General features: G+C 39.6%; 5 protein-coding genes and 2 long non-coding RNA genes across 10 annotated transcripts; all 7 read right to left on the bottom strand.

The window, feature by feature from the left end:
- Positions 1-15299: 15299 nt before the first annotated feature.
- LOC125261807 (H-2 class I histocompatibility antigen, D-37 alpha chain-like) lies at positions 15300-34645 on the bottom strand. 2 transcript variants are annotated; one of them, XM_048180356.1, is made up of 6 exons: positions 34437-34645; positions 25306-25542; positions 17676-17954; positions 16641-16769; positions 16044-16101; positions 15300-15677 (listed from the first exon to the last, which is right to left on the bottom strand). In XM_048180356.1, exons 1-6 carry the CDS (start codon positions 34489-34491, stop codon positions 15626-15628), a joined length of 810 nt encoding a protein of 269 aa, XP_048036313.1. In that variant the 5' UTR covers positions 34492-34645; the 3' UTR covers positions 15300-15625. The 2 variants fall into 2 exon arrangements, with proteins under 2 accessions (XP_048036313.1, XP_048036314.1); XM_048180357.1 differs by lacking the exon at positions 34437-34645 and adding an exon at positions 25728-25856.
- A 1490-nt stretch (positions 34646-36135) lies between these two features.
- Positions 36136-42177, bottom strand: LOC125261808. Its single transcript, XR_007183440.1, has 5 exons — positions 41951-42177; positions 40485-40746; positions 39769-40044; positions 36626-36757; positions 36136-36307 (listed from the first exon to the last, which is right to left on the bottom strand). It is a non-coding gene; the product is annotated as an uncharacterized LOC125261808 (long non-coding RNA).
- Positions 42178-53897: 11720 nt separating this feature from the next.
- Positions 53898-56893, bottom strand: LOC125261806 (gastrula zinc finger protein XlCGF8.2DB-like). 2 transcript variants are annotated; one of them, XM_048180354.1, is made up of 4 exons: positions 56720-56893; positions 55888-56024; positions 55598-55646; positions 53898-55494 (listed from the first exon to the last, which is right to left on the bottom strand). In XM_048180354.1, the coding sequence occupies exon 4, from the start codon at positions 55487-55489 to the stop codon at positions 54353-54355; it is 1137 nt and encodes a 378-aa protein (XP_048036311.1). In that variant the 5' UTR covers positions 55490-55494; positions 55598-55646; positions 55888-56024; positions 56720-56893; the 3' UTR covers positions 53898-54352. The 2 variants fall into 2 exon arrangements, with proteins under 2 accessions (XP_048036311.1, XP_048036312.1); XM_048180355.1 differs by lacking the exon at positions 55888-56024.
- Positions 56894-61288: 4395 nt separating this feature from the next.
- LOC125261804 (NACHT, LRR and PYD domains-containing protein 3-like) lies at positions 61289-87078 on the bottom strand. Its single transcript, XM_048180353.1, has 10 exons — positions 86915-87078; positions 86560-86652; positions 86282-86395; positions 80161-80274; positions 77564-77659; positions 75539-77362; positions 69737-69907; positions 68857-69027; positions 66613-66786; positions 61289-61779 (listed from the first exon to the last, which is right to left on the bottom strand). The coding sequence occupies exons 2-10, from the start codon at positions 86607-86609 to the stop codon at positions 61581-61583; spliced, it is 2913 nt and encodes a 970-aa protein (XP_048036310.1). The 5' UTR covers positions 86610-86652; positions 86915-87078; the 3' UTR covers positions 61289-61580.
- Positions 87079-93650: 6572 nt separating this feature from the next.
- Positions 93651-95053, bottom strand: LOC125261805. Its single transcript, XR_007183439.1, has 2 exons — positions 94712-95053; positions 93651-94324 (listed from the first exon to the last, which is right to left on the bottom strand). It is a non-coding gene; the product is annotated as an uncharacterized LOC125261805 (long non-coding RNA).
- Positions 95054-96937: 1884 nt separating this feature from the next.
- On the bottom strand, positions 96938-98496 carry LOC125261803 (protein NLRC3-like). Its single transcript, XM_048180351.1, has 3 exons — positions 98333-98496; positions 97715-97858; positions 96938-97658 (listed from the first exon to the last, which is right to left on the bottom strand). The coding sequence occupies exons 1-3, from the start codon at positions 98494-98496 to the stop codon at positions 96965-96967; spliced, it is 1002 nt and encodes a 333-aa protein (XP_048036308.1). The 3' UTR covers positions 96938-96964.
- Positions 98497-101462: 2966 nt separating this feature from the next.
- On the bottom strand, positions 101463-104122 carry LOC125261802 (gastrula zinc finger protein XlCGF8.2DB-like). Of its 2 annotated transcripts, XM_048180349.1 has the most exons (4): positions 104022-104122; positions 103176-103311; positions 102890-102938; positions 101463-102786 (listed from the first exon to the last, which is right to left on the bottom strand). In XM_048180349.1, the coding sequence occupies exon 4, from the start codon at positions 102779-102781 to the stop codon at positions 101636-101638; it is 1146 nt and encodes a 381-aa protein (XP_048036306.1). In that variant the 5' UTR covers positions 102782-102786; positions 102890-102938; positions 103176-103311; positions 104022-104122; the 3' UTR covers positions 101463-101635. The 2 variants fall into 2 exon arrangements, with proteins under 2 accessions (XP_048036306.1, XP_048036307.1); XM_048180350.1 differs by lacking the exon at positions 103176-103311 and having other exon boundaries at positions 104022-104117.
- Between the last annotated feature and the right edge of the window lie 6439 nt (positions 104123-110561).

Here is a 110561-nt window from a genome sequence, read left to right as displayed (position 1 = left end):
TTATGTAATTAGGTTTTTTGAAAAGGTAGAATTATGAAAAACGTAGATTGCTGTTTGTAGATGAGTAACTGTTAAGTAACTTCTTTTAAGATGCATTAACCCACAATTTTATCCAATAACACAGTTATTTATTTGTCAAGGGCTCTGTGTTTAGAACTCATTTTCCCAATGGATAAATAGGCTTAAATACAAATAAAGAACCCCCACACAAATCAATCAATCAATCAATCAATCAATCAATCAATCAGACCATAGAGCAGAAGGTAAAAAACCTTTATATTTACAATCTCTTCCAGATCGTATTGCTGCCCTTCACTGGCTGAGTGATGAAATTACACCATCATCTTTATCCACGTCATCTTTATCCTACGTTAGCCTATGTTGTGGGAAAATTCCAGACGTAGAAAAGTAGCCCATTGAAAGTCTATATAGCAGTCCCTCCAGAAAAACGCGATTATGCGATCGCCTGATTTAATGCATAATCAGCCAAAGTCCGCATATTTATGCGGGGGTCGCATTTTTTCAAATACGACGCACTTTCGCCGCATAAATGGCCGATTTCAGCAAGCAAAATACGCGGGGCTAGCATGATTTCATAATCCCTGCATTTTCGTTGCAAAAAAGTCACATATAGCCTATCTTAGCAGAAAGTTCCATGGGAACCTTATGAAGTGACGTAATTACATGACGTGAACATCATCTGCAAACCCCGCGGTGAAACCATGATAAATCACGCAAATCATTCTCATTTGCCAACAAAAATAAGCGCAAAAGACCGAGAGAAGCAGTTTCTCGGTGTGTTACATGACAGTGGGGGCAAATTATTTTGCACTCCGTGCAACTGCGTGTTGACGCTGGAAAACCACTTTCACTTTGCCACCGCCAAGGATGGTTAAAGCAGCAGCGGAAGCAGGCAAGAAGCACAAATTTTTTAAAAATATTTTATTTATTCATTTTTACAGAAGTTGTTGAATATTAATAATAATAATAAGTTTATTTTATATAGTGCCTTTCTACAAACTCATATTCCTTTTGTAAAGCTACAGAACTTGCTTGATTCAGTGTTTTGTAAGTTTGAGCCATGTGTTAATTAAGGTCTGAAATAAAATTATGTGATTTAGTATGCTTGCTTAAGAAGAAATTACTCTTTACATTAAGGTATAGCCTACACTCAAAAAAATATTTCAGGCTAAACATAAGTTTTATGTAATTGAATTACATATAAAATTTCCATCCATTTGGATTACATAGTTTTTACATAAACAAAATAATAAACTTAATGTGATTCATATTTGTAAGTCATATGTAAATGAAATAGGTAAGATTTATCTAATAATATGCCCAGTCTATATAACACTGCTTAGTGTTCACGTGTTTGCGCACTACTGAGTTAAAGTACCATTGAAGCATGTGTCAGAGTTAATGAGATAATTAAGTGATTGAGTGATGATTGAGCATTATTGAAGACACCTGATGATAACAAGCAGAATCACCAAAGGAGAAAATCACAATTTTTAAGCCACCATCGTGGAGATGAGGGTTTGCTTTAGTTGGGCTCTTGACCCTTCACTCTTTAATATTAGTTTTTGTTTGGGCCGTTGTAACAGCTAGTCAAGCAAATTGCTGCATGAATAAATTATGAGCTGAATTGTCTTAGTAATTTCCTTTATTGTCACTATTTTTTTTTCTGTTTTTCTGTGACTTTTTAGTAGCTTGTTTTCTAATGTTCAGAGTTGATCTGTTGATCAGAATATGTTGCTTGTCACCGTCATTGAGATTCACAGGCTGATTCTTGATGTCTGTGTGTGCCTAAAAGACAGACTTTTCTTTTTTTTTATTCTGAACAACTTTTGAGAATAACTTTGGATATATTGAATCACAGTGCTGCTGCAATCAATCATGTTAATTTATCTCAGAGATTGAGCTCTTAAATTAGTTCAGTTATTCACACAAATAATGATTACGTGAAAACATAACCAACACCACCTGATCATCTTTTCTCTTTGCTTGATTAGCTGTTACAACAGTCCAAACAAAAACTAATATTGAATGGTCAAAGGTCAAGAGCCCAACTAAAGCAAACCCTCATCTCCACGATGGTGGCTCAAAAATTGTGATTTTTCTCCTTTGGTGATTCTGCTTGTTATCATCAGGTGTCTTCAATAATGCTCAATCATCACTCAATTAATCACTTAATTATCTCATTAACTCTGACACATGCTTCAATGGTACTTTAACTCAGTAGTGCGCAAACACGTGAACACTAAGCAGTGTTATATAGACTGGGCATACTATTAGATAAATCTTACCTATTTCATTTACATATGACTTACAAATATGAATCACATTAAGTTTATTATTTTGTTTATGTAAAAACTATGTAATCCAAATGGATGGAAATTTTATATGTAATTCAATTACATAAAACTTATGTTTAGCCTGAAATATTTTTTTGAGTGTAGTGAGAACAGGGTGTTGGGGGAATCACCTTTTTTTTCTCTTTTTCATCAAACCGTAGTTTTTGCAAGTTCCCGCAATTTCATCGCATAAAATTGCAAAAATATCCCGCATATTCCATCGCATTTTTTAAGAAAACGTGCCGCAAAATCAAGGATTTTTGCCCGCAACAATCACAAAAAAATTCCGCGTTTTTCTGGAGGGACTTACGGTGGCCGAAAGAGCTCAACGCGCTGCAAATGAAGAAAACACATGCAAATAAAGAAAACGTCTTCATCAGTTTGACAACACATGCGCTGCAAATTCCACAACACTTACAAATAGTGAAACGCGCTGCAAATAAAGAAAACATCGTCATCAGTTTGACAACACATGCGCTGCAAATCCCACAACACTTACAAATAGTGAAACGCGCTGCAAATAAAGAAAACATCTTCATCAGTTTGACAACACATGCGCTGCAATCCCACAACACTTACAAATAGTGAAACGCGCTGCAAATAAAGAAAACATCGTCATCAGTTTGACAACACATGCGCTGCAAATCCCACAACACTTACAAATAGTGAAACGCGCTGCAAATAAAGAAAACATCTTCATCAGTTTGACAACACATGCGCTGCAAATCCACAACACTTACAATAGTGAAACGCGCTGCAAATAAAGAAAACATCGTCATCAGTTTGACAACACATGCGCTGCAAATCCCACAACACTTACAAATAGTGAAACGCGCTGCAAATAAAGAAAACATCGTCATCAGTTTGACAACACATGCGCTGCAAATCCCACAACACTTACAAATAGTGAAACGCGCTGCAAATAAAGAAAACATCGTCATCAGTTTGACAACACATGCGCTGCAAATCCCACAACACTTACAAATAGTGAAACGCGCTGCAAATAGCATATACCAGGCCCAGCTATCTCAAGACCTTCTGCGATGATCTGAATGATGATGATGACGGTGACGATAATGATTAGGCTACTTTTAGAATTAAAATATGCTAATAATTTAATTTGCCCCGCAATAATTTATAGTGCATCATGCATAACCGACGCGATGAGATTAGCTAATTAGAAAAACTCAGCTAAAGTGAAAGTAAAAACTCAGCGATGAGAGCTCTACTTCAACATGTTCTGATAACTATTTAACCTTAATTTATTTCTTAATATTTCTCTTGTGGCCCATACGTATTGAAAAAAATGAAAAGAGATATAGGTGTTACTTTTTTTTTTTTTTTTCCTTTTTTTTTTTAAGTAGCCTAACACCTATATCTCTTCTCATTTTTTTTTTCAATAAGTATGGGCCACAAGAGAAATTAAGAAATAAATTAAGGTTAAATAGTTATCAGAACATGTTGAAGTAGAGCTCTCATCGCTGAGTTTTTACTTTCACTTTCTGCAGTGAATAATTGACTGGGATTTGAGACATAAAATTAAGTAAATTATTTAAAAAAAAAAAAATATTATTTATTATTAATCATTTATTAATAATATTTTAACGCAAAAATAATATCCCCCAAATCGTTTGTCCTGGCGCCGAGACTGGCACAGACCACAACGAAAATGTTATAGGGAACACATTGACGTACCTGTCTGGTGGGACCGCTGGCTGGGATTGTTCATGTTTACTCTTAGGTGGTGTGCACCTGAAAGGTGAGTTTTTTCGTTTTGTTTGTTAACCCAGCTAACAAAAAGGAGTTATCAGAACGTTTTGTTAACATTCTCTTTAAGTTATGAAAACGTTATTTTGGAATGTTTATTTCTAACATTTACATAACTTTTACATAACGTTAGTGAAAGTTATGGAAACGTTCCCTGTTAGCTGGGAACATTCTGATTATGAGCAGTCCTATTTGCAGCGCGTTTGTCTGTTTGTAAGTGTTGTGGGCTTTTGCAGCGCGTTTCACTGTTTGTAAGTGTTGTGGGATTTGCAGCGCATGTGTTGTCAAACTGATGAAGATGTTTTCTTTATTTGCAGCGCGTTTCACTATTTGTAAGTGTTGTGGAATTTGCAGCGCATGTGTTGTCAAACTGATGAAGACGTTTTCTTTATTTGCATGTATTTTCTTCATTTGCAGCGCGTTGAGCTCTCTCGGCCACCGTAGGGACTGATATAGGGTAGAACGGGGCAAAAGGCGCCTTTGATTTTATTTTCCTCTACACCACTAGATGGCACAAAAACTTGCTGCGGCACTTTCCTAAATATCTGCTTTTCAAAATGCACGTGTAAATTTGTCTAATCCTTGACGCATCTCGGGCAGCAACGCAAAATTGATTCTGAGGTAGTTTGATCTAATATTTGATGTTTTTTAAAATGTTGTTGATTTAAGTAGCAAATGAGAATCGATTAAATTAATGTTTATATTTTCAGACAAAGGTCTTCTTAATGACTTTCAGTTTTGTTCAAGGTAATTCAAGCAAAAGTTTTTCAATAACGAAAGAATATGTAAAAGTATGGTATTTGGGGTTAAAAGCGCACCTGCTGTTGGGGCAAAAGGCACCATATTTAACATGATAATACATAGTTTGCTGACTTTTCCATTTGTTGACATGACATGGTTAGATTCTGATGGCAAATATCATATATTAAACTGGGTATCCATCTTAGAGATAATACCCATATTTATAATTAAACAATCATATTTAAAAATATTATATTAATCATATAATAAAATATAATTTATTGTTATTATATATTATGTATAATTCTTTTATTTATCAAAATAAACAGAAAATAGTACAAACTTTGCTAAAGTGATTCTTTTGATCAAGTCATTATTAAAAACATATTATTTTAGCTAAAGTATTTGTATCAACACTGTGTGCCTTTTACCCCATGTGTGGGGTAAAAGGCCCCCATCACCACCTCATACATTTATAAGATTTTTAAACAAAATTAACCACTTTTATGATTTATTTTCACACAAAATCTGCTGCTCAATCAATGTTCAATACAAACATATGTATTTTTCCTGTAATCATACACTTTGAGAGTAGTCAAAAGCACATTTTTTCTTAAGGTGTGCCTTTATTATATATATATATATATATATATATATATATATATATATATATATCCCAGATAGCAACACTGTGTCGGCCCAAATCCGGCCCACATCTGGCACATGCGGAATGATGATCTGGCCCACATGTGGCAGAATGATGGCACTTGGGCGGACCGCTCCTGTTTGCCAGATCTGGACCACAAGCAGGCCACAAAAATGCCAAATGTCAGCCAAGAGCAAAGAACTGGACGTTATCTGATCCACAAAATCTTATGTATTATTTATAGAGTCATTTCAACATTAACAAGCCTGTTTCAAGCAGAATCACTGAGGGAAAGAAGAAAAAAAGAGATGAGCAGAACACAAGAACTACAACTGACTTCAGTCACAGCCTTAGAGGAAATCAACTAAAGATAAAAGACATTAAATCTCTGAAGATCTGATTAAACAACTCCACAAACAGCATTACAGCTTCACTTATTACTAACCAGACTGACTTTATTTCTGTCACACGTCTACAGAAGCTCTTATTGAGAATTAACAGGTTTAACTCGTTTGTTACATTTCAGGTTACCATGATGGTGATTGATGTTTCCATTAGTTGGCCTCTTAACTTTATACATATAACTGTCTCTTCTGACTGCTGTGATAGTGTTTACCAAACACATTAGCAGCAACAATAAAAATTGAAATGAAATCAGGTGTTGGCTGTTAGCCATTGGTGATTTAACTAATCAATGATGTTGTTTAGATGAAAAAAATGTTTTGCGCCATTAATACACTAACATTACAAACCCTGTGATTCTGTGACATGAGCTTGAGCTGTATTGCAGAAATAATAATAATAATTTTTTTTTAAAAACGGTACTTTGAGATGACACACTAAGACATCAAGAATCAGCACATGAATCTCAACTATGGTGACAATCAAAAGCATCATGTAGCCGCAATGCATGCTGGGTACTATAGTACAAAACTCCCAGAATGCATCAGAGCATTATGCAGCTGATGTGATTGTCTAAATATTTTGTTTATTGTCACCATCATTGAGATTCATATGCTGATTACTGATATCTGTGTTTGTCAACATAGTTTTCCTTCTTGTGTTTTTATTTATTTTCATTTTCTAAGTGATTTCTGCAAATCATCTGGATTTCATTTTGCAGTAACATTTATATTCAATTATTATGACTTCAGTGAAGCAGGCTATTTGATGGCTAATTGTTGGACACAGTGTTGTTCACAGGCTATATGATGATTACTAAATCATCAATAGTTAACAATGATCATGCTTCAGTTTTCTTTGGTACTGCTAATGTGTTTGCCAGAAACACTACCACAGCAACCAGAGAAGACAAATATATATGTTAAAAGTTAAGAGGCCAACTAATGGAAACATCAATCACCATCATGGTAACCTGAAATGAAAGTTAATGAAATGAAGTTAAACTTCTGTTAATTCTCAGCAGGAACTTCTGTAGACGTGTGACAGAAATAAAGTCAGTCAGGGGTGCGTTTCCCAAAGCGAACTATGGTCGTAAGTTCCGTCGTTACCAATAGAGTTCAATGGGACTTACGACCATAGTTCACCAACGATGCTTTCGGGAAACGCACCCCAGGTTAGTAATAAGTGAAGCTGTAATGCTGTTTGTGGAGTTGTTTAATCAGATCTTCAGAGATTTCATGTCTTTTATCTTTAGTTGATTTCCTCTAAGGCTGTGACTGAAGTCAGTTGTAGTTCTTGTGTTTCTGCTCATCTCTTTTTTTCTGTTTCCTTCTTTCCTTCAGTGATTCTGCTTGATAACAGGATTGTTAATGCTCAGATGACTCTATAAATAATATATAAATATTTTGTGGATCAGATAAGGTCCAGTTCTTTGCTCTTGGCTGACATTTGGCATTTCTATGGCCTGCTTGTGGTCCAGATCTGGCAAACAGGAGCGGTCCGCCCAAGTGCCATCATTCCTGCCACATGTGGGCCAGATCATCATTCCGCATGTGCCAGATGTGGGCCGGATTTGGGCCGACACAAAGTTGCTATCTGGGATATGGCCACTGGTTTCTACCCCAGAGATGTTCAGAAGAACATTAGATTGAACAGAAACATCCTTGAGGATCAAACATCTTCTGGAATCAGACCAAATGATGATGAAACCTTTCAGATGAGAATCAGTGTGAAGATCGACAGAAATTATAAAGTACCTTTTAACTGTCTGCTCATTCACAGCAGTCTGACTGAACCAGCTTCAGTAGAATGGGGTAAACATCACTATAAATTCAGTTACTTACGTATTTGTCAGGAGAACATGATAATGCTGAAATGGATTAATGTAAACAATTAAAGGGTAGGCTACATAACACACACAGATTCTGCCAATCTCGTGTTAATCTTTAATACCTATAGAGCAGTATTGCATACATCATATCTCCGAAGGGTCTTTAGTTTTATCAGATTTATTAAAGACAGATACGCTGTACCGATTCTTTCCAAAAACAGTCAAGCTCCTGGAGGTGTGCTGTGGGTGGAGCTAAAGAGTGACGAATAGGCGCAGCTTTTGCGTAGCGAAGCTATCAATGGTCAGCTAAACAAATGTAGCCTATTTAAACACACACAATACACTATCTTATATCTTGGATAAGTTTTGATTCACTATACTTTCGTATTGTTTACATTATATGCAGTAACGGGCGATTACCAACAACAAACATTTGATGCAGTTTTACTCAACACCTGCGGTTCCGACTCATGACCGGGATCATTATCTCTGTGACCGCTCCATCTTTCAGTTTCAAACCATCTGTAAATCCAGCGCTGAACTGGGCCTTGTTTATGAAAGTAGTGCTGTTAGTGCTGATCCTGAGGGCTCGAGATATTCTCCATTCATTTTAACCAATAATAATAAAAAAAAAAAAAAAAAAAAAAAAAATATATATATATATATATATATATATATATATATATATATACATACACACACACTGCGTTCCAAATTATTATGCAATTGACATATCAGTAAGATTTCAGTAGAATAAACATTCAGATTTTAGTTTTTCTAAGAAAAACTAAGGTTTGGTTTGGAGTGGCTGAAATGCATCTTTACGCACAACTGCCAGCCTGCATGGAGAGCTTCTTGAGACTCCAGAGGCACCAGGAGCTTCAAATACCTGTTTGCTGCTCAACACTGGCTTTTTTATAGCTGCCCTTTTAATACAATTAATTTTTTTGATAGGAACTTTAATTAATAAGCCTTTATCTGACCGAGTTCTGCTGTGCTCTAAATCACTCACAAATCTTATGATAATTTGATAATCTCCATTCAGTTTCACACAATATTAGTTGTTTTCATGCCTTTTGCACAACATTGCACCATTTCATGCTTTTCATCTTCAGAAAGATCTTTCTTCCTTCCCATATTGCATGAGAACTGTGACTTGCTTAATAATGTGGAACAACCTCTAAGTAGGGTTTCCATAGATCTGGCAAATTATTTTGTCTGAGATTGATACCAGTTATCTACAAAGACATGGATAAATAAACAAACAAACATTTTCTTATAAAAACTAAAATCTGAATGTTTATTGTACGGAAATCTTACTGATTTGTCTCTTGCTTAATAATAATGGAACGCAGTGTATATTGTGTCTTTAAGACACAACTTTATCCTTATTTTGATATTTAAAGCGATTTATATGGTTATTTTAATGACAAATATTGAGAGTGCATCAATGTAATGCACAAATCTCGGCTCTCACTCATGGGCGGAATCCTTACGCTCCTAAATTTGTTTTCTTTCTTCTGCTGAACATTTTGAAGAATGTGGGTAACTAGTTGCTGGTCTCCATGCAAATAATGTACTTTCGTGATTGTGAATAAGTACAGTGTCCCGTGAGTGTAACTCTACCCACTGAGCAAATTACGCCCAGAAGACGTCTTTTTGAGGTCTTGTCTCAGGTTGAAAAGACGTCCACTGAGGGGCCAGAATGAAAGTTTTTATGACGTCTTTTTTTGACGTCTTCTGAACATCCGATATAGACGAACACGCAGAATCACCAAAGGAGAAAAATCACAATTTTTAAGCCACCATCGTGGAGATGAGTGTTTGCTTTAGTTGGGCTCTTGACCCTTGCTTATTAATATTAGAGTTTGTTTGGGCTGTTGTAACAGCTAGTCAAGCAAAGAAAAAAGATTATCAGGTGTTGGTTATGTTTTCACATAATCATTTTTTGATCTGAATCACTGAACTCATGAAGAGCCCAATCTCTGAGTTAGATTCACATTATTGATTACAGCAGCACTGTGATTCTACAGCAGAAGATCAGCTTTATCAATATAATCTGAAAGATTTCACATAAGGTGTTCTGATTAAAAAAAAAAATCTTTCTTTTAGGCACACACAGACATCAAGAATCAGCCTGTGAATCTCAATGACGGTGACAAAGGACAGGAAATTACTAAGACAATTAAGCTCATAATTTATTCATGAAGCAATGCATGATGGGAGCCATGTGTGAATTTTGATTGGTGGCTCCCAGAATGCACTGCAACATGCTTTTTGATGGTCACCACTGTTGAGATTCACAGGATGATCCTTGATGTCTGTGTGTGCCTAAAATAAAAAAAAATAAAAAAAAAACTTTTTTCTTATTTGTTCAGCACGCCTTTTCTGAATTTTTTTTAATCATATTGTAAAAGCAGATCCTCTGCTGTAGAATCTCAGTGCTGCTGTAATCAATAATGTAAATCTAACTCAGAGATTGGGCTCTAAATGAGTTCAGTGATTCAGATCAAATAATGATTATGTGAAAACATAACCAACACCTGATAATCTTTTTTCTTTGCTTGACTAGCTGTTACAACAGCCCAAACAAAATCTAATATAAAAAGTCAAGGGTCAAGAGCCCAACTAAAGCAAACACTCATCTCCACGATGTTCAGAAGACGTCAAAAAAAGACGTCATAAAAACTTTCATTCTGGCCCCTCAGTGGACGTCTTTTCAACCTGAGACAAGACCTAAAAAAGACGTCTTCTGGACGTAAATTGCTCAGTGGGTACTGCTGTGTTAACGTGATGTAGGGCTGTATGATATTGAAAAAAAACAAACAAAAAAAAATTACATTGTGATATTTTGTTTTTCTGCAGATACATGTTGCAATATGAAATAAATTTGGAAAGAATAATTCTAGAATGATTGGGGGTGATTTAAATGAAATAAATGAGTATAACTGAATTAAATGAGTATAATATAATTAATCTGTGTTAAAGCTGCAAAAGTGATTTTCTCTTTGTATTTTGTTGTATGTTAACATTCATGACACAGATAGCAGCAAGCCTGCTGTGACTTTAAAGATGCCATAGAATTGAAAATTGAATTTACCTTGGCATAGTTGAATAACAAGAGTTCAGTACATGGAAATGACATACAGTGAGTCTCAAACACCATTGTTTCCTCCTTCTTATATAAATCTCATTTGTTTAAAAGACCTCAGAAGAACAGGCGAATCTCAACATAACACCGACTGTTACGTAACAGTCGGGATAATTAAAATGTACGCCCCCAATATTTGCATATGCCAGCCCATGTTCAAGGCATTAGACAAGCCAGTATTAACATCTGGATCTGTGCACAGCTGAATCATCAGACTAGGTAAGCAAGCAAGAACAATAGCGAAAAATGGCAGATGGAGCAATAATAACTGACATGATCCATGATAACATGATATTTTAGTGATATTTGTAAATTGTCTTTCTAAATGTTTCGTTAGCATGTTGCTAATGTACTGTTAAATGTGGTTAAAGCTATCATCGTTTCTTACTGTATTCACAGAGACAAGACTGTCATTATTTTCATTTTTAAACACTTGCAGTCTGTATAATGCATAAACACAACTTCATTCTTTATAAATCTCTCCAACAGTGTAGCATTAGCCGTTAGCCACAGAGCACTATCAAACTCATTCAGAATCAAATGTAAACATCCAAATAAATACTATACTTACATAATCGGGTATGCTGCATGTTGAACACTTTGTAAAGATCAATTTTGAGGATTATATTAGCTGTGTGAACTTTGTTTATGCAATGTATTATAAAGTCACGAACTTGGGGCAGGGAGTGCGAGGATTTAAAGGGGCCGCGTAGCCTGAATTGGCGCATATTTAATGATGCCCCAAAATGGGCAGTTCAAAAAATTAATAAAAAAAAAATCTATGGGGTATTTTGAGCTGAAACTTCACAGACACATTCAGGGGACACCTTAGACTTATATTACATCTTGTGAAAAAGCGTTCTATGGCACCTTTAAGACCGGATCCTTTATAATGATACACATCCGTTTTCTTTGTTTGGGTTACTTAAGCCATAAGCAACTGTATTTACAAGGACATTTTGACATAATTCTGCATGTATATGTCCATTCAAGCACAAGTAAAGTGAACGCAATTTGGTGTTCATGTGCATCTGCTCAGCTCCGTGTGACCTAAACACGTGCAACTTGGTTAAACTTTGCAATTTCTGCAATGCGACTATCTGGGATGTGCACATCGCAATATTGATGCTAAAACAATACATTGTGCAGCTCTAATGTGATGGGAATGTATGTCGAACTGCAACTGATTGTGCGCTGTAAAAATCAAGCTGTCATTTCATATGCTCTTAGGGGCCCCCTGGTGGCCACGGAGGCCCTAAGCAGCCACTTAGTTCACTTACAGAGAGGGCTGGCTCTAGTCTGGGTAAACCCAGCCTGATCTGCCGGCGATTTGATTTCGCTCAGCAACTCAGTCTGGAAACCCGTGCATTCATTTCTGCTGCGCTGTTACAATTTTGCGGGAACCAATCACAGACTGGCTTATCCACCTTGCTCGCTATTGGCGGGTATAACACGATGACGATAGAGAAGCGACGGCAAGCAGCTTTCAAACTATCTGATCTACCCGTCTCTCACACAACCGTCTCTCCAAAATAACAATGCACAATCACAGTGACGCCGATTGTGTTAAGCATTTACCTTATCTGAGAGAAATGTAGCAGAGCGCTGATCTGACAGTCTCTTCATAGGAAGATTACAAACAGCGATTGATGACACACGACGATTCTCTGCTGTTATTCTGGTGGTTTGCTTCACGATGTGAGTACAGGACTCTTTTACTTCAATGCCCCTTGGTGGTAGACAATATTTTTATTATTTGCTCTATATGTTTCGTCTCCCTGCTTCTTGCATCTCGCGCCGCCTGAGCTGACTGGAATTCTTTTTGGTTGTCATGACAATGACGTAGTTTAGGGCGGCTATATTCCGCGTTCATTTACACTGAACCAGAACAGTATCAGAGTCGCCTTTTAAACTCTCGACGATGCTGAATGACTTCTTTAGTTAGCAAACAAATTGCTCGAGTGGGTGTAAATACGGATCACTTTCATGTTTTTTTGCACAACCTGCAAAAATCGCTCGATGCCATTGCTGCTTCTGCAAACCGCGGATCAATGCTACAAACTAAACCTGCGTCTCAATCAGCTCCCTAGGTCGTGAGTCAGTATATCATGCAAGTGAATGTGGCTGATTCCCTGATCAGTGCCCTGACTACTGAACTAGGGAGCTGATTGAGACACACGATAAACCTGCCTGGAGTTTTCGCATCGCTCTGCAAAGTACGTCACTCGGATCGTTGATCTGATTGGTTGACGGACTATCCAATTGCGTGACTAATGGTCGTTGATCACGCCTCTTGTGCAGTAGGAAATACATAGCAAAGTCCCCAGACCAATGTTCAATTTTAAATTGAGCTTGGTCTGGTGATAGCCAGACTAGGCTGGCTCTGGCCGGGAGGCTGTTCCACAGCTTAGGGCCAGTAATAGCAAGGCCTGAATCACCTTCTTACCAGCCTTTTAATGTTTTAATATTTTTAAATTTAATATAAAATATTTATAATAACAATTCATATTTTATACATAGTATTTAAAATGATCTGAAGAGTAACCACTGATCTGTTTGTCTGACTCCACCCAAATCATATCAATATATTTGTCCAGCTGTTGGATTTTTTCTGTTTTTGAGTAAGCAGTCATTGAGTGGTTCACCAATTAATTAGTTATTTTAGCACATACAATAACAAAGGTTGGCCCAGATAAGAATCTAAACCCAAAGTTCTTTCCCACAGAATTTGAAGACAATATTTACCAGAGGTGGAAAGTCCAGGGCTCAGAAAGTAAAAGTCCTGCCATATTTTTTTTTCCACCCGCTGAAACAGTGTTAAAGTTAATGAGATAATTAAGTGATTAATTGAGTAATGATTGAGCATTATTGAAGACACCTGATGATAACAAGCAGAATCACCAAAGGAGAAAATCGCAATTTTTAAGCCACCATCGTGGAGATGAGGGTTTGCTTTAGTTGGGCTCTTGACCCTTGACTGTTTAATATTAAACTTTGTTTGGGCCTTTTTAACTCAGTTATAACATCCAGACAAGCAGAAAGAAAAGATAATCAAGTTTTGTTGGTTATGTTTTCACATGCTTATTACTTGGTCTGAACAACACAAACTCATTTGGAGCTTTATCTCTGAGTTAGATTCACATTATTGATTACAGCAGCACTGTGATTCATTGTGCAGCACAAGATCCATTTTTTTTTTTTTCAAAAATAATTCAAAGGTTTCATCAAAAGTTGTTCTTAGAAAAAATAAAAAGAGGCTCTCATGTAGACACACAGATATCAAGAATCAGCTTGTGAATCTCAACAATGGTGACCATCAAAAAGCATGTTGCAGTGCATTCTGGGAGCCACCAATCAAAATTCATCCATGGCTCCCATCATGCATTGCTGCATGAATAAATTATGAGCTGAATTGTCTTAGTAATTTTCTTTATTCTCATATTTTATTTTGTTCCGTTTATGCAACTTTTTAGCTTGTTTTCTAATGTTCAGAGTTGATCTGTTGATCAGAATATGTTGCTTGTCACCATTGTTGAGATTCACAGACTGATTCTTGATGTCTGTGTGTGCCTAAGATAAAGATTTTTTTTTTTTTTGAAGAGAACTTTTAAGAAATCCTTCAGATTATATTGATAAAGCTGATCTCCTGCTGTAGAATCACAGTTCTGCTGTAATCAATAATGTAAATCTAACTCAGAGATTGGGCTCTAGATGAGTTCAGTGATTCAGATCAAATAATGATCATGTGAAAACATAACCAACACCACCTGATCATCTTTTCTCTTTGCTTGTCTGGCTTTTATAACTCAGTTACAGCAGTCCAAACAAATTCTAACATTAAAAAGCGAAGGGTCAAAACAAGAGCCCAACTAAAGCAAACCCTCATCTCCACGATGGTGGCTTAAAAATTGTGATTTTCTCCTTTGGTGATTCTGCTTGTTATCATCAGGTGTCTTCAATAATGCTCAATCATCACTCAATTAATCACTTATTTATCTCATTAACTTTAACAGCGCTTCAGCGGGTGGAAAAAAAAATATGGCAGGACTTTTACTTTCTGACCCCTGGACTTTCCACCTCTGATATTTACACAACATACAGCCAGGAACATGTTGAGGAACACTGTCCCATTTTGTTTACACCATTACAGACAATGTTAAAATTTTAGTGTGTAATTACAGTATATTTCAGGTTAATAAGTAGGGCTTATCTTAGCCTAAAATCAGCCAATTAGCTTATTTTATATTCTAGCTTGTCATTGATATAACAAATGTTTTCATTTGTCATACATATGACTTGGTTAGATCAGAAATTTTAATATGAATATACAAGATCCAAGACCCCAAACAAATTAAACACTAATCACCTTTATAGTGACTTCAAAACAATTACAGTGGTAAACAATATAATTTCTCAAAGTTGCAAGAATGAAGACAACTTTATAATGTGAATTCACAGTAAAACAAGAACAGTAAATTACTGTGATGTAAGTATGCCTTTCATTTTGCTGTTGATTATCAGTAATTGATAATAAAAAGAAAATGAATAAAGTAATTTATTGTCAAATAATACTCCTGTAAATCCTTGGAAATTTTTTACAGTATACAGCATTAGAAACACAGTCACAAAGTGTTTAAATCTGATATTCAAACAATGTAAAACAGTTTTCACCTTTCATTCAGTTTTCATCTTTCATCAGTTTTAATGTGATTTAAAACAAAAACAAAGAATTATGCAGCATGTGAAACACATGGGTTCTTGATCCTCCGGAGCATTCGGGAACTGTGAAATATGAAAAGTTTGAAGCAATGTCATAGTTCATCTAATCATATAAGAACGCAATAAAAAGAGACTGGTACTGTCATGATTAAGAATTATTATGGATGCTTAAGTGACTTGCAAACAGCCATTAGAAACAGCTGAAGGAACAAAATACTTTTTTCCTTAATTATCAATGAAATCTGCCGAGAGCATGTGCAATGTAACTATCAAGTGTAAATTGGGTTAAGAAATGCTTTTCTGGGGCAATAAATAATGGCACAAATCTTAGTAAATCACATTGCATGATTCATTTCAATACTATTTTGTGTCTGAAAGGGAAACTCCTACAAATGCATATGCAATAAAGTCAGTCACAAAAATAGATACCTTTCATCAGAATAACGAATTCGCCTTAAATCCCGCAGTAGAATGGGATCATATGGATCTAGGGAAGATAAAAAGATTATGCCATAAAAACATTTCAATTTGAGTACATACAGATTTTCTCTTGAATTTTTTTTTAGGCTGCACTTATGTCACATTCTAATTCATTTGTTATGGATAATCTTACTTTAGTTTGTGACCATCAAAGAAAATACAAATAAATTCCAAATCAAAATAATATCATCAAAATCTCTACTGGTTAAAATATTTTTACCGTCATATTATGTATACTGTCAAAACATCATTTTAATAGATACATTTTAAAATCAACATAATTGAATATTTAAAAACAGGAGATTTAAAGAAAACATGCTAAGATCAGGGGTGTCCAACCCTGCTGCTGGAGCATTACCACCCTGCAGATTTTAGTTCAAACCCTAATCCAACACACCTGTCTGTAATTATCAAGCAGCCCTGGACACCATAATTAGCTGGTTCAGATGCGTTTGATTCTGGTTGGAGCTAAAATCTGCAGGGTGGTAGGCCTCCAGGACCAAGGTTGGACACCCCTGGTTTACATGTTAAAAGCTCAGTACTTACAACTGTCTTGGTACCATTTTTGTACTTTCAAACAAGGCACAGCAACAATTAAAGCTACAGCTAGAACTACAGCTGCTACTCCTGCTATCATAATCCATTCAGGTATTTTACAGTCAATGCATGTTTCATCTGCAGGAATGAAAAAAAAAACATGATAAATGTTATATCAACATTATAAACTGTTGAACTGTGGCACTTTGACTGTAATTGTGGAAAGCAACAAAAAATCCAGCATTAGGGGCTTTCGCACAGAATAGTTCTAGGAACTTAGTTCTAGGAACTATCCATTAGGATAGTTTCCCAGGAACTAATTTCACTCTTAGTGTTACTGGTTGCACTCGCACAGGGAATAGGAACTGTGAATCGGCTGACAGTGGTGTCTTCAATCGCGGCATTTACTAACGCTAAAAACCGATGAATGGAGGATGCCGTGATTGGAGCTGTGTGTCATGGGTTTCGTGATGACAGAGATGGAATGTAAAAGCATAATCTATGAGACTGAAAGAGCAAAAAGTGGAGCTAAGAGACTAAATCTTCTATGATTTTCAGTATCAAGGCATATAAAAGAACACAACCCTGCAGACAACAGGTAAATGCCGTTTTCGCTGTTTTCCATTTTTGTGAAGTAAATATGTTTACACAGCTTTTTAAAAATGCTAGGTGCTGGTGTTTGACATACATTTGACCGATCAATGTACACTCATGTCACTGATAGTTCCTATAGAACTGGTTTAGACCCTACTCTAAGTTTAGTTCTTCTAAGTTTAGGTCTTCCTAGAACTAAAATCGTTCGTCCTGTGGTGCGAACACGGCAAAATCCAGGTACTTCAGCCAATGAAAAGGTTCCTTTGGTGCAAAAGCCCCTATAATTGTGTTGTCCTCTTACAAATTTGCAAATGACTTGTATTATTACATTTATTAATGCAGAGATTATTAAATTATTAATAATACATTATTAAATTATTAATGCAGAAGGACCACTCATGTATAAACTCTATTCTGCTCATAATCAACCAATATTTTGTTGATATTTACCCCATTCTTCTACAACTGGTTCAGCCAGACTGCTGTGAATGAGCAGACAGTCATAAGATCCTTCATAGTTTCTGTCGATCTTCACACTGGTGCTCATCTGAAAGGTTTCATCATCATTTGGTCTGATTCCAGAAGATGTTTGATCCTCAAGATTAGTTCTGTCCAATCTAATGAACATCAACATCTGAACATCTCTGGGGTAGAAACCAGTGGCCAGACACATCAGAACCAGTTCACGCTTACTATATTCTGTCGCAAATATGTGAACATCTGGTGAACCTGTGGCAGGAAAAAAAATAAATAAAATAAACTTCAAAGAATTTGGTTTTGTGTGCTGTGAAAAAAGTGTTCTTCGTTTTGTGGGTATGATCATAATTCTCTCTTCAATGATATCTAGCTCACATGCAAACTATTGGTGTGACAATTTAACCAATGAAAAAGCATCAAGTTCCTGCTGTCCAAATGAAAATTATTTGTTGGGCCTCCTTTTGATTTGACAGAGACACTATCTAAAACTACTGTTTTACCCTCTTCACTTTTCACTTTCACAGTCACTAGATCTGCAGTGAGAAACATGAAGCATCAGATTAACTAATGCACACACACAATTACATCTGAGAGAGAAAACATTTAGGGTTACTTATGTAACCCTGGTTTCCTGAGATACTGGGAACAAGTGTTGACGAGTTCGCTGAGGTTTATGGGGAAAATGTAGTTTTCTCAGAATCCTTAAGGCTGATGGTTCATATCTGTGCACCTGCACAGACAAATGGCATTTCAGCCCGCTAGGATTAATGGCTTATATAAGTCATGAAGGAATGGCATATCATCAGAATCTTTTGACTTAGTGGCTAGCATGTCTTACTGGCAGCATAGTAGTACGGCAAGCTATGCAATGCTCATTCCCGTTATCTCATAAATGTTCCCTTGCAGTTCACTTGCATTGCGTCAGTTCGTTAACGTTTATGGGGAACTAAATCCAGTAGTGCTGTGCTTCAAGCGCAGAATGGAAGCCACTCTGTGAGCCAATAGCTTTGGAGACGCTCGATTGAGGTTGTCTCAAAGGGAGGGTCCCTAAGTGCCCTAAGAACTGTGGAGAGGTCGCACGACAGGACCAAGCAAGGGCCGGGAGGATTCAACCTCCTAGTCCTTCGGAGAAATTTAATGACTAGGTCAGGTTTCCCAATCGATTGTCCAGCCGTCTGGACATGATTTGCCATAATGGCTGCCACATACACCTTGAGAGTCAAGGGGGTGTGCCAACCATCCAGCATTTCCTTCAGAAATGTGAGAACTGACACAATCTCACATTTAATATGAACTAATTTCCAAACTAAGCACCAGCTTGACAAAATAGACAATTTTTGGGCATATAGGCGGAAAGGGAAGGGGGCATTCACATCCGAGATTGTTCTCATGACCCCCTGGAAAAGGCATTGCCGTTCCTGTCAAGGGGTCAAACATGCAGGTTCCACAACTCTGGTTAGGGGTTTCTCCACAGTGGTATGGGCCACGGGCTGCTGACAGTAGCTGGACCAATTCTGGGAACCAAGACTGGTTCAGCCAGTGTGGTGCCACCAGAAGAACTGAACATCCCTCCTCCTTGATCCTACTGAAGACCTGCAGGAGTAATGCTACAGGAGGGAAGGCATTAAGGCGGAGGCAAGGCAACCTCTGGGCCAGCGTGTCCAATTCCTTTGAAAAGTATATCTGGCAGTGGGAGTTCTCTTCCGTCACAAAGAGATCCACAGGTCCGAAGGTGCGGCATATTACGTTGACCGCCTGGTGGTGGAGTCTCCATTCCCCTGGGGGCAGTCAGCCCTCACTGAGCGTAGGTTCTTCTGTGCCTATAGGAGAAGACAGTTTGCCTGTCTGTTCAGAGACAGGTGTGATTTAAATACTTGGTGGTTTATAAGAGCAACCACTGTCTGTTGTACAAGCTGACCAGGACGTGATCACCCCTGAGTTCCTTCTGGGACTCCTTGAAGGCCAGAATCACCACCATCATTTCTAGATGGTTGATGTGCCAATCCAACATGGGAGTTGCCCATGAGCCGAAGGTTATTCTGCCGTCACACAGGGTGCCCCAGCCTGTCTTGGAGGCATCTGTCATGACCACTTTCCTTCTGGAAACCGAGCCCAGCATTATCCCATTCTGATAAAAGCAGAAGGATTTTCAAGGGACCAAGGCCTCGACGCAGCCACGGATAACCTTGAGAGTATTCCAGCCCATGCACCACACACGGGGTAGGACACAGTCCTTCAACCAGAGCATGAGTGGTCACATATGGAGCAAGCCCAGCAAGCCCATGAGGCCCAACAGCTTCTGAAACATCTTAAGGGGGAGAAGAGACCTCACCCTGATGAGGCTGCCATGCTCCTGATATTCAGGACAAGCTTCTGTGAGAGCCAAGCCTGCATTTGAGCTGAGAAATGAAATTTGTTGGCTGGGGAGCAGCACGCTCTTGCCAAACTTCACCCTGAATACTGGGTTCTCTAGGTGGCTGAGGAGCAGGGATCTGTGTGCACAAAGCTCCCTTTCCAATTGGGTTATAAGTAGTCAATTGTTGAGCTAGTTGAGTATGTGGATTCCTGTCTGTCTCAGAGGGGAGAAAGCCGTGTCTACACATTTATGAAGTGCTAGAGAGAGTTCTAACGGAAGAACTAAATATTGGTACACCACCCCCTCGAACATGAATCTTAAGAACGGTCTGTGATGAGGGGAATCTGAATATGAAAGTAAGTGCCTTTCAAATCCAAATATAAACCAATTCTGCAGAGCAGGATTATAATGCGGCCAATGGCTTGGGCAGGGGCTTTGGTGGGTCGCAGGGCCAAGTCCGTTGCGGTGCACGTCTCCTTAAACAGGTCCAGACTTGTCCATGTCGTGGAGAAGCTTGGCCTGATAAACCTGAAGCTTTGCCATTGTATGTAGTTCTGTGGAGTCCTGGCTATCAGTGGCGAGAAGGAAGAGGCGAGTAGAGGCTTCAGTCTTCTTCAGAGCAGGGAGAGATGATCTTTGTGCAAAAGGAGAAAGATTCTGATGATGTGGCATTCCTGTGTGACTTATATAGGCCATTAACCCTGCCCTTTCTGTGGACTGAAATGCCATTTGTCTGTGCAGGTGAACATGAACCAATCAGTCTTCAGGATTTTGAGAAAACTGAGTTTAGCGGGTTTTGCAAAAAGGAACCCTTGCATATACAATCAAACCAAAATTTATGTAGACACCTTGAACATTTCATTCATTAATACATTGTATTCACTATAGTTTAAAAAAATGGTAATAAAATTGGTATGATCACCAGCTGGAGTGCCCTTGAGGGCCACCAGGGGCACTCCATTCTAGACTGTTGTCACTGTTTTGGACTCCATTACCCTTAACTCTCTGCCTGTTCTATCAGCCATGATTGTTTGCAGCTGTTTGTCATTAGCATATCACCTTGGTCTATAAAAGCCTGGACTTCACAGTCACTCATCACTAGATCTTGTTTATGTATTGTACTGCGTATCTGAACACTTTCCTAAAGTCCTCTGTTTTCCTAGTTTCTGTGTTCTGCTTGGTTCTTTGGATTTCTTTGTTTACTCTTGCCTTGGACATTATCTTTGTTTCGATTGCTCACTTGTGTATGACCTTTGCCCGCTAATTAAAATTAAATTCCTCCTGTAGTCAATTATTTAAAAAAATAAAAAAATGTAATAAATCAAAATCAGAATTTTTAACGAACTGAATAGCTCTCTCAGACCTTGATGGCGATTCCACACTGACTGACATATGCACATGAATCACAATCACAGGCTCACGCTCAGAGCAATATTGTTTTAGCTATGTTTATATTATTAAAATATTTCAAAGGACAAAAACCATTTATTTTTAAAAAACTTTATTGGCTTTACTTCAAGTCAGCTGTCACTTTACTTTGGCGCAAGCCCCTATGTGCTGGCACACTAGGTGTTATGAACCGGGTTTGATTTTCTCCCTGTTTCCTCTTGTCCCTCTGTCTTCATTGCCAATTAAGCCGGGCACACATTTAACGACTAGCTAAAACATTCTAAGACTGAGCTCAACATACAGCGATTGTTTCCTGCAACTGAAGCAGATTTACAGTGGGTACAGAAAGTATTCAGACCCCCTTAAATTTTTCACTCTTTGTTATATTGCAGCCATTTACTAAAATCATTTAAGTTCATTTTTTTCCTCATTAATGTACACACAGCACCCCATATTGACAGAAAAACACAGGATTGTTGACATTTTTGCAGATTTATTAAAAAAGAAAAACTGAAATATCACATGGTCCTAAGTATTCAGACCCTTTGCTGTGACACTCATATATTTAACTCAGGTGCTGTCCATTTCTTCTGATCATCCTTGAGATGGTTCTACACCTTCATTTGAGTCCAGCTGTGTTTGATTATACTGATTGGACTTGATTAGGAAAGCCACACACCTGTCTATATAAGACCTTACAGCTCACAGTGCATGTCAGAGCAAATGAGAATCATGAGGTCAAAGGAACTGCCTGAAGAGCTCAGAGACAGAATTGTGGCAAGGCACAGATCTGGCCAAGGTTACAAAAAAAATTCTGCTGCACTTAAGGTTCCTAAGAGCACAGTGGCCTCCATAATCCTTAAATGGAAGATGTTTGGGATGACCAGAACCCTTCCTAGAGCTGGCCATCCAGCCAAACTGAGCTATCGGGGAGAAGAGCCTTGGTGAGAGAGGTAAAGAAGAACCCAAAGATCACTGTGGCTGAGCTCCAGAGATGCAGTCGGGAGATGGGAGAAAGTTGTAGAAAGTCAACCATCACTGCAGCCCTCCACCAGTCGGGGCTTTATGGCAGAGTGGCCCGACGGAAGCCTCTCCTCAGTGCAAGACACATGAAAGCCCGCATGGAGTTTGCCAAGATGGTGAGAAATAAGATTCTCTGGTCTGATGAGACCAAGATAGAACTTTTTGGAGAAAAGCAGGCACTGCTCATCACCTGTCCAATACAGTCCCAACAGTGAAGCATGGCGGTGGCAGCATCATGCTGTGGGGGTGTTTTTCAGCTGCAGGGACAGGACGACTGGTTGCAATCGAGGGAAAGATGAATGCGGCCAAGTACAGGGATATCCTGACGAAAACCTTCTCCAGAGTGCTCAGGACCTCAGACTGGGCCGAAGGTTTATCTTCCAACAAGACAATGACCCTAAGCACACAGCTAAAATAACGAAGGAGTGGCTTCACAACAACTCCGTGACTGTTCTTGAATGGCCCAGCCAGAGCCCTGACTTAAACCCAATTGAGCATCTCTGGAGAGACCTAAAAATGGCTGTCCACCAACGTTTACCATCCAACCTGACAGAACTGGAGAGGATCTGCAAGGAGGAATGGCAGAGGATCCCCAAATCCAGGTGTGAAAAACTTGCTGCATCTTTCCCAAAAAGACTCATGGCTGTATTAGATCAAAAGGGTGCTTCTACTAAATACTGAGCAAAGGGTCTGAATACTTAGGACCATGTGATATTTCAGTTTTTCTTTTTTAATAAATCTGCAAAAATGTCAACAATCCTGTGTTTTTCTGTCAATATAGGGTGCTGTGTGTACATTGAGGAAAAAAAATGAACTTAAATGATTTTAGCAAATGGCTGCAATATAACAAAGAGTGAAAAATTTAAGGGGGTCTGAATACTTTCCGTACCCACTGCATATACTTACACATGGAATTTGAACACCGACTGTAATCGCAGACTGAACGCGACTGGAAGCGTTTGAGCGCGATCAGTCATAAGTATCAATTTACATTCATAATCAGCCTTACAATCGTTAAGTGTGTGCGCGGCTTCAGACTCAACTGTTTGTCATCACAGTCAGCGCTCGAGCTGAATTGCCTTCACACCTGCTTCACTTCTACTCTGATTTTCTTTGCTATTTCTCCCTGCTGTTTTCTCGCTTCTTTCTCAGATTATTAATTACAGCATTGTGGCGTATATCTCTCTTCTCTGCTCACTTCCAGATATCCTTAACGTTTGATTGTGTGTTCATCTCAGTCTTAGTCTCAATAGCCGTCCTGATACCCGACCATCTGAAAATTTATCTTAATTATGTCAGATTACACTTAAGCAAAACATGGTCAGGTCAAAGTGTCTGAACAATTTTTGGTTCCAGATTTTTATGAGTTTTACTGGTAGTCCAATGTTTAATGAATTTTTGGGTATAATTGTCACAGCTCCCGGACTCCATTTCCCATGATCCTCTTGTCTCCACACCTGCACTCACTTCCCTCGTCTTCTCCCCATCATCACGGATCACCTGCACCTGTTCCTGATCATCATCACTTCCTTTATAATTAATCATCGCGTATATGTGTTTGGTGTTATCCTCCTTTGTTCATTAAAGTACCTAATATTGTGGAGATCTGCATACGTCTCGTCACTACAACACCAGCATCGGTAACAATAATATGTCACAGTTTACTTTATTTTGCTATCCTCATTTACATAAATGAACTATAGTGTCATGTACCCACTAGTAAAAATATATAAAAAATGTCTGAATAATTTTTGGTTTGACTGTATGAACAAAATGTAAATTTTCCTTTTTTTTCCCATAATGTACAACAAAGTTTTTCACAATTTAAAAGTCAATATCAGATACAAAACCACACTCAAATGAGACTAGTTAATTCATCAACCATTTTACATTTCACATTGAATGACCATAAATCTCTATTACTGTACCAGGGAATAATTAGATAATTAAGAAAAAGCCTCCTGGACTGTTTGCCTACAGTGGTTCAGACTGCAAGGTTGCCGAATGACTAAAGATACATTATCAGCAAGATGGTAGAAAACTGTACATTTCTTGTCTATTACCACCCACTTCTAATTATACCAACAATGGAAATAAGCACATTCATAATAGCAAAATATGTGGGAGAGCATTGCTATATTGTAACAATACTGTATTGCAATAAATACCGAATCAGAACTAGTTCGCCCATCACTTGTAATGAAAGAGTTTAATGACAATGTCTGGTAATGGTTACACTTAAAGTTGTTACAAAATAGATGTATGCGATGATAAAATCATATTCCATTAATCGTAACCAGCATATATGTTACCTAAGAGTTGTGGGGGTGGGGGGGAAGGACACACACACACACACACACACACACACACACACACACACACACACACACACACACAGATGGGGACTAATTAAAGTGATCTGATCAGAACTTACTATGTTTTGTGTTGTTAAATGTTGAGATCCAATCCATGCAGTTCTTGAGGAAATACTAGATGAACTGGTTTCGTCCTGTTTGAAGATCCCATCTCTTTTTGGTTCTTTTGGCTTTGGGGTTTTTATCAATCCACTTCATAGTGTCAGAATTAAAGGATATAAAATACTCTCCATCAAATCCATATTCATCAAAGACAGTCAGATTCACTGTTCCATCAGGAAGTTTCTCCAGTTCACAGCCAATTATTCTCTGAAGAACATGAAGCTCTACAATCACAGAACAACACTCATGGGAAAATATATAGCCTATAGTGTGCATATAATATGCATAGAATTATATTGAAATATAAGCAGTTTCATAACATGTCTGATATTTATTAAGAGTAAAGCATAAATCTCACCAGAACACTGTGAGTTTGGGCAGTTTGACAGAGTCCTGATCTGATGAATGAACCAGTCTCTATGATCAGGCGGATCATCAGGTGCATTTGTTTGGTCACTTTCAGTCAAAATCCAGACTCTTTCTTTATCACTGAAGTGTTTGATCTGTCTATCATCATAAACAGCTACAGCACTGAACTCTGGGTTCCGGTATGTTCCCATAATGGCTGTAAACATGTAGTGCAGGTAGTGTCTCTCTGAGGAACAAAACACAAACAACAATGAAATAACACATTATGTAAAAAGATAGGCAAAATACTGTTTATTAAAAAACACCTTTAATATAACCTGAAGACAATTTCAAATTGTTTGTAGTATGTTTCTATGTAACTGGTTGCCTATCTGTCAATCAGAGTGCTGTATACAAAAACCGTGTTCTTACCTCGCTGTGCATCAGTTAAAAAAGGGCAAAACAGTAAATAAATAAGCAAAATCATTTTATGTCTACATAGAACATGTTTTAAACTACAGTCTATTTATATTTCAGAGGAGCAGTATGTACACATTAAATGAGAAACTGAAAGTTGTGAAAATTGGATGCTTGCTTAATGAAATCACAACATGTTTGTCTTCATTCCTGAGGTCACGTTGTTAAAAAGGCATCATATTACATATGCCATTTTGCATACAGTATGTAATATGATGCCTATGATTTTGCATACAAGGATTTCTGAAGGATCATGTGACACTGAAGACTGGAATAATGATGGTGACAATTCAGCTTTGATCACAGTGATAAATTATATTATATTAAAATATTAAAATAGAAAACCATAATTTTAAATTGTAATAATATTCCACAATATTATTATTTTTTCTGTATTTATTATGAAATAAATGTAGTCTTAATGAGCATAAGAGACTTTGTTCAAAAATATTAAAAATTAGTATAGTAATAGTATAAAATGGTGTTTCCAAACTTTTAACTGGTAGTGTATATTGCAGACCATGAACGTTTACTAAATGCTTCTGTAGTCCATTTCTACAGTCTTCTACAGGTTATGAATTCAAAACCACAAGCTTGTGGTCATGTAATTTTCACACTGAAAATTGCAAATTCATTTCTTAACCTTTTTTAATTGGCTTTGGTACAGTTTTCACAAGTATGAGCCATATTTTCAAAAGTTATGCTTGTAAGGCATCTTTACACAGCAGAGGTAAGCAGGGGCGGACTGGCCATCTGTGTGATCTGGAGAATCACAGAACGGCCGGTACTCCAGGACGGCCGGCGGGCCGGCCCACCACCCGCCACGCACGCAGTCATCATCTGTTTTTTTCCCCAACTAATCTGTTTCACACTCCAGTACTGTAGGTGGCAGCAATGCACCTTTAAGTTGTATGCCAGCTGCACTGGCCGTGGCCGCCAAGTAAGCAGCAAAGACGTTAGATCCATAGACAGTAAAAGAAATGGACACAGCCACCCCATTGGAACTCAATTGAGACAAGTGAAGCCCATTTTTAGCGATTTTTAGCACTTCCGTTTCTGACGCGCAGACTCAAACTAAGCTTGATGACGTCAGCAACCTGTCTGACAGATGTAAATCTTCTAGTAGCTGTGCGTGCAAACTGCCATCGTTAATCTTGCAGAGACGGCGAGCTTGAGCGGGGAGTTCTTTGGCGTGAGTGAGCAGGAGTAAGTATTCTGATTAATTATTTTGTATAGTATTTTAAAATGTAACGCCAGTACGCCATATTAAGTTAATGCATACTATTGCCTGCGAGCTTCTCCTCCTGTCTGTACGGTAATTTCTCTACTGTGCGACAGAGAGTCGAGTGGTTATGACGCAATCGTTAGCCTATTTTACAAAAACTGTTTCTACGGGGCCATAATGTAACATAGAAGGTAATGGAGCCCTTTATACATTGTCGTGTATCTTTAGAAATAAATAATGGACAAATGGAGTCTTTAAACGCCTCAGATGTAAAGTTATTCGCTGTCAAAGTGACGCCAAAATGAATGGGAGTCAATGGGATGCTAACGCAAGTGAAGTTCGGCTACAAGATGGCGGCACGCGGCCAACTTCAACTTCCGGTCGACTTCCTTGGGCACTGGTTAGATCAGTGGTCTCAAACTGCCGGCCCGCCCACCGATCTCAAAAATAAAACATAATCCGGCCCGCTAAATTATTATTATTATTATTATTCTCTAGTTGCTACCTGTCTGATATGCAAAGAAAAAGTCGCCGTTCTAAGGGGCATTCACATATCGCGTCACATAAGCGGCCGCACTGCGTTCTCCTTTCCAATGCGCTTTCGCTCCAGTGGCGTCTGTCGTTGCTATGCAACCATGAGCCGCGCTCTCAATCGCTTCTATTATGAGCGTGCTTGCCTAAATTACAGTAAAAGCACTCGACTTTAAGTCACGAGCGCCGATTTAAACCACCGAAACGCGTCCGATGCAGCCATTAAACGTTACCGATGCTCAAACGGCATCTTGGACAAATGTGGCCCAGCTGTGTGAGCACAAGCGCTGCAGGTGTCTGTCAAGAAACAGAGGAGTGTACAAATGTATTCAGGGATTGTATTTGTTCAGTACAGTGTTGTTCAGTGCAAGATTTTAATGTTATTTAAGCTAACATAAAGTAAGGGAAAATACTTCCACTAGATGTTAAAAACTAATAATGTATGTAACAATGAGAGATTTTTATTTTTTTGGCAAATAAAGTTATATAGCTCCAGTTTTTTTGTTTATTTCGGACCCCTCCACGCCACAAGTGTTGCTGGTTTTGTTCCTAAATTACTGATTTTTTATTCCATATATCTTGTTGGATGTGAGAAGTCGCACCAGACTATTGCAATTAATAGTATTATATTAGTAATAGTATTATATAATTATATTACACTCTGTAACAATGAGAGAGACACTGCTGTTTACATTTAGTATGGTAAATACGATATTTATAGTATAGGTATAAAAATATTTTAGTAGGCCTAATGAAATTTGAAGTAAATGAGAAATAATGCAAAGGAAAGTAAATTTTCTGAAAAGTTGCGCTTTCTTGCGCTTGAAGGATAATATGGCCCTCCTATGAGGTGTCAATCACAGAATCGGCCCCCCGACAATTTGAGTTTGAGACCCCTGCTATAAGAGTATTCAAGTTAATCTAATATGCTTTTAACACAACATCTAGTCAACATCAGTGCTATTGTTATAATTTGGATGGTATAGTATCATGACCCACAATTAAAGTCTTGTGACACTCATGCCAGACGTTATTGTTGTTGTTGTCGAGTTTCCGCACGCCAATTGCTTTGGGCTGGGCCTAGTCAAAGTCCAGGGCCGTTTTTTAGTCCCAGTCCGTCCCTGGAGGTAAGGCAGCACTGTGCCTGCATAACATTTTGTGCAAAGATGAAATTCAGCATAAAATCCAGGCTAAATTATGTCTGCTTTGACCCTCAACCCTTTGTATATTGAAGTATACAGTTGTAAGTGTAAATGTATTTATGGCACCGGTTTTTAAAATTTGAGCACAGAACACCACTGAGAATATAGTATTGCTGTATTAAAAGGAATATTCTGTTTCATGACAAAACATAATTGAAAATTCATAATTTTGTCGGTCAGTGTCAGCACTGGGTTTTGGGAAATATTGTTTACATTCTGCTTTTTTTCTCCATTTTCTTCCTCTCTGTTACTCTAGATTCACTGTACCTGCAGATCATATTGAAACATATAGGCCTAGTGTGTGGAGGATACATGCTCCTATAAGAGTAATTATGATAATATTCTCCTCCATCACAGTCAGTGGTGTCACTAAAAATGTAAAAAAAAAAAAAATCACTTAATAAAAATTAGGTAACGCAACACAAGTTCTAAATATTTTGTAACAGCTTAATTAAATTGTGTTCAATCCACTTATACTGTAACCCACTAAACACTGGACGTCGGATAGACGTGCAGATCATGTCTATATTAGGTCCGTCGGTCCATGACCATTTCTGAACATCTATTCGACGTCCAAACTAGGTCCACTATTTGGACGTCCAACCATGACCCAATTTGGACGTCATCTTGACGTTCAACATTTGACCTTTGAACGGGGTAATTTTTTTTGGACGTCATTTGGACGTCTATAACAGATGCAGGAAATGTACATGATTAACATGTAATATTTGTTTTATAGGGCCTATCAACATGATTAATACACGAAGAGTTCAGATGCAAAAGCCTCTAAGTGCCATCTGAAATTTTATCAAGCTTGTATATTTAAGTTCAATAATTTCACTTAAATGGCAATGCAAATTACCTATTAACTGTCATTTAAGTGAAATTTATTTTTAGTGCTATATCATACTTTTACTGTATTATTTCAATCATTGTTGTTAGATTTGTTTTTATATTTGAGTAAATTATGATCCAGCTATGTTGTCGGGGGGCTATATGCCCCTGGTAGGGTCACCCAAGGCAAACAGGTCCTAGGTGACAGGTCAGACTAAGAATGGTTCAAAAAAGCCCCTTATGAAAAGATTTCCACCAAGATCAGTTACGTCGCCCGGTATGGCGCAACCGGGGCCCCACCCTGGAGCCAGGCCCGGGGTTGGGGCTCGCATGCGAGCGCCTGGTGGCCGGGTCTTACCCCACGGGGCCCGGTCGGGCTCAGCCCGAAGCAGCGACGTGGGGTCGACCTCCCGTGGGCCCACCACCTGCGGGAGGGATCGTAAGGGGCCGGTGCATTGTGGATTGGGCAGCAGTCGAAGGCGGGGGCCTCGGCGACCCAATCCCCGGACACGGAATCTTGTGCTAGGGACATGGAATGTCACCTCGCTGGGGGGGAAGGAGCCTGAGCTTGTGCGGGAGGTTGAGAGGTACCGACTAGAGATAGTTGGGCTCACCTCCACGCACAGTTTGGGCTCTGGAACCCAACTCCTCGAGAGAGGCTGGACTCTCCACTACTCTGGAGTTGCCCGCAGTGAGAGGCGGCGGGCTGGTGTGGGCTTGCTCATAGCCCCCCAGCTTAGCCGAAATGTGTTGGAGTTTACCCCGGTGAACGAGAGGGTCGCTTCCCTGCGCCTTCGGGCCGGGGATAGGTCTCTCACTGTAATTTGTGCCTATGGGCCGAATTGCAGTGCAGAGTACCCGGCCTTCTTGGAGTCTCTGGGAGGGGTGCTAGAAAGTGCTCCGACTGGGGACTCCGTCGTTCTACTGGGGGATTTCAACGCTCACGTGGGCAATGACAGTGACACATGGAGGGGAGTGATTGGGAGGAATGGCCCCCCTGATCTGAACTCGAGTGGTGTTCTGTTATTGGACTTCTGTGCTAGTCATGGCTTGTCCATAACGAACACCATGTTCAAGCATAAGGGTGTCCATCAGTGCACATGGCACCAGGACACCCTAGGCCGGAGATCGATGATCGACTTTGTGGTTGTTTCATCGGACCTCCGGCCGTATGTCTTGGACACTCGGGTGAAGAGAGGGGCGGAGCTGTCAACTGATCACCACCTGGTGGTGAGTTGGATCCGATGGCGAGGGAGGAGGCTGGACAGACTCGGCAGACCCAAACGTGTTGTGAGGGTCTGCTGGGAACGTTTGGCCGAGCCCCCTGTCAGAGAGGTCTTCAACTCCCACCTCCGGCAGAGCTTCGATCGGATCCCGAGGGAGGTTGGAGACATGGAGTCTGAGTGGACAATGTTCTCAGCCTCCATTGTAGACGCGGCCATTCGGAGCTGTGGCCGTAAGGTCTCCGGGGCCTGTCGTGGCGGCAATCCCCAAACCCGGTGGTGGACACCGGAAGTAAGGGATGCCGTCAAGCTGAAGAAGGAGTCCTATCGAGCCTGGCTGGCTTGTGGGACTCCTGAGGCAGCTGACGGGTACCGGCAGGCCAAGCGGACTGCAGCCCGGATGGTTGTGGAGGCAAAAACTCGGGTCTGGGAGGAGTTTGGTGAGGCCATGGAGAAAGACTATCGGTCGGCCTCGAGGAGATTCTGGCAAACCATCCGGCGCCTCAGGAAGGGGAAGCAGTGCCCTGCCAACACTGTTTACAGTGGAAGTGGGCAGCTGTTGACCTCAACTGGGGATATCGTCGGACGGTGGAAGGAATACTTCGAGGATCTCCTCAACCCCAGCGACACGTCTTCCTCTGAGGAAGCAGAGGCCGAGGGCTCAGAGGTGGACCCGTCCATCACCCAAGCTGAAGTCACCGAGGTAGTTCAGAAGCTTCTCGGTGGCAAGGCACCGGGGGTGGATGAGATCTGCCTTGAGTACCTTAAGTCTCTGGATGTTGCAGGGCTGTCTTGGTTGACACGCCTCTGCAACATCGCGTGGCGGTTGGGGACAGTGCCCATGGACTGGCGGACCGGGGTGGTAATCCCTCTTTATAAGAAGGGGGATCGGAGAGTGTGTTCCAACTACAGGGGGATCACACTCCTCAGCCTCCCTGGAAAAGTCTATGCCAGGGTACTGGAGAGGAGAATTCGGCCGATAGTCGAACATCGGATCCAGGAGGAACAATGCGGTTTTCGTCCCGGTCGTGGAACACTGGACCAGCTCTATACCCTCTTCAGGGTGTTGGAGGGTTCATGGGAGTTTGCCCAACCAGTCCACATGTGCTTTGTGGATATGGAGAAGGCATTCGACCGTGTCCCTCGTGGCACTCTGTGGGGGGTGCTCTGGGAGTATGGGGTCCGGGGCCCCTTGCTAAGGGCTGTCCGGTCCCTGTACGACCAGAGCAGGAGCTTGGTTCGCATTGCCGGCAGTAAGTCAGGCCTGTTCCCGGTGCGTGTTGGACTCCGGCAGGGCTGCCCTTTGTCACCGGTCCTGTTCATTGTTTTTATGGACAGGATTTCTAGGCGCAGCCAGGGGCCAGAGGGAGTCCGGTTTGGGGACCATAGGATTTCGTCACTGCTTTTTGCAGATGATGTTGTCCTGTTGGCTCCATCAAACCAGGACCTTCAGCGCGCATTGGGACGGTTTGCAGCCGAGTGTGAACTGGCTGGGATGAGAATCAGCACCTCCAAGTCCGAGGCCATGGTTCTCAGCCGGAAAAGGGTGGCTTGCCCCCTTCAGGTTGGTGGAGTAGTCCTGCCTCAAGTGGAGGAGTTTAAGTATCTTGGGGTCTTGTTCACGAGTGAGGGAAGGACGGAGCGGGAGATTGACAGGCGGATCGGTGCAGCTTCTGCAGTAATGCGGTCGATGTACCGGTCCGTCGTGGTAAAGAAGGAGCTGAGCCGTGAGGCGAAGCTCTCGATTTACCGGTCAATCTACGTTCCAACTCTCACCTATGGTCATGAGCTTTGGGTCATGACCGAAAGAATGAGATCCCGGATACAGGCGGTCGAAATGAGCTTCCTCCGTAGGGTGGCTGGGCGTTCCCTTAGAGATAGGGTGAGGAGCTCTGTCACTCGGGAGGAGCTCGGAGTAGAGCCGCTGCTCCTCCACATCGAGAGGAGCCAGCTGAGGTGGCTCGGGCATCTGTTCCGGATGCCTCCTGGACGCCTCCCTGGGGAGGTGTTCCGGGCATGTCCCACCGGGAGGAGGCCCCGGGGAAGACCTAGGACACGCTGGAGGGACTATGTCTCTCGGCTGGCCTGGGAACGCCTCGGGATTCCCCCGGAAGAGCTGGAGGAAGTGTCTGGGGAGAGGGAAGTCTGGCTGTCTCTGCTTAGAATGCTGCCCCCGCGACCCGGCCCCGGATAAAGCGGAAGAAAATGGATGGATGGATGGATGGATGATCCAGTTATTTGGATTTATTTTTAAAGTGGCTTTTGTTTATATTATTGTGTTGTTGCTTTTTTTTTACCAAAAGTGTTGCACTTTTATTTACAGTATTTAAACTTGTGAGTTTGAAACCCTTTTTTACAAAATAAATGAAAACGTCAATGGCAAAATACTTTAGGCTCACGTTTTCTCATAAATCATCTTTGGGTATCTAGAAAAGTGCTATACAAGTGTTATTAATTTTTTATTATTTTGTCTAAATACTTGGTGATATAAATTGCAATATAAGGGGGCGCCAAAAAAAAATCTTGCCTAGGACGCCAAAGAGGCTAGGACCGGCACTGCTGCCAGGGAAGTGGCAAAAACAGTGGGTAGAGGAGAGGATGAGAGAGAGGCCTAAAAACAAATGTAGCTCCACTTTCTTCTTTGCGAGAGTTTGGGATATCCCACAAGCCAAGCTACAAAGGCCTAAATTGATGTTTTAATGTAATTTTAAATGCAGTGTTACACTGATACAATATAAAATTACAAATAATTAAATGTGTTTTATCAGAAATGTTTCTGTTTCATTTTGCAGTTTGACTGGCTCATTTTTGCTGATCAGCCGGGCCATTTTACCTGAACAAAATGTGGGACAGCTAATGTTTCAAAATCTGTAGGGCCTGAACGATTACATTTGATTACATCAGTTCAAGACAAAAATATTAAAAACAGTCCTTATTAATCATAAGAACACAGTTAAATGTCATAGGCTACATATGTTTTTTGTTAGTGTCCTAACAAGCAATTAACCAAAAAGTGGCACAATTTGCCTGATATCACCCTACAAGTGGTAACTAAATAAATTTTTTAATACAGAAAGAGTAGCCTATGTTAAAATGCACATATTAGTTCATATGTCTCAACATAGCACAGTTGAGTAAACCTAGATGTTGTTAGGATTATTTTGATAAGTATACTAAAGAAGAATTTTTAGTACAAAATTAGTGCGCGAAAATAGTGCACTTTAAGTAGGTTACATTTTGGAAGTGTACTTTTTATCACCTGGTTGTGGATTGGAGCGCATCCAGACAGAGCGAGCGACCGAGAAGATGGAAATTTGATCGAAGTAGCCTGTCTTTTACATGTCATTCTAATGGCGATACTGCCTAAATGTCATTATAATTGTATAATGAGAGTGCAAGTAAAAGTAGCCTACGCACGGCGTTTCCTGACACAGTACATCAGGTGACAAAATGGACAGGGACCTGTAAACAAACTACTATAAATATGCTTTAAAAGTTTATTTTATATGGGCTACAATTGTATAATACCATAAATTTGTTTCTAGTAGCTACATCTGTAGGTTCTGCATGTAATGTGTTTTCCCATTTTTGCTGGTAAAGATCAGTAGTTAGTTTGTTCCCTACCGAAACTAATAAGGCTTGTTCTTACCTTGCTGCGCGTCCCTTGGAAAAGAGTTAAACAATATAAAAATAAGCAAAAACATTCCTTTGTCTATACAGAAAATGTTTTAAACAGAGTCTATCAAGCATTTTTGTCCATTATATTTCAGAAGAGAGCCCTGAAGCTTTAACTACATTAATGTGAAAGCATATTAAGTGTCTTCTGGGTTGTATTGAGCGCGTTCACTGGCTGCTTGGTGAAATTACACCTTCGTTTTCATTCCCGAGGGAAAAAGACATCCGCAAAAAGCATCTCTCCAGCAAGCGGCAGTATTGTAACGCTATGCAGAACTGGACACGCCTCTTCACGAGTCTTATCCAATCAGAGGGTGGTGTTTTTCTGTAGACTAACTTGCACTGATGAGATAATGAATTGATTAATTCACGGAAATAAATTAAGAGTATAAATAAGTTGAAAATAGTCCAATTTGATTTCATTTCGATTTTAAGCACTTGGTAGAAGCATGTCTGACATTCAGCTGCAGTGTCTATGTGGTATTTATATAAAAACAGTCACATTCTCAGCAGTTTTATGACAAAGTTTTTAAACAAATATACACAACGATTATAGATGCTTTGCATTTAAAATAAGTTTTTTATTTGTTTGTTTTTTTGTCTTTTATAAATGCTTTCAGATCCTTCAACTTGCCAAATTACAGGAACACGAAGGACACAGGTTAATATAATCATGATGCAGCAGCATAATAAAGTAAACATTACACAGAATACTATACTAGGAATACTAGTCCTGGCAGGATTTAAAAACATTTGAAAATAAACGACCTTGAATTCAGCAGAGGGTCATTCAATTTAATACATAAAAAGAATGACCCCTGAAAGTTGAAACCCAATCGCAATAATAACACTTCATGTATTAGAAGAGAGGCTCTATGGGGTGAGGAATGCTCCTAACATCTCTAACATGTATTTGCTTGTTTCATAAAGCTATGAAACTATACATATAAAAATCTTAAATCTAAAGTATTTTCTATAATCTCAATGCTGAAAATTTTCTAATTCTGCACCCCATAATAATCTCAACCCTTACAGTTCCTGTCAGTATTTTAGCAGCAGATGATACAGATACAGCAAATAGCTCAACAATGTTTGGACTAGTGATATATCAGCCAAGTCAATTAACTAATTGAGAAAAAAAAAAAACTTTTTGTCTATCTTTGCCATAATATTAAAAGTCCCATTTCATCATTTTACATTGGTTTTCTTGGTAGGATGTGTGATGAAATTCTACCTGGAAACAGCTGAATTTAATGGCCAAAAATACAATTTTAGTTTAGCACACTGTTATATAATTGACTTCCTGAAGAGTGTAACACTGTGACACTGATCTGTGTCCATCTGGTTCTAACAAGTGTTTCAAATGTGTTTGCTGTGGCACTTTTGATCAAACCACAGAATAGTTTAGCATTTTGAACTTTTAAATGTTTCACTGCTGTAAAACACCATTTTACAATTCACTACTGTGTATTTGACTGAACCGATTAGAGAACTGTTTTTTATGTAACACATATTATGTGATCAAGACCCTCAGTGTCATATTTCAATGGAGCATAAAGAACATAATAAACAAGTAACTGTCATACATATTGTTAATAAATCAGAACTGACTCAGGTTAGAAAATGCTGACGGAAAAAAAAAAAAAAAAACAAGAACAGAAAAAAAACAGAATGAATGGACATGAAAAACATTTCATTCAATGCCCATAAACTTGTGCACGTCCCAGTCCAGTCTGTAGATCCATCAGCATTGAGCTCATGATTGAATCACATCAGCAGACGCTGCACTGGTCATCTGTATCTGATCACTCACTGCGCCATAAGAGGGATGATTTCTCACCAGACCTATAAGATACATTATAAAAACAGATATGTTCTTGTAAAAATGTAAATACGAGCCACAAACAAATGTACAATTATTCACACTTTTCAGTTGTTTGATAAATACTGTAAAATAGATGCATTTACCTTGTAGTGTAGTCAAATGAAATCCAAGTCATGAAAAAAATCTTACTATCATCAAAATCTCTATCACCATGTTCACTTATTTCTACCATCATTTACTGCCAAACTGTCCATACATTTTAAAATGTCTTTAAACAATGATATATAAAAACAATGGATTTTAAGCTACAATGATCATACTGATTATTTATAACTCACCATCTGAGTTTCTCCATTTGTAGACACAGCAAGTAATCAGAGCTGCAACTAGAATTAGAACTAGAGCTAGAACTAGAACTGCTACTCCTCCTATAACAGACCATCGAGGTTCTGGTTTAAAACATTTTCCATCTGCAAAAAATGGTATTACTTTAAAATAAGGTTCATTGGGTAACATGAACTAAGAATCAACTGCACTTATAAAGCATTTATTAACCTTTGTTAATGTTAATTTCAGCATTTACTAATTATTAAAATCTTGTTAAAGGTGCCATTTTTCACAAGATGTAATATAAGTCTAAGGTGTCCCCTGAATGTGTCTGTGAAGTTTCAGCTCAAAATACCCCATAGATGTTTTTTAAATTCATTTTTTTTAACTGCCTATTTTGGGGCATCATTAAACATGCGCTGATTCATTATATATGCCGACTCAGTGTGCGTCCCCTTTAAATTCTCGTGCTCCCCGTCCCTAAACTCACGACTCTATAATACATTGCATAAACAAAGTTCACACAGCTAATATAACCCTAAAAATGGATCTTTACAAAGTGTTTGTCATGCAGCATATCAGATCATTTATTTGGATGTTTACATTTAATTCTGAATGAGTTTGATAGTGCTCCGTGGCTAACGGCTAATGCTACACTGTTGGAGAGATTTATAAAGAATGAAGTTGTGTTTATGAATTATACAGACTGCAAGTGTTTAAAAATGAAAATAGCGACGGCTCTTGTCTCCGTGAATACAGTAAGAAACGATGGTAACTTTAACCACATTTAACAGTACATTAGCAACATGCTAACGAAACATTTAGAAAGACAATTTACAAATATCACTAAAAATATCATGTAATCATGGATCATGTCAGTTATTATTGCTCCATCTGCCATTTTTCGCTATTGTTCTTGCTTACTTGTATAACGTCTGATGATTCAGCTGTGCACAGATCCAGACGTTATTCTGCCATTGTCTAATGTCTTGAACATGGGCTGGCATATGCAAATATTGGGGTCATACATATTAATGATCCCGACTGTTACGTAACAGTATTGTTGAGATTCACCTGTTCTTCGGAGGTCTTTTAAACAAATGAGATTTATATAAGAAGGAGGAAACAATGGAGTTTGAGACTCACTGTATGTCATTTCCATGTACTGAACTCTTGTTATTTAACTATGCTGAGGTAAATTCAATTTTCAATTCTATGGCACCTTAGATTAGGTAATGCACTGTGAACTAACATGAACAAACAATAAACAACTCTGGTGCAGTGGTGGCATTCAAACAGTTCCCAGTTCCCTGTCCTGATCAACAAGATGTTCTTTGAATCCCGGCCACAAGTGCACCTTCAGAGAGAACATTCAGCCTTTGAGTCAGATTTTGGAGGAAAGATGTCTACTGAAACTGTCATCAGTCAGTGACGTTTCCCAATTTTTCTCTCCTCTCAATCACCTCATTTATCTCCTACCTTAACAGAGTTAAGAACCTCCAAGTCAGGTCCATCAAAGGTTACCTGAGCGGCATCCAGTTTTCCCACAAACTGATTTACGCCGCTGCCTCCTGCGAGATAAATAATTCACAAACCTCCCTCTTGATCAAAGGAATTCAATGATCACAACCCTCTCACCCCTGACACCAGACAACCCATAACACTAGACATTCTCACAAAATGTGTTCTCCGCAAAGGCTACCAGCCCATTAATACCGCCCGTACACTTGTTGCTATGTTTATTTTAGCCTTTTTTGGTTTTCTTGGATTCTCGGATCTCGCTATCACCAAATTCGAGCCAAAAGTCCACCCCACCCTCTCAGACATACTCAATAGCGAAACAATCCCCTAATGAATTAAACAAAGCAAGATAGACCAAGCTAAAAAAGGCCATTTTATTTATATTTTTTATTATTATTTATAATATAATTATTTATATTTTTAAAAAAATTATTTTTACATCAACAAAGCCCACCAAACACTCATATACAAACCTCTGGTACTATCCTCGACCCTCCAGGTCTTTCTTCGTTTCAAACCTCAGACAGGGCTTACCCATCCTATGCCATGAGTACTGAACTCCCGATGGACACTACGAGAGCCCTTCAGGTCAGTTCCCTATTCTATGACTATTGACTATAACTTCTGTCAAACACTTCGAGAGCCTCCTGGTCGAGCAACCTTGCCTTTCTCCATCTGACTGTCGGCAAGGCGTACCCATCTGATGCTGTGAGTACTCCTGTCGAACGCTGCGAGAGCTCTCCTCGCCAGATTCTTCAAATTTCATTTCCAGTAGGGCCCACTCAGCCAATGCCATGACCTGTTCAAGTCAGAGGCAGAGCAGACCCTCCAGGTCGGGTGGCTCAAATCACGCTGCACCTTGGCATAGGCTGACATGGTCCACCCGTCCCATCAAAGGCTATGTAGGCCCTCCCGGTTAGGTGATTCGGGCCTTGATCTCCCCGTTCATTGGCCGGAAGGGCCTGTCTGCCCAGTGGCGTGAACTGCTCCTGTTGGAGGCAGTGTGGGATCTCCTGATCGGACATCACAAATCATGCTGTTCCTTGTTTAATGGCCAGTAGAGCCCCCCCATCTAATGCTGTGAGCTGCTCAGAGGTTGTGTGGGCCCTCTCGGTCAAACGACTAAGCTTTTTCCCAAAATACCAGCCCCCCCCAAATTTCGGTGCTCATCTGCTTTTGGGGGAATACTCTGGGTTTGTGCCAAATTCCATGCCGAAACCCTTCCCACGGACAGCACTCCAAATATGCATAATCTTTACTCTATTTAATTATATCAAGTAAAATATCAAATGACATAAACAGATGACCTACACCTACACCACAGTGAACACCGCCATCTAGTGGTTAAATAATCATTATGTTTAGCTCCTACAGTAATTGTTTGTATCAGAGGTCTTCAACCCAGCTCCTGGGGACCCACTGTCCTGCAAAGTTTATTTCCAACCTGCTTTAGCACATTTTCCTGTGTATTTTCAAGTTATCCTGAAGAGCTTGATTTGCTGCTTTGGGTGTGTTTGATAAGGGTTGGAGCTGGAGACAAAGGGCCTCCAGGAACAGGACTGAAGACCTCTGGTTTGTATTATTATGTTCTGTTGCTACAACATTGTGAGTGACAATTTATGATGATATTTACCCCATTCTACTGAAACTGGTTCAGTCAGACTGCTGTGAATGAGCAGACAGTCATAACACCCTTTTTGGTTTCTGTCGATCTTCACACTGATTCTCATCTGAAAGGTTTCATCACCATTTGCTCTGATTCCAGAAGATGTTTGGTTCTCAAGAACAGTTCTGTTCAATCTAATGTTCATCTGAACATCTCTGGGGTAGAAACCAGTGGCCAGACACGTCAGAACTATCTTACTTTCATCATCAGCAGCAGCTTTCCCCACAAAGACATCTGGTTTAACTAGAGAACAAAATCATAATGCAATTAACAAACAAACATTTACAAAGAATTTGGTTCTGTCTCTGTGGTTTCTGTACTTAAAAAAAAAAAAATGTTTTATTCCCCCCCCCCCCCCCCCCCTTTTTTTTTAAATCACAATTTATGTTTCACAGAAGATCTAAATTGAATCTAAATTTGTACTTTGCGTAGAATTGTGTTTTTAACATACAGGTAGTTATAAATACTATAACCTAGAAAACTTTCTGAATTATTACAATTTAAAACATTTTTTTAATTTTGATAAATTTCTCAGCAAACAAGACTTAATATCTTTATTTTGCCTCTTAAATTTGTACTGGACGACAAGACAAAAATACAAAGTATGAAAGTCTTTTTTTTTTTTTTTGTAGTGTATACACACAAACACAGGACATAATTAAAATGATCTGATCAGGACTTACTCTTTATTGTGTTGTTAAATGTGAGGATCCAGTCAGTGCAGGTCTTGCGGAAATCCTTGACGGGTTTGTTGCGTCTAATTTGATGATCCCATTCCTTTTTTGTTTCTTTGGCATCAAACAATCCATTTCATAGTGTCAGGATTAAAGGTAATCAAATCCTCTCCATCAAATCCATATTTATCAAAGGTCACCAGACTTTTCACTGTTCCATTAGGATGTTTCTCCAGTTTACAGCCAACTGTTCTCTGAAGAACATGAAGCTCTACAATCGCAAAACAACACATATATTGGCCAAAAAAGTCACTGTTTGGTTTTAAATAGGCAAATGCTTAAGAATCTAGGATTATTTCCACCGAAATTACCCTGAACAATATGTCTATTGTTCTATCTGTCAGAACAATGATGCTGAAAATTCAGCCTTGATCACAGGAATAAATTACATTTTATTATACACTACTGTTCAAAAGTTTGGGGTCAGTAAGATTTTTTAAATGTTTTAAAAGAAGTACCTTCTGCTCACCAAGCCTGCATTTATTTGATTAAAAATACAAACAAAAACAGTAATATTGTGACATATTATTCCAATGTAAAATAGCTGTTTTCTCAATATACAGTAAAGTGTAATTTATTCCTGTGATCAAAGCTGAATTTTCAGCATTATTACTCCAGTCTTCAGTGTCACATGATCCTTCAGAAATCATTCTGATATGATGATTTGCTGCTCAAGAAACATTTAAGATTATTATCAATGTTGAAAACAGTTATTTACATTTTTATTTCATGATGCTATGATGAATAGAAAGTTCAAAAGAACAGCATTTGTCTGAAATCTAAATCTTTTGTAACATTAAATACCGTTCAAAAGTTTGGGGTAAGTAAAAATTTAAATTTTTTGGGGGGGATAGAAATAAAATGAATCAATACTTTTATTCATCAAAGATGAGTTAAACTGATCAAAAGTTACAGTAAAGACAATTATAATGTTAGAAAATATTCTATTTTAAATAAATGCTGTTCTTTTGAACTTTCTATTCATCGAAGAATTTTGAAAAAAACTTGTATACAACTGTTTTCAACATTGATAATAATAATGAATGTTTCTTGAGCATCAAATCATCATATTAGAATGATTTCTGAAGGATCATGTGACACTGAAGACTGGAGTAATGATGCTGAAAATACAAATTCACAGGAATAAATTATACTTTACTATATATTGACATAGAAAACAGCTGTTTTAAATTGGAATAATATTTCACAATATTACTGTTTTTGTTTGTATTTTTAATCAAATAAATGCAGGCTTGGTGAGCAGAAGATACTTCTTTTAAAACATTAAAAAATCTTACTGACCCCAAACTTTTGAACGGAAGTGTATACTCATATACAAAATTTGAATTGGAATAATATTTCACACTTTGAGTGTATTTTGATGATTTGCCTTGGTGAGCCAAAGAGACTCTTACCATCCTCAGTTGTGGACTTTGACAGAAAGTACAGCAGATTTAGGAACTTTTCTCTAGAATCAGGTGCTTCTGGAGCTTCGGTCCAGTCAGTCAGATTCTTTCTTACCCAGGCTCTTTTTTCATTACTGTAGTAAGTGATCTGTTTGTCATCAGACTCTGCCTTAGCACTGAACTCTGGGAATGTGTCTGCTTTGGTCAGGGCTGTAAACATGTATCGGAGGTAATGTCTCTCTGAGGAACACATAAACACAAACAACAAAGAAAACAGAAAAAAAAATATTTTCTTCTGTCAGATGTTAATGTAAAATGACCATATGTTTTCAAGAACTTCCTAAATACCTGAAATCAAACTCAGTGGTTTATAGCAGCCTACATTTGTAGGTAACTGTATTTGTAGGACAATTTTTTCTGAATTAGACCAGAGGGAAGCACACAAAACTAGTAAATTAAGTGCTTACTTTGCTTCGCATCGCAACCGCATTTTACGTCTATAGACCTACAGAAAATGTAAGATATTTTTGATGAAATCCGAGAGGTGTTTGACTCATCCATACAGCAATATAATCAACATTTTCAAGGTCCAGAAAGGTACTAAAGACATCATTAAAACAGTTCAAGTGACTGCAGTGGTTCAACCTTAATGTTAGTAGTTAGTAATAGAGAAGAGAATACTTTTTGTGTGCAAAAACAAAAATAACGACTTTATTCAACAATCTCTTCTCTTCTGTGTCATTCTCATATGTTGTTTTACTGCATTACTGCATGATTTTTACCTGTTAAGTGTTTCTGCTTCACACCGGGCTGTTCGTCTGTTTTTATCTTGTTAAAATGTGTTTTCATGTCTTACACACTTCAGCTGGACTTCAACTGGACAATTAAATTTACGATTCCCACTGGTGCTCAGAGGTGGTGTGTAGTGTTGTTTTTGGCAGCCTTTTTAATTTTAGTTTTAGTCTAGTCTCAAGCTGTCATTTTTTTATTAGGTTTAGTCACGGTCATACTCTTTTTAGTCTAGTCAAGTTTCACATGACTAAAGGTCTGAGCATTTTAGTCTTATTTTAGTTTTCATAACATTGAGGTTGAACCACTGTAGTCACGTCAACTGTTTTAACGATGTCTTTACATTCTTAAATCATTGTAGCCTACATTTAAGAAGTAAAATTACTTTAAAATATTAAGCTTTGTTTTCTGAAAAATGAATCAAATTTAAGTTAAACAAGTACAGTGAGGCTAAAGGCACACCCATAAGGAAATGTGCTTTTTACTTCTCAGGTAGTGTAGATTGCAGAAATACATGTTTTAACGGAACATTGATTGAACAGATTATGTGTGAAAATAAATCATAAATGTGGTTTGTTTAAAAATCTTATAAATGTATGAGGTGGCGAGGGGGCCTTTTACTCCACACACAGATCATAAATTATTTATTATACAAATACTTTAGTTAAAATAATATGTATATAAGTGTATATATATATATATATATATATATATATATATATATATATATATATATATATATATATATATATTATTTTTTTTATTTTTTTCCACATATATATTAGGCCTATATATTTTTTTTGCAGTGAATAAAAAAGATACGTTTTTAGCTCAGATTTCAGATTCAGTTAAAACTACTCTCAGGGAAAATGGAAGTCTCTTTAACAGTTTTGGCCAAGCAATGGAAAAAGGGTCAGGGTCTCGGGATCATCAATATTCTCTGCTCAGATGACCTCAAACATCTAACAGATGTTTTTGTACTCAGAATAAGGTCGGAGATATTGGTGTCTATCAGGTCACCAGATCATGAGCTGATCGCGTGAGCAAAGTGCGCCTTCCTTTTGAAACACTAAACGCAAACTGACTCATCATTAAAACACAAAAACATGTTGCGCTTTCGATTTTAGATCCTTTGACAAAGCATTGCAATGGCGTAAAACAACATTAGTGACCTGTTATATGTTGTTATGAGAAGTGTAAAATATTTTTGGTTTATTAATGAATGGCACTGTATTTTAAATAGCTAATCAAACTCGACAGGTTTAGGTTAAATATTTGTGGATAACTGCGTATGCTGCAGATCAGAATAAAAACGTCTCGGTTACAAAGGTAACCCTCGTTCCCTGAAGGAGGGAACGGAGACGTACGTCGGATGACCGACGAATAGGAATCTCGCTAGAGAGGCCAATCTACTTCGAGTGTAACTAAACGAGCCAATGCACATTGGCATGCAATCATATGCATCAGCTGCTCGCCTCGCAGCGCGGGTATATAATGAGCAGCAGGTGCGTTGCATCTTCAGGTTTTCGCTGAGGAGCCGAACCCAGCAGGTGGCAGCATCAGCAGGACAGCGCCTGTGGCGACGGGACGTACGTCTCCGTTCCCTCCTTCAGGGAACGAGGGTTACCTTTGTAACCGAGACGTTCCCATTCAGTCGGTCACTTCGACGTACGTCGGATGACCGACGAATAGGAATCCCTACCAAAGCGCCACAGGAGGTGCCCTCTTCCAGTGCTCTGTTGTGAGCCACCTGAACCCCCTTGCCTAAGGACGGTGGGACCGGGCTCACACAGAGAGGGTCGATCACTGTTGTTCCCAAAACCCACTCAGTGAGACTATAGATACCACTGGGAGCGTAACCTTACGTCAGATAAGGAACGCTGCGGAAGCCATATCCTTCCCCGAAGGAGTTATATGGATAAGTACATATGGACTAACCTTGTAGGTTGTACAACATATGGAAGAACTGGGGTGACTCCAACTTGGTGGGTTCTCCCAGAGGGAAAGACACGGGCTTCGATTAGGAGCAACCGTGGAAAGCCGCATATGGGATCCCCGTAGGGTCACACATATGGAACCCAGCCTAAATCCGGTTCTCAAGGATTCAACGGAGTAAGGCCTGGCGACCGACGCTCCGCCACGTCGGCTGCCGAAGGGATGTCGGAGGACTCGACAGGGTCTGCCTTGTAGGGACTCTCTGGAGAAAAGAAGCGCATGTCGCGCAGCAAGCGGACACTAAGCCGGGGCCTCTCCGTGCCTCTGACCTGAGGCGAGAACACGGGAGGAGACCGGCTCCACACGAAGGCTATAGTACCTAGCGAACGTGTTAGGTGTCGCCCAGCCCGCAGCTCTACAAATGTCTGTCAGCGAGGCGCCACGAGCCAGCGCCCAGGAGGATGCTACACCTCTCGTGGAGTGAGCATGCAACCTGAGCGGGCAGGGCACGCCCTGAGCTTGATAAGCCAGGGCGATGGCATCCACTATCCAGTGGGCCATCCTCTGCTTGGAGACAGCCTTTCCCTTCTGCTGGCCTCCGTAACAGACAAAGAGCTGGTCTGAGGTCCTGAAGCTTCGAGTTCTGTCTATGTACCGTCGCAAAGCGCGGACTGGACAGAGCAAAGCCAGGGCTGGGTCTGCCTCCTCCGAGGGCAGCGCTTGCAGGCTCACCACCTGGTCCCTGAAGGGAGTGGTGGGAACCTTGGGCACGTAGCCAGGCCGGGGTCTCAGTACCACGTGGCTGTCGCCCGGCCCGAACTCCAGGCACGATTCGTCGACCGAAAATGACTGCAGGTCCCCTACCCTCTTGATGGAGGCCAATGCAACCAGCAGCAAAGTCTTCATAGACAGAATCTTTAAGTCTGCTGATTGCAAAGGCTCAAAGGGAGCAATCTGGAGTGCTCTTAGCACCAGAGCGAGGTCCCAAGAGGGTATGGAGGGAGGTCGAGGAGGATTTAACCGTCTCGCCCCCCTAAGGAACCTGATGACCAGGTCGTGCTGACCAACAGATTTGCCATCTATGTGGTCGTGGTAAGCGGAGATAGCAGCAGTCTGGACTTTGAGGGTGGAGGGGGACAGCCTACGCTCCAACCCTTGCTGCAAGAAGGAAAGCACGACTCCGATCGAGCATCTTCGGGGGTCTTCTCGGCGAGAAGAGCACCACTCGACGAACAGGTTCCACTTCGAGGCGTAAGCACGTCTTGTAGACGGTGCACGTGCCGAAGTGATGGTGTTAAGTACCTCAGGGGGTAAGTCACCTAGAACCTCCGCGTCCCGTCCAGGGGCCAGACATGGAGTTTCCAGAGGTCTGGACGCGGGTGCCAGAGAGTGCCCCGTCTCTGAGAAAGAAGGTCCTTCCTCAGAGGGATGGGCCAGGGAGGGGCTGTCGCGAGGAGAGAGAGTTCTGGGAACCAGGTCCGGTTGGGCCAGTAGGGCGCAACTAGCAAGACCTGCTCCTCGTCCTCCCTGACTTTGCACAGTGTCTGTGCAAGTAGGCTCACTGGGGGAAACGCATATTTGCGCAGGCCCCGGGGCCAGCTGTGTGCCAGTGCGTCTGTCCCGAGTGTTCCCTCGGTCAGAGAGTAAAACAACTGGCAGTGGGAGGTCTCTAGAGAGGCATACAGGTCTACCTGAGCCTCTCCGAACTCCTTCCAGATCAGCTGAACCACCTGGGGGTGGAGTCGCCACTCTCCTGGCAGCGCAGCTCGTGACAGCTCGTCGGCCACACGGTTGAGCACACCGGGAACATGAATGGCGCGAAGCGACCTCAGATGCTTCTGACTCCAGAGGAGGAGATGGCGGGCGAGTTGCGACATGCGACGGGAGCGTAGACCACCTTGATGGTTGATGTACGCAACGGTCGCAGTGTTGTCCGTACGGACCAGTACATGCTTGCCCCGTAGCAGGCCTTTGAGGCGGCCCAGAGCAAGACGTACTGCCAGCAACTCGAGGCAGTTGATGTGCCAATGCAGATGGGGTCCCGTCCAAACCCCTGACACTGCATGCCCGTTGTACGTGGCACCCCAGCCGGTGGCCGAAGCATCTGTGAATACCACAGCATGCCGGGACACTTGTTCTAGGGGCACTCCTGCCCGAAGAAACAAAGGGTCCGACCACGGGCTGAAGGCTTGGCGGCACTCCTGAGTGATTGGCACCCGGAACGTGCCGTGTAGCCACGCCCATCTCGGGACTCGGCCGTGAAGCCAGTGCTGAAGCGGTCTCATATGAAGCAGACCGAGCGGTGTTACAGCCGCTGCGGCCGCCATATGCCCCAGGAGCCTCTGAAAAAATTTCAGTGGGACCGCTGTCCTGCCGTTGAAAGTATTCAGGCAGTTCAACACCGACCGAGCACGTTCCTCTGTGAGGCGTGCTATCTGTTCGACCGAATCCAACTCCATACCGAGAAAAGAGATCCTCTGCACTGGGGCGAGTTTGCTCTTTTCCCAGTTGACCTGAAGCCCCAACTGGCTGAGGTGACTGAGCACCAAGTCCCTGTGTTCGCACAACTGATCCGAGACTGTGCTAGGATAAGCCAGTCGTCTAGATAGTTGAGGATGCGAACACCCTGTTCTCTCATGGGAACAAGGGCTCCCTCCACGACTTTCGTGAAGACGCGGGGAGACAGGGCGAGCCCGAAGGGTAGGACCCTGTACTGGTATGCTCGACCTTCGAACGCGAACCTCAGGAATGGCCTGTGTCGCGGAAGAATCGAAACATGAAAGTACGCGTCCTTCAGGTCGATCGCTGCAAACCAATCTCGGGGACGGATGCATTCGAAAATGCGTTTCTGCGTGAGCATTTTGAACGGTAGCTTGTGGAGGCTCCGATTCAAAAGACGCAGGTCCAAGATCGGTCGTAACCCGCCGCTTTTCTTGGGTACAATGAAGTAGGGACTGTAGAACCCTGACCTCATATCGGCTGGAGGGACCGGCTCGATCGCGTCCTTCGCCAGTAGGACTGCGATCTCCGCACGCAGGACAGGGGCATCGGCAGCTTTCACTGTAGTGAAGAGGATGCCCCTGAACTTGGGGGGGCGCCGGGCGAACTGAATCGCATAGCCGAGCCTGATGGTCCGAAGGAGCCAGCGAGACGGACTGGGGAGCGCTAGCCAGGCTCCCAGAGACCGAGCAAGCGGCACCAAGGGGACCACCGGCGTACCCGCCGCGGGGCAGCGAGGTGGAACGCAGGGACGCGGCCCGGGGGCTCTCTGTATGAGGCGGCCCGAAAGCGGGGTCACAGTGTGCTGTGCAACACTTACCTGCTTCCACAGGTGGACAGAGGGAGCAGTCGAGGTTTTGTCTGCCTGCTGCTCGCTGCTGTCCGCTGGCGACAGAAGAGGTGGATGAGAGTGGTGAGGTTCTTGCCCTCCCACTGCCCTCCGAGCCCTCTTCGGACCCGGAGATAGAGGAAACTGCTCTTTTATTGAAAATTTGGGTACCGCTGGTCGTTGGGCCAGCGGCGGAACAAAAAGGGGAAACAAAAGATTCTCCACCCGGCCCTCCTCCGGGGGAAGGAGCGGTGCGGTCACCACCTCCTGAAGAGCAGTCCCATCCATCTCCGGGTCGCCCGTCCTAGGGCCGCTTGGACTTGGCCTTGCCACCCTTCTTTTTAGGGGGTGGCGGGACGGGCTGGGCACCCCGCCCGCGACCGGCTCCACGACGCCGCTTGGATGGAGGCTGCTGCTGCGGCGTGGGAGCGGGGGCGGCCGCAGGGGGGCGCCCTCGGCGACGGGCAGACTGAGGTGCCGCCGGCGGTGGGGGTGCAGCAGCTGACCGCCTCGGCAGGATGTGACTAATGGCCTCAGACTGCTTTTGTACAGCCGAGAACTGTTGGGCAAAGTTCTCGACCGCGTCGCCGAAGAGGCCGGTCTGGGACACGGGGGAATTAAGAAACCTGACCTTGTCGGTATCCCTCATGTCCGCGAGACACAGCCAGAGATGGCGTTCCTGGACCACCATGGTGGACATCGCACGACCCACTGACCGCGCCGTAACCTTCGTCGCACGAAGCGCGAGGTCCGTCGCGGTACGAAGTTCTTGTAGAACTTGCGGATCATGACCACCCTCGTGTAGGTCCTTCAGTGCCTTGGCCTGATGGACCTGCAACAACGCCATAGCGTGTAAGGCAGAAGCGGCTTCCCCACAGGCCTGATAAGCCTTGCCGGTAAGATCCGACGAGTGCTTACAGGCCCGGGAAGGGAGAGACGGCTCCCCCCGCCAGGTGGAGTTAGGGCACAGTTGCATAGCAACGGCCCGTTCCACAGGGGGTATGCGCGCATAACCCTTCGCCGCTCCGCCATCAAGGGTGGTGAGGGAGGAGGACCCACCGACACGGTTTCGGGCAGTAAAAGGTGCCGTCCATGTGCCAGTGAGTTCTTCATGCACCTCCGGGAAGAAAGGCACTGGGGTGGGGGACTGAGAACCAGCCCTTGCCACCCCGAGAAACCAATCGTCCAACCGCGAGGGCTCGGGACACGGTGGAGGATTCCACACGAGCCCGACCCTGTTGGCGGCCCGGGAAAGCATAGCCATCATTTCCGGGTCTGAATCGGGCACAGATGTCACTCCCGAAGGAGGCAGCTGCGCCGAATCGTCATCCCCGAAAGTATCAGGCTCACCCTCCGATGCAGCGATCGACATCTGGTCGTCATGGGGAGCTCCGAAGGATACGGATGGTACACACCTCTGGGGTGGTCCACCGCGTTCCCCCGGCAGCTCTACTGGCTGCGGAGTGCACGAGGGATGAGGGTTCCTAGGGGGTTGGTTCCCCGAAGGAAGCGCGCTCACCGTGATCCTCAAGTCACCAGTCCCAGCGCCCGAAGCAACCCTCTGAGGAGGATTGGAACGAGGCGCCGGGACCGGGACTCCACCCCTTTGCAGGAAGTGGAGTCTCGACCGCAACTCCGCGACGGTCATCATCCCACAATGGGTGCATGACTCGTCCACAAACGCCGCCTCAGCGTGCCTTAAGCCCAAGCACGTGATACAGCGCTGGTGACCATCCCGAGGCGCCAGGTAACGACCGCATCCAGAAACACACAAGTAGAACGACATCTTTAAAAAGACGCAAACTACTCGTGTAAGCTCTTTCAGGAACTGCTCTTTCAAGTGCCGAAGCACGCAGGGGAAAGCCGCTGCAGCACAGACAGGGAAATGTGCAGCCTGTCGTGTGCACTCTCCTTGGAGATGCCGCTCTTACCAGCCGTGAAAACAGCTTTTCAGCGCTCTTTAAAGCGCACCGTACCAGCCGTAAGAACGGCTTTCACAGCTGACACACAGCTTTCTTTGCTCAGTGGGCAAAAAAAGAAAATAAACAAAAGGAGAGAATCGGCCCCGCTGCTGTGCTGTTCCACCTGCACCAGACGAGAGAGCAGTAGAGAGAGCTGGCTCGTTCCTTTCACACTCGCTCGTAGATACTACCATGTGTAGTTCGGCTCCGAAGCGAAAAGCTGAAGATGCAACGCACCTGCTGCTCATTATATACCCGCGCTGCGAGGTGAGCAGCTGATGCATATGATTGCATGCCAATGTGCATTGGCTCGTTTAGTTACACTCGAAGTAGATTGGCCTCTCTAGCGAGATTCCTATTCGTCGGTCATCCGACGTACGTCGAAGTGACCCACTGAATGGGAACAGTTGTGTGTTGTTTAACCATGCAAAGCCGCATGTACTATTCATCATGTTCATGTTTTTGTCTGCTTGACAGGACCATACAAATGTGTGGATCTTGTATTAGAGCAGTAAAAATGTGGTGCTTTGAGTACAACATGGCCCCTCATGGCAAAGAACTCTCAGAGGATTTGAGAATTAGAATTGTTGCTCTCCACAAAGATGGCCTAGGCTATAAGAAGGTCAGGCACACCATGAAACTGGGTTACAGCACAGCGGCCAGGGTTATAGAGAGAGGTTTTCCAAGACAGGTTCCACTTGGAACAGGCCAAAGAAGTTGAATCAAAGAAGTTGAGTCCTTGTGCTATGTGTCAGGTGCAGAAGCTGGCTTCAAAAAACAGATGCATAAGTGCTGCCAGCATTGCTTTAGAGGTTGCAGTAGCGGAAGGTCAGCTTGTCAGTGCCCAGACCATATGCCGCACTCTGCAACAAGTCGGTTTGCATGGCTGTCGTCCCAAGAAAGAAGCCTGTTCTGAAGCTGGCTCACAAGAAAGCCTGCAAACAGTTTGCTGAAGACAACCTGTCCAAGAGCATGAATTACTGGAACCATGTCCTGTGGTCTGATGAGACTAAAACAAACTTGATTGGTGGTGTCCAGCATGTGTGGTGATGCCCTGGTGACGAGTGCCAAGAAACTTGTGTCTTGCCTACAGTCAAGCATGGTGGTGGTGGTAGTATCATGTTCTGGGGCTGCATGATTGCTGCTGGTACTGGGGAGCTGCGCTTCATTGAACATGGATTCCAACATGTACTGTGTGCAGCTCTGGTGAATTCCATGCCCAGGAGGATTAAGGCAGTGCTAAATAACAATGGTGCTCACAAAAAATATTGACACTTTGGACACAGTTTTGAAATGTTCACTTAGGGCAGTGGTTGGCAATAGTTGGCCCGTGGGCCAAAACTGGCCGGCCAGAAATAATATCTGGCCCACGCCCGCAGCCAGATTATTTGGATAGTGGATCTTTGTCTCATGGTGCCGTCTAATATTATCACCGTGTCTACACCAGGTACGCTGTGCCGCAACAGCTAAAAGCTATCTACACTGAACGCAACAACCCAGCCGTTGCAAAGCACTTGGACTACATCAGAAACAAAACGGGGAATCCGTTTACTGTCGGAAATGTAATCGTCGCATCCAGTGTAGACAATATCATTATAATGAGTTCTATTATCTTTTGTAGTGTCGTACCACTTGCATCCGGTGTCGGTTATATTCTTTGAAAACAGCGACAACTTCATTGCAGATAAGACACATCAGCTTTGCATTCACAAAACAGGTAGGATGAACACATAGTTGTCTTTCTATTCTTCTTTGTATGCCCTATTTTCACTGTCAACTTTCCTCTTTGGACTCTTTGATAGTGTCATTTTCTCTCACCAGCTATCCTAAATGTTAACATCACTCTGCACACAACGTAATAGCAATAAGTTAGGCTCCATTGTGTAACAAGCAAATTAAAATGTGACACATTATTCACAATATGGAAAAAGGAAATAAAACATAGTTTGTTAAGAGCATGACTCAAACATGCCATTAATGGGCTTATTCAAGTTATTTTTATCCATTCCGCATCTCCCAAATATGTGTTTTAGCAAGGCGGTCTGTGTTGCAAGTTGGTGAATGAAGATACTTGCCGGGTTACATGTCACTACTCTGCTTTATTAATTTATCCAGTGTAAAACCCGGACACCGCCACACAAATGTGGCTTTTTGTCAATGCCTGTCCTACAGGATTTAACACAGAGTAACAGCATAATACCAGTTACAAAAGACACTGTAACAGTCTTTCACGTGCAATTCTAGTTGTATTTTTCAGTTTATTTCTTAAATTATCCTTTGACTATGTTCTGGCTGCCATCTAGGGGTGAAAATTTGTTTTGGCCCGATGCCAAACTTAATTGCCGACCCCTGACTTAGGGTGTACTCACTTTTGTTGCCAGTTATTTAGAAAATAATGGCTGTATGTTGAATTATTTTCAGAGGACATAATGTCACATTTATTTGTTTTTATAGACTGGATGTGACAGAACCCTCTCTGGCCCACTAAGTTCAAGGAGTGAGTAGTCAGGTGGTCTGGATGGAAATGACAAACAAACAATAATTCAGCTAAACGGATCCTGAGAGTCAGAGTAACAGGATCATGAGACGCGGCGTTCACTCAAACACAGTCGTATATTATTAAAGAGAAAACAAAGATTAAAAAAAACCCACAGACAACACAAAACACCAATGACACCACATTAATTTGAAATAAAACAAAAAATATCTTTGAAAAAATATATTTTAAAAATTATTTATAATTATTAATACGGAAACAAAAGTCACCTGTAAAGTGTCTTGAGACCTGAACACTCACCTTGATCAACATAAAGAATAAAAAATCTCCTCCACCTTTTCTTTCAAATAGCTACAAGTTAAATCATGACTTAGTTTTTCTAAAGGTTACTATAAACATTTGATTCTCCATTTAGAATCGATTCTGGCTGTTTAAATGCTGAAACATGAACTCTGAACATTTACTTTTTATTTGTGAAGCACTCGATCTCAAGCCTTTTAATGATTACAGTCATTCGCTTCATATAATGTTAGGATATACAGTAGAGAAGGGCAAATTTGAAGTGAAGTAGTTATTTTAGCAATTGCTTATGGTGCATGAGGGACCGTCTGAAAACTCCACACACAGTGCAAAAACAGTAGCAATGTCCAATAAATCATTCAAATGACTTTTTAAGTTTTAACATACAGAATAGCTGCAAGAGGTCTTTACCGGGTTTCAAGCACCAAAGGCTCATGTAGTCGATACGGTAATATTGTTGTAATGTAATAATGGGTTATTAAGTGCTTCTTTATGATAATATACTTAGTAGGCTATTAAAAGAGACAATGTCATCTCTATTTGGACAGCAAAGCAATACATTCAGTCATCTTGTTCAATCCCATTATGGTGCAAGAAAATGAAGGTAGGCCAAACATTTAATAATCTTTAAGTATTTTGGAGATCACAGATTTCTGTGCAAACCAATTAAATTTTGTGAAACTATAGGCCTAATGAATTTCTATGCATTTATGTAGTTTTTTTGTGACGTTTGGTCACAACTACATATATCTTGTGTGCACAAAGTCCAGATGTCACAAAAATAAAAAATATATTAAAAATGCATAGAAATTGTTTGTCTTCTTGCCACACTGATCACAGCTAACTGGTTTTTCATGAGGATTTATCCTGTCTGAAAAAACTCTTTCCACACCTTGAATGATAAAAGGAAATATTTTGTTCATGGTTTTTTTCTCCACATGAGGGCATGTGTGAGGCTTCTTTCTGAGCGCTGTGGGGCTTAATGCAGCATTTCTGTGTGAAACATTTTCACAGGTGGCTTTTTATTTTTATCCTGTATAATTTTTAAGGCTCTGCACTTTTATTTTTTTTTTCCCAGACAGATCATAGACAGATCTTCTTACTTTCTCTCTTCCTTTAATGTATGCTTTTGAACTCCCCTTTACGAAACATGATGAAGATTTGTCTTTATTTAGCTCACCTTTGGTTTATTTGTTTTTAGTTTGGTAGTTTATAGTTTACATCAATTACTATTTATCAGACTAAAATAAAGTTTTAAAATTGGCAGTGCACAGATTTCTCACAGATTATTTATGCATTTATTCGTTCACATCTTAACAATGAGGCTTTTCGGTTAAAGAAATATGTAGAATAAACACAAGAATAAAAAAACATAAATCTATGAATGTAATGCAATACTTCTGTTCTGCTGCTCCCCAAAATTAAAGGAAAACATCTCTATAAATTCTGATATTTCATAGAAACTGTATTTGAACAATAACGTAAAAACTTTATCTGAACAATAAAGTAAAAACAACTTTATCTGAAAAACAGAGTGAAAACATCTTTTCCAAACATAAATTAAAAACAAGCATTTTCAGAATCTCAGATTATGTATTTGATCAATGATAGTGACTTGATGTTTGCGGCTCCTCATCACTATGAATTATATGTATGTGTTTGTTTAAGTGGCTTTTTTGTGTGAAACTCTTTCCACACTGCGAGCAGCTGAACGGTTTTTCTCCAGTGTGAATTCTTTGGTGATTTGTCAATTGACTTGCTGCTGTAAAGCTCTTCCCACACTCGAAACACATGTGATCCCGTACAGCATCATGCAGTTTTTGGTGCTGTTTCAGATTGTCCGGTCGTGAAAAACTCTTTTCACACAAAGAGCACTTATGGAACCTCTCATCCGTATGCACCATCAGGTGCCTTTTTAGAATTGACGACGATGTAAATTTCTTCTCACACTGATCACAATTATATGTTTTTTCTCCAGAGTGACGATGCATATGATAACGGAGACCCGACAACTGTATGAAGCTCTTCCCACACTGATGGCATGTGTGCGGCTTCTCTCCAGTGTGAATCCTCATGTGTTTGTTCAGGTGGACTTTCTCTTTGAATCCATATCCACACTGAGTGCATGTGAACGGTCTTTCTTCAGAGTGACTTTTCAGATGCTTTCTGAGATTTTCATGTGTAATGAAGGTCTTGCCACACTCCACACAAGCATGAGTTTTCACAGAAGAATGGATCTTCTGGTGCTTTTTGCAATTGGCCAGCCGTGAAAAACTCTTTCCACACACTGGACACAAGTACGGCCTCTCGACTGCGTGAATTGTCAGGTGTTTGTTGAGATATGATGAGGATCTAAACTCCTTGCCACACTGATCACAGCTGAATGGTTTTTCATGACAGCGCAGATGACGACTGAGATGAATCTTTTGTGAAAATCTCTTTCCACACTGTTGACATGCGTGAGGTTTCTCTCCAGTGTGTATTCTCACGTGTCTGTTAAGGTGGCTTTTGAGCATGAAACTCTTTCCACACTGAGGACACATGTGAAGCTTCTCGCCAGTATGAATTAGTTGGTGCTTTTTAAAGCTTCCTTTTAGTGTGAAACTCTTTCCACACTCGCGGCAAGTGAAAGACTTGTTGGTCTTTGTAGTTCTTCTGTTTTTTGATAAATTCTTTTTTGTGACATTATCATGGTTCTTCTCTTCATTCAGCTCTTGACTTTGCACTTGGACATCCATTTGGTCTAAAATAAACAGATTAAGAATTTTGAATCAGTTAAAAAGATCAAGAGAAAGCAACAGAGGTCAAGTATTTGTTTGAGCATCAAGTATCAGGTCTGCCATTACCTTGTTAATACAATCAAATCTGGATATCAGCTGCGATACAATGGGTAACCTGTGAACCAGAACCACAGACATGATAATAAAATCAACAACATTGTAAACATAAAATACCCAGCCTTTTCATTTAAGTGCATCACTAATCATTTAGATGTATTATCTGTAATGTGATATTTAATCATTCCAATATGCATTGAATGAAACATTTGCTCACTGGTCTGTTTTTAACCTTGCACTTGTTCAGTACGCTTGTAAAAAATATATATTTAAAAAATTAAATATATTTTTTATTACACCTCTAGTTGGGTCATTCAGTTGGTGTTGGACTGGACAGCATCTGCTGGGAATTTTGGGATCCCTAAAATTGATGTTGGAGTCTGGCTTCACTGCTGGTGTGAAATAATGTGGCTAAAAGCACCAGATCTGGCAAAATCTAAATAGAAACGCATAGTATTTATTAGGTCATTTGTGTGTTTACTTTGATAAATGCATGTGCTAAATAATAATACTTTTTATTTTCTATATTAATATTACTAATATTGTATGATCCACATTGTGTTTGCAAAACGCTTTAATATATGATACTATATAAACGGCATAGAGTTAGTTCACAATTGTAAAGCAGAACAGGATAAAATCATTAGATAATATATATATATATATATATATATATATATAGAGAGAGAGAGAGAGAGAGAGAGAGTAAAGAACAACAAAAGCACAATCTAAGTGTAAACAGGTCAGAATGTTCTGCAGGAACATGTTACTGTCATTTATTTTTCCGAACTCTTTAAAATTCCATAACCATTATCTACTGTTCTTATAAAAAATAAAATTTAATGTGCAAATCTGGTTGTTCAACAACGAATATTTATTAAAATGCGTATTTATTCTAGGTTATTGCGCTCAGTCAGTTGATTACTGTTATGATAAACGTTTGTGAAATGAAAATATTCGCATGACGTTAAATTAATTTACAATATATAGTGTAAAGATATCTCTCAAGCATAAAACGCTAGAATTGTCCGTTTTTTATCAGAACATGATGACACGATAACGGGACTAGCGGGCTTTGAACAGAGTGGCACGTGAAAACTGCGAAATTGATCAACCGAACAGAAAATTTACCTCCACGTGTGAATCTGCATCCGCCATTCGTCGACGACGCTCCACAATTCACACTCTTGACAGCCTCGTCAGCGTCACTATTAAAGACCATTTTCAGCTTGAACCGGTCAGAATCTCAGCACTGACTCCTGTCGCCTCTTGCACCGCGTTCGGGGCGTGGCTATGCATCGCTCCGCCCACAGCTACTCTCATAAGCTCGTCATCTTTCAGTCATGTGCTCGTAGTTTGTGTAGGTCAGAGCATTGAATGATAATGAGCAAATTAATTCTTTTATGTCTTTCAAAAAGCCATCAAAAACGCATGGAAAAATATTAGTTCAGGAATCGTAGCCTATTTTGCTATTAGGTCTCTGAGAAGATGTCGATATCTTCAGTTAAAAAAATAATGACAGACTGTTTTTTTCTATAATGTAGGCCCTAGCGGATTAAAAAGTCGGATATTATGCTGTGGATGCAGTGAAAATAATAAGATGCTTTAGATTTTTCTTTCCAGTGTCATTATTTTTTTGTTTAGTACTGTCCTGAGTAAGATATTTTACATAAAAGATGTTTGCATTTAGTTCACAAGACAAAACAATAGTTGAATTTATTAAAATAACCCCATTCACAAGTATGTGAACCATTGATTCTCAATACTGTGTGTGGTTACCTGATGATCTACGACTGTTTTTATGTTTTGTGATGGTTGTTCATGAGTCTCTTGTTTGTCCTGAGCAGTTAAACTGAGCTCTGTTCTTCAGAAAAATCCTCCAGCTCCTGCAGATTCAGTTTTCAAGCATTTTTGCATATTTGATCCCTTTCCAGCAGTGACTGTAGGATTTTGAGATCTGTGTTTTCACACTGAGGACAATTGAGGGACTCAAACTCAACTATTAAAAAAGGTTCAAACATTCACTGATGCTCCAGAAGGAAACACGATGCATTAAGAGCCGAGGGGTGAACACTTTTGAATTCAAATATCAAGGTAAATTGTACTTAATTTTTCTGCCGGGAAACATGCAAGTATCTTTTGTTGGTTCCGAAGGGCAGTACTAAATGAAAAACAATGATATTTAAACAAAATAAGAAAAATTGTGACATCTTCATCCTGTTCAAAAGTTTTCACCCCTCGGCTCTTAATGCATCGTGTTTCCTTCTGGAGCATCAGTGAATGTTTGAACCTTTTTTAATAGTTGAGTTTGAGTCCCTCAGTTGTCCTCAGTGTGAAAAGACGGATCTCAAAATCATTCAGTCACTGCTGGAAAGGGTTCAAATACGCAGAAGATGCTGGAAAACTGAAGAATCTGCAGGAGCTGGAGGATTTTTCTGAAGAACAGAGCTCAGTTTAACTGCTCAGGTCAAACAAGAGACTCATGAACAACATCACAAAACACAAAAGCAGTTGTGGATCATCAGGTAACCACACACAGTATTGAGAATCAATGGTTCACATACTTATGAATGGGGTTATTTTAATAAATTCAGCTATTGTTTTGTCTTGTGAACTAAACGCAAACATCTTTTATGTAAAATATCTTACTCAGGACAGTACTAAACAAAAAATAACATGCATTTTTTATTATCCCTCTTATTTTATTAAAGGTGCCCTCGAATGAAAAATTTAATTTATCTTGGCATAGTTAAATAACAAGAGTTCAGTACATGGAAATGACATACAGTGAGTTTCAAACTCCATTGTTTCCTCCTTCTTATATAAATCTAATTTGTTTAAAAGACCTCCGAAGAACAGGCAAATCTCAACATAACCGACTGTTACGTAACAGTCGGGATCATTAATATGTACGCCCCCAATATTTGCATATGCCAGCCCATGTTCCCAACATTATGAAAGGCATTAGACAAGGGCAGCCAGTATTAACGTCTGGATCTGTGCACAGCTGAATCATCAGACTAGGTAAGCAAGCAAGAACAATAACGAAAAATGGCAGATGGAGCAATAATAACTGACATGATCCATGATATCATGATATTTTTAGTGATATTTGTAAACTGTCTTTCTAAATGTTTCGTTAGCATGTTGCTAATGTACTGTTAAATGTGGTTAAAGTTACCATCGTTTCTTACTGTATTCACGGAGACAAGAGCATCGCTATTTTCATTTTTAAACACTTGCAGTCTGTATAATTCATAAACACAACTTCATTCTTTATAAATCTCTACAACAGTGTAGCATTAGCCATTAGCCACGGAGCACAGCCTCAAATTCATTCAGAATCTATGTAAACAATATAACAGTATACAATACTCACATAATCCGACGCATGCATGACGAACACTTTGTAAAGATCCATTTGAGGGTTATATTAGCTGTGTGAACTTTGTTTGTGCACTGTTCAAGGCAAGCGCAAGCTTGGGCCAGTAGCCCTGAATCGGCTCATTTATAATGATGCCCCAAAATAGGCAGTTAAAAAAATGAATTAAAAAAAATCTATGGGGTATTTTGAGCTGAAACTTCACAGACACATTCAGGGGACAACTTAGACTTATATTACATCTTTTTAAAAAACGTTCTAGGGCACCTTTAAAATAATTCTCATTTTCACAGATTCTGCAAAGGGTTCACATACTTTTTCATGCCACTGTACAACAACTCAATATTATACCAGACAATATATGGAAATTTAACTATTTAGATTATTTCTGGATAATCATTTGAACTTAACTCTAAATATGAACTGTATCTATAAGAAATCTATGCAGAGACCATATATTTTGAGGAAATTAAGTAGTTTTGGTTTGAGCAGAGAAGTTGTTATACAAATCTTATTGAGAATGTCCTGAGGTATTGTCATGAAAAAGGACAATAAATACATTTCATTTCATAATTCCTATTCAGTTTCTTTGACAGAACGCAGTTCTTTTCCTTTTAATATAAAGTGAGGAATTAAATAAGAGTCACTGTCGTATCACTGCTGTTTGTTGTTGGCTTTAGAAATGCTTTCCATCAAGAGGAATAAGTTCATAGCAGTAATTAACTGTTCAGAGGCAGTAGGAGAAAAACAGGAAAAAAGTAAAAGAATGTGAAGATTTAGATGGAAACTTTAATAGATCATCATATACAAAAATAAATCATACAAAATATTTTACAGTGAAATTGCTTGCGTAATCTTCGTCGTCCCTCTGCTGATAGACAAATTTACAATATCTCTTCTGTAGTCAAACTCTTTAATAAATCTTGTAAAAACTTTTCCCAACACTGTCTGTATTGCACAATAAATCTGTCTATGACTTTTTTTTTTTTTTAACTTTGCTTTAATCGTTTGCAGCGTATTTTGAGTTTTACACCATCCACATTATAATCAATATCTAACAAATTTGAAACAATTCAAAGTTGCTATTTTCAGCACTCATTTTCATGAGCATTACTATAAAATTCAAGCACACATGCCACTGAAGACGCTGTGTGTCTCTGTGTCTTCATCTCTGTAGCCGCTCCTTATTCACCATCAGCTGATCCTGAGGAAACTGAACTGACATCTAAATACTGAGAGTCCTACAGTTGGTTGGTTTGAATTTGACCGATTCGACTCAGGCTTTGGAATTTCAGAATGATAGCATCATTTCAGATGCGATAAGTCCAAGTATTATTCCAGTTATGAATTCATTATTCTGTCACAAACTTTTTTAATGCATGTTTTATTCCTAATAAATCTACTAGAAGTTTCTTCTCCAAATATGTTTCCATCACGTTTTATGTGCATTTTATTTTGTTGAATAAAAAGTAGCCTATCCACAGTGTATGAGTTACATTTATTCATATCTTGTGCAGTATCTTAAAATGTGCAGACTTAGCCGTTTTTTCAGAAAACTAATATGAATCATTTAACATTCTGTTCTACTTACATTACTGCATGCATTACGTTTCAGAAACCCACTTTAAAAATGACAGAAAACTGAATACTGGTCAAATACAATAGATCACTGCTAAGACATGGCATGGACCATTTTATGGTCCATTTTTTTCAGCTTCTTAATGATTTTTAGTACATTTAATATAGATAAAGGCAAGTTATTGACAACATTATTTCTATTATATTTAATTTCATTTCAAAAATTGGGCTGCATGCAGATGGGGTGTGTGGACATCCGTGAACCCTCCTGATGATGAAAATTACACAATGCGGACGGTGCCCGGACGCCCGAAGTATAGGCTTACTTTGGGGTTAAGCCCGTAATAGTGGGCTCCCAAACTGCCCGGGTCCTTATGCACGTGCATACCCTGCATACCCAGATGCTACGCCACTGAAGACATTGTTAAAATAGTCAACGTGACTACAGTGGTTCAACCTTAATATGATGAAGCGATGAGAATACTTTTTGAGTTGGCATTCAGACGTAAACACGAGAGCTCTGCAACGTAAATAGTGTAGCAGAATGACAGGGGAGAGACAAATCTTTTGAATAAAGTCGTTATTTTTTGTTTTGTTCTGTTTTTGCACACAAAAAGTATTCTCGTCACTTCATAACATTAAGGTTGAACTACTTGTAGTCACGTTGACTATTTTAACCATGTTTTTACTACATTTTTAGACCTTGAATGTGGTCATTTTATTGCTTTCAATGGAGGATAAAAAAATTTCATCAAAATATCTTAATTTGTGTTCTGAAGATGAACAAAGGTCTTACAGGTGTGGAACAACATGAGGGTGAGTAAATAATGGCAGAAATTTCATTTTTGGGTGAACTAACAGTAAATGATTAATTACTTACACACAGAGAGACTGTAAGACATGAAAACACTCATATATCCATAGATCATATTCACATCACAGAATTAAACTCTTATTAAAAATTGAATTATCTTATATTCTCCAGTTACACACATATGAGGCTGTTACTGAACTTGAGTCAATTTAAAGGCTTTAAATAAAAATATACTCGCAATATTTTAATGTGTTCAGTTTATAATGTGGATCATCCTTCAGAACAGACAGCAACGTCACTCCTGATTGTCCTAGTTTATTCTCAGACAGATCCAGTTCTTTCAGGTGTGAGGGGTTTGATCTCAGAGCTGAAGCCAGAGCAGCACAACCTTCATCTGTGATATCACAATATCTCAACCTGTAGAGAACAATGACACAGTTTGAATTATAGTTCAAGTGTCGTTGTTATTCACTCTGGTCTCAGATCAGGAGAGGAGATAAAATGACAAGCATTGCCACATACTGAAACTGTCATGTGCTTCAGGACTGAACAGACACACAGAGTTGAATGTGAGATATTGTTTCATAGCGATATAAGGACGGTTCTGACTGGAGAAACAGTCTCTTGCACCTCTAATTCACTCCTACAGGAGGACATTAGTTTAATATTATTCTCTCTGTTTATCCCGAGGTTTACCATAGTCAGTCGGGTCCAAGCCGTATCCAGATTAGATTGAGAACCTGTGCCTAGACACGACGACAATGCAGCCCTGAAGTGTCAGCACAGATTGTGTCAACTAGACCATCCCCTGTGAATACGATCTCCAACTACATGGAACTGGATTAACAATGACATAATTTTCTTTAAGAGCTGCTCTACAGCCAAAATTATTTCCATTTTATCACTGTAAAGCTGCTTTGACATAATCTGCATTGTAAAAAGCGCTATATAAATAAAGGTGACTTGACTTGATTTGTTTCACAGGATCCACATGTTTCCATTACACATCGTTTATTAACTCTTCTGATCAAACATATAATTGTGTCATGTTTGATCTCATCTGGCAGCTTATAAACTGAATGGAAATGTGGTGAACTCAATAGAGATATTCACTGTCCTAATGCAGTGGTTCCCAAACTTTTTAGAGTGAAGTACCCCCTGAGGAATTTACCATCCTTCTGCGTACCCCCTCTCTTCCAGACTGCACCTTTTCCATTAAAGGATAATATTTGTCCCCTAAATTGACTTTCCATTGCATTTAATTCTGACAATACTGTGAAGAACATCACTTAAAGGTCCCATGGCATGAAAATTTCACTTTATGTGGTTTTTTTAACATTAATATGAGTTCCCCTAGCCTGCATATGGCCCCCCAGTGGCTAGAAAAGGCGATGGGTGTAAACCGAGCCCTGGGTATTTTTCTTTGCCTTTGAGAAAATGAAAGCTCAGACGACCCAATCTGGAATTTTCCCCATATGTCGTTATACGGGGAAAGGTTACCTCCCCTTTCTCTGCTTTGCCCGCCCATGAGAAAATGAGCCACTACAGTGAGATTCGAGCACAATATTTTTTTTTTTTTCCTCGAGAGACATCATGCCTTGTAAACAAGCGAAGCATGGCAGTTGCTCAGTGTTTTGATGTACAAATGAACACCTTAGTATTTTTTAGTTCCTTCATCCGAGCCTATGAAGAAACAGTGGGTTAATTATATTTTCTCTGGAAATGCGCCGATACAACATCCCATAGTTTTGTATGTCTGCGCCACACATTTCACCGACGTCTGTTTCCTCAGCGTGGGCCAATACAGTCCAGTTACTGTCGCTAATGTAAAGGTAGATAGCATCAAGTATGTGTGTGAATACACACACTGTAACGCATTGTTGTGCATTTCTTTTTTGTTTGGATAACCGTTCTGCTGTTGGCGCACGCGATATCCACATTTCCAGATTGCAGAGCTTGATGTAATTGTAATATGAAAGATTGTAAAAACCTTTAAGATTTATGAAATATAAAATATGTAAACAAATAAATGATGTTGGCATAGTAACACATTTTCCACAACGGCACCTATCCGAAAAGGTATTTGTAATAATGGCAGAGGTTTGACTAATTTAGTTGCACTGATTAGTGTTTATAGCTAATAATTATATATATATAATATATATACGATAGCAAATCAGAGCAACTTGAAAAGCCAACAATGTAGGCTAGCATTAGCTACATGATAATAATTGTAACAGCATACATAAACAAACCAACTAAAGTACCGTATCCAGACACAGTGTTTTAAACTAACCATTTGGAGACGTCCTGCTGTAGCCGCAGAGTTGCAACTTCTTCATCCAGTGTTTCTCCATTCGGATTAGATTCTGGGTCAAACTGATCTGCGTGTCTACGAGCCATTGAGATACATCCACTGTCAACATTAGCGCATGGTCCCTTGGCCGCGAGCTGGTTAAGGCCACACCCTGGGAACCTGGTTGTGCTCTTTGATACCAATCTTTCATTTGAAGGCCATGTTACTAGCATCTGTAAAACTGCATTCTTCCATCTGAAAAATATATCTAAACTATGACATATGCTCTCAATGAAAAATGCAGAACAGTTAGTAAACATAACTCAAGGCTAGACTACTGTAACGCTCTACTGGGTGGTTGTTCTGCTCGCTTGGTAAATAAACTACAGCTCGTACAAAATAGATAGAGACAAAAATGATATCTCGATATTTTCTGGGATTTTTAGCCATAACCATAATCAGACTATATTTTAGCTGAGTCTGTCTTTCTCTCTCTCTTTCCCAAACATAGCTGATGTGCAGCCATTACAATATTTCAGTTTTGTTTTTTAATGGCAAGGTGGTCAATTTCTTTTCGTTTCTTTAGTTAATTTAGAAATATTTTGGGAACATTCTATGTTTGTTAAAATCAAGTTTTTTTTTTTTTTAAGAAACAACTGAGCTGCCAGCCGCAGGAAGCGCAATAAGCATATGTTTGATCAATTTAGCCTTCTTCACAAATCAACACGACTTGCATAAAATAATATTTATGGATGAGAAAAAAAAAAAAAAAAAAAAAAAAAACACAGACTCAGCTAAAATATAGTATGATTATGGTTATGGCTAAAAATCCCAGAAAATATCGAGATATCATTTTTGTCTCTATCGCACACCTTTATATAGCCTATTTAATTAATCTTTGCTTGTTTGGTACACAATCCACTGATCATAAAGCTTAAAAAAAACTTATCTTAGGTTTTCTCAACGATATCTGGTTGTCCTGCATCTTCAATAAACAAGTTAAAGTTAGTCCATAATGCAGCTGCTAGAATTCTTGCCAGTAGTTTTTACTTCTAATAAAGCTCAAATTAGGGTTAGGGTTAGGGTTAGTGTGCTGGAAACCCTTGTAGCAAACGCAGACGTCACGTCCAGGCAGTCGAACTGTAATGTGGCAGACGCAGACGTCACGTTCGGCAGACGCAGACGTCACGTTGATCGCGTAAACGATTGGCTGATGTTTTTAAGGCCCTACCTCGTGCACAGATGATGTATATTAATAATATTCCTTTCAGTGCACCTAATAAATAGTCTTTTATCACTTAGTAAAGACAGTTTCAAGTAATATTGCAAAAATGTATAAAACAAAACATCCTCTTTACCACCTTTAAGTCTTCGTCGTCAGCTAGGAACCTGGGTGTGCTCTTTAATATCAATCTTTCATTTGAAAGCCATGTTTCTAGCATCTGTAAAACTGCATTATTCCATCTTAAAAATATATCTAAACTACAACATATGCTCTCAATGACAAATGCAGAACAGTTAGTTCATTCGTTCATGACCTCAAGGCTAGATTACTGTAACGCTATACTGGGTGGTTGCCCTGCTCGCTTGATAAATAAACTACAGCTCGTACAAAATGAAGCAGCTAGAGTTCTTACTAGAACTAGGAAGTATGACGATATTAGCCCAGTTCTGTCATCACTGCATTGGCTTCCTGTTAAACATCATATAGATTTTAAAATCTTGCTAATTACTTACAAAGCATTAAATGGTTTAGCTCCCCAGTACCTGAGCAAGCTCTTAATGCATTATAGTCCTTCACGTTTATTGCGATCTCAGAATTCAGGCCAGCTGATAATACCTAGAATAATCAAAATCAACCGCAGGCGGTAGATCCTTCTCCTATTTAGCACCTAAACTCTGGAAAAAACTTCCTAGCATTGTTCGGAAAGCAGACACACTCTGTCAGTTTAAATCTAGACTAAAAACGCATCTCTTTAACCTGGCATACACATAACGCATTATCAATTTATGTTTTCAAATCCATTAAAGGATTGTTAGGCTGCATAAATTAGGTCAGCCGGAACTGGGAACACTTCCTATAACACCAGATGTACTCGTTATATCAGAAGAAGAATGGCATCTACGCTAATATTAGTCTCTCTGTTTATCCCGAGGTTTACTGTAGTCAGCCGGATCTGGGCCGTATCCAGGTGAGATCGAGGACCTGCGCCTTGACACGACCACAACTCAGCCCTGAAGTGTCAGCAGAGATTGAGTCAACTAGATCATCCACTGTGAAGGCCTCATCGACAAGACAGCCAGTAGCACAGTTCCTCAACAAACCGTCCATACCGGCATGATGAATACGATCCTCAACTAGATGGAATAAATACTTTGACTGTTGTGATCCCATCGGACTTATTATGATTCAGGAAGCTATCATAAAGCATTATTCGCTGTTAGCCAAAGGAGAATTGGACCCCTGACTGAGCCTGGTTTCTCCCAAGGTTTTTTTCTCCATTTTAACACCTGTTTGCCACCTGATGTCACCTGTTGGAGTTTGGGTTCCTTGCCGCTGTCGCCTTTGGCTTGCTTAGTTGGGGACACTTGACATTTGATATTCAACAGTGTTTTGATCTGCCTGCATTGACACCATTGTATGCAAACTGAACTGAGCTGGATGATGACATCACTGTTTACTCCAGTGCTGATATAGATAAATTAACTAAATTAATAACTATTGATTCTTGCATCGGAATGAATCAATACTGAATTTACTTAAGCTGGACAATGACACAATTTTCTTTAAGAGCTGCTGTGCAGCCAAAGTTATATACCAGTTATCTATGTAAAGCTGCTTTGACACAATCTGCATTGTTAAAAGTGCTATATAAATAAAGGTGACTTGACTTGACTTGACTTGACGTTTTACTGAGGACAAAGACATGTGAATATCAGAGAGATGATCTTACCCCAGTATCTCCAGTTTACAGTGAGGATCCTCCAGTACAGCAGACAGCAGCGTGACTCCCAAATTCCCTAGTTTATTCCTTGACAGATCCAGTTGTCTCAGGTGTGAGGGGTTTGATCTCAGAGCTGAAGTCAGAGCAGCACAACCTTCATTTGTAACTCCACAATCCATCAACCTGTAGAGAACAATGACACAGTCTTCACTCTCTCAGATCTGATCAGATCAGATTAGCAGTGAATCCATTATTAAAGAGAAAGTACAAACTTAAAGCACAAATTAATATGTGAGAAATCACTGAGATCTGAAATTTCACAGAGCTGTGTGTGTGTGTGTGTGTGTGTGTGTGTGTGTGTGTGTGGTTTTACAAAATTAAAAACAATACTTTAGAAAGTCAATGCAGAGAGATGAACAGTGAGAATGAATCCAGCATGTTCTTAATTTTTCATTTGTGTTGAGCTTGAATCTGTTTAAAGTCAAGTGATTGAAACATTGATTGTGTGTAAAAAGTGTGTCTTGATATGGCTATGGCTGCAAAACCAAACTATCCTTCTGGAACAGAAAAAAAAAGTGTCAAGAACAAAGAAAGTATGTATTTTATAATTTTCTTATTTAGTCTTGACAAAGCAATAAATTCATAAGCAAGTCATATACACATTAATAAGCAAAATGTTTTTATGCATGGAGCCCTCAGGATCGGCGCTTATGGTTTTATAAACAAGGCCCAGTTCTACGCTGGATTTACAGATCATTTGAAACTGAAAGATGGAGCGGTCACAGCGATAATGATCCAGGTTATGAGTTGGAACCACAGGTGGTGAGTAAAACTGCTTTAAATGTCTGTTTTGTTGGCAATTGATAGTTTTCAAGTGACTGAAAACTATGAATAGGCGCCTAATGCATATAATGTAAACAACACAAACGTAATGAATTCATAAATTCATTATTCATCATTCACTATACGCTATAATCATTATAGTGATTCAAAAGTTATACATGGATAATGCGATGGTGTATTGTGTGTGTTTAAATTTAGCTGACCATTGATAGCTTGCAGACGATCTCTACACAAAAGCTGCTCATGCTTGTCGCTCTATCTCCGCTCACAACGACACACCTCCAGGCACTCGGCTGTTTTCGGAAAGACTCAGTACAGCGTATGTATCTTTTATAAATATGATAAAACTAAAAACTTTTTGGCGATATGAAGGATGCTATACTACTCTATAGGTACTTAAGTTTAACATGAGATTGGCAGAAAGTGTGTGTGATACCCCCCCTTTAATGAGAAATAAACATTCCTGTTCAGTATTACAAGCTGTCGTGTGATTCAGGTACTTAAAAAAACAATATCTATTAGGCTAAAATTAACTCATTTGGAGAATTATTAATTTATTTTCGTACGTTTACCTAAGCCTTCTTCACTCTAAAAAATGCTGGGTTGTTTCAACCCAGATTTGGGTCAAAGTGGATAAACCCAACCGTTGGGTTAAAAGTTGATTTTTTTTGTTTGTTTGTTTTTTGAATAAAAAAGTAACCCAACGGTTGAATTTGTCCATATTTGACCCAAATTTGAAACAACCATGCCTTTTTTATTTATCATGCTGTAATTTTGTCAGGCATTTAGAAAGCCAATTTGGCTGTGTGTTATAGTTTTTCTGACAGCTAGATGGTGCCAGAGCATGACTATTAAAAAAACATTTATTTAGCTGTCAACAAAAATTTGTTCTTACTGCCAATTTAAGCAGTTTGAACAGGTTTCCCTTTACATATTTATATATGTTTGTCATAACTTGCAGTTATGTTTTAATTCCATTAGTATAGAAAACTGACAGTGTAGCTTGCATACTGAAAACCATTGTAATTATTAGGTTTTTTAAATTTGGGTTTTTTAAGAATTCACTGACAGGGGCCCCTTCACAAAGTTTTGCTTAGTTCCCCCAGAAGTGTAGGATCAGCACTGCTGAGTGTTTCATTCTATCCTCTATTATCAATAGAATGGACGGTTAACGCCAATATAGTTGCGTACACTTAACTTTATTGAACACAGCAAACCGGTCTGTACTATCAGATGCAAACAACATAAGACGACTGGTGTCACATCCATGCTGCAACAACAACCATCCCAACATTGAGGAGTAGATCATGTGTTCAATCATTTACAGCTCAATCAGCAGCAGAAAGAGGCTGAACAATTCAAATATACTTTACATTGTGATTCATGTGTGAGAGTCAAATATGATCTTACCACAGTATCTCCAGTTTACAGTGAGGATCCTGTAGTACATCAGACAGCAGATTCACTGACTTTCCAATTTTATTCTCAGACAGATCCAGTTCTCTCAGGTGTGAGGGGTTTGATCTCAGAGCTGAAGTCAGAGCAGCACAACCTTCATTTATGACACCACAATAACTCAACCTGTAGAGAACAATGACTGTAGTTTGTTATTCACTCTGGTTTCAGATCAGGAGAGGAGATATAATGACAAGCATTGCCACATACTGAAACTGTCATGTGCTTCAGGACTGAACAGACACAGAGTTGAATGTGAGATATTGTTTCATAGTGATATAAGGACGGACTGGAGAAACAGTCTCTTGCACCTCTAATACAATCCTACAGGAGGACATTTGCTTCACAGGATCCACGTATTTCCATTACATATCATTTATTTACTCTTGTGATCAAACACATAATTGTGTCATGTTTGGTTTAATCTGGCATCTTATAAACTGAATAGAAATGTGGTGAACTCAATAGAGATATTCAGTGTCCTAATGTACAAAGTAAGAACTATTGCCTTCACATGCACTGAGATCATGTTCCTCCAGATCATCACCCATTTACCTCCAGGCTACAGCTCTACACTGTATTTCACAGTTAAATTCATGCCATGCATTATGACATCTATGAGAACACAATGAGCTCAGATGATTTCAGAAAAAGAAGAAAATAAGATGGAAATTAAAAGAGAAGAGCAGGTGAAGGAGTATTAATCATCATTTGTGCTGAGATTTAGTGTGTTTAGTGAGTATTTATTTTACAAGTTGATTTTAGTTTTAGAATTTACATTAAAGGACAGGTTTTCCTGAGGACAACGATGTGGGAATATCAGAGATGATCTTACCACAGTTTCTGCAGTTTACAGTGAGGATCCTGTAGTACATCAGACAGCAGATTTATTGATTTTCTTATGTTATTCTCAGACAGATCCAGTTGTCTCAGGTGTGAGGGGTTTGATCTCAGAGCTGAAGTCAGAGCAGCACAACCTTTGTCTGCGATGCCACAATATCTCAACCTGTAGAGAACAATGACACACTCTTCACTCTCTCAGATCAGATCAGATCAGATCAGTTTAGCAGTGAATCCATTATTAAAGAGAAAGTACAAACTTAAAGCACAAATCAATATGTGTGAGAAATCACTGAGATCTAAAATGTCTCAGAGCTGTGTAGGTTTTTTTTTTTTTCTCCATTTTAACACCTATTTACCACTTGTTTGCCACCTGATGTCACCTGTTGGAGTTTGGGTTCCTTGCCGCTGTCGCCTTTGGCTTGCTTAGTTGGGGACACTTGACATTTGACTTGACATTTGATATTCAACAGTATTCTTGACATTTATTCAACAGTGCTTTGATCTGCCTGCATTGACACTATTCTTGAAGAGCTGCTGTGCAGCAAAAATTATGTACCAGTTATCAATGTAAAGCTGCTTTGATACAATCTGCATTGTAAAAAGCGCTATATAAATAAAGGTGACTTGACTTGACTGTGTATGTGTGTGTGTGCGTGCACGTGCGTGTGTTTACTAAATTAAAAAGCAATACTTTAGAAAGTCAATGCAGAAAGATGAACGTGATGAACAGTGAGAATGAATCCATCATGTTCTTCACTTCTCATTTGTGTTGAGCCTGAATCTGTTTAAAGTCAAATGATTGAAACATTGTGTGTAAAAAGTGTGTATTTCAGTTTGACTCAGTCCTGTGGTATCATGTTACTGAGGAGCAGAGCCGATCCTCTCTATACACAAACTACACAAGTTGTGTAGAGCGCCTGAACCACCAGGAGCCCCCTTGCTCATCACTATATAAAATAAACATAACGGTAATTTAACATAATATAAACATTTCTTCAAAACATGCAAATATATGTGCGGTGTCTACTAAACATTTGCAGAGTCGTGTGGAATTTTTTTTTAAATAATGATTTATATTTATTCAGTAACTGTTTTGGACTCGGACATCATGCAGTGCAGTAAATAATATCTATGCGTCTTGACATGACTACGGCTGCAAAACCCAACTATCCTTCTGGAACAGAAAAAAAGTGCCAAGAACAAAGTAAGTATGTATTTTTGTAACATTTTAATTTCTTATTTAGTCTTGACAAAGCAATAAATTCATAAGCAAGTCATATACACATTATTAATCAAAATGTTTTTATGCATGTTTTAATGAGAAATAAACATTCCTGTTCAATATTACAAGCTGTCGTGTGATTCAGGTACTTTAAAAACAATTACCTATTAGTCTAAAATTAGCTCATTTGGAGAATTATTGATGTATTACCGTATGTTTACCTAAATTTAGGCCTTATTAGACTTATTTAGGCCTACTTAAGACAATATTTGTAGTTTTACTTAGTATTTACTAAAAGTGCAGTTTATTATCTAGCTAAGTCTTACTAGTACTTTAATGGTTGTACTATTTAAAGTGTCACTGAACATGATAAATGGCATTTTAAAAAATGATTAATAGCTTGTCTTGCTGTATTCTTAATGTACAAATGCATAAAGAAAAACAAGAACTGATGAAAAGAAGTCCTTACTCATAGTGAAATTTCAGGTCTGGCTGTTGTTCACTGGCTGATGAGACAATTTGTAGTAGTAGTAGTAGTAGTAGTAGTCGTCGTCTTTATTTCGAACTCAAGTTTAAAAAAAATAAATTAAAAAAATAATATATTATATAAAAACACAAAATTAACAAAATATATATTGAAGAAAAAAATAAAAAATAAATAATCAATAACATAATAAACACAAAATTTAAACATAATACTCAACCCGTTCGAAAATGGATAGGTAGAAGCCATAGGCTTATTAAATCCTACCCCAGTACTTCAAATCCAAATCCCAATTAAACCAGATAAATCCGACATACCATTTTAAATAACACAAAGATGCTACTCCAATTTCCATCCTACCATATCTAACAATTAATGTAAGGAAGAACAAACCGAAACAAAATTCATGCAGCATTAACAACAACTAAATTATCTCTCTCCCTCCCCACTTCTGTACTTATCAAAAATAAATGTCTTGTATCTTTGTTTAAATTGCAAGATATTTACACTTTCTTTGATAGAATTATTCAAACTATTCCACAAAATCACCCCACAAATTGAAATGCACATACTTTTGAGCTTTGTTCGACTATTCTGCCGTTTCAAATTTAAAGCCCCTCTCAAATGATAACCCCCCTCTCTATCTATGAACAGCTGTTGTAAGTTTTCAGGCAGGTGTTTATTTTTTTCTTTATAGATTATTTGTGCAGTCTTAAATTCTACCATATCTTTAAACTTTAAAGTACGTAATTTTAAAAACAGTAAATTGGTATGCTCATAATATCCTACTTTATTTACTATCCTAATTGCTCTTTTTTGTATTGTGCTTAATGTTTATAAGGTGGTTTTGTAGGTGTTGCCCCACACTTCAACACAATAATTCAAGTACGGCAAGACAAGTGAGCAATACAAAATATAAAGTGCTTTCTCATTCAACACATGCCTTGCTTTCCCCATCACTCCAATACTCCGTGCAACTTTTGCTCTGACATGTTTAATATGGAGTTTCCAGCAGATTTTGTAATCCAGAATCACACCCAAAAATTTGTTTTCATATACTCTATCTATTTCAATATTATTAATAATTATTTTTACTTGTGTATCAATTTTATGATTTCCAAACAGAATCAATTTTCTTGTCAGTAAGATGAAAACATTGCACTTTTTTATACTCTTTTTATACTCCATTGGACCTTTTTAACATTTTTTTATAGCGCCTATTTATACTCAGGGTCGCTCAAAGGTTTTATTATTATTATTATTATTATTATTACTACCTACCTTTTAATTGGGTCAGAATCAAAAAAAAAAATTTTTTTCTTTTTTGTTCAATCACAATCTCATGAATTCTCTAATTATAACCAATGTTGTAAACATGATAAATAAGATATTCAGATCTGTAATGGGAGCGCACTCTGCTTGCTTTCCATTTTGAAAAAGGCCCAGCAGAGGTTGTACTTCCTTCGCCAGCTGGGGAAGTTCAACCTAACACAGGAGCTGCTGAAACATTTCTGCTCTGCCATCATCGAATCCACCCTCTGCAGTTCAATTACCATCTGGTTCAGCTCAGCTACCAAATCTGACCTCAGAAGACTACAGAGGGTAGTCCGGTCTGCTGAGCGAATCATTGGTACAACCCTCCCCACTCTCCAAGAACTGTACTTAGCCAGAGTGAGAAAAAGGGCAAAGATCACCACTCTGGACCCCTCACATCCAGCACACAACTGTTGCCATCCGGTCGATGCTACAGAGCTCTGAACACCAGAACAACCAGACACAGGAACAGTTTCTTCCCTCAAGCAATCCATCTCATGAACACTTGACAAACACAGAACACACAACACTATTACACATTATTTACTTAAAACACTTATTTATATCTCAATTTGCACACATAACTGTACATACAATTGTCTATAATATATATTGTTTTTTGCTTTTTTTGCACTTTGTCTATCTTGTAAATTTGTATATTATTATTTTATTCTTTTTATTATGTGTCTTGTCTTGTCGCTGTCACTCTGTTGCACTGTGGAGCTTGTCACTAAAACAAATTCCTAGTATGTGTAAACAACATACCTGGCAATAAAGCTCTTTCTGATTCTGATTCTAAAGCTCTTTCTTTCTGTTTATAACACATTGACATTAAGAATAAAAGTTTTGTTTTTCATGCTGCTAAGAGGACTATCTGCAATTTACACACTGAAAAATAAGGTTATTTTGTTTTTTACTTGCGCGCACAGTCTCGAGCCTTTGATAGCATTCACGAACACAAGTGCTCGACACTTGCGCACTAGAGAGATTCATGCTTGTCTAGTCTTTTTCGCTCAAATAGTTACAACAAAATGTCTTTGTACTCGTTTAAAATAGAGTTACTGATATCTTTTAATCCCCTCACGCGAGTGCTCTTCAACACAGTCAGCTATTGTGTTTGTTGTTACTCTTGTTCTGTCTTCTCCATTTCTTTTCATACTGAAACAACAGCCTGTTTCAGTGCTGACACCTTGTGGACAAACTAAATTATAGTGCAAAAACTATTCAATGTGAGCGTGCAAAGTGCCTTCAGGCTATATTGTTCTTTGCGGTTCGAAAAGCTGTGCTGCATGCGTACACTATGTGCGTTGTCTGCTGATGATTACAGCGTCACGCACACTGTAGACCTACGCCTACCCTGGTGTACGTGTAAAAAACGGAGTAATATTCACGCTAATTTTGAACGCAAATAATAAAAATACATTTATATGTAGCATGATGCGGGCCACAAATTTAATGCTGATGGGCCGGATGCGGCCTGCGGGCTGCCTGTTGAGTACCCCTGCTTTATATATTTAAGGGTTTAAACGCATAGCGCTGAAACTCTATTGTAATTGTTAAAGGATTAGTTCACTTTCATATAAAGTTTTCCTGATAATTTACTTACCCCCATGTCACCCAAGATGTTCATGTCTTTCTTTCTTCAGTCGAAAAGAAATTAAGGTTTTTGATGAAAACATTCCAGGATTATTCTCCATATAGTGGACTTCAATGGCCTCCAAAAGGTTGAAGGTCAAAATTACAGTTTCAGTGCAGCTTCAAAGGGCTTTAAACGATACCAGATGAGGAATAAGGGTCTTATCTAGTGAAACGATCGGTCATTTTTGGAAAAAAATTTAAATGTATATGCTTTATATAAACAAAAGATCGCCTTCCAAGTGCTTCCGCCAAAACCGTACTTTCATATTTTTCATAAAGCTTACGCTGTATGTCCTACGCCTTCCCTATTCTATTTACGGAAAAAATGTAACTGGTGCTCTATTCGGTCCGTAAATAGAATAGGGAAGGCATAGGACATACAGTGATAAGGAGTCACAGCCAATAAGCACGCTTGTTACTGTGTGACGTTAGTCAGTGATCGCTCGCTAAAGAGAGAGGAGCATCAAGTGTTCTGAGGCTGAACATTAACGATAAATTTCTATAAAGTGGACATTTATTTTGTGAGTCACTGAAACAATGTAAGTGTGCTTTGCTATACTTTACAAACATAAATAGTCTCCCATTAAAGTGACTATGTGATTGTTCTTGCCTATTATGATGATTTATTGTCATTACTGTCTACTGATTGTTATCTTTAATTCTTTGTTAATTTCAGACCACATCTATACAAATGTCCACAACCTGTGCCTAAATAAGAAATGCCCTGTGGTCTGACTGTGCTGGCAATTGCTGTCAATCCTTAATCACTTATTAAAATCTGGAAACTGAATCCTGCCTCGGGTGTCCTTACCGACACACCAGTGTGAACAATCCCTCAGCCTGAAGAGAGATGAAAATCAAATAGTATAATAAATAGTTAAGGGTGCCCTAGAATTTAAAATTGAATTTACCTTGGCATAGTTGAATAATAAGAGTTCTGTACATGGAAATGACATACAGTTAGTCTCAAACACCATTGTTTCCTCCTTCATAAGTAAATCTCGTGCATGTGTTTTAGAAAACACGTCAAAATACTGACCACTAAACTCTGGACAACATCTGCAGCACTGAAGATTTATGAACTTTTATTTTCTTAATGTTTTAACAGTGAAGTGATTGTTCTCAGTGATACTTACCGAACTGATCTGGATTCTTTCATCACGGGCAGCAGCTTCTGAAGAACCTTTAGCTTTTCAGTTTTATTGTTTCTTTTAACAAAATTATTAATATCAAACACATCCAGCATCTTTTCTGATGTCAACAGCATAAAAACTACAGCTGACCACTGAGATGAAGAGAGTTTGGCTTCCTTTATTCTTCCAGATGTCAGATACTGTTGTATTTCCTCCACTAGTGAATGATCACCCAGTTCATTCAGACAGTGGAACAGATTGATGGATTTCTCAGGAGAGTCAATGATGCTGATCTTCTTCTTGATGTACTGAATGGTTTCCTCATTGCTGTCTGATCTGCTTCTTGTCTGTTTCATTAGTCCTTGTAGGAGAATCTGATGAGACTCCACTGACAGACCCAGAAGAAACCGCAGGAAAAGATCCAGATGCCCATTTTTACTCTGTAGAGCCTCATTCACAGCTCTCTGATGCAGCTCAGATAATGAAACAGTTTCTGTTGAATTTTGTCGAAACCAGTCCTTAACTTTAGATCGCAAACTCTGTTTGGTGATTGGGTCAAACACATTGATGTTGTTGTTTATGAAGGAGAGATGCACATATAGAGCTGCTAGATGTTCCTGAATGCTCAGATGAACAAAGCAGAAGACTTTCCCCTGATACAAGCCCAACTCCTCTCTGAAGATCTGAGTGCACAATCCTGAGTACACTGATGCTTCTGTCACATCAATGCCACACTCTCTCAGGTCTTCCTCATAGAAGATCAGGTTTCCTTTCACAAGCTGCTGAAAAGCCACTTTCCCCAGTTTGAGGATCATGTCTTCATCTTTCACGTTCTTCTCATAGTCCTTCTCATGTTTGATGTTGGTCTGAATGAGCAGGAAGTGTGTGTACATTTGAGTGAGAGTCTTGGGAATCTCTCCACTCTCTACTTCACTCAACATCTTCTCTAGAACAGTGGCTGAGATCCAGCAGAACACTGGGATGTGACACATAATAAAGAGGCTCCTTGATGACTTCAGGTGTGAGATGATCCTGTCGGCCAGACTCTGATCACTGATTCTCTTCCTAAAGTATTCCTCCTTCTTTGGCTCACTGAAGCCTCGTACCTCTGTCAGTCGATGGACACACTCAGAGGGGACGAGATCAGCTGCTGCTGGTCTGGAGGTGATCCAGATGAGAGCAGAGGGAAGCAGATTCCCCGCAATGAGGTTCGTCAGCAGCACGTCCACTGAGACTGTTTCAGTCACATCACACAACCTCACATCGCTCTGAAAATCCATAGACAGACGACACTCATCCAGACCATCAAAGATGAACAACACTTTATATTTGTCACTGGATATTTCCATTTCTTTTGTTTCAGGGAAAAAGACATGAAGAAGATCTGAAAGACTGAGTGTTTTGTCCTTCATCAAGTTAAGCTCTTTGAAAGGAAGTGGAAATATGAGCTGGACGTCCTGATTTTCTTTCCCTTCAGCCCAGTCCAGGATGAACTTCTGCACAGAGACTGTTTTTCCAATGCCAGCGACTCCCTTTGTCAGCACAGTTCTGATGGGTTTGTCTTGTCCAGGTAAAGGTCTAAAGATGTCACTGCATTTGATCGGTGTGTCCTCTGTTTCTGTTCTCCTGGACTGTGTCTCAATCTGTCTCACCTCATGCTCATTATTGATCTCTTCACTTTCACTCTCTGTGATGTAGAGCTCTGTGTAGATCTCATTCAGGAGTGTTGGGTTTCCCTGCTTTGATATTCCCTCATACAAACACTCAAACTTCTTTCTCAGATTTGATCTCAATGTTTTGAGGACTTCAGCACACCTAGAGTCATGGCTGTAAGATTAAAATACCAGATTATACAACTTAAACAGCCATAAATTACAAAATTGACTATTTGTATTATGTTATATATTATGTTTATATTATATTAACATCATTAGGTTTCTGAAATGTTTCAATTATTAATCATGTGTTTGAGTGATGTGTGAAGAGCAGCACCTAAAATTAAACAACAACAAAAGTCCTACATTTTACCTGAAACCAGGATTCATGCTTTCATTAAAGTCTTGTGGTCGAAACACAGGTGTGTACACAGTTTTGTTTTTAACTGGTCTGGATAGAAGATTTGACCTTAAATCAGAATGAAGAGGGTAAAGAATCAGACACACTGATATTGATGTAATTGTGTCTTTAATGAGTAACAGACCAACAGCTTTTACAGTGTGTGAATATATTAACAATACAATATCATTAAAGGGTTAGTTCACCCAAAAATGAAATTTCTGTCATTAATTACTCACCCTCATGTTGTTCCACACCCGTAAGACCTTCGTTCATCTTCTGAACTTTTTATTTTTGCCCAGAAAGCTACTAAAGACATATTTAACAGTTCATGTGACTACAGTGCTTCAACCTTAAATGTTATGAAGCGACGACAATAAGACGAGAAATAACGACTTTATTCAACAATATCTAGTGATGGCTGATTTCAAAACACTGCTTCATGAAGTTTCGAAGCTTTACGAATCTTTTGTTTCGAATCAGTGGTTCAAACTGCCAAAGTCACATGAACCATTGAAATTTTGAAACACTTATGACGTATCGAAGCCTCGTTTGCTGAAATCACATGATTTTGGCAGTTTGATTCACACTCCGAACCACTGGTTCGAAAAAAAAAGATTTGTAAAACTTTGTAAAGATATTGTAGAATAAAGTCGTTATTTTGTTTTTTGGCGCACAAAAAAGTATTCTTGTCACTTTATAACATTAACCACTGTAGTCACATGAACTGTTTTAAATATGTCTTTAGTAGCTTTCTGTTACAAGTTGCTGTGTAGGAACACACAACGAGGAATATAAGTTCAAGAGTCAGAACTTTACTAGGCAATCCAATGGAACATACAGGAACAAACGTTACACACACTAACAAAGTAAGAGAACGGACAACCATGGTGAGGAAGGTGACTGTTTATAAAGGGTGTGCTGATGATGGATAATGACGGTGAGTGTCTTCAGGTGCGGGTGATGACGTGCAGGTGCAGAACAGAGGGGATGGAACTGGTGACTGTGACAGTACCTCCCCCCTCCAGCAAGGCGCATCCTCGCACCGTAGAGGAATATCCAAAGTGGAGGGCCGGAGGGGGTTCGGGGGGGACGGTGAAGCTGGAGGATGATCCGAAGGCTCAAAGGTCCCAGCAGATGACGAGGGAGGGAGGAGCGTAGGTGACGGAGTCAGGGCGATGGGTTGAGGAGAGACGAGAACAGATGCTGGAGGCGGAGCCACGGGATCCTCAAGCCCCAGAGGAGATGGCTCACAGTAGTCCCGTGATGTAACCACATCACTGAGAGGAGGTGATGGTGGTGTAGCGGGACTGATGGGTGACAGCTCAGACAGGACAGCAGACTTGGTTGGGGTCAGGGAAGAAGGCAGAGATGGAGATACTTCCGAGAGAGGATGTGGCAGAGAGAGGCTGGTAGGAATTGAAGAGTCCAATATAAAGTTTTCAAACAGCTGGGAAGTGGCATTGTTTCAAACAGCTGGGAAGTGGCATTGTTGACTCACTCTCAGTGACGGGCGGGTGGGCGGGGCTTTGATCCTGCTCGTTGTCCTCGACACCTACTCCTTCGATGCTGGATGGGACCCTCGACTCGAACTTCTCCTCTGCTGGAAACACCTTAGGCTCCGGGATGATGTCAAGCTCGGTCGCTCCTCCTGGCGCGGGCTCTGACGTCACGGCGGGGTCGTCATCTCCATCTGTGGTGGGTCTCTGGTTGGGAACTGGGTTCGGAGGGGTTCCGGATCAGGGCCGCTTGAACTCCAAGCACTTCAGTAGGGCTTCCTTCCAGTTCAAGCCGGTGGTATCTGGGAGTTTGCAGGGTCCGTGGTATTTAGCCCCGATCCGGAATAGTTTATTCAAGTCATCATCCTCCAGCTGGCTGTTGGTGGCAAGGAGAAAAAACTGGGAAGTGAAAAACAAAAAATCGTGGTTCTCCTGAGCGACTGCGATGAATTTGGCCCATTCATCCATTAGGGAGGTCCGTTATTCTGTTACAAGTTGCTGTGTAGGAACACACACGATGAGGAATATAAGTTCAAGAGTCAGAACTTTACTAGGCAATCCAATGGAACATACAGGAACAAAGGTTACACACACTAACAACGTAAGATAACGGACAACCATGGTGAGGAAGGTGACTGTTTATAAAGGGGGTGCTGATGAGGGATAATGACGGTGAGTGTGTTCAGGTGCGGGTGATGACGTGCAGGTGCAGAACAGAGGGGATGCTGGGAAACGTAGTGCTGGAACTGGTGACTGTGACACTTTCTGGGCATTTAAAAGTATTAATTATCTTGCTGGTAATGCCGGCCTCACTGAACCATCGGATTTTATCAAAAATATCTTAATTTGTGTTCTGAAGATGAACCAAGGTCTTACAGGTGTGGAACAACATGAGGGTGAGTAATTAATGACAGAATTTTCATTTTTGGGTGAACTAACCCTTTAATAAACTGAAACTTGCAGGATTTGAACAGAGAATTTTTTGGCTCAAATACAGATCATTACACTGTTGTATATTAACAATTTCATAAAAATCAAATACTATAAGCATATTTTATAGAAATAACATACCTGAGATCAGGCCATTTGTCTTCACTCTTAAACTTTAGTGGCGGATCCATAGACCTGTTACTCTTCATAGACAAACAGCTGGACTCTGGGTTTGAGCTTTTCTGCTGGACTGAACTGTAACAGAGAACAGATTCAGTTTAATCCTTATCAGAGCCATTAAGTCTCTTGTGTGGAGTTTACATTGTTAATACATTGTAACGATTAGTACAAACTGAAGGCGAGATGATGAACCCAAGTGCAGTTTAATGTATCAAAGTGAACAAACAAAGCAACCAGTTGACATGAACTTGAACAGACTTGAACAGACCTGAACTTGAACAGACTTGACTTGAACAGACTTGACAATAAGACTCACCAACAGCAGGGTTACAATAAACAATACACGACAAAGTAACATGGGGAAGACAATGGCATTAAATACAAGAACTTAGAGAACACATGACTAAGACAACCAATGGGAAGTGACACAAGGAACAAGGGAACCAATGACAGAACAGAACTGAAAACCACATGACCATAAACAAGCAATCAGAACATGACACATTAGGCTTGTTTGAGACGCATTGGCGCTGCGCAGACCGATCGCCGTATGACATCAAAGTACGGGGAGAGTGATTGGAGAGCATTCAACTCCCTGTGCTTTTGAATTGCTCTTGCGGTACTTTGATGTCATATGCCAATCGGTCTGCGAAGCGCCGATGCGTCTCGAACAAGCCTATAGACTAAGGGAGAACATGAGGAGCAAGGGAAGCATGACACAAACAAGCAACATGAACCAAACTACAAAATAAAAGACATGAAATCATAAACATGAACATGAAACATGAACATGAAAACAAGAACATCACCCAAAACAAGACATTACATACATGTTCATTTTAGATTTAAAACAAAATAAAAAAGCATGCAGAATTACAAACTTATATAGTTACAGTATGTTGTGCAGTTTTACTGGAAAGAAGGAAAAAATATCTGATACCATTGTTCTCCATGACATTTCCTGATATCATTGACTGACTGTTTGATAAATGTTGATTCATACCCTGAGACTTTGTCACACATGAGGTTATCTCTCCCCTCCAGACACAGAACACGACAACAAAAGACAAGACACAAAACACGAGACAAGAGCACACAGCGAGTAAATGAACACTCAACCAGTGCACTCACAACAAGAGACAAAACATGGAGCATGAATGTCCGAACCCAACACTGAACCGAAACCGAACTAGACAGAAGTGTCGGGATCTAAACACCATGCTCCACACACAGTGTATCTCACAGACAGAAGACAAATCTGTAACACCCACACAAAAGGCATCTTTACACAGCCGATTTATGGCTGCTCTGAAGCGGGTCTGTATCTGCTCAGAATTCAGTGTAAAGACGCAATGCCACAATAAAGAAGACCTAAAATACGCCGGGTCTGACCCACCTCAGCCCCTAGTATCAAAGGTGACTCTGATACTGTTCTGGTTCAGTGTAAATAAACACAGAATATAGCCGCCGTAAACTACGTCATTGTCATGACAACCAAAAGTATTCCAGGTAGTCAGCTCAGGCGGCGTGAGATTCAAGAAGCAAGAGACCAAACATATAGGGCAAATAATAAAAATAATGTCTGCAACAAGGGGCACTGAAGTAAAAGAGTCCTGTACTCGCATCGTGAAGCAAACCACCAAAATAACAGCAGAGAATCGTATGAAGAGACTGTCAGATCAACACGCTGCTACATTTCTCTCAGATAAGATCACGTTAAATGCTTAATACAATCGGCGTCACTGTGATTGTGCATTGTTATATTATATTCCAAAAATCATCTCTTTGAGGACGATATTTCACCCACACACGACGGTCTGGTGAGTGGTGACAATTACTGTCCTGAAAAAAAAAAGATCGACCTCTTTTAATCCTGTTGTGATATACCCCCGAGTAGTAATGAATCATTTTTTGTAGCAACTGTAACAATTTTCAAGAAACAGATGTAGGGCATTGCTCGACAGAACTTACCAATGACTTTATCAATGAACAACATGATTTAACAAAGCTTCATTTGGTCCAAAAGATCCATTTCCTGACAGGAAACGCCTAGCCTTAACAGAAGTGATGACGTGACTTCTTTTAACAAAGGACTCTGTCTAAAGGACTTCTTAGCTCATCAGCAATAAACTAATCAGAACCCATCACGTGGATTTGATCACATTAAATCTATTGATTCTCTCACAAAACCCTCTTGTATTATCGGACGGAACAGGAAAATACCCATCAACGGATTTAAAGACGAATCTGTCCTATCAATACCTCCCTTGTGTTGACCGTCCATCGTGACCCGGTCACTCGTGACTCCGGTCAAAGTTTAAACTATGCTTAAGGACTCAATCTTGAATCTCAAAAGGGACAATTGTCGATTACTTAAAGTATTAACTATATACAGAATAATACATGCCATGATGTAATTACTAACATGTCTATTCAATGTATTCAATATGTGGGTTTTCTTCAAATGCATTATTGTAATCATTGTTTTAATTAGGTCAGTCTAGTAATATGTGTGTAAGAAGTGTGCCATGTTTGAGTTCTAAATGCAGAATTTATAATTCTCTGTAATTCTGTGTGTATTAAACATTGAAATTCAGTATCAGGAAAATATTAAGAAACTTTATAAAGTTGTTAATAAAACAGGAGAATGTTCTGCAGATAGCACGCGATGTGATCAATAGACAATAGACGAGGCGTGTCTAATCTCCGTAGCAACGTCTCATTGGAGGATCGCTCCCTTAAAACTATGCTGTCCGAACAAGCTAATGTCAGAAGCTGGAAGTCAGAAGTCGGTCAGAAATCGCTCGAAATCGGTCAGAAGCCATTAGCCGAAGCACCGCTACTTTGACCACGGCGGAAAAGTCGCATGGGTCATTGATAACTGACCGGGGCTGATTTTCCATCGAACACCCGACTTCAACCACGAGCTGCGCCGCTGATCATTCGACAGCCGTCACATCCAGACTCCGCAACCCTCTGTGAAATATCTAACCAAAGTCTCCCAAGAAGAGAGCCGCTCAAGCCAGACGCTCAGAACAGCGCGTTGCACCAGCCAACAGCATCCTTCAAAGCTTCCGCGCAACCCACAGGGCTTTCCCGAGAAGACGTCACCTGAAAGACAGCCAATCCAGAACGGGATTCCGCTGTACACGAGTCACGGAACAACCCGATTACCTCAGCTGTCACAGCAAACGCAGGTACAAGCAAACTTCTCTCTCTTGCTGGAAACTGGTGAAACTCCTTTAAACCTAAAGAATCAAGCCAAAGCTCTGCTTTTGTGATTTTCCTCAGGTTATGAGTTAAGTTAGCACTGAACTTGGGACTTTTCATAACTCATCAACTCCGCGAATGTGTGTGCATGTATGTATGTGTGTGTGTGTGTGTGTTTAGCCTTAGTTTCCTGTAATCATTAGAAGTAGTCAATAAATCTTGTTTTGATTTTCACATATACGAGTTTCTTGTGCTGTGTGTCAAATTACTGCCTTAAACGTAAAAGATCAAGTTACCTCTTGCTTATAATATAATAATTACAATAATAACAATAATCATAATAAAATATTGTTACTGTTGGCCGCAGAATAATATTTTATCCAGAATTGGTAAAATACTCTAACCTCAATTTTCGCTGGACGAATAATTGATGAAGTGTTAAATATTAACTCTGAATCATTTACAGTGAATCATTTACAGTTGATTCAATTCTTATTCCCTGTAACAATTAAATTGAGCTAATAAATAGGCTAAGTCCTTACATAGAAAATAACTATCAGTATCCTACTACAGAATTATGCACATTTTTGTGATTTTATGCCGCTTCAGAGTTGGTTTCTGTGCCGCTTTTTCTGTGTAAAGATGCCTAAAGACAAGACGACATGTCAGAGCTCTGCTACCAAAAGAATAAACCAGACCAAAGTGACAGAACCCTGACATCTGCGCATGTAATGTTCCCTTGTTATAATCAGTGAAATGTGTGGGTATCACTTTTGATAATGTGATTGGGTTTGATTCATGTTTCTTTTTTGTACTTTGTTGTAAAAACCCAAAGACTGATGTGTGGTATTTCCTTTTAATGTTAGTGTGTCTTAAGGGCCATTCACACCAAGAGCGATAACTATAAAGATAACTATAACTGTATTTGCATCCACACTAACGAACGATAACGGTCTGTTATTCTAAGCTCACACGCTGCGGTTTCAAAGTGTGTATAATATATTTTTGCTGTTCATGTTGCATTTACACGGCTTTAACCAGCAAATGTCCTCAGCATGCTATGTTTTGAGTGAATAGCTAGTAAAATCGATCTAATCTAACAGTGAATTTAGCTGACGAAGTCCATATGGTGGAATAAAAACAACCTGGTCTTTTTCACTGCAACTTCTAGCACTGGATACCTGAGGTCATTTTATGTTACAATGTTTGTTACCCTGGCATAATGATCTCATCGTTAATACTTCTCATCATTTATTCTGAGGGTATGACCAATTGTTTTCCATATATCCATTTCAAGTCTCTTTGAAAAGGGATTTTTCTGGTCCTCGATGATTAACTTCTCCGTAATGTCGTCTGCCATTTTCAAATGCGTGAGTCCTTAAAGGGAACCCCTGGTATTAAGACTTGTATGGCTTAATATAATGTAAATTATGTCTCTTACTGAAATATGTAGACAACCCATGAAAGGGATTTATGTCATTTTAAAAATCCACATTGTTTTATACATATTTTAGACAATGGGGGGCACCATTTTGTTTAGGCGCACAGTGTGTTCTACGTCGATGACGTCAAATGGTAGCACTCGGTAAGCTGCTGATGCTGCCCTGATGCTATTTTTACAGCAACACAACTCGGAATATAATATACAATGCCAATTTTCAGTCGATGGGCCACAAGAGAAGCGATGTAAGTCTTTACTGCTTCACTAGCGATAAGAGGAGAAAAGAATGGCAGGTTGTGAAGAATGTGGACGAATAAAACTTACGAAAGAACCGTGTCTTTGTTCTCTCCAATTTAGCCCTGATGCCTTTGATACTTTTCATCTGTATGTTTTGGTGCAACGGTAATCAGCCTTTTCAGTTTGAGCCAGAGCGCAAAATTAGTGAGGATGAAAACATCGAAGCTGTGCAATGTCTCTATGGCTATTCGAACTACTGTTGTATGATTGACGTGTAAAAATCATCTGATATGTCACCAGAATGCATTACACACAGTTAAACATGCTGAGAAGATGCTGCTGTTTTATGCGATCACAGTTATCCCGTGCATCACAGCGCACGCGAGCTTTGAGGCAGTCTGTCTCAATCGAGATGTGTTACAGGCTTACCTTCGTCAGTCTCCACGACAGGCGCAGCATTTGGTTAAAGCATATCCATCCACTTATATCCATCGCCAACTATAAGCTCAGTAGCTCTGGTCTACTAAAAGCCTCAAAGTCATAAGGGCTAAAGTGAAGAGAACAAAGACACGAATCTTTAGGAAGTTTTATTCATCCACATTCTTCACAACTTCCCATTCTTTTCTCCTCTTACCGCTAGTAAAGCAGTGAAGACTTACATTGATTTATTATATTTATTATATTATATTCCGATTTGTGTTGCTGTAAAAATAGCAACAGGGCAGTGTCAGTAGCTCACCGAGTGCAACCATTTGACGTCATCGACATAGAACGCACTATGCACCTTAACAAAATGGCGCCCCCCATTGTCCAAATATGTCATGGATTTTTAAATAATTTTTCTACTACATATTTCAATAAGAGACATTATTTACGTTATATTAAGCCATACAAGTCTTAATACCAGGGGTTCCCTTTAAATTACTGTATTCAAAACAAACAAATAAAAAAAAATCATAAATTCTTTTATCTATAAAGTATAGAAAAAGTTTTTTTATTTACACTATGTTGATATAAAAACTGTACATTTAACACTCATAGATGTGTCTCTGTGTGAGCAATACTATGTTAAAATATCAGATAAAGATAAAAATAACTATAAACAATTTACAAGAATAATTATTCATTATCAGAATACTGTTCTGATAACACAAAATGCCATACCATAATCATATTTTTATAGAAACGTTATACCTCAGATCAGTCTGTGTATCTCCACTCTTAAACTTTAACGGCGGATCCATAGACTTGTCACTCCCCATAGACACACAGCTAGAGTCTGGTTCTGATCTCTTCTGATGAAATGAACTATAACAGACAGATTTAATCCTTTATGATTAAAGTTTAAAATGTTATCCTTTAATCAATTTATCATCAAACATCTTTTCGTATCCTAACAAAACATCTTCTTGCCATCTTCAGACCTTTAATCATCATATAAAAGTGATTTAATGTAGTGTTTAGTGAAATACCTGCATCCTGGAGAAAAATCTTCATCTCTGGATGTGTGTGTTTCATCCATGATGAATCTGAACAGCTGAAACAGAATCTGATCTTCACTGACTCTGGATAGAAATGACAATCAAACACAACAATTCATCTTCTTCTCCGACTCTCAGGATCAAGAGACGCAGAGTTCACTCAAATACTACATGTTAGTTGCATGTTAACACAAATGCTAAAATAAACCACAGACAACACAAAACGATGAAACCATGTTAATTTGCTTCAAAGTGAAAAATATCAAACGCATTTCAAAGAATTATTTACGTCCTTCAGAGAAAATATTAATACGGAAGTCACCTGTCTCGATACCTGAACACTCACCTTGATCAACATTTAATATATCGATTAAAAAATCTTCTCCACCTTTTCTACCAAGTACTACACGTAAATTTATGACTTAGTTTTTATAAAGGTTCCTATAAAAACTGCTATTCCAGTAGCTGTTGTTAAAATGGATAAACATCAACTCTGAACATTTTACTTCCACTTTATATTGTGACAGAGGTGATGATGACGTCACGTCACGCGCTCGATCTGCACGTTTTGTGCATTTGTCCTTAAATAAATTATTACATGCATTCGTATAATGTTAGCATACAGTATAGCATGGCACATTTCTTGAGCGGTAAAGTTAGTTTCAGGTCAATATTCGCTGGATATTCTTCTATGAAGCGTAAGGGACCGTGTGAAAACTCCAATCAAAGTGAATAACTGTTAGCAATGTCCATTTTTTTTATCCTGTCTCCTATAAAGACAACATTAGTATTACGGCCTTCATCTCACATTCCTGTTGATATAAATGGCTGCTCATTTACAAACTGCTATTAGAGAGAAAAAAAAATGGCAAAACAGTACAAATGCAGTCAGTTTCCAGCACCATCAGTGCTTGGACCACTAATTATTCAAATTTATTGACCATCTGAACTAGTATGTGTCTTTACCTTGGCTTGTTTCTGCTGGTACTTGCTCCTTGTTCCTGTGGGCGTGTCTTCATTCCCATTGGCCAGAGATGTCATTTTGGTCTTCCCTTGCTAACTTCCCTAAGTTATGTTAACTCTGATGTATTTCCTTACTTAAACTGCACAAGTGCACACTACTGGGGAACACTTGAAATAACTCTAATTAGAAAGTCTTGAGCCCTTGATCACTTGGAATCTTCTACGGTGCCGATTTATTATTTACATTTTTCCCCTAATGAATTTGTTTGATGCATCATGCTATACATGCCTATAGGTATGCTTGGGCTGTTGGAGAAAATATATAAAATTACACAAACAATTAAAATAGCAAAAGAATAAACTTTAACTGTGTAACAAAGTCATTAATCTTAAGGTAGCCAAAAGGGAATTAGGGGAAGTGCTTAGGGAAGGTCACGAGTGTGTGAGGAACAAAGTGGAAACGTGAAGTGGAACACACACTGATACTGCTGCGGTACTGCGGCTTTCTTCTGATTCTTCCTCCTGTAGGCTTGGAGGAGACACTCAAATTGTTCAGTTTACTTCCTCAAAACACACTTTACACCAGCAAGGAAGCCATGAAAATTTTTCCAGAATAAAGAGCCAGACATTTTGAGTTTAATCATGCCTTAATTATTACTTTAAAATATAACTGTGGCGAGGGGGGCGTGGTTCAGCGAGGTCTGCGGCGGGAGAGAGCATCGGGAGATCTTTGGTGAGTGAGCGAGTTAAATGTAAATCACGAACACCTGTTTCTCATTTCAGTAATTGGCGCGGAGACAGGTTAAAACGTAGCGAGAAGCAGGAGTCGGTGAGAGAGAGGGGAACTGCTGACTGAGCAGCTGGTGCACGACTAACTGGAGTGAAGCCCATTGTGGATTGTACAGCCGTGACCAGGAGTGAAGCCCTTTGTGGATTGTATATGCCGTGACTGGAGTGAAGCCCTTTGTGGATTATTTTATTTGCTGTTGTGCCTTGCACAGTTTTTGTTGGACGTTTCTAATTCTTGAAATAAAGCTCAGTCAGCAGTTGAACGCCGACCCTGTCCCCTTCCTTCCTACACTTAAGAACATTAGTTGTATTACAATAACATTTATCATCTGCTCAGCCTCTAGGCTTTTGCCTGAGTTTTTCAAAGCTTCAAGGATTCCAGAATTTACTTTCTGAAAAATATAGGAAATAGACAAAGAGTGAAAGAAGGACTCGGTTAAACTACAATGTCTCAAATATTCCTTATAGTCAAATGAAATGGCAAAGGAAATCAAGCAGATGTGAGTCCACTGCTGAGATGATGCACATTTCATCTGGTCTGTGTTCAAGTCCTGTTCATACTTTCCCTCATGCCGTCCAGAAGCTTCTGACTGTCCTGCTGCTTATCAACGTTCAAAACAGTTGTGCTGCTTAATATTTTGTGGAAATCATGAAACATTTTTTAGGATTATTTGATGAATAGAAAGTTCCAAAGAACAGCATTTATTTATAACAGAAATATTTGGAAGCATAAATATATTTATATACTTATATACTATATTTATAAAATATATAAATATACTGTCACTTTTGATCAATTTAAAGCATCCTTGCTGAATGAAAGTATTAATTTCTTATTAAAAAAATGTCACTGACCCCAAATTTTGAACAGTAGGGTAGAAAATTATTTTTGTCATTTTATTGATTATAAATGAAGTGTGAGGCAGATGGGATTGGGAAATAATGCAATAAAAGCCTTTCAGGACATGCAGGTGTCAATAAATCAGCAAAACAGAGCTTTCCTTATATTATATCAGGCATCTACGCTGGGAATGTTTCTGTGCATCTACTTACTTTTTACACACTTGTGTGAAGAGTTCTTTAGGGCTCATGACACCTTTCTTGGTCTCCTGCATTTCATTCAGTAACTCACACAAAACCAGTGTGAGTGACCCGGGCCTTTCCAGCTGGATCTGAAGATGTTCCTGAAAACATAACGTGAAAACGTCCTGTTAGATGAAGATTTGTGCATAAAAAGAGCCAGAGAAGATCATAATGAGGCTCAGCATTAGTATCAGCTCAGATGACAGTGCAGGTGTGATGGTGAAGCTCTTCTCATCTGAAATCTGCTTCAGCAGTTCTCGTGTCTGTGATCAATTCTGAGAGGGAGACGAGAACATCAGGGTTTGCAGAGCTTGTTTACATGCAGCAACAACAGCATGTTTCTGTTTCTCATGTGTAGCGTCTCAAACTCTGACTCTGTAGTTGCACGACTGCATTGAAGAAACATGTTCAGATTACTGAGAGCCTGATGCACACGACACCAGATCTTCCTGCGCTGCTGCTTTCTGTCGTTTGAGACTGTCATCATGTTTGGAGCTGATCTTCTGCTTCTCATGATTCTCTGATCTCCAGCAGCCCTGATGAGGATCAGAACAATGTTTATGTGTGGCTGGCCAGTAGCAATGTGTCTTTAGTCACCTGATCACTTAATCTGTGGCCGCATTTCAGGCACATCCAAACAGCTGGACTTTCTCTGCCTCTGTCTAAGATCTGGTTTTTAACAGGTTTGTCCAACTCACAGTCTTGACACGAGCTCCAATGCTCATTCAAGTGACATCATTTTAAAGATAAAGTGAATAAGTGATGAATATTTCCCTTTTTAAATCATTGAAAATACAAATAAAGTGTGATAGCTATTTTCAGATTAATGTAGTCAATTTACGAAGCCACCAAAATAATTTAAAACTATGTAAACAGAATTACGTCCATCCAAGTAATCAATCTTTATCAATCTGCTTTAAAAACATCTAAAACCCTTCAGCAACAGCAGTGCACACTTTTCTCAACTTTCCCTGTCTAAATGTATCAGGAAGAGCCCATCACCTCTGGATGATACATTTTTAAATAAAAATATATATAAATATACATACAAAGGACACATACTCCATGGTCAGCCATTATTATTTTATTATGATATTTGCATTCATAGTATTATAATTATAAAAAAATAATTAGGCTTTATTTTTAGTTTATTTGTTAGATGCTCTTATACTGTTTTACCTTCATACAAAACAATGCTTTTGAGTGATTAAAAATTACAAGATCTGAAGCTGGAATGGTTTGTTCCAAAAGTTGGTGTAGATAAAAAAAGGAAAATGAAAGTGTTTTGTCAAGGAGCCAAAAGGTGTGTTCTATTAAAGCTGCAGTAGGATAACTTTTGTAAAAATGTATTTTTTACATATTTGTTAAACCTGTCATTATGTCCTGACAGTAGAATATGAGACAGATAATCCTGTGAAAAAATCAAGCTCCTCTGGCTCCTCCCAGTTGGTCCTATTGACATTTGCAGAAATACACCGCTCCCGGTAAGAAACAACCAATCAGAGCCAGGAGGAGTGTCTTAGCAGTGTCAATCAAGCTTGCGTGCGCGCTGATCTCACCCCTCTCATGCACAGTGCCAGCGCGTACAGGCGTTCAAATTCAAGATTACCGGTGTGCCGCAGCTTTGCTTATGGCGGAAAAACAATCCAAACTGCCAATTCCTCGAGTGGCTCCTGCTCATAAAATAAAGACGGGTAAACGGAAAAAGACAGATGACGATGATAAAAAAGCCAAAAAGAAAGAATTAGATAGAGCCCGAAAAATAAAACGAGGTGTAAATATCGAATCGGCTTTTCCGAGGTGGAGGGAGCTACGTGTCCTGAAAGGATTAAAAACCTGATGCAGAGTTAGCCACATTTCTGCTTGACAAGTAAGTATCCCTGCTTGATTTGTTTCATTTTTTTAAGAACTACACAACTAAGATCATTTCAAAACAGGCCTGCCCGTCCCCTGCCTGATGCTTCCTCTTCTCCCCTCCCGGTTGACTCCTCGAAGGTCGCTGTGGGTGTGAATTCCTCGTCGGAGCCCATTGACTCAGTGTCAAAACTCTAGCCGCATAACATACAGATAAAATGTCACGCGCTGTGCAAAGCAACTATTGAAACCTACTAATTCACTGGCTTGTCATGTTGTTGAAATAATGTACTAGCAAAACCTTATTTAGCATTACATATCGATAGAATAATTACTTGCATACTGTAACGTTAGTTACCGTTATATTATCTTACTAGCTATTTATTACTTATAGAAATAGTGCAACGTCATATAGTTACATTACATGTGTTGCAAAATACGTAATGTTTTGAGGACCAAGTTTGTAGTCAAAAGTATGGGCAGGTCATAGTCAATGTAAATCATATTGTTGATGTTTCGTCCTGTACCAGTGAATGTGCCTATAACTGTTTATCCGCCGTCATCTGTGGCCCTGCTTGCTTACTAGCCTGCGCGTTCACGGCAGGCTCCGTTGTGATGGGGGAGGAGCTGTGGAGGGAGGGCTGTAGCGCAGCATAGAGCAAGGGGGAGTGACCTGTGAGTTGTGCTTGTTCAAATTTTCAGTCAACCTTTTCTAAAAACTCCCTACTGCAGCTTTAAATTAAGGATCTTCTATTAATTTAAACCGAACACAGATAACCGTGTTTTTCACTTCAGACACTTATTAATGAAAAATTTTACTAAAATAAAATAAATATCTTCCATCATCTTGTGTGTCATTTATCAAAAAAAAAAAAAAAAAAAAAATTGCTTGAAAAGTATCATCTGCAAAATATTGTTTTTTTCTGTTGCTGGTAAATGAGGAACATCAGTGTGGCGAGGGGGGCGTGGTTCAGCGAGGTCTGCAACCGGAGAGAATAGCGGGAGACGCGTGGTAAGTGAGTGGGTTGAATACAAATCACGAACACCTGTTTCTCATTCCAGTGATTGGCGCGGAGACAGGACAAAACGCCGTGAGAAGCAGGAGTGTGTGAGAGAGAGGGGAACTGTTGACTGAGTCTTTATTGAATATCAAAACGGCTCAACAGAAAGACTGTGCAACGCACAACAACGAAAATAAACAATCCACAAGGGCTTCACTCCAGGTTCGGCATACGCTATCCACAAGGGCTTCACTCCACGTTGGGCTTACACTATCCACAAGGGCTTCACTCCACGAACCTCGACTCGACTCAGTCAACAGTTCCCCTCTCTCTCACACACTCCTGCTTCTCACGGCGTTTTGTCCTGTCTCCGCGCCAATCACTGGAATGAGAAACAGGTGTTCGTGATTTGTATTCAACCCACTCACTTACCACGCGTCTCCCGCTATTCTCTCCGGTTGCAGACCTCGCTGAACCACGCCCCCCTCGCCAAAATCAGTGTAACAAGTTCAAAAGTTCGTAGGGAAGGAAGAGAACAGGGTCGACTTTGACTGCTGACTGAGTTTTTATTTCAATAACAAGATGTCCAAACAAAAGTCTGTGCAACGCACAATAAACAATCCACATCCACAGACGGGCTTCACTCCAGTAGTGCTCTCCAGCTCAGTCCCAGTGTTTCTCAGTCAGCAGTCCCTCTCTCTCTCACACACACTCCTGCTTCTCCTGGTGTTTTATCCTGTCTCCGTGCCAATTACTGGAATTAGAAACAGGTGTTCGTGATTTACAATTAACCCACTCACTTACCAAGCGTCTCCCGACTCTCTCTCCTGCTGCAGACTTCACTGAACCACGCCCTCCCTGCCACAATCAGTCTTATATTAGGCCCTGACCTAAGAACAACATGCTTTGGAAAACACCTTCTGCTGAACTCTTATACTGCAAAAAAATTACAATAAACTAATTAATCTGCATCTAAAAGATGTTTCGCACTAAAGGGACATTAGTGACATCAATCACTTAAAGTCATTAATTCATATTTCCCAGAAGCTTTAGAAAAACCCTGTAAAGTTCTTAATTGGTACCTGGATCACATATCTATTCTAATCAATTCCATTTTTTCCTCGACTTTTATAAAGCATTTGACAGTCCATCCTGTGATTTGAATCTTTATGGTTGTGGTGAGCAGTTTAAGAACATTATTAATACTCTTTATCAGAAATATTCTGGTTCAGATTCTTTGACAGAAGGCAGTTCTTCTCGTTTTAATATAAAGTGTGGAACTGAAAGTAACTCTCATCACTGATTTCTGATGTTCACTTCAGAAACACTTTCCATCAAGAGGAATATGATTCAACATTGCAATCAGTAATTAAATGTGTTCAGAGGCAGTAAAACAATAAGATTTATATGGAAACTTTAATAGATTATCACATACAAGAATAGGTAAATACAATTATTTTACAGACAAACATTTTCAGTGAAATTATTTGCATAATCTTTGTGACCTTCTGCTGGTAGACACATTTACACATCTGTCTCTTAGAAAGACTCTTGATTTTCTCAAAGGAAAACTCGTAAAAGTGTTCTTAAAATTACTCAAGGTGAAATAAAGTTCAGTTACAGTATATTAATACATCATATTCTACCATTTTAATAAAGTACTGCACAATATATCTCTTATTTACAGCATGTCTATGGCTTGATGAAAATGGAATGATTCAGTTTTGTCACTTTGCATTAATTCAATTCAAATCACATTTATTTGTATAGCGCTTTTCACAATACGTATCGTTTCAAAGCAGCTTTACAGAGAATGCATTACTTGTTTGCAGTTTAAATTAAGTGTTACATCATCTACATTGTAATCAATGTCTAGAACTGCAAATTGCTATTTTCAGCACTCATATTCTTGGGCCATTATCTAAAAAAAACAAGAAACCGGTGTGAAGTCACACACATGTCAGTGTGATCGCTGTGTGTCTCTGTGTCTTCATCTCTGTAGCGGCTCCTTATTCACCATCAGCTGATCCTGAGGAAACTGAACTGACGTCTAAATACTGAGAGTCCTACAATAAAACACACAAACAGTCACATATGAGTATGAAACATTACTGCTATCACGTCACATCAGAAGATCATTTCAGAAAAAAACACAGCAGAGATAATTATATATTCATATTACAGCCATAGATATGAATGAAAAACTGCTAATAGATTAATAACAGTAAATGATAAACAACTTTTAATCACTTACACACAGAGACACTGTAAGAGATGAAAATACTCATATATTCATAGATCATATTCACATCACATAATTAAACTCTTATTAAAACAGTTTACAGAGACTAAAGTGGAGCTGAATTATTATCTTATATTCTCCAGTTACATACATAAGAGGTTGTTACTGAACTTGAGTCAATTTAAAGGCTTTTAAATTAAAATATACTCACAAAAGTATAATGTCTTGAGTTTATAATGTGGATCATTCTTCAGATCAGAGAGCAACTTCACTCCTGATTCTCCTAGTTTATTCACAGACAAATCCAGTTCTCTCAGGTGTGAGGGGTTTGATCTCAGAGCTGAAGCCAGAGCAGCACAACCTTCATCTGTGACACCACAATCCCTCAACCTGTAGAGAACAATGACACAGTTTGAATTGTAGTTCAAGTGTCTGTAGTTTGTTATTCACTCTGGTCTCAGATCAGGAGAGTCAAGTCAAGTCAAATTTATTTATATAGCGCTTTTTACAATTGGTAATTGTTTCAAAGCAGCTTTACATATTAGAAGCACAGAAAAAAAGAGAAGTGGTTAAAAATAAGCTGTACAAGCAAGCGTGGTAATATGTAACATATACAAGATGGTGCTACATTAAGCCAATGTCGGCTGACTCCCAGGGGTGGAAAAAAACCCCTAGGAGAAAAACCCAGCGTGCTAACACTGGGAAAAAAGTCCTAGGAGGGAAAAAACCCCCTTGGAAGATATATATAATATATGTAAATGGATATGGAGATCAAAATCTGAATTATACATTTTTATTATAGAGATTAAAAATAGATTATATATAAATATATGTAAGCGGATACGGAGATTAAAAATCTGAATTATAGATGCAGCCAGAACTGGATCTGTAGGCCCATTGTCTCCTGGGCTACGTTGTAGTTAGGTCCAGACACAGGTTCTCCATCTGATCTGGATACGGCCTGGATCCAGCACCCAGCAAACCTCAGGATAAGCAGAGAGACTGATATTAGCGTAGATGCCATTCTTATTCTGATGTACAGGTATATCTAGTGTTATAGGAAATGTTCTAACAATCCTTTAACGGATTTGAAAAATGTTAATGTATTGATAATGTGTTATGTGTATGCAAGAGCAAAGAGATGTGTTTTTAGTCTAGATTTAAACTGACAGAGTGTGTCTGCTTCCCGAACAATGCTAGGAAGATTGTTCCAGAGTTTAGGTGCTAAATAGGAAAAGGATCTGCCGCCTTCAGTTGATTTTGATATTCTGGGTATTATCAACTGGCCTGAATTCTGAGATCGCAATAGACGTGAAGGACTATAATGCACCAAGAGCTCGCTTAGATATTTGGGAGCTAAACCATTTAGAGCTTTATAAGTAAGTAGCAAGATTTTAAAATCTATACGATGTTTAATAGGGAGCCAATGTAATGTTGACAGAACTGGGCTAATATGGTCATACTTTCTGGTTCTAGTAAGAACTCTAGCTGCCGCATTTTGGACCAACTGTAGTCTGTTTAAAAGCCGAGCAGAACAACCACCCAGTAGAGCGTTACAGTAATCTAGTCTTGAGGTCATGAATGCATGAACCAACTGTTCCGCATTTGTCATTGAGAGCATATGTTGTAATTTAGATTTTTTTTTTTTTTAGATGGAAGAAGGCGGTTTTACAGATACTAGAAACATGACTTTCAAATGAAAGATTGGTATCAAAGAGCACACCCAGGTTCCTAACTGAGGACGAAGATTTAATGGAGCACCCGTCAAGTGTTAGAGAGTATTCAAGGTTTTTTCGTGAGGAAGTTTTTGGTCCAAACATTAGGATATCAGTTTTTTCTGAATTTAATAATAAGAAATTTCTTGTCATCCAGTTTTTAATGTCAGCTATGCATTCTGTTAGTTTTGTGAATTTGTAGGTTTCGTCAGGGCGCGAGGAAATATAGAGCTGACTATCGTCAGCGTAGCAGTGAAAACTAACACCATGCTTCCTAATTATCTCTCCTAAGGGCAGCATGTACAGAGTGAAAAGCAACGGTCCTAGTACTGAGCCTTGCGGTACTCCATATTGAACTTGTGATCGATATGACATCTCTTCATTAACTACTACAGACTGATAACGGTCAGATAAGTAAGATTTGAACCATGCCAAAGCAATTCCACTAATGCCAATGTAGTTTTCAAGTCTTTTTAAAAGAATGTTGTGATCGATAGTGTCAAAAGCAGCACTGAGATCTAATAACACTAATAGAGAAATACAGCCACGATCGGATGATAAGAGTAGATCGTTTGTAACTCTAACGAGAGCAGTCTCAGTACTATGGTATGGTCTAAATCCTGACTGGAAATCCTCACAGATTCCATTTCTTTCTAAAAAGGAGCACAGTTGTGTTGAAACTGCCTTTTCTAGTATCTTTGACAGAAAAGGTAGATTCGAGATTGGCCTGTAATTTACTAAATTAACCATTAAGATGAAGAGAGTTTGGCTTCTCTTATTCTTCCAGGTTTCAGATACTGTTGTATTTCCTCCACTAGTGAATGATCACCCAGTTCATTCAGACAGTGGAACAGATTGATGGATTTCTCAGGAGAGTCAATGGACCTGATCTTCTTCTTGATGAACTCAATGGTTTCCTCATTGCTGTCTGATCTGCTTCTTGTCTGTTTCATTAGTCCTTGAAGGAGAATCTGATGAGACTTTACTGACAGACCCAGAAGAAACCGCAGGAAAAGATCCAGATGTCCATTTTTACTCTGTAGAGCTTCATTCACAGCCTTCTGATGTAAGTCAGATAAAGTATATATGAAAAAGAGGTCAGAGGACACACTAGTCAAAAACTGTGAATAGTTCTTTATAAAAAAGAGGTGCACATATAGAGCTGCTAGATGTTCCTGAATGCTCAGATGAACAAAGCAGAAGACTTTCCCCTGATACAAGCCCAACTCCTCTCTGAAGATCTGAGTGCACAATCCTGAGTACACTGATGCTTCTGTCACATCAATGCCACACTCTCTCAGGTCTTCCTCATAGAAGATCAGGTTTCCTTTCACAAGCTGCTGATAAGCCAGTTTCCCCAGTTTGAGGATCATGTCTTCATCTTTCACTTTCTTGGGAATCTCTCCTCTCTCTGCTTCACTCACATCTTCTCTAGAACAGTGGCTGAGATCCAGCAGAACACTGGGATGTGACACATAATAAAGAGGCTCCTTGATGACTTCAGGTGTGAGATGATCCTGTCGGCCAGACTCTGATCACTGATTCTCTTCCTGAAGTATTCCTCCTTCTGTGGCTCACTGAATCCTCGTACCTCTGTCACTCGATGGACACACTCAGAGGGGACAAGATCAGCTGCTGCTGGTCTGGAGGTGATCCAGATGAGAGCAGAGGGAAGCAGATTCCCCACAATGAGGTTCATCAGCAGCACGTCCACTGAGGCTGATTCGGATATATTACAGAGTTTCACTTTTCTCTTGAAGTTCAGAGACAGACGACACTCATCCAGACCATCAAAGATGAACAACACTTTATATCTGTCACTGGATATTTCCATTTGTTTTGTTTCAGGGAAAAAGACATGAAGAAGATCTGAAAGACTGAGTGTTTTGTCCTTCATCAAGTTGAGCTCTCTGAAAGGAAGTGGAAATATGAGCTGGACGTCCTGATTCTCTTTCCCTTCAGCCCAGTCCAGGATGAACTTCTGCATAGAGACTGTTTTTCCAATGCCAGCGACTCCCTTTGTCAGCACAGTTCTGATGGGTTTGTCTTGTCCAGGTAAAGGTCTAAAGATGTCACTGCATTTGATCGGTGTGTCCTCTGTTTCTGCTCTCCTGGACTGTGTCTCAATCTGTCTCACCTCATGCTCATTACTGATCTCTCCACTTTCACTCTCTGTGATGTAGAGCTCTGTGTAGATCTCATTCAGGAGTGTCGGGTTTCCCTGCTTTGATATTCCCTCATACAAACACTCAAACTTCTTCCTCAGATTTGATCTAAACATGTTGAGGACTTCATGTATGTAAAATCAGAATACCACATTATTACATCTGTTAAAAGGTAGATGTACAGAGCAGATTGTCTTGTTTTCTGTATTATGAGACACTATGCATATGTTTGGGTTTATGAAATGTGTCAGTTACTAATAATATATTTGAGGAATATGTGATGATGCTCTGCAACAAAATCAATGATTAAAACCCTACAATTTACCTGACACCAGGTTACCTGCTTTCATCAAAGTCCTGTAGTTTATTCATAGACTGGTCATTCTTCTTACAGACGGGTTTTGTTACGGCTGATCTGGGTGGCAGGATTGACCTTAAACATCATGAGTATCAGAGAATCAGGAATCAGACACTTTGATATTATCGTAATAATTTTGGCAATTAACGTTAATTAACTTTTTAACATTGCACTTTCTAAATGTTAAAAGTGTAATAAAAACAAACAAACAAACAACATTTTACTTTGTGGTCAATATCTGCTTGCTGTTTATAATTGAATAATTTTAATTTAATGTAAAGAAAAGCTTTACCTGAACATTAGTGGATGATCCATAGACACGTCACTCTTAACAGACACACAGCTGGACTCTGGTTCTGATCTCTTCTGATGAACTGAACTATAACAGAGAAAGATATAAGTGAATCCTTTGAATTACTAATATTCATTCATCATTAAAAAGACTTATGATATTTACATTTACGCTACGTTGATAAAAAAACCTGAACTTAACTAAGCAATTTCATGTGTCTCTGCTTAATATCTAATATGAATACATTAGCATGAATGAACTGTATAGAAAATGTTACATTATAATATAAATATAACACACATCTGAGCTCTGGTTCTGAACTTCTGCTGAAATAATGTAACTGTAACAGAACAGATTTAATCCTTTATGAAGATAATTTTTTATAAGGTCCTAAAAATTTTTCATAAAAAAAAAAAAACCTTTATGAAGATCCTTTATGGTTTTACTGTTTTGATAAAATTCTCACTTTTTAACTTTAAAACACACACACACACAACCACACACACACACACACACACACACACACACACACACACACACACACACACATATCTGGTTCTCTAGACACTTTCGTCTCAAAGTACCTGCATCCTGGAGAAAAATCTTCATCTTTGGATGTTTTTTTGTCATCCATGATGAATCTGAATAGCTGAAACAGAATCTGATCTTCACTGACTCTGGATGGAAATGACAAACAATAATTCAGCTGAACGGATCCTGAGAGTCAGAGTAACAGGATCATGAGACACGGCGTTCACTCAAACACACAATGTTAGTCGTATATTATTAAAACAAAGAGAAAAGAAAACATACAACATGAAACACCAATGAAACCACGTTCATTTGAAATAAAATGAAAAATAACAAATATATTTCAAAGAATTATTTACGTCCCTCAAATAAAATATTAATACGAAAGTCACCTGTAAAGCGTCTCGAGACCTGAACACTCACCTTGATCAACATAAAGAATAAAAAATCTCCTCCACCTTTTCTTTCAAGTAGCTACAAGTTAAATCATTGCTTAGCTTTTCTAAAGGTTATTATAAACATTTGATTCTCTATATAGAATCGATTCTGGCTGTTTAAATGGTGAAACATGAACTCTGAACATTTACTTTTATTTGTGAAGCGCTCGATCTCAAGCCTGTTAATGATTACAGTCATTCGCTTCATATAATGTTAGGATATACAGTAGAGGAGGGCAAACTTCAGGTGCAGTAAAGTTATTTTAGGTTCAACATTCACTTATGGTGTGTGAGGGACCGTCTGAAAACTCCACACACAGTGCAAAAACAGTAGCGATGGCCAATCAATCATTCAAATGACTTGTAAGTTTTAACATAGAGAATATAGCTGCAAAGAGGACTTTACCGGGTTTCAAGCACCAAAGGCTCATGTAGTCGATACGGTAATATTGTTGTAATGTAATATGGGTTATTAAGTGCCTCTTTATGGAAATATTCTTGGTGGGCTATTAATAGAGACAATGTCATCTCTATTTGGACAGCAAAACAATACATTCAGTCATCTTGTTCAATCCCATTATGGTGTAAGAAAATGAAGGTAGACTAAACATTTAATGATTTTGGAGATCACAGATTTCCATACAAACCAAATAAATTTTGTGAAACCATAGGCCTAATGAATTTCTATGCATTTATGTAGTTTTTTGGACCCACTTTATATTAAGTGGCCTTAACTACTATGTACTTACATTTAAATTAATAATTTGTTACAATGCACTTATTGTGTTCATACATGTTTTTACATTGTACTTATATTTTAAAAAACACCTGCATGTAATTACATCTGTAATTAATTTCTGTAATTACATTTATAATTACACTGTTGACCCATCCCTTACACCTTACCCCTACCCTTAAACCTACCCATACCACCAAAGCTTCCCCTAACCTTACCCGTATCCCACCTCAATAGCAGCAAAAATGTTTTGCAATTCAATATGAACCCAATAAGTACATTGTACTTATTTTGTGATGTAAGTACATAGTAGTTAAGGCCACTTAATATAAAGTGGGACCAGTTTTTTTGTGACACAACTACATATATCTTGTGTGCACAAAGTCCAGATGTCACAAAAATAAAAAGTATATTAAAAATGCATAGAAATTGTTTGTCTTCTTGCCACACTGATCACAGCTGACTGGTTTTTCATGACAGCGCAGATGAGGATTTATCCTGTCTGAAAAACTCTTTCCACACCTTGAATGATAAAAGAAAATATTTTGTTCATGGTTTTTTTCTCCACATGAGGGCATGTGTGAGGCTTCTTTCTGAGTGTTGTGGGGGTGTACTGATATTACTTCAAAAAGATGTATGCATCCCAAACAGATCTTCTCACTTTCTCTCTTCCTTTAATGTATGTTTTTGAACCCCCCTTTGTGAAACATGATGAAGATTTGTCTTTATTTAGCTCACCTTTGGTTTATTTGTTTTTAGTTTGGTAGTTTATAATTTGAACAATAACGTAAAAACAACTTTATCTGAACAATAAAGTAAAAACAACTTTATCTGAAAAACAGAGTGAAAACATCTTTTCCAAACATAAATTAAAAACAAGCATTTTCAGAATTTTCAAAGATTATGTATTTGATGAATGAGAGTGACTCGATGTTTGCGGCTCCTCATCACTATGAATATGTATGTGTTTGTTTAAGTGGCTTTTTTGTGTGAAACTCTTTCCACACTGCGAGCAGCTGAACGTTTTTTCTCCAGTGTGAATTCTTTGGTGATTTGTCAATTGACTCGCTGCTGTAAAGCTCTTCCCACACTCGAAACACATGTGATCCCGTACAACATCATGCAGTTTTTGGTGCTGTTTCAGATTCTCCGGTCGTGAAAAACTCTTTTCACACAAAGAGCACTTATGGAGCCTCTCGTGCGTATGCACCATCAGGTGCCTTTTTAGAATTGACGACGATGTAAATTTCTTCCCACACTGATCACAATTATATGTTTTTTCTCCAGAGTGACGATGCATATGATAACGGAGACCCGACAACTGTATGAAGCTCTTCCCACACTGATGGCATGTGTGCGGCTTCTCTCCAGTGTGAATCCTCATGTGTTTGTTCAGGTGGACTTTCTCTTTGAATCCATATCCACACTGAGCGCATGTGAACGGTCTTTCTTCAGAGTGACTTTTCAGATGCTTTCTGAGATTTTCATGTGTAATGAAGGTCTTGCCACACTCCACACAAGCATGAGTTTTCACAGAAGAATGGATCTTCTGGTGCTTTCTGCAATTGGCCAGCCGTGAAAAACTCTTTCTACACACTGGACACAAGTACGGCCTCTCGACTGTGTGAACTGTCAGGTGTTTGTTGAGATATGATGAGGATCTAAACTCCTTGCCACACTGATCACAGCTGAATGGTTTTTCATGACAGCGCAGATGACGACTGAGATGAATCTTTTGTGAAAATCTCTTTCCACACTGTTGACATGCATGTGGTTTCTCTCCAGTGTGTATTCTCACGTGTCTGTTAAGGTGGCTTTTGAGCATGAAACTCTTTCCACACTGAGGACACGTGTGAAGCTTCTCGCCAGTATGAATTAGTTGGTGCTTTTTAAAGCTTCCTTTTAGTGTGAAACTCTTTCCACACTCGCGGCAAGTGAAAGACTTGTTGGTCTTTGTAGTTCTTCTGTTTTTTGATAAATTCTTTTTTGTGACATTATCATGGTTCTTCTCTTCATTCAGCTCTTGACTTTGCACTTGGACATCCATTTGGTCTAAAATAAACAGATTAAGAATTTTGAATCAGTTAAAAAGATCAAGAGAAAGCAACAGAGGTCAAGTATTTGTTTGAGCATCAAGTATCAGGTCTGCCATTACCTTGTTAATACAATCAAATCTGGATATCAACTGCGATACAATGGGTAACCTGTGAACCAGAACCACAGAGAGGACAATAACATCAACACTGTAAACATAAAATACCCAGCCTTTTCATTTAAGTGCATCACTAATCATTTAGATGTATTATCTGTAATGTGATATTTAATCATTCCAATATGCATTGAATGAAACATTTGCTCACTGGTCTGTTTTTAACCTTGCACTTGTTCAGTACGCTTGTAAAAAATATATATTTAAAAATTAAATATATTTTTTATTACACCTCTAGTTGGGTCATTCAGTTGGTGTTGGACTGGACAGCATCTGCTGGAATTTTGGGATCCCTAAAATTGATGTTGGAGTCTGGCTTCACTGCTGGTGTGAAATAATGTGGCTAAAAGCACCAGATCTGGCAAAATCTAAATAGAAACGCATAGTATTTATTAGGTCATTTGTGTGTTTACTTTGATAAATGCATGTGCTAAATAATAATACTTTTTATTTTCTATATTAATATTACTAATATTGTATGATCCACATTGTGTTTGCAAAACGCTTTAATATATGATACTATATAAACGGCATAGAGTTAGTTCACAATTGTAAAGCAGAACAGGATAAAATCATTAGATATATATATATATATATATATATATATATATATATATATATATATATAGAGAGAGAGAGAGAGAGAGAGAGAGTAAAGAACAACAAAAGCACAATCTAAGTGTAAACAGGTCAGAATGTTCTGCAGGAACATGTTACTGTCATTTATTTTTCCGAACTCTTTAAAATTCCATAACCATTATCTACTGTTCTTATAAAAAATAAAATTTAATGTGCAAATCTGGTTGTTCAACAACGAATATTTATTAAAATGCGTATTTATTCTAGGTTATTGCGCTCAGTCAGTTGATTACTGTTATGATAAACGTTTGTGAAATGAAAATATTCGCATGACGTTAAATTAATTTACAATATATAGTGTAAAGATATCTCTCAAGCATAAAACGCTAGAATTGTCCGTTTTTTATCAGAACATGATGACACGATAACGGGACTAGCGGGCTTTGAACAGAGTGGCACGTGAAAACTGCGAAATTGATCAACCGAACAGAAAATTTACCTCCACGTGTGAATCTGCATCCGCCATTCGTCGACGACGCTCCACAATTCACACTCTTGACAGCCTCATCAGCGTCATATTAAAGACCATTTTCAGCTTGAACCGGTCAGAATCTCAGCACTGACTCCTGTCGCCTCTTGCACCGCGTTCGGGGCGTGGCTACATGCATCGCTCCGCCCACAACTACTCTCATAAACTCGTCATCTTTCAGTCATGTGCTCGTAGTTTGTGTAGGTCAGAGCATTGAATGAGTTTTTTGATTGTAATGTTACCCAAAATTTTTGGAAGGAAATGGCAGAATTTATATTTAATTTAGTAAAGGATAAATACTGTTTTTCTTTAAAGGATATTATTGTATACTATGAAAACAATGTTAACAAAGGTCTTGAATACGTTGTTAACTTACTAATATTGCTGGCAAAATTTTATATACATAAACAAAAATGCTTAAATTCATCCCCATTATTTAAGGTATTTTTAGTTGAATTTGATTGCTTTATGTCTTCTCTGAAATTGTTAAAAAACAAAAAGTCATAAACATGCTTAAAATATTACGATTTAATTTTTGGATCCCCTGTTACTAATTAATATCACACTTTGTATTGCACTGTTTTATGCTATGCTCTGTTTGTAAATTGTTCTATTTTCATTCATATTAATAAAAAAAATAAAATAAATAAATAAAAAAAAGAGAGCATTGAATGATGATGAGCAAATTAATTATTTTATGTTGTCCAAAAAGCAATAACGCATGGAAAAACATTAGTTCAGCAATCGTAGCCTATTTTGCTATTGTCTCTGAGAAGATGTCAATATCTTCAGTTAAAAAATAACGATAGACTGTTTTTTCTATAATGTAGTGGAGGAAAAAGTCTGATATTATGCTGTGGATGCAGTGAAAATAACAAGATGCTTTAGATTTTTCTTTCCAGTGTCATTTGGTTCTCATGTAACTGTAGGCTACCATCTGTAACTAAATTCAGCAACACAACACTAACATAGCCATATACAACAATTCAATATATACCAGACAATATATGGAAATTTAACTATTTAGATTGTTTCTGGATAATCATTTGAACTTAACTCTAAATATGGACTGTATCTATAATAAATCTATGCAGAGACTATATATTTTGAGTAAATTAAGTAGTTTTGGTTTGAGCAAAGACGTGCTTACAGATCTTATTGAGAATATCCTGAGGTATTGTCATGAAAATGGACAATAAATACATTTCAGACAGGACCACTTTGGCAAGTTACTGAGTTTATTGAACACAATTATCTTTGGCGGTATGGTTCCTTACGGGGGTTCTTGCTCCAAAATTAATTGGACATACAAGAGCTTTAGCATTAACCCCCGGAACCATCAGCTTGAAAATACACAGACAATTAGACATTAGTAATGTCTTTAAGAGCGAATCGTGGTATCATGTAGATATGGCAGTAGGACGTCTATACTGTAGCTTGGTTATGAGGATGAGTGTCTCTCAGCAGTGAGGTCCATGCCGGCCGGGACTTGAAGCCTTATTGACTTTAAAGGTAGTGATCTGGAACAAAAGAAGACGACAACCAGAAGGTGCACTGTAATATGCTCATGCTTATAATGGGGAGGGAGGGAGGGTTGCGAGCAGTTTGAGCATACTTACCGAGCAGCGATGCCACGTATATATGTCCCGTGTCTAATAGGAGAATAGTAATGATTGGAGCGATTTGACAGCTGACCGCATCAGCTGTCGCGGCACTATGCCTACGTGGCCTGACTGAACTAACGCTGCGCTCGATTTCAGACAGGACCACTTTGGCAAGTTACTGAGTTTATTGAACACAATTATCTTTGGCGGTATGGTTCCTTACGGGGGTTCTTGCTCCAAAATTAATTGGACATACAAGAGCTTTAACATTAACCCCCCAACATGATGAGAAGGAATACTTGCCTGAGTAGAACCCCCCAAAACCATACTTGTTCCATCCCTGCAAAAGAGAAAAGACAAGTTATAAAGATACTTAAAGGAGCCTACTGACTATCAGAGGGGTATTCTCCCCTCTAAAAGGAGGAAGAGAATAGCAGGCCCCTCTTTATATTTAAGTAGCGAGGGGTGTTCATCCCCATGCAGAGGAATGAACAGCAGGCCCCTGCAGTATAGCAGCAAAGGGTGTTCTCTCCAGCGGGAGAAACAGCAGCCCTTTTTTTTTTTTTTTTTTTTTTTAAATATGTGAGGGGTGTTCTTCCCTCGCTGAGGGATGAACAGCAGCCCCTGCAATTATAGCAGCAAAGGGTGTTCTCTCCAGCGGGAGAACCACGAAGCAGCATGTCCCCTTATATGGCATGAGGGGTAGAAGAGCAGCACGTCCTGCACGTGCGAATACTACTACTAGTAGAATGTTTTGTTTTTTTTCGTTTTTTTTTTATATATTTTAAATATTTTTATAGCTGCTCAATGATTTTTGTGCTAACAACACGTCCTGAGTTGTAGGCCTAATGTATCGTTGATACGCTGATGATGACCAACGACCCATTGCTTTGAGCATGGGTATGGAGACTGTTGTTGAAGCTGCGGTGGTTGCCGCGCCTATACGGAATGAATGGCTGGTATAAAGCGCGGGGTCCATGCCGCAATGAAGGCATGCGGTTCGGAGACGCGAGCAAACCAATGCTTGGACATAGCTTCTCCCTTCTCTGTAATAAAAAGTGGATCTGTAGGGTTTGATTTACTGCGTGAGCTAACCAGCTGGTTCATGGCTGTGAGGGGACAATATCCGTCGTTGGTTCTGGATATGTTAATGGTACTTCCGTTATTATCTCTGTCTGTTTTGGAATGTTTAAGATAGATAGAAAAAATTTTCGGTGTGAAATGATATGTCTTTAACTGTGAGATCGTGAGAAGGGTCGAATTTTTTTGTGTTAATGGTGAATTCCCCTCCTCTGAGGAATCCATAATAGGCGGTGAGGAACGCTGCTTCTAGAAGCAAGTTTGTGTGCGGAGTGAAGAGACCTGATCTTAATTTATCCACCATCGTGTGCACCTGTGAGAGAGACAGCGGTAATCGTTTATCTGGAACAGCGGGACTTTCCTTTTTTAACCCGTTGAGGAGAAGGCATATGGAGGGATTTTGCAACAGGCTTTGGGAGGAAGGATCTATACATCTAAGGTGGAATTGAATGCCTGAGATCATGATCTTGATGGTAGAAGGCTTGAGCTTCCTGGATTCGAAGCAATGCGTAATGAAAGCGCATGTGATAGAAATATTAGCTGGGAGTATAGGCACCGAGAAAGCGTTGCAGAAATCTGAAAAAGACGACCACGCCGAGTCGTAAGTTTTAAGTGTCGTTTTTGCTAGCCCTGATCTCATGTAGTGTGCGGCTGATTTAAGGTAATTTTGCAAGGTTGCATTCAGTCTAGGACTGTTTGACTGAAGTCCGGGCAGCCCAGTCGTGATGAAACCGCTTCCGGACACAGGCGTCTGAATTCCTGGAAATTAAACCGAGAAAGAGAGTCAGCTATTTTATTATCCAGCCCAGGAATGTGAGTAGCTTTAATGGTAAAATTGTTCATAACTGAGATCTAGGTTAGGCATCAATGAAACGGTTAATGAAAGGCACGGAAGAGCGACCCTTGTTGATAATGTTCACGGTGGCTTCGTTGTCACAGAACACTAGGATGTTTTTCCTAGTCCATTGGTCTGCCCATAATAAGCAAGCAATCACAATAGGATATAATTCCATGAGTGCTGTCGATTGGATAGACGGAGCCAGTTCCTTAAGTTCTTTGGGCCATCTTTCTGCAAACCACTGTTTGTTAAATATACCCCCGAACCCGACGGAAGGAGCTGCATCGGTGAAGAATTGTAGTTTGACAGAGGTTTCTATATCTTCTTCGTAGAAAAAGGAAATTCCGTTCCAGTTATCGCATAATTTAGACCAGAAAGTTAAATCGGACCTGCAGCCTACATCTAACGTGATAGTGTCATGCATTTTCTCTACGGTTTTAGACAAATCTAAAAGTCTGGAAATGAAGGAACGACCTTGGGGGATAATCCTCATGGCAAAATTGAGATGGCCCAGCAGAGAAAGAAGATCCCTTTTTGTTAAGGTAGGTAATAGGGAATAAGTTCTGATGAACCCTCTAATCCTTTCTAGTTTGTCTAACGGAAGAGATGCTTGCATTTTCACTGAATCTAGCGTGATCCCTAGAAAATCGAGGACACGAGACGGGCCTTTTGTTTTTTCTTTTGCAAGAGGAATGCCGAATGTTTTGAACCCTTTAACCAGGGAATTGATGCTGCGCGATGGGTTGGCATCTGGAAAGTCGATGAGGAGGAAGTCATCCAACAGGTGAAGAACGAATGGTAGTTTAAAATTATTTAGTAATATCCAGCAGAGTGCTTCAGACAGTGTATCGAAAATCTTTGGGCTGCTTTTAAACCCGAAAGTGAGTCTGACTGAAAAATAAAATTTTTCTCGCCAACTGACCCCGAAAAGATGCCACTGAGAGGGGTGTAAGGGCATGATTTTGAAGGCGTCGGTAATATCCGCTTTACTTAGCCACGCTCCTCTGCCTGCTAATTTGATGAGTTTAATTGCGTTGTCCACTGTGGAATAAGCCAAGGAAAAAGGTTCTGAGGGAATTAAACTGTTAATGCTCGGAACCCCTACTATAGAGTGGGGAGCGGATAAATCGATGATTAGACGTTTTTCCCTGAGTATTTCCTAACTGCGACTCCTAAAGGGTTAATGCGAAATAGATTGAAAGGAGGTTGATCGAAAGGTCCGATCATGTAGCCCTTCTCAATTTCTTTCCCCATCAGATCATCGACGGCCTGTGGATCTTTGATAGCCGACTGGAGGTTTTGACAGGTGAAAGAGAAAGTGGGCAGATAGGAAAGACCAGCTAGGAACCCATGCATGAGCCCTAGAATGAGGTAAGACACAAAACAGCGATTTGGATGCTTTTCCAGGGCTTTAGATAGCTCCTTGGTATTCACCGGAGTGTTTATTTCTTTTTTAGAAATTTTGTGCGGCGTGGACAAGAAAACTTCGGGTGACTGTTCCCGCAATAGCTGCAAGCATGAAAAAATTTACAGTTATTACGAGTACAAACATTCTCATTGAAATTGTAGCAAAGAGGGGTTTGTCTTTCAGGTTTCACCTGTTCTTGCGCCGAAGCGCTAGTGTCCTGAGTTGAAGCGGTCTTAGGACAGAGAGATGCGGTGTGGGAAAACGAGCCGCAGAGTGAGCACGACAGTGCTTGGTGGCCTGTAAAGTGTCTGCTAATGAGAGCAAGATCAACCACGGACCAGTCCAGTCGCTGATTAAAATGTTGAATGTACATTGCTGCTTTAGATTAAAATGATTTGTGGTATTCGTAGAATAGAGTGCCTCCGTAAGACATGGCGAGATCCGAGATGATGGCTAGATAGGTGTCTAATTCCTTTCTCCTGTCTGGATACACTTCACAGATAATGTCTCTGAACACGCCGAAAGCAACATTAAATTCTGCCATAGTTAAACTTTTGGTGAGTCTTGGATCGTTATCTTTAAGAATGACCGATATATCCCCACAATCCACAATCCTTCTTTCATTAGTTTCTGCGCATAGCAATATTTTAACCAAGTTAATGTCATTACCTGACAGGATTTGAGCGCGCAGTTGGGGAGAAATAGCAGCTGCTGGGGGGAAAAAGGGCACCCCGGTGGAAGCGGCAGGTAAAGCTGATCCGAGAGATCTTCTGGGAAGAGCCAAGTCGGGAAAAAGTGCGCAGTTTGATGTCGAGCTTGAAGTCTGCCCGTCAAACATCGCCCGAGGTGCAGAAGCCGAGCGCTGCGATTCCAGCGCCTGGATCCTGTTGTCCATGTCGGAGAGGGATCCTTGGATTGACAACAGCGCTGTGAGAACCCTGTCGTCTCCCTGTTGTGCTGAAGCTTGAGGGGGATTAGATGTTTTACCCTTCTTTGAAGTTGGAGATGCTTGATCATTGGATATATTTTTTCTTTTCTCCGTGGCTTTGCGGCCGGTAGATCGGGGAAGAGAAGATACGTTGGTAGATGGGGGCTGCGGATCTTGATTGACTTCTTGTAAGAAGGTCAGGAGCTGATCGTGATTCAGATTCGGAGGCACTTGTACGTTAAGAGAGTACAAAGTGGCCAAGATCCTTTCTTTGGGCCATTCGCTGATGGAAAAAGGATTCCTTGCTGCTATCCTAGAGCTGCGTCTCACTAGCTGGGTTGGATCGCTGTCTTCGGTATAATGATCCAGGATCTCGTCCGGAGACTCTTCAGATAGGATTTGTCCTAAGATGTCCGAAGTATCCATAACCAGGAAGCCGCAGGTAAGATGTGCAAGAAATAACGTGAACGTAATTTTCATGCTGTTGTCACTGTAACGCAATGCTTGCGAGCAGTTTGAGCATACTTACCGAGCAGCGATGCCACGTATATATGTCCCGTGTCTAATAGGAGAATAGTAATGATTGGAGCGATTTGACAGCTGACCGCATCAGCTGTCGCGGCACTATGCCTACGTGGCCTGACTGAACTAA

The sequence above is a fragment of the Megalobrama amblycephala genome, unplaced genomic scaffold (genome assembly GCF_018812025.1).
Source record: "Megalobrama amblycephala isolate DHTTF-2021 unplaced genomic scaffold, ASM1881202v1 scaffold490, whole genome shotgun sequence".
NCBI lineage: Eukaryota > Metazoa > Chordata > Actinopteri > Cypriniformes > Xenocyprididae > Megalobrama > Megalobrama amblycephala.
This window is presented reverse-complemented; position numbering and strand designations above follow the sequence as displayed.

Excerpts from the sequence above, each read along its gene's own strand:
- LOC125261807 (XM_048180356.1), bottom strand. The coding sequence starts at position 34,491 with ATGTTTTTGCTTATTTTTATATTGTTTAACTCTTTTCCAAGGGACGCG. Across the intron at positions 17,955-25,305 it reads CCCAAACTCACAGTGTTCTG|GTTCACCAGATGTTCACATA; the intron begins GTGAGATTTATG and ends TTCCTGCCACAG. Across the intron at positions 15,678-16,043 it reads ATTCGTTATTCTGATGAAAG|TTCCCGAATGCTCCGGAGGA; the intron begins GTATCTATTTTT and ends CATATTTCACAG.
- LOC125261806 (XM_048180354.1), bottom strand. The coding sequence starts at position 55,489 with ATGGATGTCCAAGTGCAAAGTCAAGAGCTGAATGAAGAGAAGAACCAT.
- LOC125261804 (XM_048180353.1), bottom strand. The coding sequence starts at position 86,609 with ATGGATGAAACACACACATCCAGAGATGAAGATTTTTCTCCAGGATGC. Across the intron at positions 69,908-75,538 it reads AAAGAATCCAGATCAGTTCG|GTTGAGATATTGTGGCATCG; the intron begins GTAAGTATCACT and ends TGTTCTCTACAG. Across the intron at positions 61,780-66,612 it reads TGTAAACTGGAGATACTGGG|GTTGAGATATTGTGATATCA; the intron begins GTAAGATCATCT and ends TGTTCTCTACAG.
- LOC125261803 (XM_048180351.1), bottom strand. The coding sequence starts at position 98,496 with ATGTTTAGATCAAATCTGAGGAAGAAGTTTGAGTGTTTGTATGAGGGA. Across the intron at positions 97,859-98,332 it reads GTGAGACAGATTGAGACACA|ACCAGCAGCAGCTGATCTTG; the intron begins GTCCAGGAGAGC and ends GATCACCTCCAG. Across the intron at positions 97,659-97,714 it reads AGGATCATCTCACACCTGAA|CCACTGTTCTAGAGAAGATG; the intron begins GTCATCAAGGAG and ends GCTGGATCTCAG.
- LOC125261802 (XM_048180349.1), bottom strand. The coding sequence starts at position 102,781 with ATGGATGTCCAAGTGCAAAGTCAAGAGCTGAATGAAGAGAAGAACCAT.